This window comes from Papio anubis, chromosome 16 (assembly GCF_008728515.1).
Source record: "Papio anubis isolate 15944 chromosome 16, Panubis1.0, whole genome shotgun sequence".
NCBI classification, from domain to species: domain Eukaryota; kingdom Metazoa; phylum Chordata; class Mammalia; order Primates; family Cercopithecidae; genus Papio; species Papio anubis.
In genome coordinates this window covers 771,505-889,691 of record NC_044991.1, presented here as the reverse complement: position 1 = coordinate 889,691, position 118,187 = coordinate 771,505, and the positions used below count along the sequence as shown (strand labels likewise).

At 53.1% G+C, this 118,187-nt stretch overlaps 3 protein-coding genes across 9 annotated transcripts; 2 read left to right on the top strand and 1 right to left on the bottom strand.

The window, feature by feature from the left end:
• The first annotated feature begins 19,584 nt into the window (after window positions 1–19,584).
• ZBED4 (zinc finger BED-type containing 4) lies at window positions 19,585–54,084 on the top strand. The gene is made up of 2 exons (XM_003905726.5): window positions 19,585–19,729; window positions 48,964–54,084. Exon 2 carries the CDS (start codon window positions 49,293–49,295, stop codon window positions 52,806–52,808), a length of 3,516 nt encoding a protein of 1,171 aa, XP_003905775.2. The 5' UTR covers window positions 19,585–19,729; window positions 48,964–49,292; the 3' UTR covers window positions 52,809–54,084.
• On the bottom strand, window positions 24,122–87,702 carry ALG12 (ALG12 alpha-1,6-mannosyltransferase). Of its 7 annotated transcripts, XM_017945424.3 has the most exons (12): window positions 87,504–87,702; window positions 82,028–82,266; window positions 81,809–81,941; window positions 78,906–79,079; window positions 78,346–78,540; window positions 77,700–77,803; window positions 76,191–76,414; window positions 72,004–72,173; window positions 71,847–71,922; window positions 38,539–38,649; window positions 34,810–34,917; window positions 24,122–25,661 (listed from the first exon to the last, which is right to left on the bottom strand). In XM_017945424.3, exons 2-12 carry the CDS (start codon window positions 82,187–82,189, stop codon window positions 25,631–25,633), a joined length of 1,488 nt encoding a protein of 495 aa, XP_017800913.1. In that variant the 5' UTR covers window positions 82,190–82,266; window positions 87,504–87,702; the 3' UTR covers window positions 24,122–25,630. The 7 variants fall into 7 exon arrangements, with proteins under 7 accessions (XP_017800913.1, XP_021777400.1, XP_031512036.1 ...); XM_021921708.2 differs by lacking the exon at window positions 38,539–38,649 and having other exon boundaries at window positions 24,123–25,661; window positions 87,504–87,701; XM_031656176.1 differs by lacking the exons at window positions 24,122–25,661; window positions 34,810–34,917 and adding an exon at window positions 35,742–37,531 and having other exon boundaries at window positions 87,504–87,701.
• A 146-nt stretch (window positions 87,703–87,848) lies between these two features.
• Window positions 87,849–96,913, top strand: LOC100999125 (protein disulfide isomerase CRELD2). Its single transcript, XM_031656174.1, has 10 exons — window positions 87,849–88,131; window positions 88,533–88,615; window positions 89,028–89,138; window positions 89,455–89,546; window positions 90,870–91,046; window positions 91,862–91,957; window positions 93,651–93,734; window positions 94,631–94,726; window positions 95,700–95,867; window positions 96,034–96,913. The coding sequence occupies exons 1-10, from the start codon at window positions 88,003–88,005 to the stop codon at window positions 96,126–96,128; spliced, it is 1,131 nt and encodes a 376-aa protein (XP_031512034.1). The 5' UTR covers window positions 87,849–88,002; the 3' UTR covers window positions 96,129–96,913.
• Window positions 96,914–118,187: the final 21,274 nt, after the last annotated feature.

Below are 118,187 nucleotides of genomic sequence, written 5' to 3'. Positions count from 1 at the left end.
CAAAACCCTTTTTCTTTGATCTATCTCACCTTTAATTTATTTAATTTTTATTTTTACCCAGTGTCTACAACAATCACCTTTAATTTAGGAGACCATCCTTTCACAAACAAATTAAACGTTCTTTAAATGTTGTTTTTCTCACTTCAGAATTCAGGAAAAATAGTTTTACTGACATTTACTTTTAATAAAAATGTAGTAATTTGCATTGTTGCAGTAGAAATCTGTCCTCCTTGTCACTAGGATATAATCAGTCAAATTGATAGTGGAGCCCAGGCCTTAAATGGGTGTCATATTTGAGACTAACGTTCCTGTGCTTCCACAACATGCCCACCATTAAGGAACAAGGGTTGTGGCACGTGTGCTGAACCTATGCCCACAGAACCCTCAGACCCATACTGGCCAGGCACCTGTATTCTGGCACACAAGGCCTCAGCCTCACAAGTAGTGAGAAGGACACTTCCTGGCAGGCCAAGAGCCATTGAAAAACACCAGAACCCTCTGGAAGATAGAAACTTGCATACGCACAGGTCCTGCAGGCACACCTGAGGAAGGTCGATTTGGTTCTGCTTCCTGACCTAGGAAGAGAAAAGCAAATAAGATTAAAAAAAAACAATCTCGGGTGTAATGTAGGCTCAGTCTTACATTCCTTCTGATGACACCTCCCAACAGAAGTTGATTTTCTGGCTTGGTCATTGCATAACGCCATCTGGTTTAGATGTGTCATGTAACAAGGACGCTCGTGCGTGTTAATTACCACTTCTTGCAGAGCCTGTGTAGATGAATTAGGTCAGAACGCAAGACTAGCTTGCTGTGGTCAAGAATAACCTTCGGAGATTATCATCGCAAGGGGGAGCTAATAAAAATGTCCCAAATTGAGGATTAGATACCCCAAAATGAGTGTATCTATTCAGTGGCAGGTTGTGTTCCCGAGCAAGCCTGTCAGGCAGATTTTCGGATCCTCTGGAGTGTGCACCTGTTTAACTTGCTATTTACTATTGATTATGATATTTTACAACTCAGCAAGGGTAGACTTTAATTTGTTGAAGACAGATGGCCAAGTAAAATTATTCCTGTCTGAAAGCAACGCAAATAAATTTTGCCCGGCAGTGAGTGATAGAAATTATTTCTCTCCAGTAGAAAAGATTACAGTTAGAAAAGGTTGCAGTTTGGCCAGGCACAGTGGCTCACGCCTGTAATCCCAGCACTTTGGGAGGCCAAGGTGGACGGATCACCTGCAGTCAGGAGTTCGAGACTAGCCTGGCCAACATGGTGAACCCTTGTCTCTACTAAAAATACAAAAATTAGCTGGTCGTGGTGGTGGGCGCCTGTAATCCCAGCTACTCAGGAGACTGAGGCAGGAGAATTGCTTGAACCTGGGAGGTGGAGGTTGCAATGAGCCAAGATCACACCATTGCACTCCAGCCTGGGTGACAGAGCAAGACTCCGTCTCAAAAAAAAGAAAAGGGCCGGGCGCGGTGGCTCAAGCCTGTAATCCCAGTACTTTGAGGCCGAGACGGGTGGATCACGAGGCCAGATCGGCATCCATCCTGGCGAACACAGTGAAACCCCATCTCACTAAACAAAAACTGGGCCGGGCGAGGTGGCGCTTCGTAGTCCTGAAGCACTGGGAGGCTGAGGCAGGAGAATGGCAGGAACCCGGAGGCGGATTTGCAGGAGCTGAGATCCGCCACTGCACTCCAGCCTACATGACAGAGCTTAGACTCCATCTCAAAAAAAAAAAAAAGCAAAAAAAAGAAAAAAAAGAAAAGGTTGTGGTGTGAATCATTAACCAGTTTTAAAAAAATCTAAATAAGCAGAATTACTCAAACTTTTAAGCTTCAAATATTTTCCTCTCCAACATTTTGAACTTCACAGCCTCACCATCGTGCTGGTTCCCTATTAATGATTCTAATAACTGACGGAGTTTAGCTCGGAGTTGAGTGCAGTGGTTGATTACCGCCGTGTTCATTCACGCCTTTGTTGAATTACAGGCGCTCGCTTACCGGGTTTTTTGGTATTTTTAGTAGAGACGGATTTTCACAGTGTTCGCCAGGATGGTCTCGATCTCCTGACCTCGTGATCCATCCGTCTCAGTCTCCCAAAGTGCTGAGATTACAGGCGTGAGCCACGGCGCCCGGCTTACTTAAATAAATCTTTGATATGTCTTCACTTTAGAGTTGTATGAGTCATGTTTTTAACTTTTTTTTTTTGAGACGGAGTCGTGCTCTGTCGCCCAGGCTGGAGTGCAGTGGCGTGATCTCGGCTCACTGCAAGCTCCGCCTCCCGGGTTCCCGCCATTCTCCTGCCTCAGCCTCCCAAGTAGCTGGGACTATAGGCGCCCGCCACCTCACCCGGCTAATTTGTGTGTGTGTGTGTGTGTGTGTGTGTGTTTTTAGTGCAGACGGGGTTTCACCGTGTTAGCCAGGATGGTCTCGATCTCCTGACCTCATGATCCGCCCGCCTCAACCTCCCAAAATGCTAGGATTACAGGCGTGAGCCACTGTGCCAGCCCTGTTTTTAACTTTTTAAGAAGTATGCTTTGACAGCTCCAACATCTAGCTGCCTTCTCAGCCTCTCCTCCCGGATGTCCTGTAGGCATCTTGAACTCAACGTGTCTGGCACTCAGCTTTTGGCATTCATCCCCAAACTTCTCCGCTGTCTCCCTCCTCTGTTAGGGGTTGAATTGTGTACCCCTCCAAAAGGTATGGTGAAGTCCTAAGCCACAGTACCTGTGAACATGACCTAATTTGGAAATGGGGTCTTTGCAGATATAATTAAGTTAGGATGAGGCCAAGCACAGTGGCTCACACCTGTAATCCCAGCACTTTGGGAGGCCGAGGCAGGCAGATCACCTGAGGTGAGGAGTTCAAGACCAGCCTAACCAATGTGGTGAAACCCTGTCTCTACTAAAAATACAAAAATTAGCTGGGCATGGTGGCGCGTGCCTGTAGTCCCAGCTACTCGCAAGACTGAGGCAGGAGGATCGCTTGAACCTGGGAAGCAGAGGTTGCAGTGAGCAGAGATTGCGCCACTGCACTCTAGCCTGGGCAATAGAGTAAGACTGCATCTCAATATATAAATAAGAATAAGTAATAGGCCGGATGCGGTGGCTCACGCCTGTAATCCCAGCACTTTGGGAGACCAAGGCAGGCAGATCACGAGATCAGGAGATGGAGACCATCCTGACTAACACGGTGAAACCCCGTCTCTACTAAAAATAGAAAAATATAGCCAGGTGTGGTGGCGGGCGCCTGTAGTCCCAGCTACTCGGGAGGCTGAGGCAGGAGAACGGCGTGAACCCAGGAGGCGGAGCTTGCAGTGAGCCAAGATTGCACCACTGAACTCCAGCCTGGGGGACAGAGAGAGACTCCATCTCAAAAAAAAAAAAAAAAAAGACATAAGAAAAAAAAGAATAAATGATGATGATAATAATAATAATAATAATAAAGTTAGGATGAGGTCATTGAGTTAGGCCCTAATCCAATGACTGGTATCCTTTTCTAAACTACAATCTGCTAACCTTTTCTGTATCATTCCAATTTTAGTATATGTGCTGCTAAAGCAGGCAGATGGTATTCTTATAAGAAGAGAAAGTGGGACGCAGACACCCAAGCAAAGACAGCTGTGTGACAATGGAGACAGAGAGTGGAGTGATGTGGCCACAAGCCAAGGAATGCGAAGTACTGATGGCCACCAGAAGCTGAAAGAGGCAGGAAAGACCCCTCTTTCTGGGCTTCAGAGGGAACACAGTCCTGTTGATGCCTGGACTTCAGGCTTCCGACCTCCAGAACTGTGGGAGAGTGAGATGCTGCCATTCTCAGCACCCCCCAGGCTGTGGCGCCTTGTCATAGCGGCTATAGGACATGAATCCACTTTCTCAGCTAAGGCAACTCCAGGCTTCCTAGGTGAGAGGCAGTCCCTCCCTTGTCATGTCTGACTCGCTGGCAAAACCTGTCAGCTTCCCTTTCAAAATAAGTCCAGAGCCAGCCCTGTGTCACCGCCTCCTCTGTTCCCTCCCAGGGACAGTGGCCAACACCTCTCACCTGGATTATCCCAGTAGCCTGACCCACCTCTCTGCCTCACCCTTGTACCCTTCTGCTTCTTCCTCTCTACAGCAGCCCAAGTGACAGCATCTCCTGTGTTTAATGCCTTCTGCTGACTTCCCATCTCCCTCGGAAGAAAAGCCACAGTCCTCAACTCCACAACAAAAAACACAGAACCTGATTTTTTTTTTTTTTTTTTTTCTGAGACAGAGTCTTGCTCTGTCGCCAGGCTGGAGTGCAGTGGTGCGATCTTGGCTCACTGCAACCTCTGCCTCCTGGCTTCAAGTGATTCTCCTGCCTCAGCCTCCCAAGTAGCTGGGATTACAGGCACACATCATCACGCCTGGTTAATTTCTGTATTTTTAGTAGAGATGGGGTTTCACCATGTTGGCCAGGCTGGTCTCGAACCTCTGACCTCAGGTGATCCGCCTGCCTCGGCCTCCCAAAGTGCTAGTATTACAGGTGTTAGCCACCGCGCTCAGCTAGAACATGATTTTAAAATGGACAAAGGACTTGAACAGACAACTACAAATAGCCAATAAGCACATCGAAAATGATCATCATTAGCTCTCAGGGAACTGCCAATCAAAACCACAATGACATCCTACTGTACACCCACCCGGAGAGCTAGACCCAAAAAGTCAGGTAGTGAGTGTTGACAAGGATGTGGAGACGCCGGAACTCTCTCATGCTGCTGGTGGGAATGTCAAACGGTGCACCTGCTTTAGAAAATGGTCGCGCAGTTCCTCAAAATGCTGAACACAGAGCAGCCATAGGTCCCAGCAAGTCCACTCCGAGTTGCATCCCCAAGAAATGAAAATATGTGTCCACGTAGAAACTTGTATGTGAAGGTTCGTTGCAGTGGTATTTTTCATAATAGCTAAAAAGTGAAAACAGGTCGTGAATGGATAAATCTGGCGTATACATAAATGGTATATAATTTGGCAGTAGAAACCAAGTATTGACACATGCTGCATCATGAAGAACCCTTGAAAACATGATGCAGACACAAAAGATCACATATCGTATTGATTCCATTTACATGAAAAGCCGGGAATGAGCAAATAGGCCGCCAGAGGTCTCGGGGAGGGGAAATAGGGAGTGAGTGCTAACGGGTATGAGGTTCCTTTGGGGGATGATGAAAATGTTCTAAAATGGACTATGGTTAGGATTGCACAGCCCTGTGAATATACTAAAAACATTTCACTGAACTTGTTTTCGAGACAGGGACTTGCTCTGTTACCCAGGCTGGAGTAAATCACAGCTGGTGCAATCACAGCTCACTGCAAGCTTGAAATCCTGGGCTTGAGGGACCCTCCCACATCAGCCTCCTGAGTAGCTGGGACTAAAGATGTGCACACCACACCCGGCTAAATTAAAAAAAAAAAAATTGTGTTTTTTTAAATTAAAAAAAAAATCGCTATGCTGCCCAGGCTAGTCTGAAACTCCTGGACTCAAGCACTTCTGTCTCCTCAGCCTCCCAAAGTGCTGAGATTATAGGCTCGGGCCACTGCACCTGGCTTGTCCGTTTTAAATACACAGTAAACCACATGGTATGTCTGTGACTTCTGTATCAGTGAAGCTATTTTAAAATCCATAGAATAAATAATTACATAAATAGGCCACGCGTGGTGGCTCACGCCTGTAATCCCAGCACTTTGGGAGGCTGAGGCCGGCGGATCACGAGGTCAGAAGATCGAGACCATCCTGGCTAATACAGTGAAACCCCGTCTCTACTAAAAAACAGAAAAAATTAGCTGGGCATGGTGGCGGGCACCTGTAGTCCCAGCTACTCAGGAGGCTGAGGCAGGAGAATGGCGGGAACCCGGGAGGCGGAGCTTGCAGTGAGCCGAGATCGCACCACTGCACTCCAGCCTGGGCGACACAGCGCGCCTCCCCCTCAAAAAAAAAAAAAAAAAAAAGAGGAGATGGAAAGGACTCATCTCTCCGTGCTCCTCCAGCTACCTACACCTTTCAGCACTGGGAGCCAGTACAGGAGACAATTGCAGGCCTCGAAGTGGTGGGAAGAGGGGAGTCGGCCGGTGGGGACCGCGGACTGGGAAAAGCGCGGCCGCCTGGAGCCTCCCATCCCCGCCCGGCAGTGGAAGGCAGTCCAGGCCCAGCATCTCCTGACCCAAAGTGGCGTAAGGGGGTCCAGGCCTAGGGCCTCGTCGCCTCCCACCACGCCTCCCCAGCAGCTGGGGGAAGCCCCACAGCCCTCCCATGGGGGAATCAGCAGAGGCGGAGCGGGAACCTGCTGGCACCAGGTCCGCCCACTCCCCGCCTAACAGCTCGGAGAAGCCTGGAGAGGCGCCTCTGTCCCCAGCGGCAGCACCAGCCTAATCACGTAGACGCCTAAATAGCAGATCTAGTAGATAAACTAAATTATGGTAGGAACCACAACCCACAAAAGTAGGCCAGGACGTGCTGCACCTCCACAGGGTGACTGTCTGCTAAAATAGCAGGTTTAAGTAGGATTCAGAGTCTGTTAATACACAAACTGTCCGGATTACAATTCAACAATCACGCATCACACCAAGAGCCAGGAAACTCATAACTTGACTAAGAAAAGACAAACAACAGATGCCAACACTGAGATCAATCAGATATTGGATTATCCAAAAATGATTGTAAAGCAGCCATCACAAAAATGCTTCAACAAGCAATTACAAACTATCCTGAAACAACTGAAAAAATAGAGAAAAAAAAGCTTTTTTTTTTTTAATAAAATCGGGGTGTGGGGAATGGGGGTGGTAGGTGGCTGAGGCAAGAGGATCACTTGAGCCTGGGAGGCTGACACTGCAGTGAGTCATGATCGCACCACTGCACTCCAGCCTGGGTGACAGCGAGAGACTCCGTCTCAAAAAATAATGATAATAATAAATAAATAAAAGAAAAGAAAAAAGAACCAGATGGAAATTATAGAGTTGAAAAGCACAGTAAGCCAAAATAAAAAGCTCACTGAATGGGCTCGATAGCAGCATGAATACCACGGGGAAAGAATCCGTGAACTGGAAGACAGAGCAATAGAAGTAACCCAATCTGAATAAAAGACGGAAAATAGACTGAAAAAAACTGATGGAACACAGCCTCAGGGACCTGCGGGACTATGTTTAAAAATCTAGGCCAAGCGCGGTGGCTCACGCCTGTAATCCCAGCACTTTGGGAAGCTGAGGCGGGTGGATCACCTGAGGTCAGGAGTTCGAGACTAGCCTGGCCAACATGGTGAAACCCCGTCTCTACTAAAAATACAAAAATGAGCTGGGCATGGTGGCAGGCGCCTGTAATCTCAGCTATTCAGGAGGCTGAGGCAGGAGAATCCCTTGATCCCAGGAGGCAGAGGTTGAGTGAGCCGAGATCATGCCACTGCACTCCAGCCTGGGCGATGGAACACGACTCTGTCTAAAAAAAAAAAAAATCACCAAAATTTGACCATAGATCTAAACGTGAAACTATAAAACTTTTAGGAAAAACATAGGAGAAAATCTTTGGGATCTTGGGCTAGGCAAAAAGTTCTTAGATTTGATACCAAAAGCATGAGCCATAAAATAAAATATTGATAAATGGGACCTCATTAAAACGAAAAACTTTTGCTCTGTGAAACACCCTGCTCAGAGGATGAAAAGACAAGCTACAGCCTGAGAAAAAGCATTTGCACACCCCCTGTCTGACAAAGAACTGGAGTGTATAATGTAGAAAAGCTCTCAAAACTCAACAGTAAAAAATAAAAATAAAAAAGCAATCCAATAGAAAAGTCAGCAAAAGATATGAAGAGACATTTCCATGAAGGGGATATACAGAATAAACACGCACAAAGATGTCCGTCATCCTTAGCCATCATGGAGGTGCAAACTAAAAGTGCAACGAGACATCACACCTGTGAAAATGACTCATATGAAGAGCAGTACCACCACCAAACGCTGCCAAAGACCTGGAGAAGCTGGACCACTTGTGCATTGCTAGTGGGAATGTAACATGGTATAGCCATTCTGGAAAACAGCTTGGCAGTTCCTTCAAGAACTAACCATCCAACTACCATGGGACCCAGCAGTTGTGCTCCTGGGCATTCATCCCTGAGAAATAAAGACTTTTTTTTTTTTTTTGAGACAGAGTTTCGCTCTTGTTGCCCAGGCAGGAGTGCAGTGGTGTGATCTCAGCTCACTGCAACCTCTGCCTTCCAGGTTCAAGCGATTCTCCTGGCTTAGCCTCCGGAGTAGCTGGGATTACAGGCGCCCACCACCACACCTGGCTAATTTTTTTTTTATTTTTAGTAGAGGTGGAGTTTCACCGTGTTGGCCAAGCTGGTCTCAAACTCCTGACCTCGTGATCTGCTCACCTTGGCCTTCCAAAGTGCTGGGATTACAGACGTGAACCACCATGCCCAAGAAATGAAGACTTTTGTTCACATCAAAACTTGTACACAAATGTTCATAGCAGCTATATTTGTAACAGACCAAAACTGGAATCAGCCCAGATGTCCTCCAGCAGGTGAATGGCTAAACACACCATGGTGCTCCCAGTCCATGCAGTTCTACTCAGCATGGAAAAGGAACGGGCCGTTGACACATGCAACTGGGATGAAGCATCGCCAAGGAATTATACTGAGCAAAAATATCCCATCCAAAAATGTTACTTACTATGTGACTTTTTTTTTTTTTTTTTTTTGAGACAGAGTTTTGCTCTTGTTGCCCAGGCTGGAGTGTAGTGGCGCAATCTGAACTTACTGCAACCTCTGCCTCCCGGGTTCAAGCGATTCTCCTGGCTTAGCCTCCGGAGTAGCTGGGATTACAGGTGCCAACCACCACGCCTGGCTAATTTTTTGTATTTTTAGTAGAGATGGGGTTTCACCATGTTGGCCAGGCTGGTCACAAACTCCTGACCTCAGGTGATCCACCTGCCTCAGCCTCCCAAAGCGCTGGGATTACAGGCGTGAGCCACTGCACCCAACCTACTATGTGATTTTTAAATGACACAGTTTTAGAAAAGAACAGATTTGTGTTTGCCAGAGATTCGTGTCAGGCTGGGGACAGGAGGGAGGTGGGTGTGACTATAAATGGATGACATGAGTAATCCCGTGATTCTGGAGCCCTTCAGCATCGTGACTGTGGATGCACAAGCCTCGCCTGCTGATAAAATCATGCAGAATTTAATATACACATAGAAATGAGTAAATGTAGAACTGAGGGACTCTGAATAAGATCCGTGGGTCGTATTGACATCCATACCCTGGTTGTGACGTTCCACTCTAGTTTTGTAAAATGGTACCCTTGGGAAACACTGAGCAAACCATGCAAGAGATCTCTCTATGCTATTATTTCTTACAACTTCATGTGAATCTACAATTATCTCAATACAATTTTGCACTGCAGCCAAGCACTGCAGCTCACACTCATAATCCCAGCCATTTGGAAGGCCAAGGAGAGAGGATCACTTGAGCCGAGGAGTTCAAAGCTGCAGTGAGCTAGGATGGTGCCACTGCACTCCAGCCTGGGGGACAAGGCAAAACCCTGTCTCAAAAAATATATAAAGATTTTAAAATAAATATTTAAAGTTTCCCTGCCAGGAACGTTTTCTTTTCTTCTTTTTTTTTTTTTTTTTTTTTTTTGAGACGGAGTCTTGCTCTGTCCCCCATGCTGGAGGGCAGTGGCGCCATCTCGGCTCACTACCAGCTCCGCCTCCAGGGTTCACGCCATTCTCCTGCCTCAGCCTCCCGAGTAGCTGGGACTACAGGTACCCGCCACCACGTCTGGCTAATTTTTTATATTTTTAGTAGAGATGGGGTTTCCCTATGTTAGCCAGGATGGTCTCCATCTCCTGACCTCATGATCCGCCCACTTCGGCCTCCCAGAGTGCTGGGATTACAGGCTTGAGCCACCGCGCCCGGCTGCCAGGAATGTTTTCTAAGAAAATACCTAGAGGATCCACAAAGGAACAAAAATGATCATGGTCCTCTAGGAATTGTTTTTGATAGGTGAAGGGACACACTTCAGATCCTTGCTGAAAGGAAAAAAACTGTTTTCCTCTCCTCTCTCACATAGAACACTGCTTCCAATGCCAAAGAGGGGCAGAGGGGTCCCACATCAGCAACTTCTATTCCCTGGACACCAACTGCAAGTCCAACAAATCGCTCTGACGTTCTCCACCTGCAGTTCAAGGCAGATCCCACAGGTTAGGGGCTCCATCCCACAGCTTAGTGGCTCCATCCCACAGCCTGCCCCCACTTCAGGTGCCAATGGAAGGTCTGTGTCGCTGGTACTTCTGATCAGGCAAGTGCGATTCAGGGGTTCCTACAACCCCTTCTTTGGGTTGGATACTTTGCTATGAATAGAACGGTTCCTGGAACTCAGAGAAACATGTTTATTATAAAAGATATGATAAAGGATAGGGATGAGGAGTCAGATGAAGGGTCCATAAGGCAAAGTCCAGAAGGGTTCTCAGTGCAGGAGCTGCCAGCCCCAGGGAGCTGGGGTGCTCCACTCCCCGCACAAAGAGATGTGTTCACCAGCCTGGGAGCTCTCCAAACCCCCACTGTTGAGGGACTTTTATGGAGATGTCATCGCAAAGGCATGACGCGTTAGAAACGGCGCCTCTAGCTAGCCCCTCTACCCTGCTCAGAGGTGGGGATGGGGCTGAAGCTCCAGGCTTCTCATCGTGGTATGGTCTCGCTGGTGACCAGCCCCCACCCAGGAGCCCACCAAGAGTCACCCCATTAGAACAGAAGAAGCTCCTATTATCCAGGAAATTGCATTGGTTTTAGGAGCTCTGTGTCAGGAACCAGGGGCAAAGACGAAATATCGATTTCTGTGCGTGAACGTGCTGTGCAGTGTCAGGCAGCCATTCAAAATGACCCCACACCGCCGTCACCAGCGGCAGGCGAGGCTCTTTGCTAAGCAAAATCAGCAGTTTAGAGAGGAGAACAGACACGGCGCAAAGCCCAGAGGTGCCACATGGCTTTCTGCAGGGTGGCCATGAGTGCACTGGCTCAGCAAACGAAGCCCCCGAAATTCCAGACGAGGTCAGAGATTAGTTTCGGGGTGTCTGCAGCTTTGTCATGGATAGGAACTCGATCCTCAGTTCAGGATTCTTTGCTGTGGGAGTTTGGCTGACCATGAATTTGAGTGACGTCCATTGGCCTCATGGCACCTTAGGCACGGACGTAGCCAAGTAGACAAGTGGAATCTCGTGCTGTACCTGAACCTTCCAGAAACACAGCCTACAACCTGTGATCACGAGATGTGCCACCAGACAAGATGGCAGCTGAAGTCGGACTCCGCCGGCCCCTTCCTCCCTGCCTGGCTTCCTTGCATTCCTTGAGTGCACTCAGAACTCCACGCCCTGGTCAGCAGTCAGGCCTCAGCCATGGTGCTGCCTCTGCTCTGTAAAGTTCTGTAAGTAGTTCCTAAGTTTCTGCAGGGTGTGATTTTTGCTGTTGTCCTGAAGAATAGCAATGGCATTTTAACAAGTATTTGAAATACAGATGACACACATTTAGGCCAGGCACAGTGGCTTGCGCCTGTAATCCCAGCTACTCCAGAGGCCGAGGTGGGAGGACCCTTTGAGCCTAGGAGATTCAGGCTGTAGTGAGCCCACATTGAGCCACTGCACTCCAGCCTGGGGGACAGAGCAAGACTCTGTACTCTATTCTTTTGCCCAGGCTGGAGTGCAGTGGCACGATCTTGGCTCACTACAGCCGACATGGACACTGCAGCCTCAAACTCCTGGGTTCAAGTGCTCTTCCCATCTCGGTCTCCCAGTGTTGGAAGTACAGGTGTGAGCCACCATGTTGGCCTTCTTTTTTAAATCTATGGTCATATATAAAACCTAGGCAATGCCGGCCGGGCGCGGTGGCTCATGCCTGTAATCCCAGCACCTTGGGAGGCCGAGGCGGGTGAATCACGCGGTCAGGTGATCGAGACCATCCTGGCTAACACAGTGAAACTCCGTTTCTACTAAAAATACAAAAAATTAGCTAGGTGTGGTGGCAGGCGCCTGTAGTCCCAGCTACTCAGGAGGCTGAGGTAGGAAGATGGTGTGAACCTGGGAACTTGCAGGGAGCTGAGACAGCACCACTGCACTCCAGCCTGGACGATAGAGCAAGACTCCGTCAGAACACAAAACAAAACAAAACACTTAGGCGGCTGGGCGCGGTGGCTCACGCCTGTAATCCCAGCACTTTGGGAGGCCGAGGTGAGTGGATCATGAGATCAGGAGTTCGAGACCAGCCTGGCCAATATGGTGAAGCCCCATCTCTACTAAAAATACAAAAATTAGCCAGGTGTAGTGGCGGGCGCCTGTAGTCCCAGCTACTCTGGAGGCTGAGGCAGGAGAATGGCATGAACCCGGGAGGCGGAGCTTGCAGTGAGCAGAGATAGCGCCACTGTACTCCAGGCTGGGCAACAGAGCAAGACTCCGTCTCAAAACAAACAAACAAACAAACAAACCAACTAGGCAATGCCAGGTGCAGTGTCTCATGCCTGTAATCCCAGCACTTTGGGAGCCCAAGGCAGGCAGGCTGTTTGAGCCCAGAAGTTCAAGACCAGCCTGGGCAACATGGTGAAACCCCGTCTCTACCAAAAATACAAAAATTAGCCAGGTGCCTGTACTCCCAGCTACTCAGGAGGCTGAGGTGGGAGGACTGCTTGAGCCTGGGAAGTGGAGGCTGCAGTGAGCTATGATCACACCACTGCATTCCAGTGTGGACAACAGAGCAATACCCTGACTCAAGACAACAAACAAAAAACACAAACCCTGGGCAATATGCACCTAATTGTTCTTAAAGTTATTCTTCTAGGGATGTGGTCATAAATAGTTTTTTCACCTTTTTAAATACTTTTGCTGTTGACTGGACTATGTACAGAGAACAACATTCCTGTTATGATTAGGGTTGCCAGATAAAATATGGTACAATCAGGTACATTTTAATTCCAGATAATAATTTTTTACTACAGTACGTGCTGTGCAATTTTTTTTTTTTTGAGACGGAGTCTTGCTCTGTGGCCTGGGCTGGAGTGCAGTGGCATGATCTCAGCTCACTGCAAGCTCTGCCTCCCGGGTTTATGCCATTCTCCTGCCTCAGCCTCCCGAGTAGCTGGGACTACAGGCGCCCGCCACCTCGCCCGGCTAGTTTTTTGCATTTTTTAGTAGAGACGGTGTTTCACCGGCTTAGCCAGGATGGTCTCCATTTCCTGATCTCGTGATCCGCCCGTCTCGGCCTCTCAAAGTGCTGGGATTACAGGCTTGAGCCACCGCGCCCGGCCTTTTTTTTTTTTTTTTTTTTTTTTAGACAGAGATTCGCTTTCATCATCCAGCCTGGATGGCTCAATCTTGACTCACTGCAACCTCCGCCTCCCAGGTTCAAGCGATTCTCCTGCCTCAGCCTCCCGAGTAGCTGGGATTACAGGCGCTCATCACCACGCCCCGCTAATTCTGTATTTTTAGTAGAGACGGGGGGTTTCACCATGCTGGTTAGGCTGGTTTCGAACTCCCGACCTCAAGTGATCCGCCCATCTCGGCCTCCCAAAGTGTTGGAATTACAGGCGTGAGCCACCGCGCCCGTCCCGTCCCATGCAATTTGTATTTTTATCCACTAAATCTGGCAGTCCCAGCTATGATTACAAGCTCCAAATCCCTTTCCACCTATCGGCGCCCAGACAGAACCAAGGCCACCGCAGCCCGGAGCCGCTGCCGCCCCACCCCTCCCAGCGCGTTCTCTTAGCCCCCCTCGCGTTCCGGCTCCCCCGGCTCCAGAACCTTAAGGCCTGACCTGAGCACCGGCGGGCTCCTGGAGCTCACTGTCCAGCACCCGACGCACCTGGCCCCGCCGCGCAGCCCCTTCCCCCCGGTCTGAGTTTCCCTCCCGGCGCGCACTGCCCTTGTGACCCTTTCCCTCCCCGGCCACAGATGCAGATCTCGGCCAGAAGCTCCACTTCCCCGAGGCCGTCGCCCCTGCCAGGCAACTCCCCTGCGGCGTCGCCCACCCAGAGTTCTCCCCAGGACGCTCCCTCGGTGACCCCCCAGCAGCCCCGCCGGTCTTCTCCCCACCTTCAGCCCCCTCCCCGACCCCCCAGGAAGGGGCCAGACTCCAGCCCAGCGCTTCCTGGTCCTTCCCTCTGGGCGTCCTCCAGACCGTCCCCTTTAGGGAAGTTGGCCCGCGGCGCGCTCCCACCCCCGGGCCTCCGCCTGGACGGAGGCGCGAAATTCGGAGGGCGCAGGCTCCGGCCGGGAGAAGGGGGTGCCGCCGGCGTTCCGATTTCTCAGGAATGGGGAAACAGAGGCACGGTGGGGGCTAGGCCTGGGGCTGGGCGCTGACCTAGGACCCCGCCCCGCCCCGCCTTGCTCTGCGCCCCTCCCAGGCCGGGCTTGCCCGAGCGGCTCCACGCGGGCCCGGGGCTAGTCCACCCGACAGGAGCTGGGGGCTGCAGCCCACGAGCCCACGACCCCGCAGCGACGCATCCGGAGTGTAACCGCGCAGAGTCACGGAGACACTTTCCCGGTGTGGGCGCCTCGCTGCGCTTCTTCCCCGCGGACTGCGGCCCCCCGGGGCAGGACAGAGCCGAGATGCCCGGGCGGGAGCGAAGCCTACATGGGGGCGATGCAGCGGGGGAGATGCCTGGGGGGAGGGTGAGAGGGTGAAACCTGGTGGGGAACAATGGGGGTGGGTAGGCGATTCCTGGGGGAGGTGCCTGGTGGGGGGTGTTTCTGGTTCGCCCGGGGTCAGTGCGCGTCCCCCAGCCCACTGCGCCCGCCCTGCCCGTCCCACCGAGGTCCCCCGGGAGCGCCTGGGTCCACGGCTTTGGGGGGTTTCTCCGAGCCCTGGGCGTTGTTCTGGGGGAGCCGGGGCCCGGACCACCAAGGTTCGTGCGGGCCATGAGGTGTCCCGCGCCGGGGCTCGGGGATCCCAGCTCCCCGCTTCCCTCACGGGCGCCGTGTCCGGGACTGCAGGTGGAGACGGGGACGGGCGCCGCGGGGTCGCGGACAGCTGCGGGGCGGGACAGGGCGGGAGGCGGCGGGGCGCAGAGTCCTCGGGCCGCAGGCGCGATACGGGCAGCTTCCTGGAGGCGGCCTGAGCGTGGTCGCGGCGCCTCCGGGGTGGGGTCCAGGTTGGAGGCTCCGGGGCGCACCGCCCTAGCCCCACCCCGGCCGGGTCCCGGCGCTGCCTCTGCGGAGAGGGTGGAAGGAAGGAAGGAAGGAAGGAAGGAAGGAAGGAAGGAAGGAAGGAAGGAAAGGGACGGTCGGCAGGCGTGGGGTCCGCGGCATCAGAGGGGTGCCAGGTCTGAGATTCCAGCCTCCAGACGGAGGCTCCTTCCTCCCGTCTGCTCCATCCTGCAACCTGTAGCCCGAGCGGGGTCTAGCTGCCCGCTCCCCGATCGCAGCCGCCCCTGCGCCCGGCTCCTTTCCTCCCTCCCCAACCCGGAGCGCCTCCCCACCCTAATGCGGGAGTCCACGGGGCTCGGGAAGCCTCTTCCTCCCCCACCGAGGTTGCCCAACGCCCCTTCCACCCTCCGAACCCCCGCAACCATCCCTCAAATGCCCCAGCGGCCAGCAGGGCTGGGGTGGGCGCAGGAGAGCCAGGGGTCCTGCCGGCATGCAGGGGTTTGGGATCGGTGTGGCCCAATGAACGCGCGGGTTCAGATGAGCCTGTGGTGTCCCCGATTTCCATCTCCTACTGACCCAGCCCCAGAGGACAGTCTGAGAGGCCGGTGGCCGCGGATCCTGGATGCGCCTCTCTTCTGCCTGTGGTTTCCCTTTATTCCCGCAGCGCTGTGAGTCCACCTTTCACTTACCGGAGCCACATCCAGAACTTTCTCCTGGGACCACAGCGTGGGCTTCCGAGACCTGTGTGACCTCAGCTCTGCCCCTTCCAGGCTGCTTGGTGAAGCCCTCAGGACACTCCGCCTGGGTTGGTCGGGTGAGGTGGATGAGGGACAACGTGGTGAGGTCCCCATCATGCTGGAGAGTGACCAGTAGGTGCCCAGGACCTGACCCTTGTCTGCACCCAAGAGCAGCCATCCCCTCTGCAGCAGCCCCCGCCTGGTCGCTCTGGAGTCCTCCCCACCTCCCTCCCCAGTGGGGCACACAGCATTCTTGCTGCCCTGAAAGGCAGGCGGGAGGCACAGGAAGGCAGAAGGGTGCCAGGTCTGAGATTCCAGACAGAAGGGACCATGGGGCTCCACTCCACCACCACTGTAGGCAGGGGACTGGCAGGTGTACACCCTCACTCCTGCGGGGCCCAGGGACACAGCTACCCTCCTTTGAGGCCCTGGCCCTCAGGACCCTGCCACAGCGAGGTCTGTGCCTCCCCAGTGACCAATGGTCACCAGGCTCGGGGTCACCCAGCTGCTTCCACATGCGACACCATCAGCTCCATGCCTTACCCCCAAGCTGGGCTCATAACCTTAATTCACAGCTAAGAAACTCAACCAAGGTCACATCACATGAGGGCAAACCCCCCAAGGCCACAGTGCTCCAAGTACGGAGGGCTCCCTGCCTTCAGAAGATGCTGTGGGTCCACCTGCAGCCTTAGTGGACAGAGGACCAGGGCACCAGCTGCTCTTCTGTCTCAGTGCTGAGTACCCCTGACTCGCACTGCCCTGTACAGGTAGGGCTCAGAGTCTGTGCACGGAACTCAGATAAAACACCTGGTCCTGGGATGTCACACTTTGGTTCAGATGAATGAAAAAGTAAGATACTGACACTCTGGATGACTGAGAATCGACTTATGTCTTTCCCGTAATGGGAAACTGTCCCATGAAAAGCCACTTACATGTTTGGATGGTCCTGTAGAAAATATTTTTTTTCTCCTTATCTCTCTATAAGATGCATAAGAATGCAATTTAAGACAAACAGCAAATAAATACCATCTGTGCATGTACCAAGCACTTGCAGACTTAAAAAAAAAAAAAGAAAAGAAAAAATAAGATACTGTATCTTGGGCACACAGAAAGTGCCCATCAAAGATTAAATGAATGGACTGCAGCTGGTGGGGGCGTGGGGTCCTGGCTTGCTGGAACAGTTCCAGTTGATGCTGGGTCCTGGCCCCATGACGTGTAGTGTGCCCTTCCGTGCTCCAGGGTGTCCCATGTGGGCACTTAGTCCAAGGACCACCCCACACACAAAACAGTATCTTCCTGTGAGGGGCCAGAGAATAGGCCACACCTGGCTGCCCTGTACAAGTTGGAAGGCACTAGGAGGGACCTGTCAACCTGTACTCAGTCACTCACTGGCGGGTCCCTCTGGGAAGAGCTGTTGCTCTTTGGCCCCAGGAATCTTCTATTTCTGCACCTGAGTGCCAGGCAATTGTGGGGCCCCATTAACCTACTCCACACAGCGTAGGAGGGCTTGCTCTCCGCACTGGCCAGGCTCCCTCAGCACGTACAACAAAGAAGTCCCCCCTTCCCTCTTATTCTAGCAGGAGGTTGTCAGGGGCAGTCATGACACAGGCATATATAGTGTGTCAGAGCCCGGAGAGGGGATGAGGACAGCAAAGTGTTACTTCATAGAGCATGGCCCCGGAGAGCCTCCCACTATGCTGACATATGGGCAGCCGTCTGGGAGTTTGACACTGGCAGACGGGAAGAGCATTCCAGGCAGACAAGAGTCAGTGCAAATACCCCAAAGCAAGCACCAAGGAGGCCTGGGGCTGCTGCAGAGCTGATGAGGGGATGGCAGGGGCAGAGCAGGCCTGAGAACACTGGCCTCCACTCTGAATGAAACAGGGATCCCCGGGCCGGGCACGGTGGCTCACGCCTGTAATCCCAGCGCTTTGGGGGAGGCCGAGGCAAGCGGATCACGAGGTCAGGAGACGGAGACCATCCTGGCCAACATGGTGAAGCTCCATCTCTACTAAAAATACACAAATTAGCTGGGCGTGGTGGTGCGCGCCTGTAGTCCCAGCTACTCGGGAGGCTGAGGCAGGACAATCGCTTGAACCTGGGAGGCAGAGGTTGCAGTGAGCCGAGATCGCGCCACCACACTCCAACCTGGGGACAGACCGAGACTCCGTCTCAGAAAAAAAAAAAAAAAAAAAAAAAGAAAGAAAAAGTAAAAAGAAAAAAAGAAAACAAAAAGAAACAGGGAGCCCCTTTTGGGTGTCAGTGCCCTGTCTCAGCTCCTCAGCTATGGTAGAAGGTAAAAGCAGTTTACCTTTTAACTATATGAACAGGCATGGCGGTGTTCCAATTGAACTCCTTAGGAAACCGACATTTTATTTTATTTTTTTTAAACGGAGTCTCGCTGTTACCCAGACTGGAGTGCAGTGGCGCGATCTCGGCTCCCTGCAACCTCTGCCTCCCGAATTCAAGTGATTCTTCTGCCTCAGCCTCCCAAGTATCTGGGATTACAGGCGCCCACCACCACGTCTGGCTAATTTTAATTTTTTTTAATTTTCAGTAGAGACGGGGTTTCTCCATGTTGGCCAGGCTGGTCTCGAACTCCTGATCTCAGGTGATACACCCGCATCAGCCTCCCAAAGTGCTGGGATGACAGGCGTAAGCCACTGTGCCCGGCCGATATTTGAATTTCATATACTTTTCATATATCCTGAAATACTGTTTTAATTCTCCCCCAACTTCTTAAAAACGAGAAAAGCATTCTTAGCTCAGGCACCATACAGAACCCGGCTGCAGGCTGGGCATGGACTTTGGAACAGTCGGCGTGTGGGTGAAGGGGGACATCCCGGGGCAGGGGCGGGCTCCGGGCAGAGGCGGCCGGGCTAACTCCACGCTCCCGCTCTAGCCGGTGACCGCCACGCGGGCTCGTCTCACTCTCACACTCAGGCCGAGAAAACGCCGAAAGCCGTGTCACCAACGGAGGACCTCCGGGCCACATTCAGCCTGCAGAGTTTATTTGGTCGGCTCAGACGTGTTAGGAAATAACACATTAAAAGTACACATTTTCTTCAGACCCTGAGAGCGGACGAGTCCCGCGCACTCCGCACCGCCAGTCCCGGTCCCGCGCCCGCCCAGAGGGCCGCCCTCCTCCCGCCGACCCGGCTCGGTGCTTAGGCGTTAATCCCGCCCCCCAGGGGGGCCGCGCCGGGAGCCCGATCGCCTTAGGCTCAAGGGCTTAGGTCCCAGCCCACGGGACCCGACCGCACCGCACTGAGCGGCCTCCGCGCCAGGTAAGGGGATTCGGGGCGGGACCGGGACCCGCGCTGCCGGTCGTCCCGGAAACCCGCGGTGGGCCGTTGAGTGCACGCCGAGCCGCCGCCAACGGCCAAGTCACGGGAACAAACCGCGGCGGCCGCACCCCGCCCCGCCAGGGAGCCTGGGCCCTGCCCGTCGCCCCCCCGCGCCAGAGCTCGCACTGCGCCTGCGTAGTTTGCCCACCCAGAACCGGAGGCGGAGCCGCAGCGCGCACAGTGTCTGCATCTTCCGCCCGGCCCCGCCCCAGCGGTAGTGCCTCAGCCGCTTCGTCCTCCCACCCGGCCAGGGACGAGGCGGGGCGGGTACGCGGACATTGCGCCTGCGCGCGTAGACCCCGCCTCCAAGTCGGCCCCGCCCCCGGCCAGCCCCGCCCCGCGCCGCGCGGGGCCCTGGGAGGGGCGCAGCGTCCGGCGGCGTCGGCGGCGTGGGCGGCGGGCCGCGGGAGGCAGCGCGGGGCAGACAGCCGCGGTAATGAATGGAGCGTCCGCCCGCCGCCGTCGTCCGCAGCCGGCCGGGATGTCCCTCCCCAGAGGCCGGGCCGAGGTGAGGCGCGGCGCTGCCGCCCCGCCGCCCGCCGCGAGCCCCCGTCCCCCGCGGACTGCGAAAGCCGGGCCGGCCGTTGTCTCGCGCTGCGCCGGGCCGGGGCCGGGATGGCGGGCGGGGCGCGCCCGTGGCCTGTCCTCGTCGGCGCGCCGCCCCGCTGGTCTGCCCCTCGCGCGGACCCTGCCTCCCAGCTTGGCGCAGCGGCGCCGACTGAGCGGCCGAGTGCCCGGGGTCGGCGCCGGGCCTGGCCCACGTGCCCGCGCCGCTGCTTCCGGGCGGACGGGACGGACGGGGCGGACGGACGGCCAGCCGCCCTGGGTCCGTTGAGCGCGCTGTCCCGGCCACGTCGAGTTGCCCCGCAAGCCCGGTCCCTGGGACTTCTCTGGATGTAAGCCATTCTGTCCCACCTCCAGGAAGGGCTGCCACCTGGGCCCTGTTTGGGCGTTCTCAGCCCAGATGGGTCCTTGCGACGCGCCCCGAGGCAGGTTATTGTACGTGGTTCTGGGGATGACCGTTCACATTGAATGAATAAAAACATAACTTGCCTTGCGAACCATAATTTCAAATGTTTTTCGACTGCAGTGGTTTTCCTACACCCAAATGAGCTCGCAGTCAGTTTTGTTTCTTCTTTTGTCCCGTTGTGTGACCCACACTGTCTTCATTGCTAAGAGAATCGCAGCCCCTCGGGCTCCCTTCTGCGCCTTCGTATTCCGGGTGGCCCTGGTAGACCCGGGCCAAGCTGAGCCGTCAGAAGCTTCTGTTGGTGTTCTGGTGTTGGTCAAAAGGGAAGTTATTTGTTTTGAAGTTAGCCCTGATCAGATTATGTGCATAGTTTTTAGAAATCCATTCAGACCTTATAATGAGGCCAGTTTGGTAAAGCAAGGGCACCCTGCGACTTTTTACATAGAAATATTTTTTATTTTTTTCTGTGTATGTCATGGTAACAAAATTGAGACTAGGAAGGATTTGGTTGGGATTTTTTTTTAAGTGCCATGAATAAGCCACATTTTGATTATCAATTAATTTCAGTTACTAAACAAAGTTATCTTGGCCGGGCGCGGTGGCTCACGCCTGTAATCCCAGCACTTTGGGAGAGTGAGGCGGGCGGATCACGAGGTCAGGAGATCAGACCATTCTGGATAACACGGTGAAACCCCCGTCTCTCCTAAAAATACAAAAAATTAGCCAGGTGTGGTGTCGGGCGCCTGTAGTCCCAGCTACTCGGGAGGCTGAGGCAGGAGAATGGCGTAACCCGGAAGGAGGAGCTTGCAGTGAGCTGAGATCGCGCCACCGCACTCCAGCCTGGGGGACAGAGCGAGACTCCGTCTCAAAAACAACAACAAAAAACAAAACCGAAGTTATCTTGCAAGAGGAAAGTTTACAGGAGTTCGATTCAATAGGGTTTCCAATGGGACGTCCATACAAGGATGCACACTTCCCATAGTCCTTAAACGGATTATATCTGCTCGTCATGACTGACTTTTTCTCAAGAAAAGATCTAGCACAGGTTAAGAGAGATTCTGTGAATCTTGAAAAAGCTTCACAGGGCCCAGTCTTTGAGGCGAGGACACAGTTAATCTATATGGAAAGAAACCTAAGACTTGGTCCACTTGACAGGTGGTTACAGAGTCTCCCCCAACACACACCCTCGTCCAGTTAATTCCTGAATAAGGTGGTCGATGTTTCAGGTGTAAAACTGCTGCTCTTTAAGGTCACCTCCTCCCCCCTTCCCCCCCCCACAGTGAGTGACTCAGCTGTGCAAAGTATGCCCATAACACCTTGGAGAAAGACTAAGAAAATGACTAGGGGAGCGGACTGACTTCTGTGTGTGTAAAGGAGCTGAGAAGCAGCTTTTTTAGTGAAAGGTGTGTGTGTGTCTCAGATTCCTGGTGAGGAGCCCTGGGGAGTGGAACGCTGGGGGCATGACGGGCAGTAAGTGACCATGGTCAGTGCCGGCCTTCGCTTTGTTTTGCATTTTTTCTTTGCCTGGCTTTAGCTTCTGGTCTGGTTCTCTTTGGTGTGGTGGTTGTCTTTTGAGAGGAGGGAGCAGGTGAAACTGCTGGGTGTGGCTCCGCCCAGCCCTGGGGTAGAGGCCAAGCTGACCCTTCCTTACCAATGTTGTTTCCTTCACTGTTTAAATCTCAGGACCTGAGAATGTACCTGTAGGAATCCCTCTTATTTACATTTGGCTGTGTAAGAAAGTCAGTGTGCGTTTAGCCCGTGACACCCCTTAGCGTTTTGGTTTTGTCTTTCCGTTTCAGTGTCTGTGGATACCAGCGGTTCTGTGGCTTCAGCCCCTTTCAGGGGTTCGGCCCTCTCTGCATCCCAGCCTTCCAGGCCCTTCTCCTGCTCCCCACTTTTCAGCATCTAGGTTTGTCTTCCTTCTGCAGTACCTCAGATCGCTTCCTTGCTAATCACTGGATATGTGCTTTTGGCAGTTCAAATTCTGGGAGGTATCGTTGGGAATAAAATAAGCTCTTTGCCGTTTCTGAGGCGGAGGGGAGCAGGAGAGACAGAGGTGGTTGCCTCCCTGCCTGCTGGGGCCATGGTGGTTTTAAAAGAAGGCCCTGGCCTCAGGGAACATGGTGGTGGTGAGGAGCAGCGTAAACCAGAGAAAAAGGCTCAGTAGGTGCTTCAAGGAGAGACACTGGCAGATGAGAGCAGGGGTAATCCAGGTTTCTCGGGAAAGTGTGCTCCTGAGACCTCATGGGGAGAGGAGGTTAGAGTCCAGCCCTGAAGGGTCTGGGGGCGATGGCAGAAGCCCCAGGAGAGCATCATCCATGAGGTGCAGAGGCAGCCTTGCAGCATCCCAGTGCGCGCCTCCTGCCTGGCCCAAGGGCCTGCTGCTGAAGCCACCTCCCAGCTCCCCCAGGTTGTTTGGGGATTCAGGGGACATGCAGTCTAAATGACCCGCACTGGAATGCCGGCCAGCTTCCCATCCCTCATTCGAGGTGAAGGCCGCGCTGGAATCCCGGCCAGCTTCCCATCCCTCATTCTAGGTGAAGGCCGTGCTGGAATCCCGGCCAGCTTCCCATCCCTCATTCTAGGTGAAGGCCGTGCTGGAATGCCGGCCAGCTTCCCTCCTCTCATTCTAGGTGAAGGCGGCGCTGGAATCCCGACCAGCTTCCCATCCCTCATTCGAGGTGAAGGCCGTGCTGGAATCCCGGCCAGCTTCCCACTTCTCATGAAGCCTTTTCAGCAGCCATGGCCCAGGTCTTTCCCAGCAAAGTCTGTGTGCAATAGAAACAGCTGATGCTGGCCTGGCCCTGGGGGTGGGGCTGTAACTGATGCAGCCCTCTCCCTGATAAGGGTCAGGAGGACCTGGCCCCCAGCCCTTCCTGCCTCACCACCCGCCTTGCCACCTCCACAGACAAACCCTGAGGGGCTGAGTTCCTCCAAAGCTGCCCCTCATCGAGGCCCACCTGGTGGTGTCTGCTCTACCTGTTTGCTGCAGAGAGCAGGGTCGGGAGCATGTGCATTTGGGAGAGCTCTGGTTACTCCGTCACAGAAGCCACGCTCCACATCCTGTAAGTGAGAGACTCCCAAGCAGTGTTCAGCCTGCGACGTCAGGCCTGTCACTAGTGGGACTGCCCGGACCCACATGGTACGGGTACATGGCAAGGGTGCTGGTGTTAAATACAGGGGACCCACAAAACCACCAGCAGAACAATCCACATGATCCTGTTGTGTGACCCAGAGCATTTCAGGGACAGAACTCAGACCGGCTGACCTTAGTGTGTTGCTGGCTTGCTTTGGAAGGTGCCCTGTTTCCAAGATGGCCTTGCCTGGGTTCCTGAGCACGTCTGACAGAGCAGCTCGGACTCCGGACTTCTGGAGTCAGACCCCTTGCCACTGTCTTTGACCTTTAGCTTTGGGTTCCCCTTCTCTGTTTGTTTGTTTATTTCTTCTCACTCTGTCGCCCAGGCTGGAGTGCAGTGGTGCAGTCTCGGCTCACTGCAACCTCTGCCTCCTGGGTTCAAGTGATTCTCCTGCTTCAGCCCCCCGAGTAGCTGGAATTACAGGTGCTGGCCACCGCACACACTCAGCTAATTTTTGTTTGTTTGTGTTTTGAGATGGAATCTTGCTCTGTCACCCAGGCTGGAGTGCAATGGCGCAATCTCAGCTCCCTGCAACCTCTGCCTCCTAGGTTAAAGCAGTTCTTCTGCCTCAGTCTCCTGGGATTACAGGCATGTGCCACCATGCCTGGTTAATTTTTTTTTTTTTTTTTGTATTTTTAGTAGAGACAGGGTTTCACCATGTTGGCCAGGCTGGTCTTGAACTCTAGATCTCGTGGTCTGCCCACCTCGGCCTCTCAAAGTGCCAGGACTACAGGCGTGAGCCACCGCGCTCAGCCAGTGTTTGGATTTTTAGTAGTGTCACCATGTTGGCCAGGCTGGTCTCAAACTCCTGACCTTAGGTGACCCACCCGCCTTGGCCTCTCAGAGTGCTGGGATTACAGGCACGAGCCACTGCGCCTGGCCCCCTTCTCAGTTTAGCCCAGACCTGGGTGTTGGCTTCTGTGTGGGCAGCTGTTGTGAGCCCGTGGCTCCTGCTGGAATCTGTGGCAGTTGATGCTGCTGTGCACCCTCGGAATAGGTGAAGGCTACTCTCAGGTGTAGCCTGGATGGTAATTTATGTCCTCAGGAGGAGAAACTGCCATGTCCCTGTCTGAACCAGGCCCGGAGTCTGATACGTAGCTCTTTGACTCCCTGGGTGTACTCGACAGCCTATTGAGAGCGCGTGTGCTCTGAGTTGAAAACGAATATACTTCCGTTGTTTGAAGGTTATTGTAAAGTGTCTAACTTACAGAGTTGGCACTCCTGTGTCCCTTGCCCCCAGGTGGAGCTACTGTGACTGCCACCGCTGCCACCTGGCACTTGCGGGACTGTCTGGAAGGAAATTGCAGATATCAGGACACTTCTCTAAGTGTTCTTTCTCCTGAGAAAGGGAAAAGGACATTCTCCTGTCTAATGACAGTCGCGATTGATGACGTCTACGAAACTGTGTCCCTTGGCGTCATCCAGTAGCCAGTCCATGGTCTGACTTCCCCAGTTGTCCCTAATGTCCTTACTAGCTGTTTTTCCCAACCAGAATCGAGTGCAGGGCCACACGTCACAGTGACTGTGATGTCTGTCTTCGTCTGGAGCCCCGGAGCACCCCGTGATCTGGCAATGGGAGACTTGATTTGATGCAGGGGGCACGTTTGGGGCACAGGTAATGCTGTGTGCTGCACTGTGGGCGGAGGCTGTCCCATGAGGACGGATGCAACTTTGCTCGCTGGCCCTTTAAATTGTGTGCCCGCCCCCCGCAGTTGGCAAGTTAGATGAGGGGGTATCTCAGAGTGTGTGGACGCCCTCCCCCCATCAGACTTCCACATACTGTTTGCTGGTCTCCCCAGAACCTGTGGGCAGCAACACCTTGACTTTCGTATGCTGTTGTTCCTTTTTTTCTTTATCTATGTTTTCCTTCTTTGCTGCCTCTTAGAAAATGCTGAGTTCTTTCCCTTTATTACCAATGTTTAGCGGAAGGTGGTCTAGTAGACACCTCCGTGGGGGCAAATGTTTTTACTTTTCCTTTGTCGTCTTTGAGTATCAAGGTGGACTAGTGGACTTTTATTTATTTATTCACATGTCATAATCTAGTAAAGCCTTTTGTTTTGTGATGCTCAAATGGCTATAAATGTGACCAGTTGGGAGCCCCTTCCAAGCTGGCCCCGTGTCCTTTTCACTCAGCACACGGTCCTGGGAGTGCGTCCTTTCTGGCCCAGCGTCCCAGGCCCACGGTGACGGCTTTCCCTGGCCTGCGTCAGCTGCTTCTCCAGAGTGCCTGGGCTCCTTTTAGTGCAGAAAGGCATCTGGACACCAACGTCCGGGCCGTAGACGTGGTCACTGTGTTTGTCTGTTATTGCTTAATGCCCTCTTCATGGACACAGCTAGAAAATACGTATTTAAAACGTGAGTTCATTCTGGTATTCTCAATATGAATTACAATTAAAATTAATTTTAATTTTCATTAAAATTGTGTAGTTTTGCTGGGTGTGGTGGCTCACACCTGTAATTCCAGCACTTTGGGAGACTGAAGTGGGGAGACCACTTGAGCTCAGGAGTTCCAGACCAGTCTGGGCAACATGGCAAAACCCCATCTTCACAAAAACATACAGAAATCAGCTGGGCAAGATGACAATGTGCCTGTAGTTCCAGCTGCTCAGGAGGCTGAGGTGGGAGGATCACTTGAGCCTAGGAGGTTGAGACTGTGTTAAGCCACAGTCAGGTCACTGCACTGCAGCCGGGGTGACAGAGTGACACCCTGTCTCAAAAAAAAAAAAAAATATATATATATAGTTTTACATAATTTCTTTGAATCTTATATATTCTGAAAAATCTTAATACTATTTGCATAATTACTTGTTTTTCGCTAAAAGGTACATAAAATAGGTTGTGGAATTACAATACTACTACTACGAAGAAAACTGCTTCGTTAAGTTTGTAGGTTTTTTGTTGAGTTCTTTTTGTCCTTAGTTATCTTCCACTTTGGATGAATAAAGTGCTGTGTTTTAAAGTTCCTTGACAAATACTCTTGTTCTATTTTTTATTTTATTTATTTTTCCCAAGAAAGAAATAAGACAAATATTCTTTTCTCTGGTTATGTTGCCCATTTGTTTCAGATCATTTTTAGATTTAGGATTTTTAAAAAATTTTATGTACAAAATAATTACCTGTTATAAAGGTCAGAACTACATAAAAGCTACCTTTCCTATCCCCACCACTCTTGTAAGCAACTTTTTTTTTTTTTTTTTAGAGACAAAGTCTTGCTGTGTTGCCCAGGCTGGAGTGCAGTGGCTCAGTCTCGGCTCACTGCAACCTTGGCCTTCCGGGTTCAAGCAATTCTCCTGCCTCAGTCTCCTGAGTAGCTGGCACTACAGGCACGCACCAGCACGCCCAGCTAATTTTTTGTACTTTAGTAGAGATGGGGTTTCACCGTTCGCCCAGGCTATTCTCGAACTCCTGAGCTCAGACATTCCACCTGCCTCGGCCTCCCAAAGTGCTGGGATAACAGGCATGAGCCACCGTGCCCGGCCTAGGCAACCCTTTTTACTTCTGCTACGTACTGTAAAAATAAGCAAAACGCACCCACAACTCATTTCCCTTCCTGTCTTTCACAAAAGTTACCATGGGCTGTTGACACTGTGTGTGTCTGGTTTTTCTTGTTTGTTTTGAGACGGAGTCTCGCACTGGATTCAAGCGATTCTCCTGCCTCAGCCTCCTGAGTAGCTGGGACTACAGGCACCCGCCGCCACGCCTGGCTGATGTTTATATTTTTAGTAGAGATGGGGTTTCACCATGTTGGCCAGGCTGGCGTCGAGCTCTTGGCTGCAAATGATCTGCCAGCCTCAGCCTTCCAAAGTACTGGGATTACAGGTGTGAGCCACTTGAACCTAACCTGTTTGTTTTGAGACACCGTCTGGCTCTGTTGCCCAGGCTGGCGTGCAGTGGCCTGATCTTGGCTCCCCACAGCCTTGACCTCCGGCCTCAAGCGATTTTCCCACCACACCCTCCTGAGTAGCTGGAACTACAGGCACATGCCACCATGCTGGCTGATTTTTTCAGATTTTTTGTAGAGATGGGGTCTCACTATGTTGCCCAGGCTGGTCTTGAACTCTTGAGCTCAAAAGATTTACCTGCCTTGGCCTCCCAAAGTGCTGGGATTACAGGCGTGAGCCGCCGTGGCTGGCCCCTGCGTGTCTGGTTTTTCTGCTGAGCACATGTATGAATGTGTGGGTCCTGTTGATGGACTCTGGTCCTTTGCCGTCAGATGCTGCTGTGACTGACGTTGCCGTGTGTTGCATTGTGTCTGGTGAGGGCTGTCTTCAGGTCTGTTCCTAGTGTGCGGTTGCTGGGTAGGAGGATACGTGTAGTTTTGGTGAGTGCTGCCAGATTCTCCCGCACAGGCCTGCGCCCCGTCAGCACTGGGGGAGACGCCAGATTCCCCCGCACAGGCCTGCGCCCCGTCAGCACTGGGGGAGACGCCAGATTCCCCCGCACAGGCCTGCGCCCCGTCAGCACTGGGGGAGATGGCCTGACCCACAGAGGGCGTTACTAAGCATTTGGATTTTTGCCAGGATGATAGGGTGAGAAGGGGTATCTTGAACTGGTTTTCATTTAATTTGCTTCAATCTGAATGTGAAAAATGAAAAAAATGTGCTTTACTAAATTGGATGTAGCACGGAGCGCTTGAGATCATTGAATGCACGTGGCTCATTTTGTTAGTAAGTCCCTGAGGGCGGTTGGCCCTGTGCATAGGACCTGTATGCAGCGGCCCGGATGCTTCTGCTGCAAAATCACTTGGAAGGTGGTTTCTCTTCTTTATTTTTTGTACAGCGGAGGCCTTGCTTTTTCGCTGGGACTGGACTTGAGCTCCTGTGCTCAAGCAATCCTCTCACCTTGGCCTCCAGGTAGCTGGGACTACGGGCGTGAGCCACTGCACCCAGCCTGGTATAGCTTTATAAGTGTGTTTTTAAACCTTTTTTATTTTAAAGTGTGGCACAGATACAGAAACAGAAATGGAATAAAATCAACGTCCAGCGTAATGTGATGAGATGAACACAGTTGTAACTGATGCTTGGGTCAAGAGGTGCTTGCCAACTTCCAGAGCCCCTGTGCGTATCGCCCCAGCCCCTCCCTCCCAGCAGAGGCTGCCTCGATCTTACTGTTACAGCAGCTACTTCCTTATTCTTTGTTGTTTTGACTGAATTGAGTACCTCTAAATATTAGTTAAGTTTTTCCTTTTTTTTTTTAGACTGAGTCTCGCTCTATTGCCCAGTCTGGAGTGCAGTGTTGCAATCTTGGCTCAGTGGAACCCCTGCCTCTCGGGTTCAAGCAGTTCTCCTGCCTCAGTCTCCTGAGTAGCTGGGATTACAGGTGCCCGCCACCATACCTGGCTAATTTTTGTGGTTTTAGTAGAGATGGGGTTTCACCTGCTGCCAGGCTGGTCTCGAACTCCTGACCTCAGGTAATCCACCCGTCTTGACCTCCCAAAATGCTGGGATTACAGGTGTGAGCCACCGCGCCCAGCTGACCTTTCAGTCTGAATCTACAGGTTACGTTATCCACCCCACCTCCCGTGGAAGTATTTTCGGAGGTAACTTGGTGGTTGGACTAGATTTTGCTGGCTGCATTCTTCTGGAGAGGCCCAGTGTGTTCCTCTATCCTTTGGTTTCCCGTAGATTGTGGTTGGTTTTGAGGCAGGGTCTCGCCTCATGGCCCAGAATTCGGTGCAGTGGCACTCCTGGGCTCAAGTGGTTTTCCCACCTCAGCCTCCCTGATAACCGGGACCGCAGGCGCACATCACCATCCCCAGCTAAGTTTTATACAATTTTTTGTAGGCCGGGTGCGGTGGCTTATGCCTGTAATCCCAACACTTTGGGAGGCTGAGGCGGGCAGATCACGAGGTCAAGAGATTGAGACCATCCTGGCCAACATGGTGAAACCACGCCTCTACTAAAAACACAAAAATTAGCTGGGCGTGGTGGTGGGTGCCTGTAATCCCAGCTACTTGGGAGTCTGAGGCAGGAGAATCGCTTGAACCCAGGAGGCGGAGGTTGCAGTGAGCTGAGATCGCGCCACTTCACTCCAGTCTGGGGACAGACCAAGACTCCGTCTCAAAAGAAAAAAAAAAAATGTGTGATGTTCTGGCTGAGTTATTGCTTCTTTATGTAGTAGATGAACTAGTAAAGAGAAATCTTTTCTTATCCATACTCTCTGGTGTTATAGTTCATGGAGAAAACTGAAGATAAATGCCTGATTCTTTTTTTAAATTCATCAGTTTTCACAATGATGAATCATTTTCCTATCAGTCTCCAGAGGTGACCAGTTAGGGATTTGATGTTGGTATTGATGAACTAATGGATTTAAACATATTTGGGGTGTTAAATTCTGTCCTCTTTGGACACTGGGAGCCTTTACAAGCTGGCTCCTGGATCCTTTTGACATCATCCCTGAACTCTCTCAGAGGTTTCTGGCTGTTTGGTGTGTTCTACGCTTGTCTTGTAGTTTTCCTGCTCCAGACCCAAAATAAGCCATTTCTTCAGCTTTGGTTTCTTTTAATGGCTTGGCAGTGATGTTTCCAAACCACGGTCTGCATGTGACAATGTGACAGGTGCTTACTGCTGTCGGATTGGCTGCTGGTTCTAGGCCTCTGCTGGAGCGTGTGGCTGCTTTCTGACAGCAGGGCGTTCGCTTGGCCGCGCTTTAGTCTTACGTCTCCGTCCTCTTTTTCCACTGAGAGTCTTGGTCTCAAGGACAGTGGAGATGAGAGAATTGGAATATTGCATCATGTCTCATCTGTTTTATCTCTTGCTACAAACATCACAGTCTCAACAATGGCAGTACAGCTGCCACCTATATCCTTACCGAAAACAGTGAAGGTGGTTTTTGCCTCAGTCTTCCCATTCTTTTTTTTTTTTTTTTTGAGATGGAGTCTTGCTCTGTCACCCAGGCTGGAATGCAGTGGCGCAACCTCGGCTCACTGCAAGCTCCGCCCCTTGGGTTCACGCCGTTCTCCTGCCCCAGCCTCCCGAGTAGCTGGGACTACAGGCGCCGCCACTGGGACTACAGGCGCCGCCACCACGCCTGGCTAATTTTTTTTATTTTTAGTAGAGACAGGGTTTCACTGTGGTCTCGATCTCCTGACCTTGTGATCCGCCTGCCTCGGCCTCCCGAAGTGCTGGGATTACAGGCGTGAGCCACCGCGCCCGGCCAGTCTTCCCATTCTGTGTAGTTACGCACTGTCTCAGCTGCAGAGCATGCAGCCATTACGTGCTACGATGCCCCACAGCTCAGGACACGGCCACGTCTGATAACCCATCAAAGTCGAAAATGCACTTAATACCTGTCTGGAGCCTGGGCATGGTGGCTCACGCCTATAGTCCCAGCACTTTGGGAGGTTGAGGTGGGAGGATCACATGAGCCTGGGAGTTTGAGACCAGCCTCGGCAACAGAGTGAGACCCCCTCTCTACAAAAAATGTTTAAAAATGTTAGCCAGGCGTGGTGACACTCAGGTATAGTTCCAACTATTCAGGAGACTGAGGCGGGAGGATCGCTTGGGCCCAGGAGATTGAGGCTACAGTGAGCTGAGATTGTGTGCTGCACTCCAGCCTGAGTGTCAGAGTGAGACCCTGTCTCAAAAAACAAACAAACAAACAAACCCTGATTAAACCATCGTGGAGCTGAAAAATTGCGAGTCAAACCATCATTAAGTTCAGATGCTCCTTGACTGACCGTGGGGTTCTATCCCAGCAAAGCCCCCGTAAAGTCAGAAACCGCGGAGTCCAGCTATGGTGCTGTGTTTCTCCCCCCAAACCCTTGTTCAGTCCTAGCTCTGCAAGTGACGGCAGCCCTGGTCTCACTAAGGGCAGGGGTGTGATCTGAGAAATGTGTTACTCAGCGACGTTGTGTTGTGTGAACCTCATAGAGTGCACGTACGTGCACAAACCCAGATGGTATAGCCTGTCACTCCGAGGCTGCAAATCTGCACAGCAGTTACTGCACTGAACCCTGTAGGCATTTGTAACACCATGGTAAGCATTTGTCCAAACAGAAAAGGCACAGTAAACAGACGGTGTTCTTACCTTGCGTAGCCACCGTGGGGTGTGCTGCTCTTTGCTGATCGAGGCGTTGCTGTGCAGCGCGTGACTGTGTGTTAAATGCTCACACTGGGGCTGGGCGTGGTGGCTCACACCTCTAATCCCAGCACGGAGGGAGGCCAAGGACCAAGGCGGGTGGGTCACCCAAGCTCAGGAGTTGGAGACTAGCCTGGCCAATGTGGTGAAACCCCGTCTCTATTAAAATACAAAAAAAAAAAAACCCCCGTCTATTAAAATATAGGCGTGGTGGCAGGCGCCTGTAATCCCAGCTACTCAGGAGGCTGAGGCAGGAGAATCGCTTGAACCTGGGAGGTGGAGGCTGCAGTGAGCAGAGATCGCGCCACTCACTCCAGCCTGGGCAACTGAGTGAGACTCTGTCTCCAAAAATAAAAATAAATTCTCACACTGGGTCCTCGTGTTCCTGTTGTCTTTGGTTGAGGTTTGCTCTCCAGTAGATTTCTCAGGGGGGACTCATGGAACAAGATTTCCCAGCTTCCTGCATCTTGAAATCTTTTTTTCTGCATTCATTGTGCTCGAAGGCCAGTTTGGCTTCGTATAAAATCCTTGATTCACATTTTCTTCCCCGCACCCCGCCCTTTTTTTTTGTTGTTGTTCTTAAATTTTTGTAGAGCTGTAGGTCTCACTATATTGCCTAGGCTGGTCTCAAACTCCCAGCTTCAAGCAGCCCTCTTGCCTCTACCTCCCAATGCTGGGATTATAGGCGTGGGCCACTGTGCCTGGCTAGTTCACTTTTATCTTGAATATCTTTTTTTTTTTTTTTTTGAGATGGAGTCTCACTCTGTTGCCCAGGCTGGAGTACAGTGGCGCGATCCTGGCTCACTGCAAGCTCCACCTGCCGGGTTTACGCCATTCTCCTTTCTCAGTCTCCCAAGCAGCTGGGACTACAGGCGCCCACCACCACGCCTGGCTAATTTTTTTTTTTTTTGATTTTTTTGAGACGGAGTCTCACGCTGTCGCCCAGGTTGGAGTGCAGTGGCGCGATCTCGGCTCACTGCAAGCTCCAACTCCTGGGTTCACGCCATTCTCCTGCCTCAGCCTCCTGAGTAGCTGGGACTACAGGCGCCCGCCACCGCGCCCGGCTAATTTTTTTGTATTTTTAGTAGAGACGGGGTTTCACCGTGTTAGCCAGGATAGTCTTGATCTCCTGACCTTGTGGTCTGCCTGCCTCGGCCTCCCAAAGTGCTGGGAGGCGCCTGGCCCCTTAAATATCTTAAATATGTTATTCTATGGTCTTCTAGAATAAAGCATTGCTGTCAAAATCATGACAGTTTTTTCTTTCCAAGTGACTTTGTACTTTGCCTGAGAGCCCAAAGGATTTCTTTTAAGTCTAGTAATTTTGTTAGAAAATAAATTAGTGTTATTAGTTGAGGATGGATTTTGTCAGTCCCTTTCACTGTGTGGCTTGACAATTTCTAATTCAGGAAAGGTTTTTAAGTGTTTAGTATTCTGTTCTCTTGCCCTGTCCCCTCCTGTTTCTGGGGTGGCTGTTCTGATTGTACATATGTTGGATCTTCTTTACCTGTCTTTTAAATTGGTCCGTTTCTCTTGAGTCTTTTTTAATCCCCTCATTTCTGTTTCATTAAAAAAATTGTGTTTCGCCTTCATTTATCTTAGGTTGTCATCTGTGGAGTTTGTTCTCATGTTTCTTCTTTTTTAGGTCTTCATTCTTGAAGTCATATTTTACTTTTATTTTTAATGTTTTTGTGGGACCTATAATCTCACATCAGAATTTTTCTATCCTGATTTATGTTGTTTCTTTATATCATTTTCTTAATTTCTTTAGTGTCTTTGTAATAGGAGGTTACTGTTTTCATTTAATTTGAGGTCACATTTTTCTGTGAGCATATTTCATTATCTGCAGTGATGTTTTTCTGCTCTTTATTTTTCTCATACCCTTCTGTGAGATTTGACAGAATTCTTTTCTGTTGCCTATTATATTAGTTTTCTAGTGCTGCTTTAACAAATTACCACAAACCAAGTGGCTTCACACAAATGGAAATTAGGAGTCTGAAATCTGAGCTGGGTCTCACTGGGCTAAATGAAGATGCTGGCCTGCTGCCCAATGCTGCTCTCAGGGCAAATGCACGTTCTTACCTCTTGTGCCTGCAGGAGGTCACCTGTGTTCCTTGGCTTGCATCAGTTTGGTTTGCTGTTTTTTTCTAGTGTTTTGTTTTAGGTGAGTACTTTATTGACTGGAGGTCATCTTTTCTAACAGGTATGTAGAGCTTTCAGTTTCTTGCAACCACCACTTTAGCTGCATCTCATGCATTTGGTGGGTTGTATTTTTATTGTCATTCAGTTGAAAATATTTTCCAGTTTCCCTCACAGTTTCTTTTTCACCCATGAGTTATTTAGAATTGTATTTCATTTCCAAATAATTGCTTATTTCCCAGATTCCTTTCTTTTGCTTTATAATTTAACTCCATTGTGTTTAGAGGACTTGTATAGTTTCAGTCCTTTTGAAATGCCCAACGCGTACGTTACGGGCTGGCCTGTGGTCTGTACTGGGGGATATTCCCCGGGCCCCTGAAGAAGCGTGTGTGCCGGCGGCTGTGGGGGCAACACTCCAGCGGGTCTGCTGGGTCAGCTGGCTGATGGTGTTGCTCAAGTCTTCTCTGTTCTTGCTGACTTTCTGTCTAGTTCTGGGTGGCCTGGTAGGCCCAGCAGCTTCTCTTTGTGCGAATTTTTGCCCTGGAAAGAAGTGTCGGCTGTTTTGTTTAGCCCCAGATTGGACTTCGGACCCTGACCCTCCTCTGCTTCGCAGATGTGCGGAAAGTCACCCACTTGAGCAGCTTGGTTCTGTGGGCCGCCCAGTGGTACCTGTCGGCTACTTGGGGATTATCGGTGTATCACACGCTTGGTGACATCTTTCTTTTCCAGCTGAACAGAAGCATCTAGGCCTTGGAATACTGATTATGAGGGCTTCTATCCTGATCTACCCATCATCAATTAAAAATATCCTCAGTTGAAAATGCATTGAACACACCTAATCTGCCAAACATCATAGCTTCGTCTAGCCTCCCTTAAATGTGCTCAGACACTTGTATTAGCCCAGAGTTGGACAGAATCACCTGACATAAAGCATGTTTTGTAATAAAGTGTTGAATATCTCATGCAAGAGTGTCACACTGTATGTTGCTACCCTTAAATATGCTTAGAACACGTACATCAACCCAGATTTGGGCAGAATCACCTGACACAAAGCCTGTTTTGTAATAAAGTGTTGAATATCTCATGCAAGAGTGTCACACCATATGTTGCTAGCCTAGGAAAAGATCAACATTCAGAATTCAAAGTACAGTTTGTGCTGAATGCCAGTAGCTTCCATACCATCGTAAAGTTGCAGATTCATAGGTTGAACCATCATTAAGTCAGGGACCCACTTACCCATATTCATGGTTTGTCCCTTCCACTTACATTTGGTGGTTAACGGAAATACCGTGTCCATCTTTGTTGTTGTTGATAACATCAGAGGATTGTGGTTTCACTGTTCTAGTTTTCCTTTTATTGAGAGATTTGGAGAAACTAAAAAATAAAATACAGGTGGTGTTACAAGCAAACAAATGAACTTACTATATTTCAAATGAATAAGTACACTTAAGGAAGAAAGCTGGCCGAGGCAGGTGGATCACCCAAGATGAGGAGTTCAAGACCATTCTGGGCGACGTGGTGAAACCCCATCTCTACAAAAAATGCAAAAAATTAACTGGGTGGTGGCACACACCTGTCGTCCCAGCTACTCAGGAGGCTGAGGTGGGAGGATTACTTGAGTTCATGAGGCAGAGGTTGCAGTGAGCCAAGATTGTGCCACTGCACTCCAGCCTGGGCACCAGAGCGAGACTGTGTCCTCCAACAAAAAAGAAAAATGAAAAGAAAACTGACCCAAGAAACTCCTGGACACGATAAACCTTCAAGTATAAAGATAAAAATTATAAACAAATTGTAATCTCCAGCTAGAAGGCTTGTGTTCTTGGTGGCATGGGTTAATTCTGCAGCGACTTCGTGCACGTGTTGTAGGGTTAAGCAAATGAGGAAATCTGCTGGGAAAGTGGGAGCCCAGCCTCCCAGAGGTGGACTGAAATGTCACAGATGCAGGCCGGGCGCGGTGACTCACACCTGTAATCCCAGCACTTTGGGAGGCCAAGGCGAGGGGATCACCTGAGGTTAGGAGTTCGAGACCAGCCTGACTGACATGGAGAAACCCTGTCTCTACTAAAAATACAAAAAAAAAAAAAAAACCCCAACCCAGGTGTGGTGGTGTATGCCTGTAATCCCAGCTACTCGGGAAGCTGAGGCAGGAGAATCACTTGAACCCAGAAGGTGGAGGTTGGGGTGAGCCAAGATCGTGCCCCTGCACTCCAGCCTGGACAACAAGAGTGCAACTGTCTCAAAAAAGAAAAAGAAAAGAGGAAAAATCACGGTTGTGGAAAGGGGGAGGCTCGGTCTCGTGATCTCAGGGCAGAGTTGGCGGCATCAGTGTGAACTTGTGGGTTTGATTCACATACATGTGTGCATGTCGGTGTTTCCGGGTTCTCCCGCTTCTACTGGAAGGGCTGAAAGGCAGAGGCACCCGTAACAGTACACGGCTGCCTGCCTCGGACCCGCGTGGCGGTTATCCGCCTCGGGCCTTTTTGGCAGCGCTCTTCCTCCAGACAAGATTATTTCATCTCTGCTGGAGAACACTCTTGTGTGGCCTTTAATGTGGGTCACTTGGAGACACGGCCTGTGTGTGGTTTATCTGACGGTGTTTTTAGTTCCTGTTTATTCCTCAGGGGATATTTGTGCTGCTTACTGAATTCTGGTTTGGTTCTCATTTTTCACAGCTTTGAAGATGTCGTTCCTTTGTTTCCTGGTTTACGTTGTTTCTCTTGAAAAGTAAGCAGTGTATGTAATTGGTTTTTTTCTTAAAATAGCTCTCATGGAAATAATCTGATAATCATAAATGTGGAAAGAGTAGCATAACAAACCCTGTGCACGCATCCCCGGCTTCAGAAGTTACCAGTTCACAGCCATTCCCATTTCATCTGTGTCCTCCACTCCCTTCTTAAAAAAATGTATTTTTAAAAATAATTTCAACTTTGGTTTTAGATTCATCAGGCACATGTGCAGGTTCACGACATGGTGTATTGCGTGACGCTAAGTTTGGGATAAGAATGATCCTATCACCCAGATGGTGAGCGTGGGACTCAATAGGTTGTTTTTCAGCCTTGCCCCTCCTCCCTGCTCCCTCGCTCCTCACTCTCAGTCCCAGCGCCTGTGGTTCTCGTCTTTATGTCCCTGTGTACCATGTGCTTAGCTCCCACTGATGGGTGAGAACATGTGGTATCTGGTTTTCTGTTTCTGTGTTCGTTCACTTAGGACGATGGTCGCCGGCTGCATGCGTGTTGCTGCAAGGGACGTTATTTTGTTCTTTTCTGTGGCTGTATAATACTCCATGGCGTGGATATACCGCATTTTCCTTATCCAGTCCACCACTGCCAGGCCCGTAGGTTGATTCCATGTCTTTGCTATTGTAAATAGTGCCGTGATGAACCTACATGTGTACGTGGGGTTTTTTTGTAGAATGATTTATTTCTTTGGGTACACACCTGGTAGTGGCATCACTGGGTCAGATGGTAGCTCTGTTCTTAGTTCTTCGAGAAAACTCCACACTGCTCTCCGCAGTGGCTGAACTCATGGGCATCCCTGCCAGCAGTGCTTGAGTTTCCCTTTTCTCTGTAGCCTCTCCAGCATCTGTTATTTTTTTCTTTTTTAAATGACAGCCATTGTGACAGGTGTGAGATGGTATCTTGTTGTGGTTTTGATTTGCACTTCTCTGATGACTGTTGATGTCGAGCCTTTTTTCACGTCTGTTGGCCACTTTTATGTCTCCTTTTGAGAAGAATCTGTTCATGTCCTTTGCTCGCTTTTTAATGGGGTTATTTTATTTCTTGTTAAGCTTCTTATAGATTGTGAATTTCAGACCTTTGTCAGATGCATAGTTTGTAGATATCTTCTCTTATTCAGTGGGTTTTCTGTTTATTCTGTCCATAGTCTCCTTTGCCGTGATAGGTTCAGCTGTGCAGAGGCTCTTTAGTTAGCTCCCGCTTGTCAATTTTTATTTCTGTTACAATGCACTCAATTATTTGGAAGCAAATACCTGAAATCATAATTCACGTAGCTACATTTCAGTAAGTATTTTTAAAAGATAGATTTTTTTTTTTTTTGAGACGGAGTCTCACTCTGTCATCCAGGCTGGAGTGCAGTGGTGCAAGCTTGGCTGACTGCAACCTCCACCTCTAGGGTCCAAGCAATTCTCCTGCCTCAGCCTCTCAAGCAGCTGGGATTACAGGTGTGCGCCACCATGCCTGGCATGCATATATATATATATATATATATATATATATTTTTTTTTTTTTTAGTAGAGATGGGGTTTCACCATGGTGGCCAGGAGGCTGGTCTCAAGCTCCTGGGCTCAAATAATCCATCTGCCTCAGCCTCCCAAAGTGCTAGGACTACAGGCGTGAGTCACCGTGCCTGGCTTAGAATTCTTTTATGTTCATCAGCACTTTGGGAGGCCAAGGCATGATCCAGGCGGATCATGAGGTCAGGAGATCGAGACCATCCTGGCTAACATGGTGAAACCCCATCTTTACTAAAAATACCAAAAATTAGCTGGGTATGGTGGCGGGCGCCTGTAGTCCCAGCTACTTGGAAGCTGAGGCAGGAGAATGGCATGAACCTGGGAGGTGGCGCTTGCAGTGAGGCAAGATTGCACCACTGCACTCCAGCCTGGGCGACAGAGCAAGACTCCATCTCAAAAAAAAAAAAGTATATAGTTGGCTGGGCATGGTGGCTCACGCCTGTAATCCTAGCACTTTGGGAGGCCACGGCAGGTGGATCATGAGTTCAGGAGATCAAGACCATCCTGGCTAACACGGTGAAACCCCGTTTCTACTAAAAATACAAAAATTAGCCAGGCATGGTGGTGTGCACCTGTAGTCTCAGCTACTCGGGAGGCTGAGGCAGCAGAATTGCTTGAACTTGGGAGGTGGAGGTTGCAGTAGAGCGAGGCGCGGTGATAGGAGGTGTGCTGCATCGGGTCTTCCCACCTCCTCACCCCCACCCTGCAGCCCCAAGAAAGGCTCAGAGAGAGTCAAGACCAACCTAGAATGAGATGTCTGTTTTGAAGAGAGAACGGCTGGGTTCTTTTCGACTCGCAGAGGTGCACGGCCCACCTTGTAGGTTGGAGCAGGGAGCGTGGAGGACAAGGTCATCCTGGAATGAGAAAATAAGGGCTGGTGAATGGGGCAGCACTGCTGCCAGCGAGGAGAGGTGCCTGAAATCAGAAAGGACATCCCGGGGGAGCTGGCCCGTGCCGAGAGCAAGAATGAGCTTGAGTCCTGTGACCCTCTGAACTCTCTTACTGTTTAGCTCTAGTACTGTTTTGTGGAGGCCTTATAACCTTTACGGCATCGATGGCCCTGTCGTCTGCCCATCAAGGCAGTTGTGATTTTCTCTGACAGCCGCCTCCTGCCTGGGCAGGCTCCCATCCAGTGCGGGGTGGAATATGCTGAGGGAAGCGCTCACTCTTTCCCCGTGAGGATGGTGGGAGCCGCACTGTTTTCTGGACGCCTCTTAGAAGGCTGAAGACGTTTCCTTCTATTCCTGGTTTGCTCAGAGTTTTTGCTGTGAATAGAGGTGGAAGTGCTGGCAAATATTTTTCTATGTCGAATGACATGACCATATGGTTTTCCTCCTTTCACTAATGTATTGTTTTAATTTTCTTTTTTTTTTTCCCTGAGATGGAGTCTTGCTCTGTCGCCCAGGCTGGAGTACAGTGGTGCGATCTCGGCTCACTGTAACCTCTGCCTCCCGGGTTCAAGCAATTCTCTGCCTCAGCCTCCCAAGTAGCTGGGACCACAGGTGCCCACCACAATTTTTGTATTTTTAGTAGAGACGGGATTTCACCATTTTGGCCAGGATGGTCTCGATCTCCTGACCTCGTGATCCAGCTGCCTAGGCATGAACCACCACGCCCAGCCTTTTTTTTTTTTTTGAGACAGAGTCTCACTCTGTCGCCAGGCTGGAGGGCAATGGCTGGATCTCAGCTCACTGCACCCTCCACCTCCCAGGTTCAAGCGATTCTCCTGCCTCAGTCTCCTGAGTTGCTGGGAAAACAGGCGTGCGCCACCGTGCCCAGTTCATTTTTGTATTTTTAGTAGAGATGGGGTTTCACCATGTTGGCCAGGCTGGTCTTGAACGCCGGACCTCAGGACATCTGCCCGCCTCGGCCTCCCAAAGTGCTGGGATTACAGGTGTGAGCCACCGCGCCCGGCCTGTTTTAATTTTTTGATTATTAAACCCACCTTTTATTCCTGTGATAAATCATGACATATTATCTTTGATAAACAGTGCTTAATTTAATTTGTTACATTTTTGTTAAGGATTTTTTTTCTATGTTCATGGGGATATCAAGCTGTTTCTTTTATTGTAATGTCTGCTGGTTTTGGTATCAGTAATGCTGCTTATATAAAGAATTGGGAGATGTTTCTTCCTTTATTTTCTGGAAGAATTTGTATGTTTTCTTTCTTTAATGTTTGGTAGAATTCACCACTGAAGCCATCTGGGCCTGGAAGTTATAAGTTCAGTTTGTAAATAAAAGGCTAATCAGCTTATTCTTGAGTTTTTGTGGTTTTTGTCTTTCAGGTAATTTGTCCATTTCATCTGAGTCGCAGAATTTCTTTTCTTTTTTTGTTTTGGGACAGAGTCTTGCTCTCTCACCCAGGCTGGAGTGCAGTGGCGCCATCTTGGCTCACTGCAGCCTCCGCCTCCCAGGTTCCAGGGATTCTTCTGCCTCAGCCTTTCAGGTAGCTGGGATTACAGGTGCACCCCAGCTAATTTTTGTATTTTTAGTATAGACAGGGTTTCACCATGTTGGCGAGGCTCGTCTCGAACTTCACCATGTTGGCCAGGCTGGTCTCGATCCACCCACCTCGGCCTCCCAAAGTACTGTGATTACAGGCGTGAGCCACTGTGCCTGGCCTCCATACTGTTTTTTATAGTGGTTGTACTAGTTGACATTCCCACCAGCAGTGTAAAAGTTTTCCCCTTTCACTGCATCCACATCAACCTGGATGTGTTTTTTATTTGTTTGTGTCATCAATTCTTTCTTTTTTTCTTTTTTTTTTTTTGAGACAGATTTCACTCTTGTCTCCCAGGCTGGAGTGCAATGGCACAATCTCGGCCCACTGCAACCTCCGCCTCCCAGGTTGCAGGGATTCTCCTGCCTCAGCCTTTCAGGTAGGTGGGATTACAGGTGCACCCCAGCTAATTTTTGTATTTTTAGTATAGACAGGGTTTCACCATGTTGGCCAGGCTGGTCTCGAACTCCTGACCTCAGGTGATCTGCCCACCTCGGCCTCCCAAAGAGCTGGGATTACAGGCGTGAGCCACCATGCCCGGCTTGTCCATTTCATCTGAGTTGCAGAATTTATTTTTATAAAATTTTTTATATGTTTCCTTACTATCCTTTTATACCTGTAGGATCTGTAATGATACCCCCTCTCTTATTCCTAGTAGTGGTAAATTCTGTCTTCTCCATTTTTTCCCTAATCAATATTTGTAGAAGCTTACCCATTTTATTGCTCTTTCCCAAGAACCAGAGTTTGGTTTCATTGATTTTTTTTCTTTTTTTAAAATTTCATTGATTTCACATCTTTATTATTTTTTTCTTGCTGCTTACTGTGGGATTAAATTTGCTTTACTTTTGTGATTTTTTTTCTTTGATACTGTGCATAATGTGTTATTTATTTGAAAATATTTTGGGTTTTTTCAGATGTTATTCTATTGCTGAGTTTTTATTCAGTTCCCTTGTCAGAAACCGTTCTCTGATTTTGGTTCTTTTAAATGTATTGAGGTTTGCTTTATTGTCCAGAGAAGAGTCTGTCTTGGTGGAGTTTTTGTGTACACTTGTAAATAATGTGTATTCTGTTGTTGGTCTGCTCAATAAACGTCCATTAGGTTAACTTGGATAATAGTGTTGATTTGAATCTTCCTTGTCTTTACTGATTTTTATGTACTTGTTCAGTTACTTACTGAATAGTTCTGTGGAAATCTCCATCTGTGATGGTGACTTATCTTGTCTCCCTTTAGTTCTGTCAGCTTTGCTTCATGTGTTTTGAAGGTCTCTTTGCAGGTAGATGCCCCTTTGGGAGAATGCGCTCTGAATGAATTGACCCCCTTGTAATTTTGTGATGTTGTTTATTGTATTTAGTATGTTATTCTTGAATCTTTGCCCGGTGTTAATATCGCCACTCCAGCTTTCTCTCGGTTTGTATTAACGTGGTGTACCTTTTCCCATCCATTTGTTTTAAACTCTTCTCCTGTTTGCCCCGAGAACACTCACTGGGAGTGCTTGCAGCTGTAGCGTTTACCCCGAGATAAGTTTGCCACGAAATCTCTCGTTTTCCTGATGACTTCTGCGTTGCTCAAGTATGTCGACTTTGGAAACAAAAGGCCTCATTCTATTTACGGCATTCTGTTTTTAGTCGTGGTATTTCCATTTACAAAATATAGGGATTCTCAGTTGCTGAAAACGTCAAATCCCAGAAGACACGGCGTTCCCACGCGTGGTGTTAACATCATTCTCCGTTGCTGGCCAAAGATTCCTTTGATGAATCCAGTTTTTCCAAAATAGATGATTCTGATGATTCAGATGACTCTGATGTTAGTTCTGTTTAGAAATAATTCCAAGAAGAGTTTTTATGTTTTATTTTCACATTGAAAATCAGTCAGATTTACTTCAGCCTCAAAGAGTGTGTTTATGTAAAAGTAAATGAGCGCTGGCAGTGAGCTGCAATTTTTTTTCCTAAACGAGAGAAGGATTAAGCTATTTGTGTCTTTATGTTTAAAGCGTGTTTCTTGTAGGCAGCATATAGGAAGTCTTGCTTTTTTATTCAGTCTGACAATCCCTGTCTCTCTAAAAACACAGCTTTATTATTTATTTATTTATTTATTTATTTATTTATTTATTTTGAGACGGAGTCTCGCTCTGTCGCCCAGGCTGGAGTGCAGTGGCGCGATCTCAGCTCACTGCAACCTCCACCTCCCAGGCTCAAATGATTCTCCTGCCTCAGCCTCCCAAGTAGCTAGTATTACAGATATGTACCACCACGCCTGGCTAATTTTTGTATTTTTAGTAGAGACGGGGTTTCACCATGTTGGCCAGGCTGGTCTTGAACTCCTGACCTCATATGATCCCCACCCCGCCTTGGCCTCCCAAAGTGCTGGGATTACAGGTGTGAGCCACCGCTCCTGGCCTAAAAAACAGCTTTATTTGGATATAATTGATATACAATAAACCACACATATTTACAGTGCATAATCTGATAAATATATATCCATATCCATATATTATGCATAAACAGCTGCTGTGAATGTTATGCTTGCTCATCCATAAACCCATCCTGCATGCAGCATGGACACACGCAACCCTCCTGACTGTGTCTTGTGCCCCTCGGGGCCCCTCCTACCCCAATCACAGATCTGCCCGTTCGCCTTCCGCACTCTGCATGATTGTTTCCAGATTCATCCGTGTTGCATGTATCCATTCATTCTTTTGTTGTTGCTGCGTAATGATCCATTGTAGGGATATATCACAATTTGTCTTCTAGTTTTTAGATATTACATATAAAGCTGCTGTGAATTTTATATGTAAGTCTTCATACAGAGGCCGGGCGTGTTGGCTCATGCCTGTAATTCCAGCACTTTGGGAGGCCAAGATGGGCAGATCACCTGAGGTCAGGAATTCAAGACCATCCTGACCAACATGGTGAAACACTGTCTCTACTAAAAATACAAAAATTAGCGGGTGTGGTGACAGGCAGCTGTAATTCCAGCTACTCAGGAGGCTGACGCAGGAGAATCATTTGAACCCGGGAGGCGGAGGTTGCAGTGAGCCAACGCACCACTGCACTCCAGCCTGGGTGACAGAGTGAGCCTCTGTCTCAAAAGAAAAAAAAATTTCTTCATACAGAGATAGGTTTTCGTTTATCTAGGAGTAATAATAACTAGGGGTGGAACAGCTGGATTATGTGGTCAGTCTAATCACTGAAGAAGAGATTGGAGGAACGAATAGAGAATCCAGAAATAGATCCATACATATGCAAGCAACCAATTCTTAACAGAGTTACATGGGCACTTAATGGCGAAAGGATTGTCCTTTCAACAAATTGTGTTGGAACAGTTAGACATCCGTGTGCAAAAAAATGAACTTGAATCCCTCAAAGATCTAAATATAAAACTGTAAAACTTCTAAAAGACAACACAGAAGAAAATCTTTGAATTAGGCAAAGATTTCTTTGGGTACAAGCCCAACAGCACAATCCATAAAAAAATGAGTGAAGTGGACTTCATCAAAAGTAAAAACTTGTGCTCTTCAAAATACACTAGTAAGAGAATTAGAAGACGAGGTGGGTGGATCACCTGAGGTCAGGAGTTTGAGACCAGCCTGGCAAACATGCTGAAACCCTATCTCTACTAAAAATACAAAAATGGGCCGGGTGCGGTGGCTCACACCTGTAATCCCAGCACTTTGGGAGGCCGAGACAGGCGGATCACGAGGTCAGGAGATTGAGACCATCTTGGCTAACACGGTGAAACTCCGTCTCTACTAAAAATACAAAAAACCAGCCAGGCGTGGTGGCGGCGCCTGTAGTCCCAGCTACTCGCGAGGCTGTGGCAGGAGAATGGCGGGAACCCGGGAGGCGGAGCTTGCAGTGAGCCGAGATCACGCCACTGCACTCCAGCCTGGGCGACAGACCCCGCCTCAAAAAAAAAAAAAAAAAAAAAAATGGCTGTAAAATGAGCCCGGAGTGGGCTGGGCATGGTGGCTCACACCTGTAATCCCAGCACTTTGGGAGGCGGACAGATCACGAGGTCAAGAGATCGAGACCATCGTGGCCAACATTGTAAAACCCCATCTCTACTCTCTATAATACAAAAAAATTAGCTGAGCGGGTGGTGGGTGCCTGTAATCCCGTAGCCACTTGAAGCGCTGGAGGCAGAGAATCACTGGAACTCGGGAGGTGGAGGTTGGCGAGCGAGATTGTGCCACTGCACTCCAGCCTGGCCACAGAGGGAGACTCCATCTCAAAAAAAAACAAACGGAGCCAGTGATCTCTTGGCTCACTGCAGCCTCCACCCTGAGTTCGGGTGAGGATTCTCCTGCCTCAGCCTCCCAAGTACCTGGGATTACAGGGCACCCACCATCATGCCCAGCTATAGAGTTTTAGTAGAGACCACTACATACAGGCTGGTCTCAAACTCCTGAACTCAGTTGATCCTGCCTGCCCAGCCTCCCAAAGTGCTGGGATTACAGGCGCGGAGCCAGCAAACCCAGCCCACTTTTGTATTTTTTTTTTTGCAGAGACAGTGTTTTGACATATTGCCCAGGCACATACCACTATATCCGCTCTTACAATAGCTGTTTTAATGTCTTATGTCTGGGCCTGTTTCTATTGGTTGGTTTTTCTCCTGGTCAGTGTCTGGGCCTGTTTCTATTGGTTGGTTTTTCCTGGTCAGTGTCTGGGCCTGTTTCTATTGGTTGGTTTTTCTGCTGGTCAGTGTCTGGGCCTGTTTCTATTGGCTGGTTTTCTCCTGGTCAGTGTCTGGGGCCTGTTTCTATTGGTTGGTTTTTCTGCCTGGGCCTGTTTCATTGATTGGTTTTTCTTCTGGTCAGAGGTTGTGTTTCCCGGCCATTGCACATGTCTAGTTGGTTTTGCTTTGTCAGCCATCTTGGATTTTTACTTACTGGATGCAGGGTTTTGTTATATCCCTTAAATGCTGTTGAGACTTGTTTAGGTTGCAGTGAAGTTGGTCACAGACCATTTCCTCCTTGAGGCTTACGCTAGTTTCTGTTCAAGTGGCTCCTAAAAAGAGTGGCCGTTGTTGTGGAACCCCCAGCCCGTCCGGACCCTTCGGAGCCTGCTGTCGCCCACTCCGTGGTGGAAACGCCGGCTGTTCCTGCCTCCAGGGAGCCCTGAGCCCTTTTTCCCGGTTCTCTGAGGCGCCGGAATGCCGATGCAGATCAGTATTGAGCCAAAGACATCAGGATCCTCCGCGAGGTCCGCGGCCCCTCCTCCCCTCAAGGCTGGGCCGCGGCTCCAGACCGCTGGCTCACCGGAAAGCCCACTCCTCACCAGCCTGAAGGCAGGAGGCCCCTGGCCACAAGCGAGGCCCGGCGCCCTCTTCAGCTGCAGTTCCCAGGATCGGCCATTCCCGGTGCTTCTCTTTCCAGTGTCTGAAAACGCCGCTGCACGGGCGCTCTGGCTTATGAGTTGTCTGAGGTAAACCTGGTTTCTTTGTTGGTTTATGAGTTGTCTGAGGTAAACCTGGTTTCCTTTGTTTTATTCATCATGGCTAGAAGTGAAGTGACTGTGGAGTCCAGCTTTGTTCTTTTCCAAAATAATTTTATTTATTCTCACTCTTCGTGATTCCGCACAATTTTAGGACTTCTGTTTATCAGCTACTGCAAAAGCATTTGGGAATTTTGACTGGGACTATTATTACTGAATTTATAGGTCAATTTGGGAAGATACTGATATCAACATTGAGTTTTCTAACCATGAACTTGCATATTTTTCCATCTATTTAAGCCCTCCTTTTAATTTCTCTCGCAGTGTTTTGTGCTTTCAGTATACAGGTCTTGTACATATTTTAAAAATTCATCTCTTATTTCATGCTTTGGACATTATATGTGGAATTTTAAATGTTTCATTTTCTGGCCAGGCACGGTGGCTCACGCCAAACCCAACACTTGGGAGGCTGGAAGGGTGGGATCACTTGAGGTCAGGAGTTCAAGATCAGCTCGGTCAACATGGGGAAACCCCGCCTCTACTAAAAATACAAAAGGAATTATTAGTCGGGTGTCATGGCACACACACACGGGAGGTTGAGGCAGGAGAATCACCGAACCCAGGAAGCTTGAGGTCACGGTGAGCTGAGATTGTATGCTGCACACCGCAGCCTGGGCGACAGAGCGATCCATCTCAAACAAATTTTTTTTGTCATTTTCTAATTAATCTATAGAAATACAAAGGCTGTTGGCTGGGCTTAGGTGGCTCACGCCTGTAATCCCAGCACTTTGGGAGGCCGAGGTGGGCAGATCATGAGGTCAGGAGACGAGACCATCCTGGCTAACACCTGAAAACCCCGCCTCTACTAAAAATAAATTAGCCAGGCGCAGGTGGGCGCCTGTGTCCCAGCTACTTGGGAGTTTGAGGCAGGAGAATGGCGGGAACCTGGGAGGTGGAGCTTGCAGTGAGCCAAGATCGCGCCACTGCACTCCAGCCTGGGGGACACAGCGAGACTCTGTCTCAAAAAAAAAGACAGTTGCTGTTTTTTTTGAGACAGGATCTCACTGTTGGCCAGGCTGGAGTGCAGTGGCACAATCATAGCTCACCATAGCGTCAAATTTTGGGGTTGAAATCATCACGCCTCCTCAGTTTTCGAAGTAGCTGAGATACAGGCACACACCATTGCACCTGGCTAATTTTGTTTTGTTTGTAAAGACAGAATTTCACTATTACTCAGGCTAGTCTTCAAACTCCTGCCCTCAAGTGATCCTCCGACCTCAGCCTCCTGAGTTCCTGAGTAGCTTGGGACTACAGGCTCACCATACTCGGCTTTTTTTTTTTTTTTTTTTTTTTTGTAGAGAAGAGGGTCTTGTGTTTTTGCCCAGGCGGATCTCAAACTCGTGATTTCAAGCGATCTTCCCACCTCAGCCTCCCAAGTACTAGGGTTACAGGCATGAGCCACCATGCCTGGCCTGTGTTAATCTTTTATTTTTCTTTTCTATCTGGCTATACTTTGCAGAACTTATTATTGGGAACGCTTTTCAGAAAGAACCTGCATTTATTTCTGGTGGAAGCTAGCAGTTTTTATTAACCTTGGAACACTTTTTAGGGCGACCATACATCTTGCTTTGCCACAGATAGGTTTGGCTTAAGCCTGTTTCCCCAGCAGTATTATTATTTTTTCTTTTTTTTTGAGACGGAGTCTTGCTCAGTTGCCCAGGCTGGAGTGCAGTGGTGCGATCTCGGTTCACTACAAGCTCCGCCTCCCGGGTTCACGCCATTCTCCTGCCTCAGCCTCCTGAGCAGCTGGGACTACAGGCGCCCGCCGCCACACTCGGCTAACTTTTTGCATTTTTAGTAGAGACGGGGTTTCACTGTGTTAGCCAGGACGGTCTCAATCTCCTGACCTCATGATCCACCCACCTCGGCCTCCCAAAGTGCTGGGATTACAGGCATGAGCCACCGCGCCCGGCCCCCAGCAGTATTATTAATAGCTTCCTTTCACTCTCAGAAATGCCCTGGTTTAGAAAATACATGATGTGGTGACTTCAGTTCTTGGTTCCTGCATGGTAGAGGAATGTCAGGTTCAGCTTCTCCCTGTGGGGGTGACCCATGCTGGCCAGGCTGGGGATGGCGCACCTCTCCTGCCCATTTGCCACTCGAAGAATTCTCCCACTTTCTGGCATGCCCAGTAATACCTTATAAAGTAAGTTTGTGGTGGGCGCATTGGCTCACGCCTGTAACTCCAACACTTTGGGAGGCTGAGTTGGGAGGAGGGCTCATGCCCAGGAAGTCGAGGCTGCACTCCAACCTGGGTGACAGTGAGACTCCGTCTCTTCAAAAAAAGTTTGTTGGAGGTTTTCTAGAGTCTGGCTTTATTACAGGATATTTATGCTGCCATATTGCTGAAAACATGTTTTTGTTGCTACTTGGTTTTAGTTCCTTATTAAACTGGGTTCTCCTACCCCAGGTGACTCCATCGTCCTCTGAGCTTCAGCTCAGTTACACCCTTACAGCTTCTGCCCCTGTTCTCTCCTGTCTTTGTGACACCATGTTCCTTCACTTCCAGCATTTACCATAGCTGGAATCTTGTGGTTCTTGGCTGTCAGGTCCCGTGACTGTCTCCTCTCCGCCGCGTTTTCCAGCACGACGCAGCGTCACTTGGGGACGGAGCATTGAATGGGTGACAGAAGGACAGGCTGGAAGCGGTTTATACCACAGGACATCTTTCCATTCTTAGATGCAGGAACCACCGTGGTCCATTTTATATTCAGCTTTCGTCCGGGTTGATGATTTCAGACGTTAGCTGGAGTTTTTCTAATTCGTATTTCATGTATCAGGTCTTCTAGCAAGGTAGGATGAATTGCTTTCAAGGAATTCAGCTTTGCTGATTGTAGCAGCTGTGAGTACCTCTCGTGAACTGTTTGAAGGATGAGGGTATAAATTCTAGATGAAGCAACCTCTCTATACCATTCTAGGTTTTAGTTCCTGTTCCCCAATCCTTTATTAATAGGCCACTTGCATATTTTTCATGTCTCTATTTTTTGCTTATTTTACAATTTGGGAGTATTTTCACTGCGTAAATGGATTGCAGGAAGTCAAGGAACAAGTTTTTCTATTCCAGTTTTCCATTGTACAGTTTTTTTCTATACATATTTAGGCTGATGTAGCCATGATGATAGAGATTAAAATGTGTGATTTAGTTCTGTGCTTAATTTGATTTCGTCTCTTACAGGTAATGCACAAGGGTCACGTGTATGCTCTCAAGATGACCAGGCAGATCCTGTCCTGCGGACCAGAAGCCCGTCTCTGCTGCACACATCGTCGTCTACACCATGAGGATTTAGTAGCAGGACTCCTGGAAAGCAGTGATCTATGCTCAAAGACCATGAGTCACACATTCTTTTTTTCAGTACTATTTATGATTAGCCATATTTATAGGAACATCCTGAAAGATGGAATTATGATGAAAAAGTGAAGATAATCTACATTCGGGGGCACAAATGAGCATTTGGATCAGTTTTTTATGAACCTAAGACACAGCCAGAGTAGTTATGGTCAGTCATGGAGAATAACTTGAAAACTTGTCCCAAAGAGGACGGTGATTTCGTTTCTGATAAAATAAAGTTTAAAATAGAAGAGGAAGATGATGATGGAATTCCTCCTGATAGTTTGGAAAGAATGGACTTTAGAAGTGAGCAAGAGGACATGAAGCAGACGGACAGCGGTGGGGAGCGAGCGGGCCTCGGCGGGACGGGCTGCAGCTGCAAGCCCCCAGGGAAGTACTTGTCTGCAGAGAGTGAGGACGACTATGGCGCGCTGTTCTCCCAGTACAGCAGCACCCTCTACGACGTGGCCATGGAGGCCGTGACCCAGAGCCTCCTTTCCAGCCGGAACATGAGCTCCAGGAAGAAGTCTCCAGCCTGGAAGCATTTTTTTATCTCTCCCCGAGACAGCACTAAAGCAATATGCATGTACTGCGTGAAAGAGTTCAGCAGAGGCAAAAACGAGAAAGACTTGAGTACCAGTTGTCTCATGAGGCACGTGAGGCGCGCACACCCGACCGTGCTCATTCAGGAAAACGGCAGCGTGTCTGCCGTGTCCTCGTTCCCCTCTCCCTCCCTCCTGCTTCCACCGCAGCCTGCGGACACGGGCGACCTCAGCACCATCCTCTCACCCATCAAACTTGTCCAGAAAGTGACATCTAAGATCCCGTCCCCCGATCGAATAACAGAGGAGTCTGTGTCTGTAGTTTCTTCTGAAGAAATCTCCTCTGACATGTCAGTTTCAGAGAAGTGCGGCAGAGAAGAAGCCCTGGTAGGGGCGTCTCCCCACCTCCCTGCTCTCCATTACGATGAAACTGCAGAGAACTTAGCGGAGAAGAGCCTTCCACTTCCAAAGAGCACCTCCGGGTCTAGGAGAAGGTCCGCTGTCTGGAAGCACTTCTACCTGTCACCACTGGACAACTCCAAAGCCGTCTGCATTCACTGCATGAACGAGTTCAGCCGGGGGAAGAACGGGAAGGACCTGGGCACAAGCTGCCTCATCAGGCACATGTGGAGAGCACACCGCGCCATCGTGCTGCAGGAGAACGGGGGCACGGGCATCCCGCCTCTGTACTCCACCCCTCCCACCCTGCTGCCTTCCTTGCTGCCGCCAGAGGGGGAGCTCAGCTCTGTGTCCTCGTCTCCGGTAAAGCTGGTCAGAGAGTCCCCTTCGGCCTCCTCCTCCCCTGACAGGCTGACTGAGGACCTGCAGTCTCACTTGAACCCTGGAGATGGGCTGATGGAAGACGCGGCGGCCTTCTCGTCTTCCGACGACGTGGGGGAGGCCTCGGCGTCCTCTCCCGAGAAGCAGCAGGCTGACGGGCTGAGTCCTAGATTGTTTGAATCTGGCGCCGTCTTCCAGCAGAATAAAAAGGTCATGAAGAGACTGAAGTCGGAGGTCTGGCATCACTTCTCCCTGGCCCCCACGGACAGCCTCAAGGCCGAGTGTCGGTACTGTGGCTGCGCCATCAGCCGGGGGAAGAAGGGTGACGTGGGCACCAGTTGCCTGATGAGACATCTCTACCGGCGCCACCCAGAAGTTGTCGGGAGCCAGAAGGGCTTTCTGGGTGCCAGTCTGGCAAACTCTCCGTATGCCACTTTGGCCTCTGCAGAAAGTTCCTCTTCCAAACTGACTGACTTGCCAACAGTGGTCACAAAAAACAATCAAGTTATGTTTCCTGTTAATAGTAAAAAGACCTCAAAACTGTGGAATCATTTTTCTATTTGCTCCGCAGACTCCACAAAAGTCGTGTGCTTGCACTGTGGCCGGACCATCAGCCGGGGGAAGAAGCCGACTAACTTGGGCACCAGCTGTCTTCTGAGACATTTACAGCGGTTCCATAGCAACGTGCTGAAAACCGAGGTCTCAGAGACGGCGCGGCCTTCCTCTCCGGACATCCGGGTGCCGCGGGGCACAGAATTATCAGGCGCTTCCTCCTTCGATGACACCAATGAGAAGTTTTATGATTCTCACCCAGTTGCCAAAAAAATCACAAGTCTCATAGCTGAAATGATTGCACTTGACCTCCAGCCATATTCTTTTGTAGACAATGTTGGCTTTAACAGGCTGCTTGAATACTTGAAACCTCAGTACTCCCTCCCTGCCCCTTCCTACTTCTCCAGGACAGCTATCCCAGGTATGTATGATAATGTGAAGCAGATAATTATGTCCCACCTGAAGGAAGCTGAGAGTGGTGTGATCCACTTCACGTCTGGAATATGGATGAGTAACCAGACCCGTGAGTACCTGACCCTCACGGCCCACTGGGTTTCCTTCGAGTCATCGGCCCGGCCGCGCTGCGATGACCACCACTGCTCGGCGCTCTTGGACGTGTCGCAGGTGGACTGTGACTACAGTGGCAACAGCATTCAGAAGCAGCTGGAGTGCTGGTGGGAAGCGTGGGTGACCTCCACTGGCCTTCAGGTGGGCATCACCGTCACCGACAACCCCAGCATCGGGAAGACGCTGAGCGAGGGGGAGCACTCGAGCGTGCAGTGCTTCAGCCACACGGTGAACCTGATTGTCAGCGAGGCCATTAAGAGCCAGCGGATGGTGCAGAACCTGCTGAGCCTCGCCCGGAAGATCTGCGAGCGGGTGCACCGCTCGCCCAAGGCGAAGGAGAAACTGGCCGAGCTGCAGAGGGAGTATGCGCTGCCCCAGCACCACCTCATCCAGGACGTCCCGTCCAAGTGGAGCACGTCCTTCCACATGCTCGAGCGGCTCATCGAGCAGAAAAGGGCCATTAACGAGATGTCCGTCGAGTGTAACTTCCGAGAGCTGATCAGCTGTGACCAGTGGGAGGTCATGCAGTCTGTGTGCTGTGCGCTGAAGCCCTTCGAGGCCGCGAGCCGGGAGATGAGCACGCAGATGTCCACCCTCAGCCAGGTCATCCCCATGGTGCACATCCTCAACAGGAAGGTGGAGATGCTCTTCGAGGAGACGATGGGCATCGACACCATGCTGCGCTCTCTGAAAGAGGCCATGGTGAGCCGCCTGTCTGCCACCCTCCACGACCCGCGGTACGTCTTCGCCACGCTGCTGGACCCTCGCTACAAGGCCTCCCTGTTTACGGAGGAGGAGACGGAGCAGTACAAGCAGGATTTAATCAGGGAACTCGAACTCATGAATTCTACCTCAGAGGACGCGGCTGCCTCCCACAGGTGTGATGCTGGCTCCCCGTCGAAAGACTCTGCCGCAGAGGAGAGCCTGTGGTCGCTTGTGGCCAAGGTGAAGAAGAAAGACCCAAGAGAAAAGCTGCCTGAAGACATGGTGCTCGCGTATCTGGAGGAGGAAGTGCTTGAACATGGCTGTGACCCGCTCACCTACTGGAACCTGAAGAAGGCGTCCTGGCCGGGGCTGTCCGCGCTGGCCGTCAGATTTTTGGGCTGCCCCCCAAGCATCGTCCCTTCAGAAAAGCTGTTCAACACGCCCACTGAGAACGGCAGCCTTGGCCAATCCAGGCTCATGATGGAACATTTTGAAAAACTTATCTTTTTGAAAGTGAATCTTCCCTTAATATACTTTCAGTATTGAAACTCACAACGGCACCACCAGGCCAGAGGCGTGGCTGCCCCAGCGTTAGCAGCCCGTACCGGGTCTGTGACCCGCTCCGCCCAGGGCCGTGCACGACATCAGACCAGGCACTCTCAGGGCCGCCCTCCAGCTCACCAGTGTCTCCACGTGCCTTACCCCTTTTCCTTCAGGCCAGGTTTTGCGGGGTGTTCTATTAAGACGTCCACTAGAAATAGCTTGTCCTGTCAACTATGAAATATGGTGACTAGATTTTAATTCATAACTGTAAAGTTTTTTAAAATTTTGGGCTAGTAATTTGTTTTACTAGAATGACAAAGAAGATGTAAACAATTTTATTCTGTAGGCTTTTTACTCAATTATGTACAAACCACGAATCAGGTACTGTATTTTAGTTAAGTATTGCTTTAATTGCAACAGAATAGCTTTTGTGGCTATCAAATGAAATCTGTAAATAGGAGGTGGAGGGCAAGCCATCCTGACTAAGCAGTTTTTAACCGCAGGTTCTAAAGTGTCCCGCGGAGTACAGATAATATTCTGGAAGGTAACTGTTTACTACGACAGAGACGTGGCATTTGGAAACGAAACTTAGATGTTTCATGGAGCTTATTTTGAGAACTTTCCCATTTCAGGTTTCTGCATTCAGGCTTTACATGGTCAGTTAACTCAGAGATACCCCAACTGTTTATCATCAGCTCCTCTGAAATGTGATCCGTTTGTAACTGTGCTCATCACTTCGCCAGTGCGTTCGATGACACGCTGACGGCAGGTGGTCCCTGCTGAAACCCCCACGCCTCCGCTTTAGCATCTCCACACTCTGAAGCTGTCTTTCGAAATGTGTGCACTGAGCCCCTTGTTTGATCACATTTGTGTAAAGTTTTTTTAGAAGCGATGGCTTATTAACAGGGAAGAAGCTTGTTATATTACAGTTGTAAGAATAGCCTTAGGTGTTTAGATTTTTTTTTTTTTTTTACGATAGGGAAGATGCAGCCATCACTGGGATATTTTAGAATCCCAAGGACATCAGAATGAAGTATCAGTTGTCAGATTCTTTTAACAATTATGTCTTCAGAGAAAAAAAGATTCATTTTCTCATTTTAAACCAATTAAATATTCTGGGTGAGACAGATCACTCATTTGCCTACGACCTTTTAGAAAAGTTGTTGTTTTGTTGAAATACTGTACCTACGCTTAATCTAAATTTGCATTGACTATGTTTTAGTGTATTTATAAATGGTGAACTCAGTTTCTGAAATTAAACTTTTTATTTGCAATTTTCTAGTGCTGGCAGACACTGGCTTTTTATTTTTAGGATAAGAAAATAGGCATATTCTTTGTGGTCCATCATCTAGAGCCCATACTTGGGCAGCATTTGAAATTTCACCTTAACCCCAGACAGGGCTCTGGGGAAGTGGAGATGTAATTCTTACAACAGCAGTTCTGATCACGGTCATGGTGATGACTTTCCAGGTCTCCTGTTCAAGTGGTGCCAGAATGCAGGAGCCAGTGGGCACTCCGAGGGGTTGCCTTGGCCGCAGCCTCTGTGCATGCCCTTCCTGGTGCCCTCTCACCTGGTAGCTGTGCACTCGTTCCTATGAGAACAGCCTGCTTCCAGAATGCCCAGGAGTGCTGGTCAGGGACAGTGCCCATGAGGCTGCAGAGGAGGTGGGGTCCATGGCCCACCCATCTTTCCGTAGCCAGCAGCTCTGGACAGTGTCATCCTGGTGTAGAAAGGGTTGTGCACAGACAGGATAGGAGGGAGCCACAGTTCTTGCTCAGTTGTGCCCACGGCCAGCTTGCAGTCCTGTGTTTCTTAAGATTGTATTTGGAATGGTAATATCCTTAGAATTTTGGGATATTGAGCTTCATGGATTTTGTCTCCAAAACAAGCCAGCACAACTAACTGTAGCAGAATCGTACCCACTCGTTCACTGGACTGGGACGAAGTGTTCTCCCTTCTCCAGGGGTTGGGCTAGTTCCTGGGATGCAACAGAGATTTCCGTGGACACAGTCTCTGGTCTCATAGAGCATATAGTCTAATCCAGGATTGGCAAGCTGCAGCCACGGACCCAGTCCGGCACTCTGCCCGATTTTCTAAGTGAAATTTTCTTGGAATACAGTCACAGCTGTTTTTTAACATGTTGTCTTGGCTACTTTCAGGCTGCGACAGGATAATTGAGTAGTTGTGATAGAGGCCACAGGCCCACTGAAAGGGCCAAACAGGGCTGAAAACACTCACTGTTTGGCTCTTTCCAGAACAGCAAGTTTCCTGGTCCTTGAGCTAGCCTGCCTTTATGTTTTGTTTTGTTTTGTTTTGTTTTAAGCTTTCATCTTCATGCTGCTGTGTTTTTAGTTGAAGTGTTCTGAGTAACAGTGAGTGTATAAAAGGGGATTGCAGGAAAAAATGAGGGCTTGCTTTACTCAACAGAAAATATGGCCCTTCTTGAGTGACACTGGGAGAGTCGTTTTATCTTGTACATTCCCTTTATTTGGTTGGTGGACGTTTGTTGAAACTAGGCACTCAATGGTCAAACCGTCTGTGCCCTCCAGTTGCTGACAGTCCTGCAGGAAGATGGACAAGAGGCCCAGTGCTGACAGTCACACGACTCTCACTGTACTTGAATGAGGGGACTGTGGGTGCAACTAGAAAATATGTTAATTCTTAGCCATTCCCACTTTGCCTCTCCATTCAAAACCCCAGCTGCGAGCTGTTTGTTTCCCTGCCTGGAAATGATGTTTTAGGCAGGTTCTTAATTTCTCAGGTCTGTCTCAGATAATAAAAAGCTCTTCATATGAGCCTCAGAACTGTCTCTTCAGTGAATGAAATTACCAGTCATTATATGAAGGGACTTCAAAAGATTTGTGGAAATACTGAAGTAAAACATAAAAAATAAAAACTTTATTTCTTGGCTGGGCACAGTGGCTTATGTTTGTAATCCCAGTACTTTGGGAGGCTGAAGTGGGGGGACTGCTTGAGACCAGGAGTTCAAGAAATTAGCCAGGTATAGTAGTGCATGCCTGTAGTCCCAGCTACTTGGGAGGCAGAGGCAGGAGGATCACTTGAGCCCAGGAGTTCGAGGTTGCAATGAGCTGTGATCACACCACTGCACTCCAGCCTGGGCAACAGAGCAAGATCCTGTCTCTTAAAACCAACAACAACGACAACAACAACAACAAAGCAACATTTTTATTTCTCAATGTAAGCTCCATCAAGGTCAAGATACTTTTGTAAGCTGTGAGACCAGCCATTTAGTCCATCCCTGAAGAACTGAGGGCACTAGGAATTTAAACATGTCAATGCAGCCTGTTTAACATTATTAACTGAAGAAAAAATGAGTGCCTTTAAAGATTTTTTAAAACGAGGAAACAAAGTCAGAAGGAGCGAAATCGGGACTGTAAGGTGGATGCCTCATGATTTCCCAACAAAACTCTTGAAGAATTGCCCTTATTTGATGAGAAGAATAAGCCAGGAGCATTGTCATCGTGGAGAAAGACTCTGGCGAGGCTTTCCTGGGTGTTTTTTTGCTAAAGCTTTGGCTAACTTTCTCAAAACACTCTCATAATAAGATGTTACTGTGGCCGAGCGTGGTGGCTCATGCCCGTAATCCCAGCACTTTGGGAGGCCGAGGTGGGCGGATCATGAGGTCAGGAGATCAAGACATCCTGGCTAACACAGTGAAACCCCATCTCCACTAAAAATACAAAAAATTAGCCAGGCGTGGTGGCGAGTGCCTGTAGTCCCAGCTACTCGGGAGGCTGAGGCAGGAGAATGACATGAACCTGGGAGGCAGAGCTTGCAGTGAGCTGAGATTGCGCCACTGCACTCCAGCCTGGGTAACAGAGCGAGACTCCGTCTCAAAAAAAAAAAAGAAAAAAAAAAGATGTTATTGTTCTTTGGCCCTCCAGAAAGTCAACAAGCAAAATGCATTGAGCATCCTAAGAAACTGTTGCCATGACCTTACTTTGACTTGTCCACATTTGCCTTGACTGGGCCATTTCTACCTCTTGGTAGCCATTGCTTTGATTGTGGTTTGTCTTCAGGATGGTACTGGTAAAGCCCTGTTCCATCTCCTGTTATAATTCAAGGAAATGCTTCAGGGTCTTGATGCCGCTCGTTTAAAATTTCCATTGAAAGTTCTGCTCTTGTCTGCAGCTGATCTGGGCACAACGGTTTTGGTGCTCATGTAATGGAAAGCTTGCTCGACTTCAATTTTGAACCAGTTGAGATGTCTATGGTCTTGGCTATTGTTTGTTCTGTTCATTATCAGTCCTCTTTAATCAGAGCATGAACAAGATGAATTTTTTCCTTGCAAATTGATGTGGATGGTCGCCACTGTGGTCTTCATCTTCAGCGTTATCTTGTCACTTCTTAAAATGAGGTATCTATGTATATACACTGCTGATTTCTTTAGGGCACTGTCCTCATACACTTTTTGTAAAGCATCAGTGATTTTCACCATTCTTCCACCCAAGGTTCACTATAGATTTGATGCTTCAGTTTTTGCAGAATTCATGTTGTTCTGATAGGAGCCCTTTTCAAACTGATGTCTTATTCTTACTGCCTCAAACCAGATCTATTCAGGCATGTTATAACAAGTTGGTATGAGTTTATTTTGGTGCAAAATAATTTTGAAATCCGTGCATAGTTTTGTCATAGTATGCATTTTCCATGAACTTTTTGAAGACCATTCCTGCAATAATAAAACATTGAACTTCATTTAAAGCTAAAATTCCCTTCCCTTCCACTTCTGACTATGAGGCAGCAACTGGTATCAGACCAAACCTTTCCCAAGAACCATCAAGGCCATATAAAATATGTTTTTAAAAAGAGCTTTTTGAAGACATCAGAGAGCAATTAAGACAGCCAGGATTTGAGGAAACAAAATTCTAGCGAGATGAGATTTGCATAAAGGTGAGTCCTGCATTCACAACATTTTTTCCTGTTGAGCCATTTGCTGGTGTCCTGCTCTAAGGCCTGACAGAAGGTGGCAACCAGAGCTGGTGCGGTGTCACTGGGCTGGAAGACCAGCAGCAACACACAAGCTGTCGTGTTGGCCGGGATGCCAGGAGCCTCAGAGAAGTGGTCCAATTCCCTGTGTCCATCTTCCCCTGCAGCAGGTGCCTATTCCTGGTTGTTGCTTGTGCTCAAGGCAAGAGGCTTGGAAACCCAAATACAGCAGCAAAAGCCTGGAAAGCTGAGACATCTTTGGGCAAGGGAGACAAAATTTGGGACTTCAGTGCCTGCCATTGAGAAAACTCAGGTTTCCAGGTGAGACTCCTGAAGGGCAAACTGGAGAGGGACCAGCCCTCACCAAGTCTGGACATGGCTTGAGCCATCTCAGCCTTGATTGCATCCAGGCGATCTGCTTCACCTTTCTGCCAGAGGAAAACTAAATTTTCTTTCAGTGAAAAGATCAGAGCTCCTATAACTTTACAGATAAACAGTTTGACTCTCATAAAAAATTGAGACGCACTGAAAAAATAGACCAAGTGACTGAAAAGTAAGAGAATCATAAGAAAATAGTCTCACACGTGATCCAAATACTGGGTTTTCAGACATGGGCTTTATGATTTTTCCATTCAGTAATATGGATGAGAAGGTGGAGAATGCCACCAGAGAGAATCTATAAACATGCTAATGCTGAAAAACACAACAATGAATGAAGAGTTCCCTAGATGTAGTTAATACCAAATTAGACATAGATGAAGGGATTACTGAATTGGAAGACAAGCTGGTAGAAAACATTCAGATTACAGAGAGATGAAAAGTGCCTGAGAGAGACAGTGCAAGGGAAAGGACTAGCACACAGCTGATGGGGGTCCCACAAGAGGAGAGAGAAAGGGTGGAGTGCCATTTGGATGAGATCACAGCTGAGGACTTTCCAGAACTGTTGGGATATCAGCCATAGATGTCAATATCTTTGAACCCCAATGTGGATACATTGAAAGTAATAACCTGCACCTAGGCACATCATGGCAAAGTACTGAAACCTGGAGAGAAAGAGAATCTTAAGCAGAGGGAGGGAGAAGAGACACTTTTACCTTCAGAGGAGCAATAAAGCTGGCAGCTGACTATCTCAAACAAATAGCTGGAATGGTGGAGTGGCTTTTTTTAAATGCTGAGAGGAAATAATTACCAATCTAGATATATATATTCTGTGAGAAGATTCCTCAAAAGTGAGGGTGATCTTAATTTTTTGGACAAAACAGAAAATTGCAGAAATTTGTCACCAGCCAACCAGCCCTAAAACATATCCTGGAGGGAATTCTCCAGGTGGACACTTGATGTGGGAAGGAATGAGGAATGCTCCTGAAAGGAGCGGAAATGGGAAAGTTAAATAATAGACTCTGCCTAAAACTCTCTTAGAGTTTAAAATACAGGTAGACTTAAGATACATGGACAGTAAGTGCAAAAGGTGGGAGGGAAATAAGGGCTTGCACCATCCTGCAAGGGGTGAAAGTATGGATTTAAAGTAGATTCTGGGCCGGGCGCAGTGGCTCGTGCCTGTAATCCCAGCACCTTGGGAGGCCAAGGCAGGTGGATCACCTGAGGCCAGGAATTTGAGACCACCCTGGTCAACATGATGAAACCCCGTCTTTACTAAAAAAAAAAAAAAAAAAAACAAACTAACTGGGCCTGGTGATGCCTGTAATCCCAGCTACTCGGGAGGTTGAGGCATGAGAATTGCTTGAACCCTGGAGGCAGAGGTTGCAGTGAGCTGAGACGGCACCACTGCATTCCAGCCTGGGCGACAGAGCAAGACTTCATCTCAAAAAAATAAAGTAGATTCTGACATCAGACATGATCTTTAGGGTAACCACTAAAAGCAATAAACATGTTGAGGAAATTGGACTAATAACTACTTTCACTAATCCCAAAGAAGATAAGAAAGAAAAAATAACCAGATGGGACACATAGGCAACCGAGAGGCAAATGGTAGCTTTAAACCAAATGTGTCAGCAAGCATGTTAAAGGTAAGTGGATTGCGAACTCTGATTAAGTGTGTGAGATGGGATACAGTGACAAAACCCAGCTGTGTTCATTCACAGGATTCACACGTCAAGTCCAAGGATGCGGAGTGAATGGAGAGGCCACAAGCCAGGGCACCATCCACATGTGTGCTACAGCTGTTCACATCAGACAGCACAGCCTCAGGCAGAAGGATTCATTAGAGATGGAGGGACAGCTCAGTGACCAAATGGTGAGGTTAACGGGATGACACACAATGCTATACATAAAAGCACCAAAGAACACAGCTCCAAAAATGCTGCTGGAACAGAAAGAACTAAGAGGAGAAATAGACAGTCACAGTGAGAGATCTGAACACTTGCCTCGGCAGCAAATAAAGCGAGTGTTGTTCCAGAATGTGTCCTGACTGACCACTCCCTCTGGCCCCAGTGACCATCCTGCCAGACGGCCGTCTCCTCCCTGGTGGAGCAGTCTTGAGCAAGGGTAGCAGTGGGCAGTGTGTGGAGGCCAGAGGCCTCTCATGTCCACCCGCCCCAAAGGCACTGCCCTGGAGGACAGCTGAGAGAGGGAGACACCCTTGAGGCAGGGAGGGGAGAGTTGGAGGGAGTCACGTGTGGGAGTGAAACGCAGGAGGAGGAGGAGGGGCAGGAGCATTGCTGCTGGGGGCAGACACAGACAAGACAGGCTGATGGAGGGAGAGGGGAGACTGAGCCCCAGGTGACACTGTGCTGTATACATTGTTTTACAGCCCATCTTTCTATGTTAGTAAAACCACTTCATTATTGTATAGGGCTCTGTGGCTGTATTCAGTATTTTATCACCACAAAAATTCTCATTGGAGCTTTTAAGAGGCAGAGGCATTTGCAGGGGTGAGTCTTCCCATCCTCCTGCTCTGACATCCACTCGCTTCATTCTAGTCGTTTCTCGTTAGGGTCCTTTGTAGGGATTTTGTAATTTTGGTTGAATTTGTGACTGGGAGTTTTATTCTGCTTCATTTTAAAAGTGGGCCAGGTGTGGTGGCTCACGCCTGTAATCCCAGCACTTTGGGAGGCCAAGGTGGGCGGATCATCTGAAGTCAGGAGTTTGAGACTAGCCTGGCCCACGGCGAAACCCCAGTTCTACTAAAAATACAAAAATTAGCCGGGCGTGGTGGCGGGCACCTGTAGTCCCAGCTACTCAGGAGGCTGAGGCAGGAGAATCGCTTGAACCTGGGAGGCAGAGGTTGCAGTGAGCTGAGATCACACCACTACACTCCAGCCTGGACAACAGAGCAAGACTCCATCTCAAAAATAAATAAATAAACAAACAAACAAATAAATAAATAAAGTGGTATGAGGAGAGTTTGTATCCTTGAGGGAAAACCATTTATGGTTACTTAGGGCTTTACAATTAACATTTAGTTTATTGAGGCTACTAATTAAAATACCAGGTTTTCTTTAAGCATTTAAAGAAATGTCCTCTATTTATAAATGTAGTGGATTTTAATTGAATAGGACCAATCACTCTAAAGGAGTCTTGATTAATATTTGATCAGCTGCAGTTAAATGGGATTAGATTCACTCGGCCATCAGTCCACTTGGCAGTCTTGGTTGAGTTCTGGGAAGGGCAAACACTGGGTCTCCTGGGGTCTCCTGTGAGCAGCTCCTCTGCTCGGCATTGTGCCCCAGGGAAGGGCCCGTGTCCCTGCTGGGTCACCCGCCGTCTCTTCCCAGTGAGCTGGTCCTGATGTCCATGTCAGCCTTTCAGTGACTTGCTGCACCTTCCTGCACAGTCTGTTAACAGACCAGAAGAAACCCACTGGTGTGGCTCAACAATTCTTAAATATGCACTTGTCTCTTGCATGAGAGTTCTGGGGTGCTGACGACAGGGCCCTGGGCCTCAGTTGTCACCCAGGCGTCATCCTCATGCTCAGGAACGTCTGTGGCTAAAGCTCTCCCCGTGAGAGGCTCTTTTTCTTCAGGAAATAAAGATTTTTCCAGAAACATCCCAGCAGACCTCGTTTGGCTAGAGCGGGTCCCGGGGGACCTCTCCAGTATCCTCCTAAGGAGGTTGGCGAGGGAGGAGGGGCCACATGGCCACCTACCCCCAGCCTCTGCCAGGTCCATGGTCCCAAGGCCACATGAGCCCTCGTGCAGGCCTATCCTGGTCCCCTGCTCCTCTCTGGCATGGTCCAGCCCATTGTGTCTCCACCACAGTGCCCTTGGTCTCACAGCATCAGTGAAGTCTTAATATCTTTCCTCTTTTCCTGTCAACATTTACCTGGTACTTTGTCCTCTTAATTTTTATTTTTTATTTATTTATTTTGAGACGAAGTCTTGCTTTGTTGACCAGGCTGGAGTACAATGGCATGATCTCAGCTCACTGCAACCTCCGCCTCCCGGGTTCAAGCGATTCTCCTGCCTCAGCCTCCCCAGTAGCTGGGATTACAGGTGCCTGCCACCACCCCTGGCTAATTTTTGTATTTTTAGTAGAGGCGGGGTTTCGCCATGTTTGCCAGACTGGTCTTGAACTGTTGACCTCAGGTGATCCTCCCTCCTTGGCCTCCCAAAGTGCTGGGATTACAGGCGTGAGCCACCGTGTCCCACCTGTTCTCTTAAATTTCTAAAATCAGGATCCATGAGAAATCCTGACAGTATTTTGATGGAAACGGCACTGAATTTATAGCTCAGTTTGGGGCAGTTTTATGAGCATATGGATGCTTCAGTAATGCACTGTCCAGTTTTAATACCAAGCTCCACAAAGTGGCACTCACGGGAGCAAGTCATTAGGACCTGTCCCCAGGAGGAGGCAGCTCAAAAGCATCGGAAACCGACCAGACAGCAAGGAGTTCAGAACGGTGTGGCGCCAGGAGGGTGAGCGCACCAGGAGGGTGAGCGCTGCCGCCAGGACCCCTGATCGCCATCTTCTCATTTTAAAAGAGCCATTGTGTTCAGGCTATTTTAATGGAAATTCCCATCTGCAGCTAGTTTTAATAAAATATATATTCAAACTAGCTTTTAAAAATAATTTTATCTTTATCTCTATCTTGCAGGAACGTTGAAAGCACAATACAAATCACCTTTTTCCCTGGAGCCATTGGAAAGTAGCCAACCTGATGCCCACGGCCCGAGTCCTCCGCACCTGCGTCATGCCAGCGGACGCCGGGGCAGAGTTAGGAGGGCGAGAGGAGTTTGGAGAGGAAGGAGGAGGGGTGGGGGAGCCTCAGACGCCCAAGGGGCAGAAACACCCAGGCCCTGGACCCAGGGGGTGCCGCTGCGGGAGGCTGTGGGCACTTCTGCCTCCCCCAGCAGAGGGCCAGGCCGGCACATCCCAACCGTCCCAGGCCCTGGTCCACAGAGCCTATGGCATGGGCTGCCCTGGCCACAGGCTTCTAGCACAGCCTCAGTTCCGAAGGTTGTGTCTCATTAGTGGACATGTGTCCTTGGTTTCCAGCGCCCCCCTGGTTTCCGTGAGCTTGGCGCTCGTGCTGAGAAGAGGCGAGTCACCTCACAGTTAGACTGGGGGCATGCGTGTTGGCAGAACGTCACCAAAGGGACTGCATTCTCCTCTGTGTTATGCCAGGGTCGCCGTCTGCTGTAACCACCGTGTTCCCTTGGTGAAGGCCGCGTCTGCCAGGCTTCTCACTGGGAAGTTATTTTCCACTAAAAACTGTGTGGAGGCTCTGAGGCAGTGTACACACCATCCCTCCAGAGACTTCGTATTTACTGATTCCTATCGGTGTGGACTCAGGGCTTCCTGTATTGCTTATGAATGAACAGTTCTGTCGTTTTGCCCGGTCCTCCAGATTTGGGCGGGGGAGGCCTCCGTCTGCCTTCCGTGTCATTTCGATAGGTCGTCATCATTCGTAACATTTCCTCCTTTTCTGGGGGAAAAGATCCCCCACGCTCATCCTCCGTCTTCTCTGCCCTTGCCCTGGAATTGCAGAATCTTCCTTTCTCCAAGGAGCCCTCCTTCCCTTCCCTGGAGCATGGTGTCCAGAGGCCGAGCTCTGGGTGCTGGTATAACTGTTGCTGCCCCTCAGGACTCTTGGTACACACACACGTGCCTCCGTATTTCTTTTTTCTTTCTTTCTTTTTTTTTTTTTCTTTTTTTTGAGAGGGAGTCTCGCTCTTGTTGCCTAGGCTGGAGTGCCGTGCTGCAATCTCGGCTCACCACCACCTCTGCCTCCTGGGTTCAAGCGATTCTCCTGCCTCAGCCTCCTGAGTAGCTGGGATTACAGGCGTCCGCCACCACGCCCAGCTAGTTTTGTATTTTTAGTAGAGACGAGGTTTCTCCATGTTGGTCAGGCTGGACTCAAACTCCCAACTGCAGGTGATCTGCCAACCTTGGCCTCCCAAAGTGCTGGGATTACAGGCATGAGCTACCACGCCCGGCCTATGGTTTTTAACAGATGTTCAATGACATGTATCCACCATTATAGTAATATTATTATTTATTATTATTTTTTGAGATGGAGTTTGGCTCTTGTTGCCCAGGTTGGAGTGCAGTGGCTTGATCTCGGCTCACTGCAATCTCTGCTTCCTGGGTTCAAGCAATTCTTTTGCCTCAGCCTCCCGAGTAGCTGGGATTACAGACATGCCACCATGCCTGGCTAATTTTTGTATTTTTAGTAGAGACAAAGTCTTGTCATGTTGGCCAGGATAGTCTCAAACTCTTAACCTCAGGTGATCCGCCTGCTTCAGCCTCCTGAAGTGCTGAGATTACAGGTGTGAACCACCGCACCTACCCCATTACAGTATCTTGCAGAGGAGTTTCTCTGCTCTTAAAATCCTCTGCCAGGCGTGGTGGCTCACACCTGTAATCCCAGCACTTTGGGAGGCTAAGGCGGGCAGATCACGAGGTCAGGAGATGGAGACCATCCTGGCTAACACGGTGAAACCCCGTCTCTACTAAAAATACAAAAAATTAGTCGGGTGTGGTGGCGGGCGCCTGTAGTCCCAGCTACTCGGGAGGCCGAGGCAGGAGAATGGCGTGAACCTGGGAGGTGGAACTTGCAGTGAGCCGAGATTGCACCACGGCACTCGACTGTGGGTGACAGAGTGAGACTCTTGTCACACACACACACACACAAATTCCTCAATGCTCCACCTACTCATCCTATCCTCCCTGCCAACCCCAGTCTTTTATGTCTCCGTAATTTTTCCTTTTCCAGGATGTCAAATAGTTGGAATCATATAGTATGTAGCCTTTTCAGACTGGCTTCACTCAGTAATATGCATTTAAGATTCCCTCATGTCTTTCCATGGGCTAGTCATTCACTTCTTTTCAGTACTGAATAACAGATATGCCACGGTTTACCCATTCACCTACTGAAGGGCATCTTGGCTGCTGTCAAGGTTTGGCAATTATGAATACAGCTGCTATAAACATCCCTGTACAAGCTTTTGTGTGGACATAGTTTTCAACTCCTTTGCATAGATACTGAGGAGCTTGATTGCTGGATCACAGGGTAAGACTATGCTTAGTTCTGTATGAAGTTGCTGAACTGTCTTCCAAAGCAGCCACACCGGTTAGCATTCACACCAGCAATGAATGAGTTCCTGTTGCTCCACATCCCCACCAGCACTTGGCATTATCCATTTTGGATTTTGTCTGTCCTAACAAGTGCATAGTGGTGTCTCATTTTTGTTTTAATTTGCAATTCCCTAATGACCATATAATGAGGAGCATTTTTGTATATGCTCAGTTGCCATCTGCGTATCTTTAGTGAGGGGTCTGTTCAGATCTTTTGCCCATGTTTTCTTTTTTTTTCTCTTTTTTTTGAGACGGAGTCTTGCTCTGTCGCCAAGGCTGGAGTGCCATGGCGCGATCTCAGCTCACTGCAAGCTCTGCCTCCCGGGTTCACACTATTCTCTTGCCTCAGCCTCCCAACTAGCTGAGACGACAGGTGCACGCCACCATGCCCGGATAATTCTTTGTAATTTTTTTAGTACAGACATGGTTTCACCATGTTAGCCAGGATGGTCTCAATCTCTTGACCTCGTGATCTGCCTGCCTTGGCCTCTCAAAGTGCTGGGATTACAGATGTGAGCCACTGCGCCCGGCCTCAATCACATTGTTTTCTTATTTTTTGAGTTTTAAGAGTCCTTTGTATATATTGGATACCAGTTCTTTCTTTCTTTTGTGTGACAGGGTCTCACTCTGTTGCCCAGCCTTGACCTCCTGGGCTCAAGCAATCCCTCCTGCCTCTGCCTCCCAAGTAGCCGGGACTACAGGCATGCACCATCCCACCTGAATAAATTTTTTGTTGTTGTTCTTTGTAGAGACGGAGTATCACTATATTGCCCAGGCTGATTTTAGAACTCCTAGGCTCAAGCGATCTTCCTTCCTCAGCCTCCCAAAGTGCTGGGATTGCAGGCGTGAACCACCGCACCTGACCCAGTTCTTTATCAGATATGTCTTTCACAAATATCAAACATTTCCTCCCGGTTTGTGGTTTGTCTTCTTATTCTCGAGTCAATTGATTTTTTTTTTTTTTTTTTTTTTTTTGAGATGGGAGTTTTGCTCTTGTCACCTAGGCTGAAGTACAATGACACGATCTCGGCTCGCTGCAACCTCCGCCTCCCAGGTTTAAGCGATTCTCTTGCCTCAGACTCCCAAGTACCTGGGATTACAGAGGCCCGCCACCATGCCCAGCTAATTTTTGTATTTTTAGTAGAGATGAGGTTTCACCATATTGGCCAGGCTGGTCTTGAACTCCTGACCTCGTGATCCGCCCAGCTCAGCCTCCCAAAGTGCTGGGATTACGGGCGTGAACCACCGCGCCTGGCCGAGTGAATTGATTTTTGAGAAAAGTGCAAAGGCAATTCAGTGGTGAAAAGATAGTATTTTCTTTCTTTTTCTTTTCTTAAGAGATAGGGGTCTCTCTCTGTAACCCAGGCTGGAGCACAGTGGTGCAATCACAGCTCACTGCAGTCTCAACCTCCTGGGCTCAAAGGATCCTCCTGCCTCAGCCTCTCTAGTAGCTGGAACTACAGGCGTGCACCACTGAGGATAACGTTTTCAACAAATGGGGCTAGAACAACTGGATATCCATAGACAAAAAAAAAATTGATCCATACCTCACATCATATTAAAAAATTAACCCCAGCCAGGCACGGTGGCTCACACCTGTAATCCCAGCACTTTGGAAGGCCAAGGCAGGTGGATTACTTAAGCCCAGGAGTTGGAGACTAGCCTGGGCAACACAGTGAGACCCCATCTCTAAAAAAAAAAACACCAAAAAATTAGTCTATGAAAAGACATTCAACTTCACTCATAAGAAAAATGATCAAGGCTGGGCGTGGTGGCTCACATTTGTAATCCCAGCACTTTAGGAGGCCGAGGTGGGTGGATCACATGGTCAGGAGTTTGAGACCGCCTGACCAATATGGTGAAATCCTGTCTCTACTAAAAATACAAAAAAATGAGCTGGATGTGGTGGTGCGCCCCTGTAGTCCCAGCTACTTGGGAGGTTAAGGCAGAGGAATCACTTGAGCCTGGGAGGCGGAGGCTGCAGTGAGCCAAGACTGCACTACTGCACTCCAGCCTGGGTGACAAAGCAAGACTCAGTCTCAAACAAAAAGAAAAAAAGAAAAATGATTGAAACGACACTGAACCACCACTCACCCCTCAGACTGGCCAATTAAAAAAACTTGGCCCTGTGGGGTTGCAAAATGGGACCACTCTGTGGAGGGAACGCGGCAATACCCAATGCAACCAACGCACAGTCACCCCGCGGCCCAGCGCTGCCACACGCAGGAATTCACCCTAAAGACACACCTCGAACAATCTGAAAGTACAAAGGCACTCGGTTATTCATGGCAGCATTATCTGAATTTACAAAATATCGGGAATAACCTGACCGACTATAGAGAGGACAGCAGCTGAGGGAACTGCAGCCCGTCACATGGCAGAGCGCCAGCCACGTGGTTCTAAAAGACAGTGAGGGAAATCCTTGCGTCGACACCATGGTTTCCAGGAGACAGTGTTATGTAAAAAAAACAATGTGTGGCTGGAAGCTCACACCTGTCATCCCAGCACTTTAAGAGGCCAAGGCAGGGGGATTGCTGGAAGCTTGGAGTTCAAGACCATCCTGGGCAACATAGCGAGACCCCATCTCTACAACAAAAACTTTAAAAAAATTAGCTGGGCTTGGTGGCACACACCTGTCCCAGCTACTCGGGAGGCTGAGGTGGGAGGATGGCTTGAGCCCAGGAGATGGAGGCTACAGTGAGCTATGATTGCACCACTGCACTCCAGCCTGGGTAACAGAGCAATACCCTGTCTCTGAAACAAAACCAAAAAGCCAGAGTGCAGAAGAGCATATAAAGAATGCTCCGTCTGGGCCGGGCGCGGTGGCTCAAGCCTGTAATCCCAGCACTTTGGGAGGCCGAGACAGGCAGATCACAATGTCAGGAGATCGAGACCATCCTGGCTAACACAGTGAAACACCCGTCTCTACTAAAAAAATACAAAAAAACTAGCTGGGCGAGGTGGCGGGTGCCTGTAGTCCCAGCTACTCGGGAGGCTGAGGCAGGAGAATGGCGTGAACCCGGGGGGCGGAGCTTGCAGTGAGCTGAGATCCGGTCACTGCACTCCAGCCTTGGCGACAGAGTGAGACTCCATCTCAAAAAAAAAAAAAAAAAAAAAAAAAAAAGAATGCTCCATCTAAGAAAGAGGAATACATGTGTATACGTTCATCTTTACAAAATAAAACACACGAGAAAACCAGGAGACAACTATGCTCAATACCAAACAGTGAGGAGGAGGTACGGGAGGGCTCCCTGCATCTGTCTTTAGGGGCAGTTTTGACATCTAGAAGGATGGTCACACTCTACAAACCTAATAGGACAGGGCGTGGGGTGTGGTGGGAGGCACAAGACTGAAAGCAAACGGGAAGAATGAACCCAGCTGTATTTCCAATGAAGGCACCACAACACTGATGGTGGAGAAGCCTATCCAAGGAACTCATGAGCACAGCACTTACGGCACCCGCAGTCGTGGGCAGGGAGTGAACTCCACACAATCCCGACCTCTTCATGGTGGGTTTGTTTTTGCAATCCTGTGGCAAAGCTGCGCTAGAGCTCTCGAGCAGGCGTGCGCTGGACCCCCCAGCAGAGGCCTGAGGACGCCGGACCCCCCAGCAGAGGCCTGAGGATGCCGGACCCCCCAGCAGAGGCCTGAGGATGCCGGACCCCCCAGCAGATGCCTGAGGACGCCGGACCCCCCAGCAGAGGCCTGAGGATGCTGCTGCTGCTGGGAGCCAGGGTCTTCAGGGGGGAGAACCGTGCAAGGTGGGACAGAATCCGCGCACGGCTCTGAGCTGTTTCAGATCTCTACACGCATATTACATATGTACGTGTATGTCTGCATGTCGGCACGTCTGTTCTCCCTAGCTGTCCACAGAAAGGGCCTAAAGCTCAGGCACCCTGTGGCATCGAGCACACCTCGTGTCTAGATCCTGGTCTCTAACGCTGTTCCCCACCAAAGGGAGCCAAGCCCCAAAGAGCAATGGCGGAGGCCAGAGGCCCAAGAGGATGCCCTGCCATGCCTGGTCATGAGGAGGTGCTCGAAAGAGAGGCGCGGCGCACAGGCAGAGCGTGGTAGGGTTCCCACCAGCAAATCTCATACACTTTGAACACCAGGATAATTAAAGACAGGAGCAACTCACAGACCACTGAAGTCGGGAGGCAATCCCCATGTGGCCAGTGATAAAAGAGAACGAGCATGGATAACCACTGAATACCTGAGAGACACAGATGAATGGATGGGGGAGGGAGCCCATGTCTGTGGGATGCTGGGGCCGGGAAGCCTGCTCTCCAGGCCTCACCATCTGGCCTCTGTGGGAGTCAGGAAGTGTCTGCATAGATGTTCGCAAGATGCAATGGGAAAACCAGGAGGCATCAGGTGGACAGGCAGCCCCAGGGTACCTGGGCCAACAGCCACAAGTTCTCAAAGAGCTCAGGAAGAAATGTCTTTATGCACGTGTGTGTACACACGTGTGGTGTGTGCATGCATGTGTGGTGTGTATGTATGGGGGTGTGCACGTGTATGGTGTATATGCATGGTGTGTGCATGTGTGTATGCATGGTACGTGTGCGTGTGTGGTGTATGCATGGTGTGTGCACGTGTGCATTGTGTGCGTGGATAGGTGTGTGGTATGTATGCATGATGTGCACGTGTGCATTTGTGTGCATGCATGTGTGGTGTGTGCATGGTGTGTGCACATGTGCATTGTGTGTGCATGTGTAGTGTGTATGCATGGTGTGTGAACCTGTGCACTGTGTGTGTGCGTGTGTGTAGTGTGTACACATGGTGTGTGCACATGTGCATTGTGTGTGCATGTGTGGTGTGTATGCATGGTGTGTGCATGTGCACTGTATGTGTGCATTTGAGTGTAGTGTGTATGCATGGTGTGCACCTGTGCACTGTATGTGTGCGTGTGTGTAGTGTGTACGCATGGTGTGTGCACATGTGCATTGTGTGTGCATGTGTGGTGTGTACGGATGGTGTGTGAACCTGTGCACTGTGTGCATGTGTAGTGTGTGCATGCATGTATAGTATGCATGGTGTGTGCATATGTGCATTGTGTGTGCATGTGTTGTGTGTACGCATGGTGTGTGCATGTGTGCACTGTATGTGTGCATGTGTGTGTAGTGTGTATGCATGGTGTGTACACATGTGCAGTGTGTGTGCATGTGTGGTGTGTATGCATGGTGTGCACGTGTGCAGTGTGTGCATGTGTGTGTAGTGTGTATGCAAGGTGTGTGCACATGTACATTGTGTGTGTATACATGTGTAGTGTGTCTGCATGGTGTGTGCATGTGTGTAGTGTGTATGCATGTTGTGTGCATGAGTGTGTAGTATGTATGCATGGTGTGTGCACATGTGCATTGTGTGTGTGCATGTGTGTGTGGTATGTGTGCATATGTGTGCAGCAGCACCTAGTCCCCTGTCTCCAGTGCCCAGCAGCATCACATGTACTTTGGAGCTTTATAAACGCATGGTCAGTGAAGCTGACAGCACCAAGCTGTCCCTTTACCATAACACCTGGAATAGTCACCTGTGATAAGCTATCACATAGGAAACATTTTTAAAAGTTCATTCTCATTATTTTCTGTAATCTTGAGAGGTTCCAATCAACATTTATTGTCTTATTCTTTTTCTCTCATTCCTTTTTGAATGTGTTTATCTCCTAAAATTTTATCTGTGATGGAGATGGGATGCCTGTGAATAAAAAAGTTGCAGTGGTGGCAGCAGGTCAGGGGGGCGGCAGGGGCCACCATGGTCTCCCCTGAGAGGGGGTGCTGTCTTAGGTGCCCCAAGAGGCCCTCTGGCAGCAGGCGTGGGGTGCTGCCAAACAACTGCTACCCCCGGGTGGGCACGCCACGACACACGTGGCCTCTGGGCAGACAGGTGCCCAGGTGAGCCCGCTGCTCCTCATTAGTCATGAATGGCACCCGGTCTGGATGACAGATGACTGTCGCCCACCAGCCCTGAGCAGGCCACCATCACCCTGGGCAGTGGTTCCCGGGGTGCCAACAAGACCTGGGCCCCTTGTTCTCTGGTGCTGCGAGCCCCAGGTGAGGCTGTGGAGGAGGCCCTGGCCCTGCTCTGGTGTCTGTGAGAGGCAGGTGCACAGTCCTTTGACTTGCTTGTCTGAATTGTCGTAATTGTGCTGGAATTGTGCCAGAACACTCAGCTCCTGGAAGGCCTGTGGCTGCTGGGGGCTGCTTGGTCCCCCTCAGGACGGCCGGGGGAGCCTCTCCAGAAGCACCAGTTTTGTCTGCAGGTGGACGTTGAAGGGGGGCAGTTGGGTCAGGTTCAGACTCACACCTGTGGTGCCCACGATGCTGGCCAGGACCCAGTGTGTGTCCCTGTAGAGGGCCAGGAGCCCAGGGGCCGCCTCCATGAGGATGTGTGTGTACGCCAGCATGCCCGCCCCCGGCTGCACGTCCTCCCTCTTGTCATACCTGTGGGATGAGAGCCGGTGGTCCTGCCCAGGGCCCCAAATCGCCCCATCCCCCACCCCGGGTGCCAAGGGGCCCTCACATGGCTTCCAGGAGGGTCGTGCTGTGTGTGAACCCTACCTCCAGGCACTGTTGACTTCGAGAAACCGAGACACGCCTGTCTGGGCAGCTGCCACGTCAATGTGCAGAAGGACGTCTAGGAAAACCAGGCCTGCCGTGAGAGCCCAGCCCTGCGGTCGGAGCCACACGGTCCCCAGGCAGCGCCTCCAGTACCCACCTGTCTGGGGGGGCACCAGCTGGTGCAGCCTCTGCATCGCGACGCCACCCGGGTAGTTGAAATGCGACACGTACAGGGCCGTGGCTGAGTAGGCGGCATTCACCACGAGGTGTCCGATCACAAGCAGAGACCCCACTTTGTACAGCCAAGACTTTTTATAGTTATTCAGCCTGAGAAAAGAATGGTTACACATCATAGGCAGAACGTGGTGACAGTAAAGTTAATCTATCTACAAAACATAGTAGGAGCATAACCTGCTGTTCAACTTCTCCAAGTCATAACAAAGAGTTCACCACCAAATAAACAGATTAACGAGTAAAAGTAGTTAAGATACTGCCTCAAGAATTGTCTGTGAAATTCTACTTAAGATGCCAAATTAAACTTTAGATTAGATTTTTTTTTTCACTTTGTCCCCCAGGCTGGTGTGCATCGGCATAATCTCGGCTCACTGCAAGCTCCGCCTCCAAGGTTCACGCCATTCTCCTGCCTCAGTCTCCCGAGTAGCTGGGACTACAGGCACCCACCACCACGCCCGGCTAATTTTTTGTATTTTTAATAGAGACGGGGTTTCACCGTGTTAGCCAGGATGGTCTCGATCTCTTGACCTCGTGATCTGCCCGTCTCGGCCTCTCAAAGTGCTGAGATTACAGGCATGAGCCACCGCACCCGGCCTAGATGAGATTTTTAAAAATATATTTTCTTTTTTTTTGAGACAGTCTCACTGTGTCACCCAGACTGGAGTGCAGTGGCATGATCTCAGCTCACTGCAACCTCTGCCTGCCAGGTTCAACTGATTCTCCTGCCTCAGCCGCCCGCCACCATGCCCAGCTAATTTTTGTATGTTTAGTAGAGATACGCTTTCACTATGTTGGCCAGGCTAGTCTTGAACTCCTGACCTCGTGATCTGCCTGCCTCAGCCTTCCAAAGTGCTAGGATGACAGGCATGAGCCACCACGCCCAGCCTAAAAATATATTTTCAAACAATCCCAAGTGACTGTGTAGGTCAGAGTGTCACCCGCGTGGCCAAGCCCACTTCCAGCAGGTGAGTGACCTCTGTGGCACAGGGCGCCGCTAGTTCTCTCACAATCGACTGTGCCAATCTCAGGCTCCTACGGCAGAGTTAGCAGCTGCCAGAGACCGCGTGGCCCACGAAGATGGGGCTCCTTATTAGCTGGTCCTTAACGGAAAAGCTTGCCAACCCTGGTCTAAACGCCATGAACCTCTGATCAAGACTCGCTCTCTTCCAAACCCACCAGGCTCCTCGGAGCCCTGTTCTCCGCACGCCCTGCCCTTTGCTATGGTTTGGATCTGCGTCCCCACCAAATCTCATGTCCAGCTGTGATCCCCAATGCTGGAGGTGGGGCCTGGTGGGAGGTGACTGGGCCATGGAGGTAGAGCCTTCAGGAATGGATTAGTGCCATCCCCTCCATGCTGTTCTCCTTATACTGAGTGAGTTCTCGAGATGTCTGCTTGTTTGAAAATGGGTGACGCCTCCCCTGTCCCTCTTCCTCCTGCTCTGGCCACACAAAACGTGCCTGCTTCCCTTTGGCCTTCCTCCATGATGGAAAGTTTCCCCAGGCCTCCCCGGAAGCTGAGCAGACACCAGTATCACACTTCCTGTACGGCCTACGGAACCGCCAGCCAATCCTGTGCGGCCTGCGGAACCGCGAGCCAATGAAGCCTCCTCTTTATAAATTATCCGGTCTCCGGTGTTTCTTGACAGCAGTGCGAGAGCAGACTAGTGCACCCGTGAACAAACTCTGGGGCCGTTCCTGAGCTCGAGGCCGCTCCTAGGATGACCCCAGCCTCCTAAGTGCCTGCCCCAAAGAGCTCAGCACTGCCAGGGCGTTCGCCCTTTGTTCCCGCCCAAAGCTGGAGCGGGCAGTCACTGCGGAAAGCTCGCACCCCCAGGACTGTGGCAAGGCCCTGGGCCCTGACGCCGGGGGGGATGGCCTGCTCTTGCTCCCAGGGTGACCGGGCTGAGGACCTGACTTCGGAGGGGGCTTTGTTCTACCCTGCACCCCCTCATTTAGACGCCCCAAGTTTGTCCTCCTCTGGATAAGGCCGACTGGCACAGCGGGGGCCCTTGCATGGAGCAGCCCTCACGCCCAGCACACCAGGCCTCAGACACTCCTGCCTTTGGTTGCAGCAGAGCTGGGTCCAGTTCACACTGGATCTTCTTCCCTGCTAGAAAAGTCTGTCACCAAATACAATCCATCTGCGCCACTCTCCCCGTCTTTCCCACCCTCTTTTCCATGACTCGGGCTGGGGTCTGCTCCCCCTTTAGCCCTGAGCCGACCCCTTGGACGAGAGGGAGCCAAAGGCACAGAAAAGCAGAGGCAGAGCTCCCAGGAGCCCCCACTGAGGCATGGCTACAGCAGCTGGAAAAGCCCCCAACCCAGGCATGGCCATGGCAGTTGGAGGAGCCCCCAAACCAGCACGGCCACGGCAGCCAGAGGAGCCCCCAAGGGCCCCATGGAGGCATGGCCACGGCAGCTGGAGGAGCCCCCCAGCCTGGGCACGGCCATGCAGCCAGAGGAACCCCCAGTGAGGAACAGCCATGGCAGCTGGAGGAGCTCCCAGGGGCTCCACGGAGGCACGGCCACGGCAGCTGGAGGAACCCCTAGTGAGGAACAGTCACAGCAGCCAGAGGAGCTCCCAGGCCCAAGGGCAGTGCAGAGCAGTGGGAGCTGAGGGGCACCACCCCGTCCCCTGTAACAGGTGTCACCGGAAAGCACCTGACCGCTGCCTGGGATCAGGGACCGTGCTGTGGGACGTCCTCTCCAGCCAGAGTGGGCACCTCTCAGCACCTCAGGCCCCAGCCCTCCTGGCCCGCAGCCCTTTTACCCCTCAATGTCCAGTGTGGCCTGAGTTGGCCTTCTGTTCCCATCAAGGCAGCAAGCTCTGAATGGGCACAGAGCTGGCCAGCCTCAGCCCCGGGTCCTTCCCCAGCACCCATAGGGCCCAGCAGTGATGGACTCTCCTGGGGCCTGAGCCCTGGATCCTTCCCCAGCACCCACAGGGCCCAGCAGTGATGGACTCTCCTGGCTCCCTGAGGCTTGCGACACTGAGTGGCAGCTGCACTCAGACTACCCCACCCTCAGCCCAGGCAGTGCCCTCTCCAGGTCCTGGCAGGCTCCCAGCTCCACCTCCATCACCTGCTACCTTCAGTCCCTCCCCGCAGGAAGCCTGCCCACCCTCCACAGGACCCCGAGCCTGGGCCACGCTGGGCTCTCTGCACCCAGCCACAGGCACCTCCCTGACCATCCCCCTCTTCCAGCCAGATGACCTGCCTTGACAAATGCCCTCAACCCTGAGGCCCTGTCAGGATGGCCATGAACGTCCTTCCTCCACCTAACCTGTCGCCCTCAGAGCCTCCCAGGCCTGGCTGCCCCTGCCCTCTGCCGTTGATACCTGTGTGAGTGTCCCTCCCCTGTGACAGAGATGGGGACCGCTGGTGCATCACCATATGTAGACCAGTCACCAAATTAACCCAAGACAGAGACCACCTGAGCAAAGCCCTCTGTCAGCAGGTCGCCAGGCCGGCCCATCCCATGCAGACCTCAGGGAGGAGAGAGGACTGGGCCACCCTCTTTTGACATAAGCGCCTAATTCAACACGCCCTGTGTTTATCTTAAAAAATAGTTGGCCGGGCGCGGTGGCTCAAGCCTGTAATCCCAGCACTTTGGGAGGCCAAGACGGGCGGATCACGAGGTCAGGAGATCAAGACCATCCTGGCTAACACAGTGAAACCCCGTCTCTACTAAAAAATACAAAAAACTAGCGGGCGAGGTGGCGGGCATCTGTAGTCCCAGCTACTCTGGAGGCTGAGGCAGGAGAATGGTGTGAACCCGGGAGGCGGAGCTTGCAGTGAGCTGAGATCCGGCCACTGCACTCCAGCCTGGGTGACAGAGCAAGACTCCGTCTCAAAAAAAAAAAAAAAAAAAAAACCGCCCCGGTGGCTCACACCTGTAATCCCAGCACTTTGAGAGGAGGCAGGAGGATGGCATGACTCCCTAGGAGTTGAGGGGTGCAGTGAGCCATGATCGCTCTGCTGCACTCCAGCCTGGGTGACAGAGCAAGACCCTGTTTCAAAACTTAAACACACACATACACCCCCCACACAGTAAATCAGTGAACCTGTTTCCAATGAAACTAAAAATGCATGTCACAAAAAGAGTGCTCACAGGTAGGAGCAGCCTCTGGCAGCTGTGATGTTGAGAGCAGGGAAGGCATAGATGATGAAGCGTAGCTCCTTGTGCGGCAGGAGGGAGTAGAGCGCCACGAAGCCCAGTGCCAGCACCGTCAGTGCGTGCGTCCTTCTGTCCACCAAGCCCAGGGGGACGAAGAGCAGGCTGCAGCCCAGGCCGCGGGGCAGGGCTGAGTAGAAGTACCACAGCAGTGGGGAGGTCTGCGGGCTGGGTTAAGGAGGCCATGCACCTGTCCACACATGAGCCCATGGGCTGGGTGGCAGGGTCAAGGCAGAGAAGATGCCTGAAGACAGTTGTGCTGAGAGATGCAGCCTGGGCCATGGCTCGTGTGCACAGACACCACTCAGGCCCCAGGCCCCCTCCTGAAAGATACACCCAGGCCACAGCGCGAGTGCACACATACCACTTGGGCTTCGGGCCCCCTCCAGGCAGGACCAAGGCAGAAAGGGCCGCAGGATGTTCGGTCTCTGCACCCTTTTCTTCACTGTTAAAAACAGATGGTCAGCCAGGCGCAGTGGCTCACGTCTATAATCCCAGCACTTTGGGAGGCCAAGGTGGGCGGATCACGAGGTCAAGGGATCGAGACCATCCTGGCCAACATGGTTAAACCCCATCTCCGATACAAATAACAAAAATTAGCTAGGCGTGGTGGCAAGTGCCTGTAATCCCAGCTACTCTGGAGGCTGAGGCAGGAGAATCACTTGAACCAGGGAGTTGGAGGTTGCAGTGAGCCGAGATCGTGCCATTGCACTCCAACCGGGCAACAGGGTGAGACTCTGTCTCAAAAAACAAACAAACAAACAAAAACAGATGGTCACGGGTGACACACGTGTTGGGGATTTGTTATGCTATTCCATCTATGCGTGTACATTTGACATACTTCCTAAGAAAGTGCTTTTTAAATGCAGATTGTCCAGGCCAGGTGTGGTGGTTCACACCTGTAATCCCAGCACTTTGGGAGGCCGAGGTGGGCAGATCACTTGAGGTCAGAAGTTCAAGACCAGCCTGACCAACATGGTAAAACCCCATCTCTACTAAAAATACAAAAATTAGCCAGGCGTGCTGGCGCGCGCCTATAGTCCCAGCTACTTGTGAGGCTGAGGCAAGAGAATTGCTTGAACCAGGGAGGCAGAGGCTGCAGTGAGCTGAGATCACACCACTGTACTCCAGCCTGGGCGACAGAGCCAGACTCGGTCTCAAAAAAAAGAAAAAAAAAAAAAAAAAAGGCAGATTGTCCAAGGAGCAGAAGAGAGGCTGGGTTAATCTGGGGCGGGGCTGTTTCCACAGGACTGAGAGAGGGCAGCCGGGACCTCACCGCCCATGGTCTGCATTTCCCAGGAGCAAGTGGGAGGGAGGGGCTCCATCCTGACCCTGCGACCAGGCTGCACAGAAGGGAGAAGCAGCTGCTTCCACCACCCAAGGAGGCCCAGGAGGTGTGGCTGGGGGTCCCACCCATCACCCTCCTGCACGGACACTGAAGGATACCCCCCAGTTGGCGCTTTTGTTCAGGACAGTGTTGTACCAAAACACCTTTCCTTCTGGCCACGTGAGCTGCCGCCAAAAATAAGAGTCCACGGCAACCGTCAGTCCTGATAAAATAAAATAGTTTCTTACTTGCAAACACAGCCATCAGTAAACATCCCGCCACAGTGCAGCCCCCATCACTACAGAAACTACAAGCTGCTTTCAAAGCAAAGAGGTTGGGCTGGGTGGGAAGATTGCTGGAGCCTAGGAGTTGGAGGTTGCAATGGACCACGATCACGCCACTGCACTCCATCCTGGGTGACAGAGCAAGCTATCTCTAAAACAAAAAAAAGAAAAAAGACGCCAGCTGTGTTGAGGACACCACTGCCCAGAACCACCGCCTGGCGCAGGGACAAGCCACCCTCTGCTCTTGTGGGCTCCCCCAGCCCAAGGACAAGGCACAGACCAGTGCACAGGGGCTCCCAAGGTGCAGAGTGGGGCCCCCTGGAGACCCCGGGCAGGAGGCTTAGGACTGAAATGTTTTAACACTGCTAAAGTTAGAGTCATTTTATTTCATGGGGATGAAAACGTCCCAAATTTCTCTTGACCTTTGTAAAACAAGACAAAACAAAATCCAGTTAGAAGCATGCCGCAGCGACTGACTTACCTAAACAGAGGATCCCCGCCGGGATGGCGTGGCGAAGGGCTCTGACTACAGAAATCTTTCGGTTGCCCAAGGCCAGCAGCAGCAGGAGGCCCAGGAACAGGCACAGCTCCGCCCTGAACACGATGATGGTGAAGGCTGACAGCCAGATGAAGCGGGCCCACTCGTGCCGCAGCCAGGCTGCCAGGGCCAGCAGGACTGCAAGACAGCGCGGGAGGGTGCCCATCAGACACAGGGCCCACCTGGCCCAGAAAACACCCTGGGAAGCGAAGAGACCTTGCTCTAACCAGCAGCTGTTCCTTTTCTTATCATAAAAGTCACACAAATATCCCAGAAAACAAACTGCTCAGAGCCGCCCCCCGCACCCACGCTGTTGGCTAGGAAGTGCATCCCAACCCAGCAGGGAAAACAAAGAGCCCGGTTTCAGGTCACGGACCATCCTGAGGAGCCCAGCGGGGAGTGGCCATCACAAGGGAGGCGCTGTCATCAGCCGGGGAGCCCCTGACTCAGGGGAGCCCCTGCCCAGCACCGTGGGCGTGCAGGCACGGCCGGCAGCTACGTACCTATGGGCAGGGCCAGCACGTTGGGCAGTGTCCGCGTGCAGTAGAACATCAGGTGGAACTGCACGGCCGTCACCCAGCAGAACATGGTGGCCACCATGGCCCCAAACTGCCGTCTCACTTCCTTTTGTAACGTCCAGAGTCCAAAAATCACGCCGAGTCCGAGCACTCCTCTAACTAAACAAAGACAGTGACAGCACGTGAGCCTGTCGCGGAGGAGCATCCAGTGGGTCCTCCTACGTGGATCCTTCTACACATATCTTTCTATATGGATTTTTCTATGTTGCTGCAACGCCAGCTGATGGCCATGTCAGGCAAAGCAGCCTTGAGGGCATTGTCTCCATGTCTAAGACAGACGTCTGGCCCCAGGCCCCCTGCGCTCCTGTCGGGAACTGAAACGCCCAAGCCTGGTGCCACGAGGGCTCTTGCGGGGGCTGCTCTCTGAAGCATGAGGGAGGACACGGAACTTGGGGGTGCTACAAGCTGAGCCCCACACTAAACCAGAGACCCCATCGGGCTGTGGCATCTCCAGGGGCAATGTTTGCAAGGGCCGGGCTCAGACCTTGCTCTAACCAGCAGCCGTGAGGAGGTGGGACGTGGCGGGAACACAGGCTCCCAGGCAGGAAGGGGGTCAGGACCCCTCTCCCCATGCAACAGCGGGAGCCACCTCTGGGCTGGTGGTCTGAGGAGGAGGCGGTGAGGGGGCAGGTGTGCCCAGGACAGTACCCAGCCGACCACACATCCTCACCGTGGACTGGCCTGTCAGCCGCTGGCAAGAGAGGCTGAAAACAGGAAGAAAAATGAACTTCTGAGTATCTCTCGCCACCTTTCCGGAAGGCCAGAGGGACTTCGAAGCTCCCATGTGAGAGGCAACTGGGTCCAGGCAGCTGTGGGAGCCAACAGGCAGAGATACGCAGGCATTGCAAGGGGGCCACAGACGTCTGAGTGCTGGACCTGCTGTTCCCAGAACACCCCGTAAGCACACCGGGCATTTTCTTTTCACTGATCGCTGGATTCGGACTGCAAATGTCTTTTTTTTTTTTTTTTTTCTTTTTTCTTTTTAAGGACAGAGCTTCCCTCTGTTGCTCAGGCTGGAGTGCAGTGGCACAATCTCGGCTCACTGCAACCTCTGCCTTCCGGGTTCAAGCAATTCTGCTACCTTAGCCTCCCGAGTAGCTGGGATTACAGGCACACGCTGCCATGCCCAGCTAATTTTTGTATTTTCAGTAGAGATAATGTTTCCCCATGTTGGCCAGGATGGTCTCAAACTCCTGACCTCAGGTGATCCCCCTGCCTCGGCCTCCCGAAGTTCTGGGATTACAGGCGTGAGTCACCTCGTCTGGCCTGAATGTCTCAACAGGACATTTTTCACTGATACCCAGGAGTGGGTCTGGCTCCAGCTGCTGCATTTTTGGTGCTGGAATTCCCCCTGGGCTTTTAAACAATTCACAGACCCCAGCAAAGCCCCACTTCCCCTTTTTCCCATCAGGTCCATCCCCTGCGTCTCTTCTCTTGGTTTTCCATCTTCCCAAATGCCCAGCAATCTCAATGCCGTGCCCAACAAGGGCAGCCTCAGCTCCAGGATCAGCCTCGGCCCCAGGATCAGCCTCGGCCCCAGGATGACCTTCAGTCCCAGGATGACGTGCTCTTCATCCAGAGAGGAAGGATTTTGGCCTGTGGCAGGGGCTGGCGGGGGTGGGGCACTAGCAATTCCAGGTCATCTTAGTGGGATCAGGAAGGACCCAGGGTGGGCTCCCGTTCACTGGCTGAAGCTGCAGCCCTCCGAGTTTCTGTCCAGCCGGAGTCTGCCCAGCTCTGCCCAACCTCCCGGCCTCTTGCTGCCACCCCTGGAATACGCAGAAGCTTCCAGGGGAATGTGGACTCAGCCCTGGGATTGCCTGTGGACTTCCTTTCCCTGGCTCATGGCCCCCCAACTCCTCCCCATCTGGGGCTCCCTGACGCCTCCACAGGACACGCACAGCTTGTCCAGCTGTCCCCATGTCATGGTGGGTTTCCATTCCCAATCTGCCCTTCAAGAAGCCGAACTGCTGCTTCTCCAGAAACACGCTCCTTCCCCAGGAATGGCTGCTTCTTAACGCTCTCCATGCAGGCTGGACAGACTCACTGCAAGCATGTCTGGGTATTAAAAGCAATAAAAATGTACTGAAATGAAAAAGTGGTGATTGCTGACTTTAAAAACTCAGGTTGTGTGACTGGACATGGTGGTTCACGCCTGTAATCCCAGCACTGTGGGAGCCTGAGGTGGGACGATCACTTGAGCCCAGGAGTTCAAAGCTGCAGTGAGCTATGATTGCACCACTGCACTCCAGCCTGGGTGACACAGCAAGGCCCTGTCTCAAAAAAAAAAAAAAAAAAAAATCGGTTTTCAGAACAATATGTAATATGTACAAAATGTTCTAAAATTGTTTTTTTTTTAGTCCTCATGTGGGCACAGAGAAAGACCCAGGATTTGCACACGGGCCCTGCAGTGGCGGCCTCTGGGAATGTGAGGTTTCTGTTTGTAACATTCCCCAAGGCAAATGGTGCTGTTTCTGCAGGAATAAAGGCTGTTGACCCCATTGGGGTTCGCCAGGTGAGGCGGGAGCAGCAGGCTCAGGTGGCGAGAGCTGCGTCACAGACAGACAGCATTTCTCTTGTACCTGCCCTGGGGAGTGAGTGCCGTCATCCCTCATTTCCCAGTCAAGAGTGTGGAGGCACAGAGGGGCTGGCTCAGATGTCCCAGGCCTGACCTGAGTGCCTGCTCTGAGCCGCCATGCCACGGTGATCGAGGGCAGGCAAGACTGTAACAGACAGCGTTCCTGGGCGGGGGGACCGCGGCCTCGCTGAGGTCACCTGATGATACCACGATCCCTCACTCCCTCCTCCTTTGTTGAAGACCCCCTTACCTATTAGCTGAGAGTAAAACTTGGACATTTCTAACAGCGAAAGCACATAAACTGCAGGGCTGGAGAATGCCGCGATCACCACTGGCCCGAGGAATGTCCTGGGGACAACTCCGGGGAACTCGAGATGGTCGTACTGCGAGGAGAAGGGCAGGTCAGTGCACCGGGGCCCTGCCAGCTGGTAACATGAGGTTTTCCCCAAGGACAGCAGGGGCCCCTCACCTGTTCCAGGTCTCGCCAGTGGTACAGCAGGTCATGTGTGGCCTGCAGGTTGAAGCTCTCCTCCACTTTGGTGTAGGGACAGGTGACCAGGTGGACAGTGGCTACGGCCACCAGCAACCCCAGCAGCAGGGGACGCCTGCCTGATGACCCCTTTCCAGCCATTCCAGGCTTTCAGCTTCACGTACCTTCACAGGGCAGGGTGCGAGACACCAGCCGTTAGTACTGCCACTCCATGCATGCTGGAAAAGTGAAAACAGATTCCTGAGTTTTGAAAGTCATGCTTGTGCTCGTTTGTGAGATCTGGGTAAAGAGTTAGCAGGAATTCTCTGAACTACTGTCTTAGTTGCACTACCACAAATCTGAAAACGCATAAAGATGGAAAGTTCGGGGGAAAAAAATCACACTTGAGAAGCTTTCATATTGCAACCAGTGATCTGACACTTTCAGCTCTGTGCATGTTTTTTTGGGGAGGACCTCAGCAGCAGAACCTTGAGTCCGAGCAGGCCTGGGCCACCAGGGCAACGGAGGTTGGTAAATGGCCCCTGCCCTCCAGTCTAAATCAGGCAGGAGAGTCAGCAAAACCCAGGCTCGGCCCCGAGGGAACTGGCTGAGGAAGACGGAACGGGAGGCTGACGGGGGCTGGTTAGCTGGGTGGGAGGCACAAAGCTGGAGGGTGGCAGACAGGGGCCCCAGGGGGGTGGGAGGCTGAACGCAGTACAGCTGCCGAGACACAGGGCTCAAGTGGTCAGCAAAGCCCCTACTCCCAGGAATGGTGGGACGCGGCTGTGGATGCCGGGATGCGGCTCTGGATGCCTGCACCGAACCCCACCCTGGGGGCTGGGAGAAGCCATGGCCGGCTTTCCCAAAGGTGGCACCGCACCGGCCATGAGCCTGTGTGTGAGCCTGGGGAGACTGGCAATGGGTCCCCCAAATACTAACAGGACAACTGCAGGGGCCCATGGCACACAGCTTCCTGAGAGGCCAGCAACACGTCCAGCTGCTACACGTGAAAGGCCGAGGGAGGGAAGCGGGCAAATTCTTCATGTTTCTGGATTCTTTTAAAACACGTTTGATTTTATTCAGTCCAAACCAGAAGAGCCAGAAGCAAAGGGAGAGAGAGCCCCAGCGCTTATCGTTTGTTAAAACTACTTAAAAAAAATTTTTTTTTTTAAGAGACAGCGTCTTACTCTGTCTCCCAAGCTGGAGTGCAGTGGCGTGATCGTGGCTCACTGCAGCCTCAGACTCCTGGGATCCTTTTGCCCCAGCCTCCTCAGTTGCAGCTACAGGTGTGGGTCACCATACTCAGCTAAGTTTTCTTTCTTTTTTTTTTTTTTTTTTTGAGACGGAGTCTCGCTCTGTGGCCCAGGCTGGAGTGCAGTGGCCGGATCTCAGCTCATTGCAAGCTCCGCCTCCCGGGTTTACGCCATTCTCCTGCCTCAGCCTCCCGAGTAGCTGGGACTACAGGCGCCCGCCACTTTGCCTGGCTAGTGTTTTGTATTTTTTAGTAGAGACGGGGTTTCACCGGGTTAGCCAGGATGGTCTCGATCTCCTGACCTCGTGATCCGCCCGTCTCGGCCTCCCAAAGTGCTGGGATTACAGGCTTGAGCCACTGCGCCCGGCCTTTCTTATTTTTTATAAAGACAGGGTCTTGCTTTGTAGCCCAGGCTGGTATGGAATTCCTGGCTTCAAGCAATCTTCCCACCTTGGCCTCCTGAAGCGTTGGGATTACAGGCATGGGCCACCGTGCCCAGCCAAAACTACCTTTTGATCAAATGGAGACTTAAGAAGTCTACAATGATGGCAACCAAAAGAAAATCTGTAGATTAGAAGGAAGAGGAACCCTATTTGATATGGTAGGCAGGGAGTGGACAGAAAGAGAAAAGAAAGTTTTAATAATTTTACAATGACTAAAATGGTATGCAGTTCTTTCCTTTGCCAAATATAAAAACCTGGGGCCAGGTGCGGTGGCTCATTCCTGTAATCCCAGCACTTTGGGAGGCTGAGGTGGGCAGATCACGAGGTCAGGAGATCGAGACCATCCTGGCCAACATGGTGAAACTCCGTCTCTACTAAAAATACGAAAATTAGCTGGGCGTGGTAGCGCGTGCCTATAATCCCAGCTACTCTGGAGGCTGAGCCAGGAGAATCGCTTGAGTCCGGGAGGCAGAGTCTGCAGTGAGCCAAGATTGTGCCACTGAAATCCAGTCTGGGCCACAGAGCAGGACTCTGCCTCAGAAATAAAAAAGAAAATAAATAAATAATAAAAAACTTAAAAAAATAAACTTGGTATCAAACAAAGAGAAAGGCTGAAGAATTAGGTTAGGAGTCACTGTCCACCAGATGAGGGAGCACCACTCAGCTGTCTCCCACTTGCTAAGACACAAGCTTTATGACGGTGGGGGTTTTCTGATGCTGGATTATTTTTCCCACCAGTGCAGCCTCAGCACTGCACTGGTGGGAAAGAGGCCAGCCTCTGTGGCCTGAAGGCTGCCTCTCTGCCACCTCCCCTGCTGGACTCATCCTGTGGGCAGGGCTTGTTTGGTGGACTCACTGCTGAATCAGCAGAGCCTGCCGCACAGTAGGCACTCAACAAGGCTGCCGAAGAAGAAATAGGTAAAAACCCTTACACAGGGATCTCATCACACCAGCTCACGTGCTTATTAAAAATATGTTCCAGCGGCCGGGAGCGGTGGCTCATTCCTGTAATCCCAGCACTTTGGGAGGCCGAGGCAGGTGGATCACAAGGTCAGGAGATCAAGACCATCCTGGCTAACATGGTGAAACCCCGTCTCTACTAAAAATACAAAAAATTAGCCAGGCATGGTGGCGGGCGCCTGTGGTCCCAGCTACTCAGGAGGCTGAGGCAGGAGTATTGCTTGAACCTGGGAGGCAGAGGTTGTAGTGAGCGGAGATTGCGCCACTGCACCCCAGCCTGGCGACTGAGTGAGACTCCATCTCCAACAAAAAATATGTTCGTGCTTTGATTTCAACTTTCGAAGGCATGAGAAGACCAAGGGTGAGTCTAGATTCTCTGCCAGAAGCATGGAAAGACCAAGTCGACACTGGCAAGCGTGAAAACCATGACCAACCCCCCCACTGGGCGAGGGTGAGTGGACGCTGTCCTGCACTAGTCCACTCTGCTCGGCAGCTGGTCAGCAGCTGTGGCTAATCTAAGTGACAGGTGCCTCGGGAGCACCTACAGGTTAAAACAGGCCCAGGCCATGACATTTTATTTTTTATTTATTTTTCTACTTTTTGTGAGACGGAGTCTTGCTCTATCGCCCAGGCTGGAGTGCAGGGGCGCAATTTCAGCTCACTGCAAGCTCCGCTTCCCGGGTTCACACCATTCTCCTGCCTCAGCCTCCTGAGTAGCTGGGACTACAGGCGCCCACTACCATGCCTGGCTAATTTTTTTGTATTTTTTAGTAGAGACAGGGTTTCACTGTGTTAGACAGGATGGTCACGATCTCCTGACCTAGTGATCCGCCCACCTTGGCCTCCCAAAGTGCTGGGATTACAGGTGTGAGCCACCGCGCCCAGTTGGCTATGACACTTTAAAATGGTGGTTTACAGAACAATGGCATTTCAGATTAGGGAATGACCTGCAATGGCTCTCTTGCCCCATCAATCCAGATTTTAAGGCCTCTACTGAAGTTGATCAAATCAGGCCAGGCATGGTGGCTCACACCTGTAATCCTAGCACTTTGGGAGGCTGAGGCAGGCGGATTGCTTGAGGTTAGGAGCTTGAGACCAGCCTGGCCAACATGGTGAAACCCTGTCTCTACTAAAAATACAAAAATTAGCCGGGCCTGGTGGTGGGTACCTGTAATCCCAGCTACTTAGGAGGCTGAGGCAGGAGAATCACTGGAACCTGGGAGGCAGAGGTTGCAGCGAGCCGAGATCGCACCACTGCACTCCAGCCTGGGTGGCAGAGTGAGGCTCCGTCTCAAAAAAAAAAAAAAAAAAAAAGAAGAAGAAGAAAGAAAAGAAAAGAAATCGGTGAAATCAGATATTACCTTTTTTTTTTTTTTTTTTTTAAATTGAGACGGAGTTTCACTCTTGTTGCCCAGGCTGGAGTGCAGTGTCATGATCTCGTTCAATGCAACCTCCACTTTCTGGCTTCAAGTGATTCTCCTGGCTCAGCCTCCAGAGTAGCTGGGATTACAGGCATGTGCCACCACGCCCGGCTAATTTTCGTATTTTTTTAGTAGAGACAGGGTTTCACCACATTGGCCAGGCTGGTCTCGAACTCCTAACCTCAGGTGATCCGGCCACCTTAGCCTCCCAAATTGCTGGGATTACAGGCATGAGCCACTGCGCCCGGCCCACATGTTACTATTACTAATAATAATCATTAGCCTCTCAGCAGGAAACACAAATGATCTGATGCAAATCACAGCTGCTGCCCATCAAAGACCAGAAAAAGCCATGTTATCTGCACTCCTTCCTTCCAGACAGGAGTTCTGTGAAATCCAGACACTGCACATTTCCCCTAATTTAAACCAGGGGTTCCTGAACATTAGTGAGTGTTCATCACCTCAAGCGCCTGTAGAAATGAAGATCCCCATTTTAGAGACTGGGTGGATGTTGGAGGTCCGGCCACCAGGTAAAAACCCCATCCCCAAATTGCAGGAGGGAGTCCAGCCCCAGGTAGGAGTCCAGCCTCGGGTGGGAGTCCAGCCCAGGTAGGAGCCGACCCAGGTAGAGTCCAGCCCCCAGAGTGAGGTCCGGCCTCCGGGTGAGAGGTCCAGCCCCAGGTGAGAGGTCCAGCCTCCGGGTGAGAGGTCCAGCCCCAGGTGAGAGGTCCAGCTGGGTGGGGCCCGACCCAGGTGAGGAGGAGTCCAGCCCCGGGTGGGGAGGTCAGCCTCTGGAGTGAGAGGAGTCAGCCCCAGGTAGAGTCCAGCCCCAGGTGAGAAGTCCAGCCTCCGGGTGGGAGGAGTCAGTCCCAGGTGGGGAGTCCAGCCCCAGGTAGGAGGAGTCAGCCTCCCGGGTGAGAGGGAGTCAGCCCCAGGTAGGGGCCGACCCCAGGTAGGAAGGTCCAGCCCCAGGTGAGAGGAGTCCAGCCTCTGGGTAGAGAGTCCGGCTACGGGTGAGGGAGGAGGTCCAGCCGGGTGGGGCCGGGCCCCTCCAGGTAGAGCCCGACCCCAGGTGAGGGGAGTCCAGCCCCCAGGTGAGAGGTCCGGCCCCAGATGGGAAGCCCAGCCCCAGGTGAGGGGTCCAGCCCCCAGGTGAGAGGTCCAGCTCCAGGTGAGAGGCCCGGCCCCCAGGTAACAGGTCCAGCCCCAGGTGAGGAGCCCGGCCCCAAGTGAGGGGTCCAGCCCCAGGTAAGGAGCACCGGGCTGTGACGCGTGGACATACGCGGTGAGGTCTCAAGAATCCAACGCCAGCGCCAGCTCGGGTCGCGCCCCCGCCCGCCTCCTCCCTGGTCTCGTCGCGCGCCCGCCTGAGGGCCCCGGTCGCGGCAGCGCGCACTGACCTCCGCAGCTCCCGGCGGCGTCCTTCGGAACGCGGCTGCCTAGGCCGGCCTCGGCAGGAAGCAGGACGGCGGAAACAGAACAGAGCGAAGCCTTTGCCCGAATCTAAAGTGGCCACCGCAACCCGGGCCGCTGCGGCCGCGAGGACCCTCTGTGCCCTGAGTAAACATGGCCGCCGCGGGCTGCGCGCAAGGGGCGGGGCGCGGGAGGCGGGGTTGGACCTGCACGCCCCGCCCCCGGCCTCCCCGCGGACGCTGACCCGGGCCCTTCCCATTGGTCGCCTCTCGTGGCGAGCTCGGATTGGTCCACATCAGGCCGGGGCGGGTCCCATCGACCAATAGCGGCTCGGGGCTGGCGAGCGGGGCGGGGCCTCGCCGGCACCGTCAAGTAGCCAGGGGGACCGGCCGGCGCGGCTGGGAGCGGGTGGGCGGCCGAGAGGCCGGAGCCGCGCGGCCGCAGGACCTGGAGCTCCGGCTGCGTCTGCCCGCAGTGCTACCCGCCATGCGCCTGCCGCGCCGGGCCGCGCTGGGGCTCTTGTCGCTTCTGCTGCTGCTGCTGCCCGCGCCGGAGGCCGCCAAGAAGCCGACGCCCTGCCAGCGGTGCCGGGGGCTGGTGGACAAGTTTAACCAGGTGGGCAGGGGCCGGGCGGGGTCGTCCACCGTGGGCCCGGGGTCCACCTCACCCTGGATCCGGGGTTGCCCCACCTTGGGCCCGGGGTCCCCCTCACCCTGGAGCCAGGGTCGCCCTCACCCTGGATTCGAAGTCCCCCTCACCCTAGACCTAGGGCCCCCCTCACCCTGGATCCGGGGTCGCCCCCACCGTGGGCCTGGGGTCCCCCCACCGTCGATCCAGAGTCGCCACTCCGTAGTCCTGGAGTCCCCCTCACCCTCGACCCAGGATCCACCCCCGCCGTGGACCCAGGGTTGACCCCACCGTGGGCCTGGGGTCCCCTCACCCTCGACCTGGGGTCGCCCTCACCCTGGGCGGGGGGTCAGGTGGTACCAAGCCCTATGGGCACTGTCTCCTCGCAGGGGTTGGTGGACACCGCAAAGAAGAACTTTGGCGGCGGGAACACAGCTTGGGAGGAAAAGACGCTGTCCAAGTATGAGTCCAGGTGGGCGCTCTGGAGCAGCCCTGTGGGTCTTGGCCTGACCCTGTCCTGGGAAGCCGTGTCCTGCCTTTGGTGCCTGTGTTAATAACAGGGAGACAGAACAGCCCCCGAGGCACCAGTCACCTGTCTGAGTTGCCTTGGCTTCTGCCTGAGGACTAATGGCTGGATCCTCTCTGGCCTTCCAGCTTCTGCTCTGGTCCCTACCCCCTCAACAGACAGTGGCTTTTTAAAATGTAAACTGGAACACCAGCCCCACTTGTGTGAACCGCTCCTGGCCCCCTGACAGTGGGGTCCCCTTACTCTCTCTGCCTGGAATCCCGGCCCCCTCCCCTGCACCCGGGCTGGTGTGTTGGTTTGAATTTTTCTTCACTGGCTTGTGGTACTGACCGTAGGCCCGCGTGGGCCTGTGTTTCAGCGAGATTCGCCTGCTGGAGATTCTGGAGGGGCTGTGCGAGAGCAGCGACTTCGAATGCAACCAGATGCTGGAGGCACAGGAGGAACACCTGGAAGCCTGGTGGCTGCAGCTGTGAGTGCCTTAAAACCTCTTAGAAGATACTTTTTATTTTCCAACTTAGAATTTGAAATAACCTCAGACTTAGAAAGATACGGGAACAGTATGGAGCTCCCACCTGCCTCACACCCACCTTACCCCTGCATTACTGTTTTTTTATCACCAGGGTCAGTGATCAAAACCAGGAAATTAACGAGAAGATTCTGTCCACACCTAGACTCTTGTTTCCTGGATCTTGCAATACTCTAGAGCCTATGTTGTGTTCAGCTGCATGTTTGTTTTAAAGAGCCGTGTCTGGTGGGATTCAGTGAATGTTTTCCTCCATCCTCAGGAAGAACGAGTATCCTGACTTATTCGAGTGGTTTTGTGTGAAGACGCTGAAACTGTGCTGCTCTCCAGGAACCTACGGTCCTGACTGTCTCGGTGCGTTTCTGCTTAGGGAAATCCCATCTCCTACGTCACTTCCCCTCTTCCTCTCACAATTCTTGGGGGATGAAAGCACAGAGGGGACCTGGGGGACATCAGCTTTCTGTAGGGTCTGGGACCCTGCCGGACGGCTGCCTCCCCCATCCCCAACCCAACTTGGAGCACTTCGCACCCTCCCGCTGCAGCCTCACCACTCACCTCACGCTTTAGTGTAAAACTCTGAGTATGTCATCCCAGCTGTGCTGTTAACTCAGGGGTTCACTGACTCAGGTTGTTCACAGCTGAGTCCACTCACCTGAGAGTCTGTCCTGACTGACCTGTCCAGGGGCTTCTCCCTGTGTACACAGAGGGGACCACACCACGGCTTCTGTGGCTGCCATTGCAGAGAGCCCAGGGCACTAGGTGTCTATCAGGCTGGGTGCACGGCCTTGAGCCTTAATGGGTGCTGCAGGACAGGGCTCTTCTGTGAAGAAGTGTGCAGAAACTGAAGCCACGGTTTAACGTTTATAAAAGGCAATCACGTGGTCAAGCAGGATCAGGTAGCAGAAGTTTCAGGTTTAGACCCCCGACCTGCCCCCCGTCAGCCTCCTGCCAGCCTCTGCGTCTATCCCTGGCGAACACTGGAGGCTGCAGCTGATGTTCCCACTCTCCCTGCAGTCTCCGCCCCTGATGCATCGGTGTCCCCATCACCATGTTTCAGCTGAGGCTGCCCAAAGCCACACAAAGTGCAGTCATGCGTAACGACCAGGCATGTTCTGAGAAATGCATCATTAGGCGACTTTGTCATGGTGCCAACATGGCAGAGTGCACTCCACACGCCTAGGTGGTGCAGCCGCTCCGCACCTAGGCTGCCTGGCAGAGCCTACTGCTCCCAGGCCGTACACCCGCGTGGCACGTGAGGGTCCTGAGTACTGTGGGCCATTGCGACATGTGGTAAGAATGTGTCACCTGAATACATCTAAACATAGAACAGGTAATAAGGCGTATCGTGATGTCACTAGGCAATAGGAGCTGCTCAGCTTTATTATCATCTTAGGGGACAGCTGTGCCATGCAGGGTCCCTTGTTGACCTAAACGTCATCATGCAGCACGTGGCCGTAGTGAAGTCCAGGAGCCTGTGGCTTGCTCCACTCAGGCCATCCACCGCCAGCCCTGCAGACCCCAGGAAATCAGTTTCCCCCAACACCCACTCCAAGCCTGCAGGCTCATGTACGTCCTCAGAATCGTACAGGGTTTGGGTGCAGTGTGTTCTCTCTGTGTGAGAACATCCCACCAGTCACCACCAGGTGTACTCTGAGCATGGTTTTGTGTCCCCCAAAGCATGCCAGGGTGGGTCCCAGAGGCCCTGCAGCGGGAATGGCCACTGCAGCGGAGACGGCAGCAGACAGGGTGACGGGTCCTGCCGGTGCCACGTGGGGTACCAGGGCCCACTGTGCACTGACTGCATGGACGGCTACTTCAGCTCGCTCCGGAACGAGACCCACAGCGTCTGCACAGGTACGGGCTACGGCTGGGCCGGCCCCGGGGTGAGGCAGGATGACAACAGCTGCTTGCTGGAGCTGCCTGCCTAGATGGGAACAGGGGCCTGCTGATATCCTAACCCCGGATGTCCAGGGAAGCTTCGGGGGCCCAGAAGGATGAATTAAAACGTCAGAAGATAGAGGCAGGGGTTGTTAGGGGCGCTTCCTGTCCCATAACAGCCCCCAGAAGGGAGAAGCTACTCACCTTCCTCTTTAGTTCGAGATCTGCCCCGACCTTGAGTTGTGATGGGCCACGCAGTGCACAGGTCCTGGAGGTACCATGTGGGCCGTGCACCGGCCCGGAGAGCAGCACCTGTCAAATCCCTGCAGACCATTATGAGTGGCATCTTTCCAAAGGACGTTTTCTCCCTGGTTGCCACTGATATGTAGGAAAACTCTGGGTGTGTTGACGTCTTAGACATGAGTGCATGGTTGGCCGGTAGCCCCCTAGGCTATTCTGGGCAGACAGACCTGTGGATCGCCTGTCAGGACCGGCCTCTCTGGTTCTTACACCCCTTGCCGTCTGTCTCTTGGATGTTGGCATGGCATGGGGCACGTGTGGATCCGGAACACGCACACCCAGCCAGGCTACAGCTCCAGAGTACGGATAGCTGCCTTCTCCAGGTTATTAAAAATTCCTTGGAGTCCTGATTTGCTGAGAATTTTAAATTCATGGGCACTGAAAACCCCATGTTGCTTTTTCTCCTTAAATTCCTCACTTTTAAACAAGCCCTGTCCCCAAGCTGGCACCTGAGAGTGGGGTTCGTACCCAGGCCCGCCTTTGCCTTCCAGCCTGCGACGAGTCCTGCAAGACGTGCTCGGGCCCGACCAACAGAGACTGCGGCGAGTGCGAAGTGGGCTGGGTGATGGACGAGGGCGCCTGCGTGGGTGAGGAGCAGCCCAGGGGTGGAGGAGGGCGCCTGCGTGGGTGAGGAGGGGTCCGGGGGTGGAGGAGGGCGCCTGCGTGGGTGAGGAGGGGTCGAGGGGTGGGGGCTCCCCAAGGTCCGCTTCTGCCCAGCCTCTGCGTCCCCGTCCCGCCAGCTGCTCCTGGTTCACGGCCCTCCCCATCTCTGCTCATTCTGGGTCATGGGAGGGGGATCGTTGAGTGGACCCCTAGGCTCCCACACCTGTGATCCCACCATGCACGGGTCAGGAAGGATCATGGGACTTCCTTCGTACCTTCTGGACTGGGCAGGCATCGGGGCCACAGTGTCCTTGCTGTCAGGTGGCCCTGGGGCTGTGGACCTGTGGTGCCAGCTGCCCCGAGTCAGCTGACAGCTCCTGGGAACTCACCCGAGTGTGTTCCTGGGTGGGAGGCCGCCGGCAGGGGCCAGCTGTATCCCTCTGTGCGGGTTTCAGAAGACACACGGATGGGGCATATCAGGGTGGTCCTGGCTGCACCCATGGTGGCGGAGGCTGGTGGGTCCCGAGGGATGTGGGAAGGGGCAGGGCACAGTGGCACAGCCAGGTCTGGGGAGCAGGCAGAAGGGCAGGGCCGTGCTGCTGGCATGTGCAATGGAAACTGCCTTTTCCCGCAGACGGCAAGCTTAGGGTGGCAGGGGGCTGCCCACGAGCTCCTGCTGTCCGAGGGGTACGGCCCCCCACTCACACCAGTGTGACAAGCCAGCTCCGTGCCTGGCAGTGCTCAGCCAGGAGGGGGACATCACCTCCTAACACAGGCCTCCAGGTTCTAAGTGGTGCCAGGTCTGGACGTCTCCAGCATTGTGCTATGCTCACCCCACCCTGTCCCCCACATGGTGGGCATCACCTGCTTCAGCTGTGTCTCTTCCCGCCAGCCTGGCTATGGGCACAGCACTTACAAAGCCAGCCCTGCAGCGCCTCTGAGCTCTGGAGAAGCCAAAGGCTCTGGCTTCATGGGGAGGGTCTGGAAGTAGCTGTGGCTTTCCCGCAGTCCAGGTGCCGAGTGGGTGTGGTGGCTCACGCTTGTAATCCCAGCACTTTGGGAGGCTGAGGCAGGTGGATCATGAGGTCAGGAGATCGAGACCATCCTGGCTAACACAGTGAAACCCCATCTCTACTAAAAATACAAAAACTTAGCCGGGCGTGGTGGCGGGCACCTGTAGTCCCAGCTACTCAGGAGGCTGGGGCAGGAGAATGGCGTGAACCTGGGAGGCAGAGCTTGCAGTGAGCCAAGGTCGCACCACTGAACTCCAGCCCGGTCAAAAGAGCGAGACTCTGTCTCAAAAAAAAAAAAAAAAAAATTGGAGCTCAGCCCCTGGCAGGTTCCACAGCTCTGGGGAGAAGGGAGAGGGATGTGGGGGTGTGAGGTGTGGAGGCTCTCACTGTCTCACCCTCACGCGATGCGTCACCATCCTCACGGGGCCCCTGCCACAGTTGGCACTGACTCTCTAAGGACAGGGCCTGGCCATCGCCTTATCCCCTCCCCTGCCACATGGGACCTCCGAGGAGGGCATTTGAGATGATCCCCCCAGGGGCTGCCCTCCTCCCTGCCCTTCCCCAGCCGGTCCTGTCCGTGGGCTGTATCAGGCCATGATCATTCCTCTCCTGCTCCCTGGCCAGGCCGTCCTGGGCCGCTCACAGCTGTGCCATTCTGTTCCAGACGTGGACGAGTGTGCGGCCGAGACACCTCCCTGCAGCGCCGCACAGTTCTGTAAGAATGCCAACGGCTCCTACACGTGCGAAGGTGGGTCAAGCGGGCGGGCCTGCACTCCGGGTCCCTCCTGGGTTTCATTGCTGTCTTTGTAAACATTCATTTATGACTTCTTAGCATCACTTATATACCTCCTGCCTGCTCTAAGAACACTTAGTGTGGCAAAATAAGTTATAGGTATTTGCTGTAGGAAAATCAGGAAATTCAAGTAAGTTAAAGAAAATTAAAAACCCACGAGTTCCCCGGAGAGCGCACCCTGCTCGTGCCCCCCAGCGCCCCCACAACGTGCCCTGTGTGATTTTCCACAGCACCTGTCAGTGTTTTCCACCTAGCAGCTTGTCCTGTGTCCTGTGGTTTCTCCATCATGTTCATGATTTTGGAGCATGCCATTGTTTCATACGTTTAAAACAATGTCTATTGCTGGACATTTACGTCATAACAATTTTTCAACTGTTATCAACTGTGAATACTCTTGAAGGTAAAACTTTTCACATTCCTTATGATTTTCTTTGGATTAATTTCCAAATCGTTCAGTCAAGGAAATGTGTCTTTTAGGGCCATAGTGCCCCAGAAGAGTTGTGCCGATCCCCAGTCCCAGCAGCAGGAAGGAGCCTCTGTGACAGCCCCGGGCAGTTTTCACTGTTGGGAGTGCAGACAGCAGGACCCTCAGTGAGCCACTACACTGGAAGCCATGCTAGAGGCTCCCCGGCGTGTGGGGGTCCAACGCTGGCTCCCCGGCGTGTGGGGGTCCCATGCTAGAGGCTCCCCAGCATGTGGGGGTCCAACACCGGCTCCCTGGCATGTGGGGGTCCCATGCTAGAGGCTCCCCGGCGTGTGGGGGTCCCATGCTAGAGGCTCCCCGGCGTGTGGGGGTCCCATGCTAGAGGCTCCCCGGCGTGTGGGGGTCTGACGCTGGCTCCCTGTTGCAGAGTGTGACTCCAGCTGTGTGGGCTGCACAGGGGAAGGCCCAGGAAACTGTAAAGAGTGTATCCCCGGCTACGCGAGGGAGCATGGACAGTGTGCAGGTCAGTGACAGGGTCTGTGCTGGACGCAGGTGGACCCTTCCCAAGGGACCATGATGTGAATGGCCCCAGGAGGTGCTGCCAGGGATGGGAAGCAGCTGAGACCCGTCCTGCAGACGCAGCTCCCCAGGGTCACTGCACACTCACCCTGAGGTCCACGAGATGCAGAAGCAGTGGGGGTGGGGGATGAGCTCTGCATGGCCGACCCTGGTGTGGATGGCACTGCTGCACCAGCCTCTCCCCAGTGGCCTCGTTCCCCAGGTCCAGAGCCTCTGCTTTCTCTCTAGCTCCTGGGTGGTGCTTGCCTCGAGGCTTAAGGCCAGGCCTGCCATGGTTGTGGGCTGCCTGGGTGAGCCTGGGCGTGGCTGGAATCCAGGTGGAGAAAGTGGGCTTCCTGACCAGGCGTGGTGGCTCATGCCTGTAATCCCAGCACTTTGGGAGGCCGAGGCGGGTGGATCACGAGGTCAGGAGATCGAGACCATCCTGGCTAACACGGTGAAACCCCGTCTTTACTAAAAATACAAAACCTTAGCCGGGCGCGGTGGCGGGCACCTGTAGTCCCAGCTACTCGGGAGGCTGAGGCCGGAGAATAGCGTGAACCCGGGAGGCGGAGCTTGCAGTGAGCTGAGATCCGGCCCCTGCACTCCAGCCTGGGCGACAGAGCGAGACTCCGTCTCAAAAATAAAAAATAAAAAAAGAAAAAAAAAGAAAAGAAAGTGGGCTTCTTGGGCACATGCCAGCCTTCTGGCCTCACCTGGAGGTCTCTTCTCTGCATTTTCTACCAGTTGAGGGCCCAACTTTGAGACATGAAATTCTGCCCTCTTGAAGCCTTTCCTGACCTTTGCTCCTTTCTGTAACGTGACGTTTGTCATCGTTGTGCTTTCTTTATGTGAGTGAATCTGAATGAATGAGTTTCACAGTCTGCTGCACATCTGCTAAGTGGAGTAATTATTAAAACGGAGTCTTTTAATTTTAGATGTAGATGAGTGCTCACTAGCAGAAAAAGCCTGTGTGAGGAAAAACGAAAACTGCTACAATACTCCAGGGAGCTACGTCTGCGTGTGTCCCGATGGCTTCGAAGAAACTGAAGATGCCTGTGTGCCGCCGGCAGAGGCTGGTGAGTGGCGCGGCTCCCTCCACACGGGCCCCCCCCCCACGGGCCCCCTCCACACGGGCCCCCCCACACAGGCTCCCTCCACACGGGCTCCCTCCACACGGGCTCCCTCCACACGGGCCCCCTCCACACGGGCCCCCCCCCACACGGGCCCCCTCCACACGGGCCCCCTCCACACGGGCTCCCTCCACACGAGCTCCCCCAACATGGGCTGCCTCCCCTGGACCTCAGGGCTTGCAGGTAGACTGGCTGCTTGGTCTGAAATCCACACAGACAGTGGCCTTGGGATAGTGAGAGGGGGGTTCCCGGAAGACAGGTGCATAACACCTCTGTGTGGGCACACTGGGCAGAGAGGTACCAGCTTCCTGAGGATGAAGCCCCAGGTTCACAGCTCAAACGGAAGTTAAGACGATGAAAAGGGAAGTCTCTGAACCTCAAACCTCAGCAGGCAAGGAGGAGCAGACACAGAAGAGGCAGCTGAGGAGCTGGAAAAGTCATCTGGGGAAGCTGCCCAGGGTGCCACAAAGACAGGGACTGGCAGGAAGTGGTGAAGGGCAAGCAGGTCCCCCATGCCTGTTTCCTGGAGCTGCCTTACCAAGAACCAGGGACTCGGGCTCCAGCAACAGAAATGTGCCTCTCACAGATCTGGAGCCAGAAGTCAGAGGCCCAGATGCAAGCAGGCTGCTTCCTTGGGAGGCTGGGCAGGCACGTCTGTTCCGGGCCTCTGTCCTTGCCTGGGGACGCCACCTGCTCCCCGTGTCTTCACATAGTCGCATGTGGTGTCTGTACAAACCTCCCCTCTTCGTAAGGACACCAGTCACTAATGCCCTCGTGTTAACTTAGCCATCTCTAAAGACCCTATTTCCAAACAAGGTCACAATCCCAGGTGCTGGGAGTAAAGACTTCAGCATCTTTTGGGGGACACAGCTCTGCCCATGACAGTCCTCACAGAATTCTAGAATACAGAGTGTGGGAAAGAAGCAGCATTCAAGGAGATGTTGGCTAAGGGTTTTTCAGAATGAATAAGGCAGGATTCAGATTCCAGAAGCTGTTTCCTGAGCAGGACAAATAAAAGCAATTCCACCCCAGAAGCATCGTAGTAAACAGCAAGACTGAAGATTTTGAATCCTGATTTTGAAATCCTGGAGGTTTGCGACGGATCTTTTGATTTATCTTGATGATTTTGTCTTTTGATTGTGAAATCCGCAGATCTTGATTTTGATTTGTCTTGCCGCCTGATGATTTGTTCGCCTGATTTGATGTCCTGACGATCCTTTTGCCCCTCCCTCCCACCACCACCCCGTCCCTCTGCCCCTCCCCTCCCCCACCCTCGTCCCTCTTGCCCCTCCTCCTACTCACCACCCGTCCCCTCTTTCTCCTCCCCACCACCATTGCCCGCTCCCATTCCCACCGGCCGCGAACCCTGCCGCCCCATCTCCGCATCCTCCACACCCGCAGCAATCCCTTCTGCCTCATCTCTCATCTGCTGGGAACCGTCTCCCCGAGCGCCTTGACCACTCGCGTCCGGCCTTGAGCTGACCCTCGATTGCAGTCCCTGCACCTGCTGCTGTCCCAGGAAAGGCCTCGTCCCCAGGGCCCTTTCAGTCAGCCACTGCCTGTGCTTGTTTTCTGACAGCTTCTCACAGAAGAAAGTCTGACATAAGCTCTTCGCCCGCCCACGAAGACCTGTAACGTGCTAGACTTGCCCTTTAAATTATTCAGAAGGACGTCCTGTGGAACATGTGGCCCCGAGGATGTGTCCCCTGCAGTGGACAGCGGGAGGGAGAAGCTGCCTGGTCTCTAATGGTTGATTCTCATTTGGCCCTTAAACAGCTGCATTTCTTGGTTGTTCTTAAACAGACTTGTATATTTTGATACAGTTCTTTGTAATAAAATTGACCATTGAAGGTAATCAGGAGAACGGGTATGGGTTTGTCTCATTAATCAGGACAGACCTTTACCACTGAGTTTGCACCTGTCCTGCCAGAGCCGGGAGGTGACCAGGGCTGCCGAGGTCTGCAGAGGCAGCAGGTCTGGTCCTGGGCTGGTGGCTCTGCTGTCCCTGAACAGGACTCACGTGCTGCTTGGGGGAGGAGAGGAGGAGGGAAGGAGGGGAGGAGAGGCGTAGGGGGGGGCCCTCCCCCGCCCCCGCCCCCTCGTGCCCCCCTCCCCCCCCCCCTTCCCCCTCCCTCGGGCGAGAACCTAAAGACGTGACCAGGTGGGTTGCAGGGGTCCAACCTATGGGCCCCTCTTCAGTGATTCAAAGGATGTACAAGCAGGGACCCTCGGGCAGAGGAAAGGCATCTTTGGGGGCTTCGCTGGAGGAAACAGCCAATCACAAACCCCAGGGCCCGCCTGTTCCTCACCTGGGAATGAAGTCGCTCCAAGAAGAAAGCTGGCTGCGGGTAAGAGGTTGCAGACTCTGGGAGCTCCCTCTGAGGGGCCACGGCTTCCTCCCTGGGCCTCCCACTTGGCCTGGTCCCCCTCACCTACTCCTCAGTCACGCCGTCCCTCCTGTCCGTGCCGATGTCCCCCAGGGGTAGGAGGCTGGCTGGCCTCCTCCTGCCCTGGCCCCCCTTCCCAGGCTGTGCACTGTCCTGGCACTACTGACCCCCATGTCCACACTGTTCTGTGCCCATGAACCCCACCTCAGTGCACCTGTGCTCACTGGGCTCCAGGTGGTCATGCTCACCTGGGTATTGGAAGAGCCCTGCTGTAGGACTCTGCCCTGTGGGTCCCTGACAGGCAGAGGCGGCCACAGCCCACTTGGCAGGCTGAGTGGTAAGTGGTGCCTGGCCCTGCATCTCGCCTCTGGTTCTTCCTGAGTCAGTTGCACTCAGCAGCCTCACTGCCTCTCCCCTTCTCCCTCTAACCCTAGGCCAGGGCGCCCCAAATCCCTGGAGGGGGCACAGCTCAGCTTGGGCGAGATGGGGGCTGCTCTTGTCCACTGCAGTCCTCTCAGGCAGTCTGCTTCACGTGCCAATGGAACCACCTAGAGATGGGGTCCCGGCCATGCAGACCAAGGGCAGAGGCCAGAGGGGCGGGGGCTGTGTGGGCCCTTGGGGGACTCAGAAAGTGGGGTCAGAGCATGGCAGAGAGTCCACAGGGATGGCCATGGAAAGAAGTAGGGGACACCAGCTGAGGCCCTGGGGGGCCAAGCACCTGAGTCTCCTGTGGGAGGGTGGAGCTACCCATGGGTGGGCGGGAACTAGGCGACCCCAGCGGGAAGCCCTGAAGGCAGGCCCGGTCCCTGGGAGGTACCTGAGGGAGGAGTAGAGGGCACAGCCAGGGAGGAGGACCCAGGCAGGGGCTGGCCCAGGGCCACTGTGCACCACCACGTGGGCAGACAGGCGTCTCCCATGTCCCTCACGTCCCTGCCCCGCTCAGCCCTGTGGAGCCGCCATCAATCAGGTAGGACTGCAGCCTGGTCTGGGACCCCCGCCCTACCTTTCAGCCGATACCTCTGTCCTGCTCCTGCCCTGGTTCCCCTTCCCTGACCATGCACCGTCCTGGTACTACTGACCCCCATGTCCAGGCTGGGGGCGTCGAGGACAGGAGGTGTACAGGGCAGGGGCCCCGGTTCCGGACGCTGGGAGCAGGATCCCGGGCGCGCAGCAGAGACGACCCCGGTCTCCACCTTGTCGCCAGTGAACTCTAGGGAGTCCTCAGCGGGGGGTCGGGGCCAGCCAGGAGGGGTCCCCGTAGGACACGGGGGACGGGGGCTGGCGGGGGCGGTTGAGCAGGAATGGGGGACGACCCCGCGGGCAGAGCCGGGGCCGGGGCAGGGGCGAGGGCGTAGGCAGGGTCCTTGGGACCGTGGGGCTGGGGTCCACCTGCCCAGGTGCTCGAGGGGCGCCTGCGCGGCTGGGGTTGGAGCTGGGACCGGGAGCGCCGCCTCCTGGGGGAGACTCTGGCCCGCCCCTCCCCACGCGGTGCCGCCCGCGCCCCGCCAGCTCCCGCCTCAGACTGCGACCCCTGCCCGGGCCCTGCTGGCGGACCGCGGGGCCGCACACGCGCTCCCGCCCCTCGGAGTCGCCCGGCCTGGGCCAAGGACCTGGGCGCGCGCGGCCGACAGGTGGCGCTGTGGGACCGCCCTGCCCGGCTCGGATCCCGGGACTCGGCCGGCTCCCGTCCACTGCACCTGCCCCGTCGCACCTCTGCGCTGCCGGGGCCTCTTTCTAAAAGGGGAACTTGGAAGAGTGAGGTTGGGGTGAACTGTGGACCTCCGCTGTCCTTCTGGGCCCAGGCAGAGACTCTGCCATAGCCCTGGGGGAGCCCCACCCTGTGGGAGCCGGGACTGGGGACTACAGGGCCTAGAGGGCCTCCACTTCGGTTCCCAGACCCCAGCATCTTGCTTTGGCGCATACACAGGTCCTGGGGGTGGCTTTCATCCCCACAGGGCATGCCTTGTCAGGCTAGAAGCTTCTAGAAATGCCCCCGGTCAAGCCCACCCCTGACTTTGCTGTAAACGCGTCCCTTGGTCAAATGCAACAGACACTGGGCGGGATCCGCAGGATGAGATGTTCTGTGAGCCAGCGGTTCTCAATAGGCAGCTGTCATGTCCCCCAGGGGACAGGGGACCACCTCTGGAGGTGCTGTGGGTTGTCACGACCTGGTGAGGAGTGCTCCCGCCAGGGCACAGGACACCCTGCCACAGAGGACGGCCCCCACCAAAGGACGAGCCAGCTCCCGCTGACACCAAGGCGGACAGACGCTCATGGCAGTCCCTGGACAGTGGCCTGGACCTCAGCCAAGCTGTGTTAGACAGGGAGGCAGCAATGGTGTGAATGTGGGTCTGCTCTGGGAACACGAATCACGGGGTGGGGTCCGCACAGGCCGGGACAACCTATGCGTGCCGCCTCCTGCTGTCCTGGATGTACCACATCCCCCTGAAGACGACCGCTGCCTGCTCAGCCTCATGATGGGGCAGGTCTAAGAGCCAGTGACAGCAAGCAAGGCAGAGACACACCCATGGGGCATCCCATGGCCAGGCCGTGCATCTCCGCAGGGGCCCAGAACCACGGCAAGAGTCCTCGATGCAGGCACGCAACACCCACTGCGGATAGCACAGCCCTCCTCTGCACCTGCCTGTGGTTAGGGTCTTCCATGGGCACTTGACTTTAAACCCCCCCCCCTTACCACCCGTGCCTTTGGTCTGCAGGGTCAGATTGTTAAGTAGCAACCAGGACACGGGAGCTGGGCTTGGACGGCGGTAGAGCTGGTTCTGCTCTGTGCCTATTCAGAGTTGTCCTTTCATGTCCCCCAGTATTGAGTTGGAACAGACTCCCCAAATGTGGAATATGCTCTTCAAGCTCCCAGAAGCCTTCCAGGTGCTGTGTGTCCTGGCAGGGGCTGCGAGAGGCAGTCACCTATCTGTCCTCTACTTTGGAGGGGATTCTCTCACTCAGGAGGGCCCAGTGTGCTCACCACGTCTTGCTCATCTGGTCTCATTAGCACAGGGCCATCGATATAGAGGGGGCCAGTGTGACGTCCTGGGGACATTCATTCAGCTGGTGCCAGTCTCTGGATTCTTGGGAGAGAGGCAGGAATGTTACCATAGCCCATAGCTCTGGGGAGGAACTGGCTGTTTCCTGTTTTGAGTTCCAAGGCAGTGTGACTGATCTTCCTGCCATGCAGGAGATGGAGAAGAATGCGCACCCAGCAGCGGCCTCACCGCACACCTGGGCAGGCTGGGTAACCCTCTCTAGCAAAGGCACTGCATCTAGCTGGGTTATTTTTGCAACAGTCCAAAATAACTGGTGTTGCACATCTTCCTCTGAGGGACTCAGCCTTCACTTCAGTGACTGTTCTCTGGGTCAGAAACCCACTCAGGTCTAGAAACTGGGCAGCGTCATGACATATATATATGTGTGTGTATATATATGTGTATATATATACACGTATATATGTGTGTGTGTGTATATATATACAGAGAGAGAGAGAGACAGGAGTCTGGCTCTGTTGCCCAGGCTGGAGTGCAGTGGCATGATCTTGGCTCACTGCAAGCTCCACCTCCCAGGTTCACGCCATTCTCCTGTCTCAGCCTCCCGAGTAGTTGGGACCACAGGCGCCCACCACCATGCCCAGCTAATTTTTTGCATTTTTAGTCGATACGGGGTTTCACCGTGTTAGCCAGGATGGTCTCGATCTCCTGACCTCGTGCTCTGCTCGCCTCTGCCTCCCAAAGTGCTGGGATTACAGGCGTGAGCCACTGCGCCCGACCCCATTTATTTATTTTTGAGACAGAGTCTCACTCTGTCACCCAGGCTGGAGTGCAGTGGCACAATCTCGGCTCACTGCAGCCTCCACCTCCTGGGTTCAAGCAATTCTCCTGCCTCAGCCTCCCAAGTAGCTGGGATTACAGGCATGCACCACCACGCCCAGCTAATTTTTGTATTTTTTGTAGACATGGGGTTTCACCATGTTGGTCAGGCTGGTCTTGAACTCCTGACCTCGTGATCTGCCCACTTCAGCCTCCTAAAGTGCTAGGATTACAGGTGTGAGCCACCACGCCCGGCCTTATTTACTTATTTTGAGACAGAGTCTCTCTGTGTTGCCCAGGCTAGAGTGCAGTGGTGCAATCTCAGCTCACTGCAACACCTCCCAGATTCAAGCAATTCTGCCTCAGCTTCCTGAGTAGCTGAGATTACAGGCACCTGCCACCATGCCCAGCTAATTGTTGTATTTTTAGTAGAGATGGGGTTTCACTATGTTGAGCAGGCTGGTCTTGAACTCCCGATCTCAAGGTGATCCACCTGCCTCGGCCTCGCAAAATGCTGCGATTTCTGGCTTGAGCCACCGCGACTGGCCACGACTTTTTATTCGAGAGAGTGCCCTTGGCCTCCCCATCACACAACCCTGATTTCTTCTGCTCCAACAAGCTGGGCAGTCTCTTGTGGGCTGCCTGTCCCTCTCCTAGGAACATGGTGTTCTACCAGTTACCTCCACAACCCCACGCGGCTCTGGCCCTTGGCCCCGCTCCAGCCCTGCAACTCTAATTAGAGCTGCCTCCACAGCCACTGATGGTCAAACGCTGCCGCCTAGCTGCCACCCCTGTCCCTGTCAGCCAGTCCAGTGCTGTGACCGTTCCCTGCTCTCAGTTCCAGAGGACGGCGGGATCCATGGTGTCACAGGCCTTTCAGCCCTCGTCTGCAGTGGCTGTTCTGACATTCACCCCTCTTCACGTGTGTCCCGCGCTCCAGGAGCCTCTGAACCGTGAAACAGAGCAGCAGAGGACACCGCCTCCTGGGGTCCTTGTCCTCAGAAAAGGATCCACAACCCACAAGCTCTCCACCATCCACCCCACGCAGCTTATCTGGCTGGGCACAGCTGCGGGTCCTGGGCTCCTTCAGGCTGTGGCCCCTTTGTCACTGGGCCAGCACGTCCCCACCAGGATACACTGCAACTTAATCCCAGGAGGGTCTCGGGCAGGTCCTGGGGAGCTGGGAGAGGGGGCCGGCCTCTCCCACGGAGGAGGCACGGTTTGGAGACGTCCTGTTTCTTCCCAGCCAGCACCGTGGCCCGAGCACAGCAGACCCCCAGGGGTAGGGTCACCTATTGGGAGCCGGCCCCTCTGGCCACCGAGTCTGTGCGTGTTCTCCTGGCCTCCCCATGCAGTCTTCTGTTGCTTTTCCAGAGCTTCAGGGGCGGGCACCAGCAGCCCACCGAGGACACTGTTCTCAAGGTTGTGCCCCCCGGACTCTCACCCCAGGCTCACTCACCACAAGAGTGCAGGCCCCTCCCCGTCGCCGTCCACTGCCAGTGGTGCCCGCTGGACAGAGCGAGAGCCTTTGCCTGCACACCTCCCTGGCGCTGCCTGTCTGTGGCTGGCTCCAGAGCGGCAGGCGGCCGCAGCGCCTCAGCCATGTCCTCAGCTGACCCAGGGGCTGGGTGAGGTGAGGCAGCCTGAGACTGCTCCAGCGTGCTGAGCTGTGAGGAGGGGGCTGGGCCTTTGGCCCCCAGAGTGTTACTCAAAGGGTATGACCTTCAGCGGGGTGCCCTCCTCAGCCTGCTCCCCACTACTTCCTCAGCCCCCCTGCTCCGGCCCTGTCCCTTTTCAGATTCCCAGGTCCCTGCAGGCCTGGGGTGGGGAAGCTGCCTGCCACCTGGGACAGGTGGTCATCAGTGGCGCGACTCAGGGTGGGGGGCCCTGGCCCAGTGGCCCTGCCGTCCTCCCCATGTGCCCATGGCCAGCACGTGGGTGTGGACTGAGCCTGTGCCAGGTGGGCCCTGGGGGTTGGGGGGTTGGAAGGGACCAGGTACTGCAGGGGAGTGGGGGACGGCGTCGGGGGCCAGAAAGGGTTGCTGTGATGTGGCTGGTGGGGCCGCCCGCTCTCAAGCCACACACACCCCCTCCAGGCCCAGTGCCCCTCCCCGCCTCCCTGGGGCTGGGGTCTTCCCAAACCCCAAGCCGGCTGCTCTGCACCAGTGAGGAGCCGGGCCTGGCCTGAGGGGGCTGCAGGGCACCCACCTCTCCAGAGACCCCCTCCACCCACTCCCGGGGGATCCTTCCGGAGAGACCTTTCCCAGCCGCGAGCAGGGTCCGCTCTCCCCACAGTCTGGACTTTGGGAGGATCCCCCAGAGCCAGGGAGGGGTACCTGGTCCCTTACCCCTCAAACAGCAGTCCAGGGCCAGCGTCCTTCTGCGCTCACCCACCCGCCTGCGACCGGGCTCTCTGGGCCACAGGGCGGCCACCACTCGAGAGTCACCCGCAAGCCTCGGGGTCCCGCCTGGGAGCGGTGACTGGTGGCCGCGGTGGGGGTGGGGAGCGGACAGCCACCGGGGATTCCCCCCACCTAGGCCCCCCTCCAGCCTCTGTCCGGCGCCCCGGTCCACGGTCTGCCCGCTGCAGAGGAAGAACCCCGCCCTGCGAAGAGCGGGCTTGGGAGACCCCGGCGGGCAGCGGGGCGAGGGGTGGGGCGCGGGGGCGGTGTTGCTCCCGCAGGCGGGAAGCTCGGGGCGCGGCCCTGCCGGGAAAGGGGCGGTGCCGGAAGCGTCAGCTGGCCTTTCCCCGGCTAGAGGGGGCGGGGAGCAGATGGGGGTGCCACGAGGAGGTGGGGGGAGGGGACGCAATGGAGGCGCCGGGGTGCAGTGAAGAGCGAGACTGGGGCAGAGACGGGCTCAGGGACTGGGACAGGGGGATAAAGGTCTGGGAAGGAGCAGGTGTTGGGGGCGGAGGGCGCGGGGGGGTCCAGGAGGAGCAGGGGCGGAGGGGGGAGGGTGGAGGGGTCTGGAGTAGCAGGAGGGGAGGTCAGTTAGTAGGGGTGGAGGGGTGGGGTGGAAAGGACCTGAAAGCCAAAGCCAGTGACAGGGACGGAGCCTTGCAGCCTGTTTTCTTGAAGGATGGATGAAGGGTGGACAGTTGAAATGGAGTGGAATGGAAATGGTGGACATGGGGGGACAGGCACACAGTGGAATATCTGGAAGTGCAGCCAGAATCCAGTGCCCAGATCCCCCAGGCGCGGCAGTGGGCTCTGGACACAGCCGGCCCACAGGACGCCTGGCGGGGCCTCCGAGCTTTCCTGTTTTTCTGCAGCCTGGCTGGGCTTAGGGAGAGGTGGAGGGGTGTGCCCCTTGATGCTGGGGACGCGTGTAGCACAGGGAGCCGGGTGCAGCCAAGGCCTGGAGGGGTGCCTCCGGCCCCGCCCAGGTCACGCTTCACCCTTCGTGAGGTCGGGACTCGCGCCACACCTGTTTTTTTTTTTTTCCAAATGACTGAGGGAACGAGCCTCAGCCAGGACAGGGGGCTATGAGGCTACCTGTTGCCAGGCCCACCCACCAGCCTGAATTCCGGCAGGGCTCTCCTCCACCCACAGCCCTCCACCCACACCACTCCATCCACACCTCTCCATCCACACACCTCTCCACTCCACTTCCATTCCACTTTCCACCCACATCTTCCACTTCCACCTTCCACATCCTTCCACCGCCACACCCTTCCACACCACCACCTACCTTCACACCACTTCCACCCCACACCTTCACCCACACCACTCCACCCACACCTTCCACTCCACCACCCACCTCTCCATCCACCACCCACCCATCCACACCTTCCACCCACACCTCCACCTCCACCCACGTGCCTCCACCCACAGCCCCATCCACACCACCCATCCACCTTCATCCATTACCCACTCCATCTACCACCTTCATCCAATACCCACTCCATCCACACCCTCTCCAGTGGTTCTTGCCTATTCGATTTTATTTCAGTTCACCTGTTTATTTCTCTTAGGGATTTGTTATCTTCAGAGGCAGGTTGGGGGGCCTGCAGGGCCAGCCTCTCTCAAATCCACTTCTGGCTGTGGCTGTGTGGTCCCCACAGCGCTTCCTTACCCCTTTCCCACGCTGGAATCTGAGAACTAGATATGGGGGTCCTGGTCTCAGCGTCCCTCTCCATCCCGGGTGCCCTGCTGCTGCCAGCTCACACGCCCACCATCCCATCCTCAGGGTCAGTGTGGCTGCAGAATGGCCTCTGGGGAGAGTGGGGTGGGGGCTCTAGCCTGGTGTACCCCCAGCCTGCTGTCCCAGGTGAATGCAGACCCCTGGCTCAGCTGCTGACCAGATAACAGTGGCCCTTGTGCCGCAGCCTGGGTGGGGGCTGGGGTACCAGCCCCGGGTGTCTCCAGGCGCAGAATGGCACCCACCCCCACCCCACCCGCAGGCAGCGGCCAGCAGGAGACATTGTCCGTCCCCCTCAACCCTGGCTATTAATAGCTCCCTGGGCTAGAAGCGGCTATAAATAGCCCCAGCCCCTCACACAGGCCCATTCAGGCCCCCGCTGCCTGGGTGAGCACAGCAGCCACACTTGCACTCACTCAGAGCCGTGCACACAGGAACTGTGCCACTCCTGCCCCTCCACGCCATCTGCACTGAACAGACCCAGGCTGTCCCTGCAGCCCTCACAGGGTCTCCTGCGGCAGGGGAGGGCCCCGAATGTCTCTGGAGGCTTTTTCTTTGCTCCTCCCGCCACTGCCCAGGGTCCCCTGGGGGCTTCTAGCTATTCCTGGGTCCTACTCTGAGGCTTCTGGAAGTCAAACGCATTCGCCCAAAGCCAACCTGGGGGGAAGTCCACCTGGAGGGAGGCCCAGCCCCTGCAGAGAACCAAGCCTGGCCTCTGCCCCAAGCACTGCCGCCTCGGGCCATGAGGCTCACAGGGTCCCCCAGCCCAAGGCTGGTCCAGCCTCCCACCTGCCCTGTGGGGCAGACGTCACTGCATTCCTACTCCTTGCCCTGGAGGCCTCATTGCTGTCAACAAGGCTGTGACCCCCACTGTGACTCCCACTCCCAGGGTGACAGAATGGGCAACTGGTCCAGGAGAGCCTGCTCTGTGGACCCCCTACCCGTCCACAATGTCCAGGCTCCGTGGCTGGTGGTGACAGGAGACAGGATGGGGGGCATGGGGGCTGCTGTTATTGTGTCCAGAGGAGAAAAGGAAAACAATCCTGTTTACGGAAAAGGAATGTCCGTCCACTGCCGCCAGCCCGTGGCCTTCCTGGGGGGACAGAGGCCCTTTGTTGGGAAAACAGGAAGCGAGGATTTCCAGGATCTGCCAGGCCGCCCGCCGGCCACCCGCCCCACTTCCGCCAATTCTCGGCAGCCTGCGCTGGCCACCAGCTGCCGGTCTGTCCATCCACGTTTCTGTCTATCCGTCTGACTGTGGGGCCCAGGCGTACAGCCTCAGCACATCCTGCTGTATGTGGTGCCCCAGTCACACAGGGACAAACACCCATGGGGTGTCCTCGGAGGGCCTGGGAGGGCAGCCTGGGAGCTGAGACCCAAGGAGTGGGGACCCGTGCCCCACACAGGGAAGGGCAGTGCCAGACATGGAGCAGGCATATGGGGCAGGGGCCACGGGGCAGGAACCAGGGAGGCGGGAACAGCCAAAGGGAAGCTGTGCCAGCCTCTCCCCTCCCCACCCAAGAGCCAGGGACGGTTTTGGGGTTAGGGGTCACTGTGTCCCTACTACCCAAACCCACATCCAGTCCATGGCCCACACGATGCTTGCCTGTCACTGACCCGGGACAGCATGAGCATGAGCTCACCCGCACATGAACACCAGACGTGTGCACGCTCAGCTGACACTCTCACCTGCGCACACACGCACACACCAACACCACAAGCACAGACGCCGGCACCATCACGAGAGTGGAGACCACCCCAGGACACCAGCAGCTGCACCCCCGGCGGGGGTCCGTTGGCCAATGGTGCCCAGGGGACTGCTCCCAGCCCCTGTTGGGGGCTTCTCTGATTCTGTGTGGGTTCCCGTGTGCCCTGTTTGGGCTCTCACTGGTCAGAAGGGGCTGGCACAATGCCTGTGACCACAGTCCTGGGCAGGGGCAGGAGGTGCCATGATCAGGCAGGCCTGGGGCAGGACTCTGTTTAGGCCCAGCTGGAGGACCCTCTGCCCCCACCTCCACATCCCAAGTCGGCAGCTTCCTCCCACTGTGGTGGTGATACAGGAGATAGAAAGAAATTATTTAGGCAGATGGTGAGGGCAAAAGAGTCCTCAGCAGAACTTCCCTTCTAACAAAAAGCAGGCCGGGCAGGGTGGCTCACACCTGTAATCACAGCACTTTGGGAGGCCAAGGCGGGCAGATTGGCCCTGAGGTCAGGAGTTCCAGACCATCCTGGCCAACATGGTGAAACCCCATCTCTACTAAAAATACAAAAATTAGCCAGAGATGATGGTGTGCGCCTGTAATCCCAGCTACTCAGGAGGCTGAGGCAGGAGAAGCGCTTGAACCTGGGAGGCAGAGGTTGCAGTGAGATCTGAGCCGAGATCTCGCCACTGCACTCCAACTTGGGTGATAGAGTGAGCGTTAGTCTCAGTAAGTAAATAAATAAATAAATAAATAAATAAATAAATAAATAAATATTAGCCAGGTGTGGTGGCAGGTGCCTGTAATCCCAGCTACTTGGGAGGCTGAGGCAGGAGAATCCCTTAAACTTGGGAGGCAGAGGTTGCAGTGAGCTGAGATCACACCACTGCACTCTCAGTCTGGGCAACAGAGAGAGACTCCGTCTCAACACAAAACAAAGAAAAGCAAAACGCAGTCCAAGAAATCACTTCTTTTCTAATGAAGAGCAGCCTGGAAGATTAGGCTGCAAGCATAGATCAGGCTGGAAGCTTGCACAGGAGATGGAGGCAGCTGCACAGATAGAAAGGGCTCCCTGGGGCCAGGAATGTCCACCCTGGGGCTCCATGTCCCTCTTAGTTAGCACATGCACAGTAAGAAAAAAATGAGCGGCATGGAGTAGCTGCCCACCTGCATAAAAAAAGATTGGGGTGCTGGCCGGGCACGGTGGCTCACGCCTGTAATTCCAGCACTTTGGGAGGCTGAGAAGGGCAGATTACCTGAGGTCAGAAGTTCGAGACCAGCCTGGCCAACATGGTGAAACCCTGTCTCTACCAAAAATACTAAAATTAGCAGGGCATGGGGGTGCGTGCCTGTAATCCCAGCTACTCAGGAAGCTGAGGCAGGAGAATTGCTTGAACCCAGGAGGCAGAGGTTGTGGTGGGCCCAGATCGTGCCATTGCACTCCAGCCTGGGCAACAGAAGTGAAACTCTGTCTCAAAAAAAAAAAAAAAGATTGGGGTGTTACACTATGCAGATGGCGTGCCTGGTCCCAACCAGTTTGTCATACCCTATGTAGATCAGACACCGCCTCCCCACTAGCTCATCTATAAAAACCTCTGCATTTCATCTTGGATGGGCAACCCATTTTTCCAGGACCCCTATCTGTAGCAGAGAGCTGTTCTCTCTCTCCTTTTTATTTTTATTTTTTCTTGAGACGGAGGCTCAGTCTGTCACCCAGGCTGGAGTGCAGTGGTGTGATCTCAGCTCACTGCAATCTCCACCTCCCAGGTTCAACCAGGTTCAAGCAATTATCCTGCCTCAGCCTCCTGAGTAGCTGTGATTACAGGTGTGCACCCCACTCCTGGCTAATTTTTGTATTTTCAGTAGAGACGAAGTTTCACCATATTGGTCAGGCTGGTCTCAAACTCCCAACCTCAGGTGATCCGCCTGCCTCAGCATCCCAAAGTGCTGGGATTACAGGCATGAGCCACCATGCCCGGCCTGGACAATCTGCATTTAAAAAGTGTTTTCTTAGGAAGTATGTCAAAAGTACATGGCTTGAGCCACAATACCCAGCCTATTCCCTCCCTCCCTCCCTTCCTTTCTTTCCTTTTTGAAACGGAGTTTTGCTCTTGTTGCCCAGGCTGGAATGCAATGGCACAATCTTGGCTCACTGCAACCTCCACCTCCGGGGTTCAAGTGATTCTCCTGCCTCAGCCTTCTGAGTAGCTGGGATTACAGGCATGCACCACCACACCTAGTTAATTTTGTATTTTTAGTAGAGACAGGGTTTCTTCATGTTGGTCAGGCTGGTCTTGAACTCCTGACCTCAGGTGATCCACCCGCCTCAGCCTCCCAAAATGCTGAGATTATAGGCTTGAGCTGCCATGCCCAGCCTATTCTCTTTCTTTTGCTGATTAAATGTCTGCTTTAACCTCACCCTTCCTGTGTCCTCGTCCTTATCTCCGTGGCTGCGAGACCAAGAACCTCGGGTGTCACCCCAGAAATGAGGCTGCTTTAGTGAGTCTGTCTTCGGACCCAGGAGACACCTGCCCTGGTGTAGGTGAGGGAGGCCCACATGGATCTATGATGCCAGGTGGGGAGGGCAGAGGACAGGTGTGAGGGGACAGCTGGAGCAAGACCCCTGGTCAGGCATGCCTCGGTTCAGAGGCCCAGACAGCGCAAGCAGAAGAAGGGGAGGGTGCTGGGAGGAGCCGTGGCGGGGACCAGTCCAGGGCCTGTGGATCCTGTGAGGGCTTGGGGTTCACTCCCATCAGGTGGGGCTGCACCAGGAGGCTGTGGCTGAGGCTCAGGGGGTCTCTGCTGCTGAGCACAAGTGGGGACTGAGAGCAGCAGGCTGTGAAAGTCCCAGCCCGTTAGGAGGATGAGCAGTGGCCTGGCTGGATTCCAGGTCTGTTTTAATGTGGAGTTGATAGAACTTTTGGAAGCTGGGGTGAACGGTGAGATGCAGACAATTCCAAGAGTGGACATGGCTTGGGGGACCAGAGCCTCAGCTCACAGCTTGACTCGCCTTTGCAAGAGCCGCTCCCAGGTTCATTTAATGGTGAATGAATGAATGAGCCCACTGTTTATCCAGGCACCACTGCATCATGGCACAAGTGGGCTCTCAGGAAAAACTACTTATTGAATGGTGAATGAATGAATGTGTGAGAGACAGAGTGAGTGAGTGAGTGAGTGAGTGAGTGAATGAGCAAGTGAGTGAATGAGTGATTGAGTGAATGAGTGAGTGAAAAAGTGAATGAGTGATTGAGTGAATAAATGAATGAGTGAGTGAATGAATGAATGAGTGATTGAGTGGATTAGTGATTGAGTAAATGAGTGAGTGAACGAGTGATTGAGTGAATGAGTGAGTGATTGAGTGAATGAATGAGCGTTTTGTTGCCGGAAAACGAGCAAGCAAACGAGGAGACCATGAACCAGCGAGCGAACGAACGAGGATTGAGCGAATTAGGCGATCGCGCGGAATTATGAAATCGAGCGACTGAGCAAAACGCGTGAGCGAATGAGTGAGCACGAGCAAGGAATGAGCGGTTGAGCGAACGGTCGAGCATATAACAAGGATCAGAACGAAGCGAACGAGCGAACGAGGAGTTGAACGAATGAGCGAAACGACATATGATGAAATTGTGATGATGAAACGAGCGAGCGAATGACGAGCGATCGAGTGAACGAGCGGTCGAACGAGGAGCGAACGAGCAGAGCGAGCGAAACGATGAAAGCGAAATCGAACGAGCGAACCATGATCGAGCGAACGAAAGCGATCGAGCGGAGCGATCGAGCGAGCGAGCGAACGAAAGTGAGAAAGACTGAGTGAACGAGTGAGCAGAATTAACGAGAGCGAGTATAGATGAACCAGCAAGTATCAGAAGAGAAGCGAAGATTGAGGAAAGTGAACGAGCAGAGCGAGTAGAATGAACGAGCGAGTGAGCGATCGAGTGAGTGAATGATGAACGAGCAAGGAACGAGCGAGTCAACTATATGAATGTATGAGTTTTATGAACAGAGCAGAACTTGTTTGAAAGTGAGCGAATGAGTGAGGAGAGTGAACGAGTGTTTAACGAGTGACGAATCCATGAACAAGCGAGCGAGCGAATAGAGAAGTGAACGAAAGTGAGTGAATGAGGAGTGAGTGAAACGAGTAGAGAGTGAAGGAGCAGATTGAGCTGAATGAGCGAGCGAACGAAAGAGTGATGAACAGAGCAAAGGAATGATGGATGGAGTGAAATTGTTTTAGATCGAGCGAATGAGCGGAGCTAACCGGTTTAAAAGGAGCGAACAGAGTGAGCAGAAATTCCAGAGTGATTGATCGATCGAGTGAAACGAGCAGAGCGAGCGAATTGGTGATGAGCGAATGATGAGAGGAGGCGAGGAGGAGGAAGAGTGAGTGGGGGAGGGAGTGAACTGGCCTCCCAACCCCCCAGCTGCTCTCTGCTGACCCCAGATTCTGAGGTACCAGTCTCTGTCCTGCCTCCTCCTGGCTGGGTTAGTGGTGGCCAAGATGTGGGAGGAGGAGGAGTGGTTCCCAACGCCATGTGCTCAGGATTCTGAAGCCACACACAGAGTGTCTGGGGAGGACACAAGCCAGCCTCAAGAGGGGCTGGCCTGCCTGGAGGTGAGCCGGGGCCAGGCAGGCTGGGGCCCGGGAGAAGGAGGGCCGGCCTTGCAGACAGGATGTGCTGTGGTGGGCACCAGAGCCTTCAGACCCGGGGTCGGCCTCCTCACTCACATGTCCACAGCTGGCTGGTGGGACCTCACGTGCTCTGTGTGGGTGCGGTGCCCTGAGTTTCTGCTGCCCACCCAGCTGCACGCCGAGAGAGAGCCTCAGGAGACAGGAATGCTGGGGCCTCGCGGAACGCCGCGGTGGCTCTGGAGCTGTCTCAAAAATCACTCTTTCCTAAAAATCACTCTGAGGAATTCTGTTCTGGGTTTCAAACCCAAAGAGTCCCCGTGCTGCTGGAGGGGCTGGTGAGTGGGTGGGTTGGGGAAGATCGCCTCCTCTTGAACAGCTCCCCCGTAGAGGGCTCCTGGTCTGCCTGGCTCCCTGGTCAGGCTGAGGAGTATCCAGCTCTCCAGGCCCCTGCAGGTCCCCCAGCCTCGGTCAACAGCCTCTAGGGAAAAGCTTCGGTTGTTGTCTCACTTCCTGTGCCAGGCCAGTTTGGCTATGCAGCTCATCTGTGAGCTGAGAGTGGAAACCTGGGGTCCTGAGGCACCCCGCCCAGGCTCTGGGAGGACCAGCCACTGTGTGGGCATGTCAGTGGGTTGGTTTTCAAGTGATAAGATCCCCACCTTTGGGACCATCGGAGGTCACACCACCCAGAAGGGAGAAAGTGAACTAAGAGGCCCAGGAGCCTCCTGTGAGTATAGGACCCCTCGGGAGCAGCACTCCAGCCAGCTAGATGCACGGATGGCACATGTAAGGCACAGGCTGCCAGGAGCTGCAGCCAAGATGAGGCACCAGGAGGGGAGGCCCAGACCAGCCCAAGGTTAGACACCTCCTTAGCCCTAGGCCCCCAAGAGGGGCAGCAGTCTCATGGCAGGAGAATCCGCCCCGCCATGCGTGGAGCAGCAGACATTTCCACTTCAAGACCCACCAGGACTTCACCTGCCAGGGGCGTCAGCCTCCAGGCCACTGGCTGGCCTGGTCACCAGCCACCCTGCTAGGAACCAAAGTGTCCTGGAGGTGGGGCCTGAAAGGGATGGGGAGGCTCCTGCTCGCCCTCAGCTGCACTCCTGCCCCCACTGCCCCCTGGGAAGCCCCTGGCATCTAACATCCTGTGCAGCCAAAGACTCTGCTGCTATCAGGCTCAGCCTCCCCGGTCACCCCCAGCAGGGTAACCACAAGATGGCCAGGCCTCGGCCCCCCAGAGCTGCCTCCCTGAACCCTGTCCCGGCCTGGGAAGACTGGTTCTTACACTGCTTGGCCTGGGGACCAAGTCTGTGGGCAGAACGGGCCCTCCAATGCCCAGGGCAGCCTGGGGTTGTCCAGGCCTCCCAGGTCCCGCCTCCTCCTAGACCTGGCCTTGGTCTGAGCACCTGTTCTCTCCATGGAGGTACCTGGGCCTCTGAAATCCCCGCTGCTGGAGGAGGTGTTGGGTGGCCCGGGGTTGCCAGCACACCAGGTGGTAACCTCTGCCCCAGACCTCAGGTTGCAGTGCCAGGCAGCACCCAGAGTGCCAGGAGCCCACCACAGCCACAGTGACAGCCGTCATGCATCTCTCAGGGTGGCGCTTTTGTGCCAGCACAGCCTGACCATGATGCCCTGGGGGTTGGGGCCCTAAAAAGTAAACCACTGCTCCTCATTGCCCCCAGAAAACTCCCCTGTTCCTTTGGGGGCCAGATGCCTGTGAGGAAGGGTCTTTTATTATATAAAACTGTTTTATGCAGAATTTAAGACACACAATAATGACCCTTTCCAGATGAAACCGCCGCGCCCCAAATTAGCCCCCTGATTTTAGCCTTGTAGGAGATCCTGGGGCAGAGGGAAACTGCTAAACCAGACCTGGATTCTAGACCCACCAGGAGGTCATAAATGTGTGTTGCTTTAAACCACTAAAATCTGGGGTCGTTTGTGACACAGCAAAGCAACAGGTCACCATCATGGTGTTGAAGGTGGGGCCAGCTGGGCTTGCTGGCTGACTCTGGAGGATGCCAGAGCGTTGACCTGGAGCCCCCGCTGGCAGGCAGTGGCTGGCGTTGACCGGGACAGGGCCAACGAAGGCTGCAAGTTAAGAACTCTGTGCTGGGGCCGGACGCTGGCTCACGCCTGTAATCCCAGCACTGTGAGAGACAGGCTGACGAATCACCTGAGGTCAGGTTCGAGTTCAGTCTGCCCAACATGGTGAAACCCCGTCACTACCAAAAATACAAAAATTAGCCAGGCATTGTAGGTGGACGCCTCAGGGATCCAGCTACCAGAAGGCTGAGGTAGGAGAATCACTTGAACCCGGGAGGCTGGGCTAAGGGTTATAGAGCCAAGATCGCCACCACTGCACTCCAGCCTGGGCTTACAGAGCGAGATTCCCATCTCTCAAAAAGACTTTGGATAAATGTGTGTTATCCAACAACTTTGAATAACAGAGAACACCATGACAAGTTGACAAGTGGATTACAGAAAAAGAACGAAGCCAGACGCTAGCAATTCCATAATGTCATTTCATCCTGTATTTTGAACAATGAACCCTGAATTCTCATGTGTGCTGGGCTCTGCAAATCATGTGGCTGCTCCCAGCAGTTTGGGAAAGAGATGTGACTCAGGGAGGAGGCGTGACAAGTTGAGACCCAGGTCGCCTGGGTTCATTCATACCTCCTGACCAGGACAGCGTTCCAGCCTCCCCGTCCCCCGCCTTCAGAATTCACTCCCTGACCTGCCCCCACACTGCAGGCCCACAGGGGAGGGCAGAATTAGATGGGACCAGTGCATAGGGACCTGGGGGTGCTGGCACTGAGGTCTCTGCGCCTGGGATGCTGACCTTCCCAGAGCCCTGAGCTGGGCCAGGACGAGGTCTTCCCATCAGACCTGCCTCTGGCTGAGGGGCTGGCCTGTCTCACAGATGAAAGGCCGCTGATTCTGAGGCTCCAAAGGGGGCCCGATTCCTGACTTCTCAAGTGGGCCTGAGCCAGCTCTCCCAGAATCCAGCAGGCTTCTTTACCCACACGCCACTGTCCACCCAAGCCCCGCAGGCAGGGACCCTTGGTTGGGCGTGTTCCTGGAGCTTGGGATTTGTGGCTGGTCAGGCTCCCTCGTGAGCCAGTCCTGCACACCCAGGCTCACACACGCACAAGCATTCTTGCACACAGCCACAGATTACACAGGCACCAGCTTCCTGGGAATCCATTTGTCATGCAAATGCCCCTCCTGGGGCCCCTCGCTTCCCCAGAGCTGTGTCTGTCCAGGGTGGGGCCCAGGGCCACGGATCTCTGCGTTTCTGGCCACATGCGCTGACAACTGACGGTGATGTCTTCGCAAAGAGGCCCAGATCCACGGTCCAGGTTGGTTTGGGACCTGCAATCCCTGCCCAGCGCCTTGAGCTGCAGCCTCAAGGTCTGTCTGGCCACTGTCAAGTCCACACTGTGGTTCATGTGGTTTCATTCCCTCAAGCTATTTCCTGGAGCACCGCTGGGGCTGGGCCAGGCTCAGCCTCCCCCTTTGGCTGCCTCCAAAGCAAGAGGGAGTGGCTCTCAGCTCCATGCCCACTGACAGGCCCAGGTTCCATTCCTGCTACAGCCCCTCTACGGCCCCCCAGCCCTTGGAGCCTAGGCCATGGAGATGTCCCCTCACACAGCGTGGGCTCCAGAGGCAGACAAGCCATGGCCTGCCCCTCGCCCACCCCAGAGTCCAACTGGGGCAGACCCAGGCATCCAGGCCGCCGGGCGCAGCCTGTGTCTGGTTGGTCAGGCCCTCCCCCAGGCCGGGGGCGGTCAGGCTCTGGCCTGCGTGCTGCCAGGGACAGGCAGGTCGGCCCCTGATCTGGCTGAGGGACAGATCGCCCAGCCTTCCGCCAAGGATTCGTTAGGCAGTTCTATACCTGTTGTTGTCCTGTCTCCTGTCTCCTGTCTCTCATTACACACAGTCCCAGCAGGTCGTTTCTTTTCCGTCTTTTCCGTCCCTTTTCCTTTTTCCACACATGGACTGGTCTGACAGTTTCAAGGCAGTTGGGAACATCATTGTCCCATCCTCTGAGCCTCCATCTCAGGAGGGTTCCAGAGCCTCAGTGGCCACCCACAGGGATCAAGCACTGGCACTTCATGAGGTTGTCTACTTGGCCACAGCAGCCCTGCTGATGGAAGCCAGCCCTGGGCCCACTGCAAAGCCGAGCTGTTTTCAGTACTCCAGAGCCCCCCAATCCATCATCTTCCTGCTCCAGCCAGGCCCCAGACCCAGGGCAGCCTGAGGGACTCCCGGCCTCCACTCCTGCCACCCGAGGTTCGTTGTTCACGCCTGTCCTGCACCCCCTGCCCACACAGGGCGCACGCCAGCAGCCCCTGGATTCTGTCCTCAGCCCTGGGCTTTCTCAGGGCATCTGGGTTGGGGTGGGCAGGGCTACACTCTGGGGGTTCCCGTGGTCCCCTAGAGGGTGGGCTCAGCAGCATCAGCTGCCAGAGAGGCTGGCCGGCCTCCCCTCAAGGTTTTGATCTATGTGCAAGAGCTGCCTGGCGCATGGGGGTGCTGCTTTGGGTCAGGAACTTTCTTTAATATCGTCTTTCTTGGTGTCTGTCTCCCCTGGGTTCTCTGGATCCTGTCAAGCCTGTATGCTGAGGGTACGCTGTCACCAGGTGGCAAGGTGTCTCAGGCACCTTTTCAGGGCGCAATAGTTCTGGTGCGCCGTTGTGGGCAGAGGTAAAAGAGAGAGGGAACAGCTGCTGGTGCCGGAACCCACAGCAAACTCCCGGTTGTCTCTCCTGCTCCTGCTCCCCCAATCTGTCTCAATGGCTCATGAGCACCCCACCAGCCCAGGAAGAGGGCTCCCTTCCTCACCTGCCCAGGTCCCTAGGGGAGGGGCTGTCCCTGTCCCCGCTGTCCCCCAGCCCTGGCTAGGGCTGTCCTCAGCACAGGTGGGGAAGGCAGGCCCCCACCACCCTCTCAGGGCCACAGGCCTGGGGCAGGCCAGAGGCCGGGAAGAGGATTTTCGGCAGGGCCCACCCATGTGCTCCTTCTCACTGGCAATCTGTAGTGCCTGCAGGGACCAGGGCCAAACCCTGCATGCCTGGCCTCTGCCCCCAACCTCCAGACGTCCCGGAGAAAGTTCAGGCTCGAGTCTGTCCAGGGCTGCAGCTGCCTGTGGGCAGGGGTGGGGCAGACGCAGGACGGGCACTCAGGTGGTGGGAGTGGAGGCCCAGAGTACTGCAGGCTGCCCTGGGCCTGGGGCCTGGCTGGGCAGGAGAGGCGTCGCCAGCAGGGCCGGGCAGAGCGAGCCACCTCCCCCATGGGGCTCCCTGGGTGGACCTGGTGGGGCGGTCAAGGGGGTGGCCAGGGCACTGGTGACACACCCAGGCTGCAGCAGGGACAGCTCCACACAGAGGCCCATGGGCACTGGAACCCTTGGGCGTGTGCCCTGGCCTTGCAGCCACCCTCCCGGCTGGCCTGCCACAGCTGTCCTGGTGGACACGGTGCAGCCGGGAACAGGGCGTGTATTTGCTCAGGGCGCCCAGGAGCTGTGGCCTGCAGGACAAGGGCTCATTGTGTGCCCAGTTGCCCCATGCCCGCGCCTGTTCACGCCCCTCAAACCCCGTCCACACGGCTCCCCA

What these genes read in the sequence shown, in the direction of transcription:
- ZBED4 (XM_003905726.5), top strand. Translation starts at nt 49,293, where the DNA reads ATGGAGAATAACTTGAAAACTTGTCCCAAAGAGGACGGTGATTTCGTT.
- ALG12 (XM_021921707.2), bottom strand. Translation starts at nt 82,189, where the DNA reads ATGGCTGGAAAGGGGTCATCAGGCAGGCGTCCCCTGCTGCTGGGGTTG. An exon ending in CGTGCTGGCCCTGCCCATAG is followed by an intron (nt 78,541 to 78,905) that starts GTACGTAGCTGC and finishes GCTGTCTTGCAG; the next exon opens with TCCTGCTGGCCCTGGCAGCC. An exon ending in GGCGGGGATCCTCTGTTTAG is followed by an intron (nt 77,804 to 78,345) that starts GTAAGTCAGTCG and finishes TTATTTTATCAG; the next exon opens with GACTGACGGTTGCCGTGGAC.
- LOC100999125 (XM_031656174.1), top strand. Translation starts at nt 88,003, where the DNA reads ATGCGCCTGCCGCGCCGGGCCGCGCTGGGGCTCTTGTCGCTTCTGCTG. An exon ending in GACCCACAGCGTCTGCACAG is followed by an intron (nt 91,047 to 91,861) that starts GTACGGGCTACG and finishes TTTGCCTTCCAG; the next exon opens with CCTGCGACGAGTCCTGCAAG. An exon ending in GGAGCATGGACAGTGTGCAG is followed by an intron (nt 94,727 to 95,699) that starts GTCAGTGACAGG and finishes TTTTAATTTTAG; the next exon opens with ATGTAGATGAGTGCTCACTA.